The sequence below is a fragment of the Gossypium hirsutum genome, chromosome A09, assembly GCF_007990345.1.
Source record: "Gossypium hirsutum isolate 1008001.06 chromosome A09, Gossypium_hirsutum_v2.1, whole genome shotgun sequence".
Classification (NCBI taxonomy): Eukaryota; Viridiplantae; Streptophyta; class Magnoliopsida; order Malvales; family Malvaceae; genus Gossypium; species Gossypium hirsutum.
The window spans coordinates 30327999-30472177 of NC_053432.1; the positions used below are offsets into that span (position 1 = coordinate 30327999).

Here is a 144179-nt window from a genome sequence, read left to right on the forward strand (position 1 = left end):
AATACCGGCTTAAGGGGGTTTTTATAGCTGAAGTGGGCTGCTAAAAATAGCTAAAATAAGCAGCCAAAGAGTCCTCCCTTGGTCGGCCACACATGTGGGAGGTTTGATGATTTCAAACTTGGCAAATCTAGAAAGCCATCATTTGTGGAGGGGTTTGAATGCTATTTCGACAAGTCTTCAAGGGCCTCTTTGCAAGCTAAATAATCAGCCAATAAGCTGATTTCGGTCAGTGTAACGCCCCGTACCCGAGACCGTTGCCGGAGTCGGACACGAGGGGTTCACAGACTAAATTCGCTTACTATCGCAGTCCATTTTAAAAATTTCCAGACAGCTGGATAACTATGTTGCTGTCACCTTAAAAATCATATCTTGAGTTTCACAACTTGAAAATCAGTTTTGTGATTTTTACCTGAAACTAGACTCATATGTCCATCTACATATTGTTTTCTAGAATTTTTGATCGGGCCAATTAGTACAGTTTATTAGTTAAAGTCTCCCCTGTTACAGGGTGCGACTACACTGACCTTCATGCATTACAATTTCGATATCGCCCTGTACAGGGCTTCAATACTGATGCTGTTTGTTTCTATAGAAACTATACTCAGAGAGGAATATATACATATATGGAATGACTCCTAATTATCTCTGGTTAATTTATAATGAATTTCCAAAGTCGGAACAGGGAATCCAGAAACTGTTCTGGCCCTGTTTCACGAAAACCTAATTATCTCTTAACATACCACTCGTATGACCCTTTCATTTCTTCCATATGAAAGTGGATTCATCAAGGTTCATTTAAATAATTTATTCACTATTTAATTCCATTCCTACTATTTTTAGGGATTTTCCAAATCTACATCACTGCTGCTGTCAGCATCTGCCTTTAAGGTAGACTTTACCTATTTCATAGTTTCCATGATTCAACTAGCCCTTTTAGCATAAATAGCACAAATTATGATAGTGATTAACCATTCCCATGGCCAATCCTTGTTAAGCATATCCACACCTCTCAATAACCATATCCATACCAAATGATTATAACATTATGCTCAAACATATATAAGCCATTTTCGCATGGCTATCCAAAATTATACAAAACCGAAGGGTACATGACCAACAACGAAAGGGTAGTCCTATACATGCCATTTTCAGAGTTCAACCAAAAGTGTACCAAAAGGGTTTTGATAGTGTGGGCGTCTTCGACTTCAATAATCCCGAGTCCGATAGCTGACGAACCAAAATCTATAAAACAGAGATTCAAAGAACGGAGTAAGCATTTAATGCTTAGTAAGTTTTAAGCAAAACAAAGTGTTCTCAATCACAATCATTGGTCATTCATTTCAACTGTTCGATGAAGTTAATCTAGAGCTTCATCTCGATCTATAATATCATTAAACGCAACACTTGGCTGCCACATATATACTTTCGAATAATAATGACCTAGATGGTCAAATATTTCCAAAGCACATTCTTCATCGATTTTCAACTTTCAATAATCCTTTCCACTTGTTCATAATCACATCCATACTTTTAAGTATTTCAACATGACAAGTACTAAATTACCATAGGCACATAAAGAACCAACATATTCCTTATCACATATATGTAAGCTTACAAATCATAATCCTTACCTTGTACTGGCACATCTAGCTCAACCCAACCCATACTCAGATCATAAGGCTTTTGGGCAGAATATGCACTAATACATAAGAATATTTCATCGCATACTTTATTATACAAACATACCATTACCAATTAGATCATTCTCACATTTGGAGTTATAATATTAATCACATTTACCTACCTCTTTGATACTGATAATTCACCTCGAAATCACTCCACCGATGAGTAAGTAATGCGTACCTGAACATCTTGAATACATAATACTTATTTGATGGTAACTTAATGCAGATACTCAATATCAAAGTCTTACTTGAATCCTAGCATTTAGCCGTCGGGTCTTTAAAGCTCGGATATAGTATGAGCACGAAGCCTACGGACATTAATCAGGATAATATTCTCGCATAAAGCCTGCGGGGTTTTAACCCGGATATGGTACTGACACAATTGCCCTTCGGGACTTATCACATTTATACACTTCCACATCCATCACATTGGCCATTCGGCCTTATCACATATATACACTTTCACATTCATCACATTGGCCATTCGGCCTTATCACATATATGCATGTTCACATTCATCACATTGGCCATTCGGCCTTATCTCATATATGCATGTTCACATTCATCACATTGGCCATTCGGCCTTATCACACATACACATGTTCACATTCATCACATTGGCCATTCGGCCTTATCACATATATATACACTTTCACATTCATCACATTGGCCATTCGGCCTTATCACATATATACACTTTCACATTCATCACATCGGCCATTAGGCCTTATCACATATATACACTTTCACATTCATCACATCATGTACAGACTTGGTCTTGGCCGAATCTACATCCATCACTTTCCAATGAATAATTCAATTTTACGCCATACTATGATTTCATATTCGAATACTCATAAGCTTACAATATCACGATTTAGAATTCAAGTATGGGTTTAATCAATAGCTTATGAGCAACTAAAACAAGTTTTATCCATGTTTACAACAAAATCACATATTCACTACGAGTTGTTTTCCTGAGCAATGGTCACTAAATTATTTATAACTGGATCTAAAAAACTCAAAATCACTTGCCGTTAATTTTTCCTGAATATAGACTCGTATATCTTCCATCCATAAAATTTCCAGAATTTTAGGTTTGGCCAATCAATACCAGATTTTTCTTAAAGTTTCCCCTGTTTCACTGTTTGACTAATCTGACCACTCTTCACTACGAATCAAATTTCTCATTTTACAGAATTAAAAATGTGTTCTATTTGATTTCATTTGAAACTAGACTCATTAAGGAGTCTAAGCATATAAATTTTATCTTATAACCATTTTTGTACAAATTATAATGATTTTCTAAAAACAGAACAGGGGATTTCAGAGTCATTCTGAAACAGTCCCGCACAACTTTAAATATCTCTTTATAGGCAATTTCTTTGCTTACACGGTCTCTTTTATAAGAAACTAGACTAACTAAGCTTTGATTACATATTTTATTCAGCCTATAATTCCACACCAACAATTTATAGTGATTTTCTAAAATCACGTTACTGCTGCTGTCCAAAGCAAATTATTACAATTTGCTCTTAAATTTCCAAGTCCAAACACTTATGAACTTACCATTTGAGTTTAAGACGTATCATGGCCACATCATATCTTATTAAATCAACTCATTATGTCCTATTATGATTGAATTTACTCAACGTTTAATCACTTAAAACTTACCTCGGAAGTGGTCGATGATTAGATATCCACGGCTATTCGTTTACTTTCTCTTTTCCCCTATCCGACTTTGATCCTCTAAGCTCTTGAGCTAAATCAAACAATTTACTTCCCAATCAAACACAATCACACGGCATCCATATACATTTTAGAACCATTCTTAACATATTTACTACTCATTTACAAACGAAATACTCATATCACATTTATAAAACTACCTTTCATAAACACTATGTATAAATATGCATTTCTTCACTATTTACTAAGTCAAGCCAAACCACATGATTTATTAATCGTTAATATATATATATACAGCATTAACAACTTCACTTAAGCTTAAGTATAAAATTTGGTCTTACCAAATTTTGCACATTTTACCAAAATAATAACTACCAATTTTACACATAAGTGCCGAATCAAATAATACCACACTTACAATATCACTTAACTAATGAAATATCCAAAATATCAATCTATCATTTACCAAATTCATAAACCACATATAAGGCACATTTTAAACTCAAGCATGTAACTTAACAACTTAACCATTAGTTGCCGAACCACAAACAAAACATATTCATACGTTAATATCTCAAACCCTACCATAACAACCAATATGCAAGATATCACATATACATAACTTAGCTTATGAGAACATATGTATTACATCATAAACACATCTTTTACCAATTACCTCACTGAAGCCAAATTTTTATAATCAACCACAAAAAAATATACCACAAATCACACTTCCAAAATGGGCTACTTCCATGGCCGATTATGCTTCATCATTAACATATCTCATTTTCGAATCATATAATCAACATTTGTTCAAGACATCAAACCTCTTTAATTTCGGCTATTACTAATATAAACATTCACAAATCATATTCTTAGGAAGACCGATTTCTTTCCATAACACATTCATCATCAATACTTAGATGAAACAATCAAAATCCCTTCCTTTATACCCTAGCCGAATGCTCCAATCATCCATCAAAATTACAAATTTTAGCATGGGCTAAGTAAGAACCATGATTATTTACCTAAAACAAGTTAAAATTTCACAATTTGGCATAATATACTAACCTTTTTAATGACTCAAGTGACCAAAAATTCTTCCCCTCCTTTGTTTCTTCTATTCGGCCATGTTGAACAACAAAGAAAGAATTTTGTTTTTCCTCCCCTTTCTCTAGTCACGGCAATGGGGAGTAAGGGGGAGACAACTTTGGTTTCTCCTCCCACTCCCCTCATATTTTATTATTCTTCCCACACATATTAGCATAAAATGTCTATAATATGTTTTTCCCCATAGCATGGCCGGCCACCATCTAGATTTTTGGCTAATTTGACATGCAAACCCTTCTTTTATACAACATGCATTAATAGGTCCTTATAGATTAACCCATCGCATTTCAAAAGTGTCACACATAAGTCCTATTACTAAATTCACATGCAATCGACTAAATCGAAACTTAAAACTTTCACACATTCATATTCACATATAATAAACATAAAATATGACGGCTAATTATTTTTATGACTTGATTTTGTGGTCCCGAAACCACTTTTAGACTAGGGTCAAATTAGGGGTGTCACAACTCTCCCCCCCTTTAGGGATTTTCGTCCCTGAAAATTTCTACCGATGCACAGTTTAGGATAACGTCCTCTTGTTGAATTATATTCATATAAACATTAGCTCATCGATAGCAATTGTAATTCATTATTGATTTTGCATCGATCTATAAAATCATTTTCTTATCTTAAAACGAATACATAAACATTTCTACAAGTCTGCACATATATCTCATTTTCTTGATTTCATAAGCAATAATCACTTAATTTAATTCACAAATGCATTTCAAACACATATTAAGCACATATTGACATGTATAATTCACATCAACAACCCACATATTTGTAACCCACATTTTCATTCATGTATAAGCTGTAACCTAACCGAAAGTACACATATACTCAAACATCCCAATAAATATCCTTTATAACTTTATCACATCTCAATATTCAACTTAACTCATTTCCAAAAGAAAATCAACTTCCACATACCTGAACATTGAATTCATTTAGCACATTTAATCACTGTTAACGATACCCGTTGAATCATTCGAAATCATTACGGATACTCATTAAGCACATATAGCTCTTACAATGCCATATCCTAGATATGGTCTTACATATGCTCACATATCGAGCCGATGCCATGTCCCAGACATGGTCTTACACACTATCTCAAATCAATGCCTTCGTCCTAGACGAGGTCTTACATGAATTCCACTTCACGCACTTAGTGCCCACTGACCGATCTCGCACTCATAGTGCTCGGTTAAAGGAATTCGCACACACACAGTGCCTCTAATCATTCACACACATAGTGCTCTTATTCATTCGTTATTACACATTGAAATGACTTAACCAAGTCTATAAACATCATGTATGTACACTTTTAAACATATCATCTCATTTAAATTTGAATTCGTATAGTAATGAACACTTAAACTTTGCTCAAATTACCGGCACGAAGCCTACTAGGCACGAAGGCCCGAATACACGTCACCAGCATGATTGCTCTTCGGGACCTAGCCCAGATATAACACCAGCACGAATGCTCTTCGGGGTTTAGCACGGATATATCACTAGCACGAATGCTCTTCGGAACTTAGCCCGGATACATCACTAGCATGAATGCTCTTCGGGACTTAGCCCGGATACATCACTAGCATGAATGCTCTTCGGAACTTAGCCCGGATACATCACTAGCATGAATGCTCTTCGGGACTTAGCTCGGATCATCACTAGCATGAATGCTCTTCGGGACTTAGCCCGGACCATCGTCGAGACCTTTAGCTCGGATGAAATCTCCACAGAAAGCCAGTGAATTTTAATCCGGACATAATCTCTGTACATAGCCATCGGGTCTTTACCCGGACATAATCTCTTCATATAGTCAGCGGGTCTTTAAACTCGGATTCACATCACTGAGTCTCATACATATTTATTCACATGTTATCATGTTTCACATGGCACAAATCACATTTATAATTTAATCAATTCATTCACATGTAAACATATAACATGATTCTTGACTTTAAGTCGTAAATATCATTCAAATCTAATACATGTATGCTTCTTTTGCTAAACTTTCAGCTCAATAAGCAATCACACCAAAGCATATATCCCCAATCTCTTCCTTTGTTCATTTCTCTAATAACCTTATTATGATAAGGACAATGGGACATCATTCATCTATCATCCATGTATATCATGGCATTTTAAGTTAAATACCAAATTCAATTACTCAAAACTTACTTATGTTATACCCTTCTCAATATTGACACATCATAAGCATGTCTCAGTCCTCTCAATACCATCTGCTATAGCTCGATCGGGATCGGAATTCATTACAATAAATAAACACATTTTCAATTGTCAGAAATCACCACACTATCAAATATTCACATAATGGCATGTATAGCTAGACCCAAACATATTACGGTAGTCCTAGAATCGACTAAATCGTAGCTCTGATACCAATGAAATTGTAACGCCCCATACCCGAGACCGTTGCCAGAGTCGGACACGAGGGGTTCACAGACTAAATACGCTTACTATCGCAGTCCATTTTAAAAATTTCCAGACAGCTGGATAACTATGTCGCTATCACCTTAAAAATCATATCTTGAGTTTCACAACTCGAAAATTAGTTTCGTGATTTTTACCTGAAACTAGACTCATATTTCCATCTACATATTGTTTTATATAATTTTTGGTCGGGCCAATTAGTACAGTTTATTAGTTAAAGTCTCCCCTGTTACAGGGTGCGACTACACTGACCTTCATGCATTACAATTTGGATATCTCCCTGTACAGGGCTTAAATACTGATGCTGTTTGTTTCTATAGAAACTAGACTCAGAGAGGAATCTATACATATATGGCATGACTCCTAATTATCTCTGGTTAATTTATAATGAATTTCCAAAGTCGGAACAGGGAATCCAGAAACTGTTCTGGCCCTGTTTCACGAAAACCTAATTATCTCTTAACATACCACTCGTATGACCGTTTCGTTTCTTCCATATGAAAGTGGATTCATCAAGGTTCATTTAAATAATTTATTCACTATTTAATTCCATTCCAACTATTTTTAGGGATTTTCCAAATCTACATTACTGCTGCTGTCAGCATCTGCCTTTAAGGTAGACTTTACCTATTTCATAGTTTCCATGATTCAACTAGCCCTTTTAGCATAAATAGCACAAATTATGATAGTGATTAACCATTCCCATGGCCAATCCTTGTTAAGCATATCCACACCTCTCAATAACCATATCCATACCAAATGATTATAACATTATGCTCAAACATATATAAGCCATTTTCGCATGGCTATCCAAAAGTATACAAAACCGAAGGGTACATGACCAACAACAAAAGGGTAGTCCTATACATGCCATTTTCAGAGTTCAACCAAAAGTGTACCAAAAGGGTTTTGATAGTGTGGGCGTCTTCGACTTCAATAATCCCGAGTCCGATAGCTGACGAACCAAAATCTATAAAACAGAGATTCAAAGAACGGAGTAAGCATTTAATGCTTAGTAAGTTTTAAGCAAAACAAAGTGTTCTCAATCACAATCATTGGTCATTCATTTAAACTGTTCGATGAAGTTAATCTAGAGCTTCATCTCGATCTATAATATCATTAAACGCAACACTTGGCTGCCACATATATACTTTCGAATAATAATGACCTAGATGGTCAAATATTTCCAAAGCACATTCTTCATCGATTTTCAACTTTCAATAATCCTTTCCACTTGTTCATAATCACATCCATACTTTTAAGTATTTCAACATGACAAGTACTAAATTACCATAGGCACATAAAGAACCAACATATTCCTTATCACATATATGTAAGCTTACAAATCATAATCCTTACCTTGTACTGGCACATCTAGCTCAACCCAACCCATACTCAGATCATAAGGCTTTTGGGCAGAATATGACTAATACATAAGAATATTTCATCGCATACTTTATTATACAAACATACCATTACCAATTAGATCATTCTCACATTTGGAGTTATAATATTAATCACATTTACCTACCTCTTTGATACTGATAATTCACCTCGAAATCACTCCACCGATGAGTAAGTAATGCGTACCTGAACATCTTGAATACATAATACTTATTTGATGGTAACTTAATGCAGATACTCAATATCAAAGTCTTACTTGAATCCTAGCATTTAGCCGTCGGGTCTTTAAAGCTCGGATATAGTACGAGCACGAAGCCTACGGACATTAATCAGGATAATATTCTCGCATAAAGCCTGCGGGGTTTTAACCCGGATATAGTACTGACACAATTGCCCTTCGGGACTTATCACATTTATACACTTCCACATCCATCACATTGGCCATTCGGCCTTATCACATATATACACTTTCACATTCATCACATTGGCCATTCGGCCTTATCACATATATGCATGTTCACATTCATCACATTGGCCATTCGGCCTTATCTCATATATGCATGTTCACATTCATCACATTGGCCATTCGGCCTTATCACACATACACATGTTCACATTCATCACATTGGCCATTCGGCCTTATCACATATATATACACTTTCACATTCATCACATTGTCCATTCGGCCTTATCACATATATACACTTTCACATTCATCACATCGGCCATTAGGCCTTATCACATATATATACACTTTCACATTCATCACATCATGTACAGACTTGGTCTTGGCCGAATCTACATCCATCACTTTCCAATGAATAATTCAATTTTACGCCATACTATCATTTCATATTCGAATACTCATAAGCTTACAATATCACGATTTAGAATTCAAGTATGGGTTTAATCAATAGCTTATGAGCAACTAAAACAAGTTTTATCCATGTTTACAACAAAATCACATATTCACTATGAGCTGTTTTCCTGAGCAATGGTCACTAAATTATTTATAACCGGATCTACAAAACTCCAAATCACTTGCCGTTAATTTTTCCTGAATATAGACTTGTATATCTTCCATCCATAAAATTTCCAGAATTTTAGGTTTGGCCAATCAATACCAGATTTTTCTTAAAGTTTCCCCTGTTTCACTGTTTGACTAATCTGACCACTCTTCACTACGAATCAAATTTCTCATTTTACAGAATTAAAAATGTGTTCTATTTGATTTCATTTGAAACTAGACTCATTAAGGAGTCTAACCATATAAATTTTATCTTATAACCATTTTTGTACAAATTATAATGATTTTCTAAAAACAGAACAGGGGATTTCAGAGTCATTCTGAAACAGTCCCGCACAACTTTAAATATCTCTTTATAGGCAATTTCTTTGCTTACACGGTCTCTTTTATAAGAAACTAGACTAACTAAGCTTTGATTACATATTTTATTCAGCCTATAATTCCACACCAACAATTTATAGTGATTTTCTAAAATCACGTTACTGCTGCTGTCCAAAGCAAATTATTACAATTTGCTCTTAAATTTCCAAGTCCAAACACTTATGAACTTACCATTTGAGTTTAAGACGTATCATGGCCACATCATATCTTATTAAATCAACTCATTATGTCCTATTATGATTGAATTTACTCAACGTTTAATCACTTAAAACTTACCTCGGAAGTGGTCGATGATTAGATATCCACGGCTATTCGTTTACTTTCTCTTTTCCCCTATCCGACTTTGATCCTCTAAGCTCTTGAGCTAAATCAAACAATTTACTTCCCAATCAAACACAATCACACGGCATCCATATACATTTTAGAACCATTCTTAACATATTTACTACTCATTTACAAACGAAATACTCATATCACATTTATAAAACTACCTTTCATAAACACTATGTATAAATATGCATTTCTTCACTATTTACTAAGTCAAGCCAAACCACATGATTTATTAATCGTTAATATATATATATACAGCATTAACAACTTCACTTAAGCTTAAGTATAAAATTTGGTCTTACCAAATTTTGCACATTTTACCAAAATAATAACTACCAATTTTACACATAAGTGCCGAATCAAATAATACCACACTTACAATATCACTTGACTAATGAAATATCCAAAATATCAATCTATCATTTACCAAATTCATAAACCACATATAAGGCACATTTTAAACTCAAGCATGTAACTTAACAACTTAACCATTAGTTGCCGAACCACAAACAAAACATATTCATACGTTAATATCTCAAACCCTACCATAACAACCAATATGCAAGATATCACATATACATAACTTAGCTTATGAGAACATATGTATTACATCATAAACACATCTTTTACCAATTACCTCACTTAAGCCAAATTTTTATAATCAACCACAAAAAAAATATACCACAAATCACACTTCCAAAATGGGCTACTTCCATGGCCGATTATGCTTCATCATTAACATATCTCATTTTCGAATCATATAATCAACATTTGTTCAAGACATCAAACCTCTTTAATTTCGGCTATTACTAATATAAACATTCACAAATCATATTCTTAGGAAGACCGATTTCTTTCCATAACACATTCATCATCAATACTTAGATGAAACAATCAAAATCCCTTCCTTTATACCCTAGCCGAATGCTCCAATCATCCATCAAAATTACAAATTTTAGCATGGGCTAAGTAAGAACCATGATTATTTACCTAAAACAAGTTAAAATTTCACAATTTGACATAATATACTAACCTTTTTAATGACTCAAGTGACCAAAAATTCTTCCCCTCCTTCGTTTCTTCTATTCGGCCATGTTGAACTACAAAGAAAGAATTTTGTTTTTCCTCCCCTTTCTCTAGTCACGGCAATGGGGAGTAAGGGGGAGACAACTTTGGTTTCTCCTCCCACTCCCCTCATATTTTATTATTCTTCCCACACATATTAGCATAAAATGTCTATAATATGTTTTTCCCCATAGCATGGCCAGCCACCATCTAGATTTTTGGCTAATTTGACATGCAAACCCTTCTTTTATACAACATGCATTAATAGGTCCTTATAGATTAACCCATCGCATTTCAAAAGTGTCACACATAAGTCCTATTACTAAATTCACATGCAATCGACTAAATCGAAACTTAAAACTTTCACACATTCATATTCACATATAATAAACATAAAATATGACGGCTAATTATTTTTATGACTTGATTTTGTGGTCCCGAAACCACTTTTCGACTAGGGTCAAATTAGGGGTGTCACAGTCAGTACATGGGGTGGTTTTTGGCAGTCCATTAGTTGGTCGGTTCGGCTCAACTAGACCACTTTTCATAATTTATTAATAATAATTTATTAACCCAAATTAAATTGGATATAAATTAAAATTAATTATATTATGAATTAATACACATAATTTTGGACCATCTTAAGCTGAAAATTAATTCACCTTGATACTTCAAATTGCTTCTCGATTTTGTGCTTCTAGCAGTGTCTGTCGAGCCATTTTTCTCCATTTGTGCAAATCTGTCGAAAATAACAAAAATTCATAAAAATTAATTATAAAATTAATTAAAATTAAATATGTTTATATTTTAAGTACACTTTAATTATTTTATAAAAATTAATTATTTTTTACAGGAATTTTATCGAAACTGCATGAATTTAAGTTAAAAACGACATGAAAAAGTGTGTAAATTTTCGTGTTTCCACACCCCAAACTTAATTCATTGCTCGTCCCGAATAATGCACAAATTTGAAATGAATTTTTTGAAAACATCTTTGAAAACTCCTTCGGAATGACATTCTTCCCAATAATCATGAATTTGGTATACTTATGCTCAAGAACAAGAAATTCGATATTTATGCTATCTAAATATACATATCATTCAAATTAATCTCAATCATTCTTATGATAGCAAAAAATTAGACTAAATTTTTCCTAATAAAGTCATGTTAACCCTTACCAATTTAATTTTATTCCCTTATTCAAGATAAAGCTGCAATCATTAAGTTTAATTTATGCTTTCATATGTTGCACGTAGCGATTTCTCTCCACTAATGTAGGTAGCATTGAAACTTGAATCAATAGGTCTTTAACAAGGCTCTGACGTGGTTGGGCTTTGGGGTAGGTAAAAGATAGATAAATTTAGGCTAAAAACCCTAGACTCAGCTTGCATCAGACCTTCGAAATAATTACCTTCAATACATCAACTTTCTTTGCTTTCACATGCTCTTGTACATCTTATTTTAAGAACTCATGCTCTTCTTCTTTTTTTTTAATTAGAGCATTTTACTGTATGTACTATAATTTTTTAGAGCATTTGATACTTCTTTCAACTCCCCCAAACTTATTTTCAAAGAATACTTTGAATAGTATTGAGTCTAGTGTTTGGGACTATTTTAAGATAGTTAAGAGAGAAGTGATGGCTAAATTTGCAGAGGTTCAAATAAAATTAGGCCATATAGTCTCAAAGTTAGGTTTCAAAGGATAAAAAATTCATCATGGTTGGCTTGAAAGGCTCAAACAGTCCAAACAACTATTTCCTAAATCATTTTCAACAATCCATGCTTCCTAGGATTTCGCCTCAAGAAACTACTATGTCAATTCTAAAGACTTAAACTTTCATGCATGCCTAACTTTCCTAAGGAACTAAAATTTTATGCTACGATTTACATGCTTTATTAAAAATACATTTATATCATTATTAAGCTAATATAACAATTTATTGAAATAATAGAACTTTATTTATACTAAAGTTTAGCATACTTAACAACATTTCAAATTATTGAACAAAATATAACCTAATCATAACTGAAAGAAAATTTTATCCTGAGTGGAAATAATTTCAATTTTTCGGTCTCCCCTACTTAAGACGAACAATGTCCTCATTGTTAAAAGTGAATAGATACTATACATCAGGTAGGAGTCTAGAAAAGAGGAGGTGAGTCAATTTGACTGTTTAAGTACCAAGCTCTTTCTAAATCCAATCCTAGACATGTATATATCTATTGCCACACTTTGTACTTTACAACTTGTTCATTTTTATTTATGGTTTCCACATCTTATTTTATTATTCAAAAAATAAAAATCATAATAGAACCTAATCCTAAAACATTAAATAACCTAGGAAACAAACTGAAATAAAGTAATGATCCCCCCTTTTTATTTATTCATAGATCCCTCAGAATCTGACTTATCTTTTTCCTTCCTCGACATTGGAGTCCATGGTTCAAGTATAAAGTCTAGAAATTCATGCACAAAAATAAACGGGTTATGAAATATATATTTTAAATGCATCTCTAATTGAGTCATCCCATATTATTGAGTATCTCCAGTAATCTTGTTACTGCAACTACATGTATTGCAGCATAGCCATTATATCAAATTGTTCACTTCGTGGAATGGTGCTAAATAAAGGGGCTTTCAGCATCAAATTTAGGAAACTTGTTAATGGTGGTTTCAATTTTAGAGTTGAATAGGGTGGTAGTTTTAAGGATAGTTTAGGTGCGGTAGTTGGTGTCTTCGAATGAAGGTGTTTGGGGTGGTCATTCAAGGAGTTAAGGGCTGCAAGATTAAGGGGTTAAGTGAGATGCACTTTTGGGCTACTTGGGAGTGGTGGTGGAGCAAGGTAAGGGCTATAGATTTGTGTGGAAAAGCGTGGTAGCTCCTTTTTGGATCCTAAGCTCCTTTACTGAAAATAAAATAAAATAAAATAAAATAAAACTCAAAGAAATTAGTGCTTAGGTTAAAAGTTGACCCTTTATTTAACAAAACAAATACTTAAATTCTTTGGGCTACTTAGAAAAATCTTTTTTTGAAAATTTACATTAAACTAAACCCCCAGGAAAGGCTAGAGGGGTCACGGATGGTCCTGTTTAAGTCCCAATCTCCAAGACAGAGTTTTAATTAATGTAATGAACTAAAGAAAATTTTATCTAAGTCTACCATTTTATTCAAATGAGAAGAAAAAACTAAAAATATAAAATAATGATAGAGAAAGTGAAGAGAACTCCCTCCATTTTATTTAGCATCGTCATTTACCATGGTGCTGTCAAATGGCCATTTTTCATACCAACCATAATCATATAGGAAGTAATCATATTCTTTCCCATCAAATCTTTCGAGCATCTTATTAGGGAAAGAAAACCCGTAATGACCTTTCCTGGTGGCCTTGTTTAACTTCTTGTAATTCCTCCAAATCCTCCAAACTGTGACTGAAATATGTGAAATAATCCATCCAGTACCCTTCTTGTGCCTTTCCAAAATCATAAGTTCCTCTTCTTTTTGATCTTTGGTGAACTCAACTGAAATAATGACAGACAAATTCAAAGATAGACCCAAATAGTCATATTTCAAATGAGGAGACAAAATCTTTAGTTCCAATTTAGCTGGCTCTTCAATCAACGACTTTGGTTGTGTATACTCCTGAGATGATAACTCTAATGATTCGAGTGGAACTTCTTGATTAAATTCCTTCGAATTAGCTTCTAACCAAGCCACACATTCCTTATTTCATCATCACTTGGTGAATCCTCCAGTAGAATATGTTCTAACAGATCGTCTAAAGAATTGACCTCTAATTCTATAGAAGCCAGTGATTCCATCTTCGAAATAGCAGAGCAGTCTTCAACTATATCTTGGGATTTAACAGCATTGAAGCCATTAAAAGTCACCTTTTCATCAAAAATTTCTTTCAACTAAGTATCTCGTTCCTGCTTCTGGAATCGTTGAGGATATGGCAATGGTGGAATCTTAGCTTTAACCAGACAACTCTTTTGTGGAAATTTTTCTGCATCTAACAAGAGTGTTAGATAATCAGAACTAACTAGTTTAGAGTTTACCTCATCAAGGATCACTGAATCTGACTTCTGTGATATAGGATTTTCAACACTTGGTTGAACTTCCTCTTTGTCTTGAGCTACAATAGGCTTATCTTGAACCTCAACCACCTTGGGCTCCAATGTCTTTCCTCTTTGTAAAGTGGCGATTTTGCAATGCTCTTTGCCCGTGCTTCTCAGACTTTCTGTATCACTCGGCTAAATAACTTAGGGTCTACTTTTGAGCTCATTAGCTAGCTGTCCCATTTGGTTTCCTAAATTCTTCACTGTTGCTGCTTGGCTATGGATTAGTTCATCATTCTTCGCTATGTATGCCTTTAGAAATTTCTCAAGATTACTTGAAGATTCAATTGGTATGGGTTGTTGCACTTGTTGAGAATATTCTGGTAGATAATTTGGTCAAAATGACATAGAAGGGTCATTGTGGTCTGCCCATTGATTACTCCATAGAGAAATTGAATGATTCTGCCATGAAAAGTTGTAATAATTTGATTGTGGAACATTCCAATTTTGATTTCCCATGTAATATTTTGACTCTTGATTCGATGGGCAATTTTCAAAGAAATGGCCATCTCCACATTATTCACAAGAAATATCCTCGAACTGGTTCAATTGCTAACCTATCATATTACCATTGAAACCATTAACAGTTATGTTCTTAAGCATAGGAGACATAGAGGATACCTGGGCTGCCAAAAAAGCAAGTGTGTCCGCTTTATGTACTCCTGTTACTCGCCTTTCTGAGGCTGCTCGATTGGTTGGCCACTAATAGTTATTGCTGGCAATTCTTTCAATAATCTTGTAAGCATCGTTATAAGACTTAGAAAGAATGGCTCCATTTGCCGAAGCATCAACCATCATTCTAGTATGAATATTGAGACCAATATAGAAAGTCTCAATTTGAACACAACAAGGAATGTCGTAATGAGGGCACTTTCGTAGTAACTCCTTGAACTGCTCCCATGCCTCATATAAAGATTCTTCATCAAGTTGTTGAAATGAAGTGATTTCATTTCGGATCTTGGCAATTAAAGATAAAGGGAAATATTTCATTAAGAAACATTGAACCAACTCTTGTTATGGAATCAGACGGTAGGGAGTTCAACCATGCTCGTGCTCTATCTCTTAAGGAGTATGGAAATAGTCTTAGTCTCAAGGCGTCCTCAATCACCCCGACTAGTTTAAATGAGTCATTCACTTCCATGAATAGCCGAAGATGAAGATGTAGATCTTCAGTAGGAATCCCACTAAATTGGCCTATATTTTGCAACATTTGGAACATGAACGGCTTCATCTCGAATTATTGTGCCTCGATTTTGAGTCTCCTAATACTTAGATTGATTTCATTGAATAGAGAATGGCATATTGTTGAATGGCACAATTTCTTTCATCGGCAACTAATAAACCATAATTTATACATATTTTTACCCCATGCCTAACGCATTTATGGATGGTTTCTCCTTAGATTTGGTGAATTCGATGCTCCTCATCATTTAATTTCATGTTTTATACTTAGAGAGCATAGAAGAGTAAAAAGAGCGAGAAACGGGCTGAAAATGGAGAAAATAGACCCACATGGGAAAAAAACACTGCCTGGACTTCCTCACACGGGCGTGTCACATGGCCATGTCAATTTGGCAGGATCGAAGCACGACTTACACGGGTGGATCACACACCCGTGCCCATTTAACAGCCTTGACCACGGCTTTCAGTAATCGCACAAGGGCGTGTCACACGGGCGTGTCCCTGCCGAACCCAAGTTTAGTCCAATTCAGAAAAGACCAGTTTTGAGGGCTCTTAGGCATTCCAAAGCCTATTTAAACACTTGAGGAGGCACTTAGGAAAGGGGATAGAGAGGAGGAAGCAGGGAATTACTCAAGGAAAGCCGATTGATCCATCTCAAGAGCCGGATTCATCATCAAGACTGGAGATCTCCTTTCAAGTTCCTTCAGGAGTTTTGGGTTTTCTTATGTTTTGTTATCTTTATGCTTTTGAGATGTGTTCTTTCATAAGTATGAACTAAACCCCTAAATACCTAAGGGGAATGAAACCTAAGACAGATCTTGTTATTATTATCTAAATTGTATGATAAATATTTGACTCATTCTTAATTATATGTTCTTAATTCTTGTTTTGATATTTCAGGATATTGATTCAAGTTAAGCTCTTATTCAGAAGAGCAATAGACCCTGCCTAAGAGTAAATTTGTCATAATTGAGCGGAGTTGATTGCGCACCTAGAGATAGGGTGACAAGATTTTTCTGAATTAGGGTGAAACCTAATAAGGGAATCCATAGATCTAGTTAATACAATTATAGGGTGTTAATTAGAAAGAGATTTCAATTATTCAACCTATGGTTAGATGTTATTAGTCTCGAGAGAGATAATAATATAACCTAGGGATTTCTATGGATCAAGTCAATGAATAAATCGTTTGATTCAAAGTCAAATAACAAGTGAAGTCTAGGTGGATTTATTATTGTCTGAATCAACTGAATTTTCCCAAGTTTTTCTTTCTGTGCATTCTTAGGTAGTAATTAGTTTAGACAACCAAACCTCTTAAACTTTAGGCTAGATAATAAAAAGGAAGTAAATACTAGTACTCGTAGTTCCTTTGGGTTCGACAATCTGGTCTTGCTGAACTATACTACTGTTTGATAGGTACACTTGCCTTAATCGTGATAATAAGTTAGTCTCAAGAACGTTTCATTTATAAATCTTTAAAACCTATTACGAATATCACGCATCAAGTTTTTGGCACCATTGTCGGGGAACTAGGATACTAGGAAAACTCGATTTTTATTACTTTAGCCACTTTACTTTTATTACAATTTAAATTTTTATTTTCTTTTCTAATTTTTCTCTTATTTCCTTCTGACAGGTTTTTCTAGTTTATGACCAGAACAAACTCGTCAGGAGCACTACTTTTTGACGATGAGATCGACCACATAGTTCACAAAAATCAGAGAGAAATAAGGTGAAGCCTATGATACACAGAGGATGAGCAAGAGGATGATTCTTCAACCACAACTGAGGAGATGGCTGAAAACCAAGAAAATCCGCTACCTCCTGCGATTGCTGTTAATCATAACTCTGCTTCGCACACTATGTATGATTATGCTAAACCTTCTTTAACAAGAACTAAATCGAGCATAGTTAGACCGGCTGTAGTCGTAAATACTTTTGAACTGAAACCTAACACAATTCAAATGATACAACAGTTTGTTCAGTTTGATGGTTTCCAGGATGAGGATTCCAACGCTAACTTTGCAAACTTTTTGGAGCTATATGATACATTTAAAATTAATGGCGTTTCTGATGACACCATTCATCTTTGGTTATTCGCTTTTTCATTGAGAAACAAAGCTAAATAGTGGTTGAACTCGTTGCCAAGGGGGCCAATCACTACTTGGGAACAAATGACCGAAAAGTTTTTATTAAAATATTTTTCATCGGCTAAAATGGCTAAATTATGTAATGATATTTCTTCCTTTGTGTAGATGGATTTAGAATCACTCTACGATGGATGGGAGAGATACAAGGACCTCTTGAGAAGATGCCCTCACCATGGGTTACCACTTTGGCTACAGGTTTAAACCTTTCATAATGGCCTGAATCCTTCGACTCGACAAATGGTTGACGCAGCTGCTGGCGGAACCATCAATAATAAGACACCTAAAGATGCCTATGAATTTATAGAGGAGATGTCACTGAATAACTATCAGTGGCAAGTCATGAGGACAAAGCCAATGAAAATAGCCGGTGTTTATAACGTCAATACGGTCACCATGCTCTCTAATCAGGTAGAACTCTTGAATAAGAAAATTGATGGTTTCCTTAGTTCTGCACAGGTCCAGCCAGTAATGCAATGCAAAGCAAGTGGAGGAGGATCCAATAGTTCAAAATACCTACCTTATGGCCACAACATGGAGAACGAACAGTTAAATTACATGGGTAACAATCCTAGATCTCAAAACAATCCCTATAGCAATACTTACAATGCAAGTTGGAGAAACCACCCTAATTTTTCATGGGGAGGCCAAGGGAATCAGAGACCACCACCTCCAGGCTTCCAACAACCACCCCACCAACAAGAGAAAAAATCGAACCTTGAGGAGATGCTAACAAAATTCATCTCAGTGCTAGAAACTCGTTTTCAGAATACCAAGACAGCACTCAAAAATTAACAAGCATCAATACAGGGGGTCGAAACTCAGATCGGACAGCTCGCCAAGTTGATTTCCGAACGACCACTAGGTAGCCTGCCAAGCAACACTGAATCTAACCCAAGGGAGAAACTCAACGCGATTGCCATTCAAGATGTGGAAGGGCTAGTTGCAGAACCAACGCCAGAAATGGGGGTAAGCATAGGTAAGGATGAGGTTAGCCACAATGAGCCAAAGCCAGTGATTACAGAATATAAACCTTGTGAGCCATACCCTAATGCGACAAGGAAAGACCACTCAGACGAACAATTTGGTAAATTCCTTAAACTTCTAAAGAAACTACATATTAACTTACTGTTTATTGAAGCCCTTTCGCAGATGCCAAACGCAGTCAAGTTTTTAAAGGAGCTTCTGGCAAATAAACGGAAGTTAGATGAAGCATCACATGTGGAGCTGAACGCGGTCTGCTCAGCCATTCTACAGAATAAGCTGCCTAACAAACTAAAAGATCCAGGGAGTTTTACAATTCCTTGTTTAATTGGTCGTTTAGATTTTAATAATGCGTTGGCTGATTTAGGGGCTAGTATCAATGTTATGCCTTATAAATTTTTTAAGCAACTAGGTCTAGGGAAACCCAAACAAACAAGGATGAGCATTCAATTAGCAGATAAAACTATCAGATTTCCTAAGGGTAGTATTGAAGATGTATTCGTTAAAATCGAAAAATTTATATTCCCAGTTGATTTCGTTGTTCTAGACATAGAGAAGGATAGTAACGTCCCCTTAATTTTAGGAAGGCCCATTTTAGTAACCACCAGAACAATTATTGACGTTGTCATAGGTGAACTCACACTTCATGTGGGAGACGAAACAATCACCCTTCAAGCCCGTAATTCGAATAACACATCAAAAATCGAAGGTGATTGTACAAATCATTTGGCTAAAACTAACCATATACTGCAACCTTCTTTGCAGAAAATAGGTTCGAAGAACATACATAAGCCAAGCAACAACAAAGAACCTATCCATAAAGAACAAAGGTTACAAATCGAGGAGCTAGATGAATGGCAGACACATAAATCGAGAAAACACGATAAACCAAAACCACGCCATGAGGAGCTTAATTCCTCCAAAAATTAACTTAAAGTTGGAGACAAAGTACTACTCGATGCAGCAGATCCTCGAATCGCCACTTCTGAACAAAATGAAGAAACCCCTCTTACAGTAATAAGTATTTTCCCATACGATACGGTCGAGATAAACCACTCCAAATTTGGCACGTTCAAGGTAAATGGTACTCGTCTTAAACCTTATGTTGATAAAACTGATAGCAGGGATGTGGAGTGTAAACTCCTCGATTCACCACGAGCACGCACCAAAGAAGTAAGCTGAGCTTAGACTATAAATAAGCGCTTCTTGGAAGGCACCCCGAGCACAACGGTGCTAACTTCTTTAAATTTTAGTCTTTAACATTTAATTAACTAACTGAATCACTAAACACGGGATTTTTAGAACCACGCGGCCAGGAACACAGATGTGCCGTAAGCCATGCACATACCACGAGATGAAACACGGCCATGCAATATGGCTGTGTGAAAACAGGGCAAAAATTTCTTCCCCAACATGGGATGCAATAAGTTGCCACAGTCGTGCGACATGGCCGTGGACGAAACCGCCAAAATAACACGGGCGTGTGACACACCTATGTTTTGAAACCGTGGGCAACCCTGTCAATTGAAAAAGGGAGTGTGCCTTCATACACGGGCGTGGGAGAAGCAAACAAAGATTGACTTGGTCGTGCAACATGGCCGAGTACAACGACGCGCCCAATTTTGAAAACCACGAAATGCACGGCCTGAAACGAAGGCACATGGGCATGGCCCACGCCCGTGTGCCCCAATTTCTCTATAAACACCTATTATCTATCTTAGCATTATCTTTGTATTTTGAAATTACTTTTTATTTCCTATTTATACTATTTTATCTTGAGTTTTTACAATTTTCAATTTCAGCTATTTCATTATGAGTAATTATGCTTCCTTATGGTTCCTAATTCTGTCACAGTTATAAAGAGCTTCAAAGCTCATCATCGCATAGGAACTAAAAACTCTACCGGGAAAGGTTCCCCATGACTGCCATGTCCTGTTCGACCACGACCATAGCTACACCGGATATAATATTCTTTTGGAGCAGGACTTATGGACTAATGAACCTCTACCACCACCGGAGTATCCTCCTCCACTCTCACACCGATTATTCTCCAAAACTCCAGTTCAAGGAATTCATTCATCATTCAGGAAGTTTCACTTCTCTCCCTATCTTATCATTATCAGTCTATCTTTTTCAATATATCTACCTTTGTACATTGAGGGCAATGTACATCTTAAGCGTGGGGGGTCTTTTATATCATCATTAAAAATCCTTGAATTATGTCTTATTGTCACGTAAATCACTCATATCACTATTAGAATGAATTGTAATTAACTTATGATTTTTATTGATATGTCTTGAATTAAAACTTAGGCATTCATGCATTGATTGTTTAAACTTTAAGATATTAAAGAATCAAGCATGATAAGTTGACTTTTGAATTTAAAATTTTATAGGTTGTTTCTCCAAAGTTTAGGTATTATCTTGAGTTAAAATTCATAGGTTTAAACATCAAAAAAGCCGTACTTTTTTGTGAGATTTTGAGCCTTTAAAGCACCTACTATTTCTTTCATGCTCATTTTTATTGTTGATTTGAGTGCGTCAGAAATTGAATTGTTATTCTAGAACTTGCTTGACTATGCATGTCAAGACCACACCATTTGATTTGATATGTCAAAATGATAAAGGCACTTAGGTTTAACCCACTCACTCTACAAAAGCCTACCTTCATATTTAACCCTTAGTAAACCCCTTTTGAGCCTAACAAGCCATTAATTGATTTACCCTCAATATTAACCCAAAAACCATTATTTTTGAAATCCCCTAAATTGTTCCCTATTTTTGTTGAGATTTGATTTGAACTAATTACTTAGCTATGCTTTGCTCTTCTATGTATTTGACTTGCTCTTTCAAAAAAAAATCATACTTACATATTAGTCGTAATTCGGTAGTGTTGAGCCCTAGTATCTAAATTTCATCTTCTAAAAAGAAGCTCACTTGTACTCAATTGATGTTTAATTACTTTTTCTAGTTAGGAAATTGTTCAATTCAATCTTGATTCTAACCTTTTGTTTTCGATTGTGACTACACCCCCTAACCAAAGCCACGTTACAACCCTTTAAAGACCTTTTGATTGATGCCTATTTCAATATATAGTGGTGGAGATTTGAATTTCATGCAAGCCTATGGTAATGACTTTTCATTATTGACTATTGAGTGATTTGAGTGAATATTTACTGAGGATGTGAAACTCTGTGATATTTTGAGTCGAAGGTAATTACTTAGATGAGGGGAGACACCTATGCTTTCATGATAAAATACTCAACTTGGAATGTTTTCGAACTTTGATATTCTTTCAGTCAAATTCTCAATGTATGATTACTTACGGATTATTTTAAGATATTATTAATAGGAATTATAAGTTAAGAAGAATTTATTTTGATTGTGAGTTGAGGGTTTTCCTTGAGGACAAGCAAATGCTTAAGTGTGGGGTATTTGATAAACCATAATTTAAACATATTTTTACCCCATGCCTAACGCATTTATGGATGGTTTCTCCTTATATTTGGTGAATTCGATGCTCTTAATCCTTTAATTTCATGTTTTATACTTAGAAGAGCATAAGAGAGTAAAAAGAGAGAGAAACAGGCCGAAAACGGAGAAAATGGACCCACATGGGAAAACAACACGGCCTCAACTTCCTCACATAGGCATGTCACACGTCTGTGTCAGTTTGACAGGATCGAAGCATGACTTACATGAATGGATCACATGACTGTGCCCATTTAATAGCCTCGACCACGTCATTCAGCAACCGTACACGGGCGTGTCCCTGCCGAACCCAAGTTTAGTCCAATTTGGAAAAGGCCAATTTTGAGGGCTCTTAGGCATTCCAAAGCCTATTTAAAAACTTGAGGAGGCACTTAGGAAAAGGGATGGAGAGGAGAAAGCAAAGCCGATTGATCCACTTAAGAGTCGAATTCATCCTCAAGACTAGAGATCTCCCTTCAAGTTCCTTCAGGAGTTTTGGGTTTTTTTATGTTTTGTTATCTTTATGGTTTTGAGATGTTTTCTTTCATAAGTATGAATTAAACCCCTAAATACCTAAGGGGAATGAAACCTAAGACAGATCTTGTTATTATTATCTTAATTGTGTTCTTAATTCTTTTTTTGATATTCCATGATATTGATTCAAGTTAAGCTCTTATTCAGAGGAGGAATAGACCTTGTCTAAGAGTAAATTTGTCATAATTTAGCGGAGTTGATTGCGCGCCTAGAGATAGGATGACAAGATTTTGTTGGATTAGGGTGAAACCTAATAAGGGAATCCATAGATCGAGTTAATGCAATTCTAGGGTGTTAATTAGAAAGAGATTTCAATTATTCAACATAGGTTAGACGTTATTAGTCTCGAGAGAGATAGTAATATAACTTAGGGATTTCTACGGATCAAGTCAAATGAATAAATAGTCTGATTCAGAGTTAAATAACAAGTGAAGTCTAGGTGGATTTGTCCTTAGGTATTGTCTCAATCAATCAAAATTTCCCAAAAGTATTTTCCCAAGTTTCTCTTTCTGTGCATTCTTAGTTAGTAATTAGTTTAGACAACCAAACCTCTTAAATTTTAGGCTAGATAATAAAAAGGAAGTAAATACTAGTACTCGTAGTTCCTTTGGGTTCGACAATCCGGTCTTGCTAAACTATACTACTGTTCGATAGGTACACTTGCCTTAATTGTGATAATAAGTTAGTCTCAAGAACGTTTCATTTATAAATCTTTAAAACCTGTTACGAATATCACGCATCAGCAATAGTGATTAGATTGTGAGTATTATAAACGAATGTTCCAACTTGATTTCAAAATTCATATCTTCGGTCCTTCTTTGGTTCGCTTATCTTCTCCTTTGTCAAAAAGTCCATTCAATTTCAGGGTTTACGAGAAGTAAGTCAAAAATTTGATCAATACTCATAAACACCTAAAACAAAAAAAATATGGAATTAAAATTTTAAAAAAAATAAACCAAAATGCAGAATTAACAATTTCACAAATAGCGTCTTCTAAAACAGTCCCCAGCAACGGCGCCAAAAACTTGGAACGACGGAAATGTGCAAGTGTACACAATGGCAACAAGTAATAAAGTGACAAGTAAATGTCGAGTTATCGTACCCACAGGGACAGTGAAAAGGAATATTTATGAATACAATTTAAAACACTTTGGCGAAGAAAAATATTTGTTTTAAAAAAGGTGATTAAAAAAATAAGATTTTAAACTAAATAACTAAAGAAATAAATCTCTAATGCACGATTTCAGAATATGATTTAATCAGGATGACATAATTGTGTTGATTTAATTACATTTCTTTAACTTAGAATTATTAAACTCATGCTTATGTTGTTATGAATAAATTTAGAATTATTAAACTCATGCTTATGTTGTTACGAATAAATTAACGGCTACTCGGTAATTTGCTAACTTATCAATATCAAACGTTTTCTCAACCAAACATGGCCATATCATAAAATTATTTACACAAAATAGGTATATTGCTATACATGCCATACTTAAGTAGTTGTACAAGCCATTTACCAAGATGAAAGTCCTTTGGATAGTGTGATCGAACCTTCGACCCGTCTTAATTCCCGAGCTGGCTTGTTCAAAACTATAGTAAATAAAGAGGAGGGAGTAAGCATAAATGCTTAGTAAGTTCATATGTAAATAACAAGTAACATAACAATACAAATATACCAAACAACTTTAGCATGGTATCACCAAAACATATATCATATTTCTAAACATCATTCATCATCTTACCACCTTATCGTTGTTGTATCTATTATCAACCCGAGGGTTAAGAACATACCTGTCCAAAGTGTCCATTTCACAACACTTACCAAAACGTCACTTGCATCTTAAGTGTTCTTTCATTTCACTAGAAATTTCACCCGTTGAACACATCAGAATACAACTTGGATACACGGATAATTTGCGCATAAGTGCCCCATATGTAATCAAGAAATCATGAAACCCGCCCCTAAGTGAACTCGGACTCAACTCAATGAGCTCGGGCGTTCGTATCCATAAGTGAACTCGGACTCAACTCAACGAGTTCGGATGCCTAGTTACATCTTACGAACTCGGACTCAACTCAACGAGTTCGGACATTCGCATCCATAAGTGAACTCGGACTCAACTCAACGAGTTCGGATGCTCAACCATCCTAGTGACAAGTCACTTGTATCCTAATCTATTCCTAAGGTTCAAACGGGCTTTTTCCCTCGATCCCACATTTGTCGTCTTCCATGGAATATCGAAACCGATACTCGGGAGTAATTCATATTTATCAAGTAGTAAACATAATTTGCATAATTCTCAACATTAACCACAAAGCATAATATTTCACAATTAAAAATCATCATATTATATAATTAACATCAATAACTTAAAAATAACAATTATGCTACATTATTTACACATGAACTTACCTTGGTACCAAAATATAAAGATTTTGCAATTTAGTCCACAATCTTTTCTTTTCCTCGATCGCGACTTGAATCTCGTTTCTCTTGATCTATAATACCAAATTAATCTAATTTAATACATACATTCATCAAAACAGCATTTAATACGAACTTTGAAAAAATTACACTTTTGCCCCTAAACTTTTGCATAATTACACTTTTGCCCCTAGGCTCGGAAATTAAACTTTATTCCTTATTCTTATGTTTTATAACATGCTGATCACGTTTCCCTTCTATAGCAACATCAAATTCTCACTCTAACACATACTTGTGACTATTAGGTATTTTTGCCAATTAAGCCCTTTTACTCGTTTTCACTCAAAACCGAGTAGCACAAGTTGTCTAACATAATTGAAAAACCCATATTCTATCATAAAACATCAAAATACACAAATTTCACCTATGGGTATTTTTCCAAATATAAACCCTAGGTTGAATTATTGCTAGCATAAGCTTAATCGAGCTTCCAGGATTCCAAAAACGTAAAGAACATTAAAAACGGGGCTTGGAATCACTTACTATGGAGCTTCAAAGTTGAAGAAACCCTAGCTATGGAGAGAGGGAGAATTCGGCAGCAACTAAGGAGGATGATGACCAATTTTGTGTTATTTTTCCCATTTTATTTCATTTAATATCCAAATGACCAAAATGCCCCTCCTTACTAAACTTTCAAAATTCCTTCCATGTCCTAATTTTGTCCATGAACTTAAAATTGGTCAAATTTCTATTTAAGAACTCCTAATTAATATTTCAATGCAATTTCATACTAAAAACTTCTAGAATGCAAATTTTGCAACTTATTCGATTTAGTCCCTACTTTCAATTTAAGCACTTTAGACATAGAATTTCATCACGAAATTTTCACACAATCATGCAATCATATCATAATCATCAAAATAATTATAAAATAATTATTTTTATTTCAAATTTGTGGTCACGAAACCACTATTTCGATTAAGCCCTAATTCAGGATATTACAGACCGTGCAAAAAAATTAAAATAAATTTTCTTTCTTACTCGGATTTGTGGTCCCAAAACCACTGTTACAATTTCACTGAAAACGAGTTGTTACATCCCTAGGTAGTACCGTCTGCTGAAAAGGCGTGGCCCTACAACGCCATTGATGATTTGGCCACCATTTTGGTAGGAAAGAAAGATGAAACCCCACACCTCTTGTACACCGCTTGCAAGCTATGCGTACGATGTTGGTCTTCCTCGCCAATAGTTGTCATAGGTGAGTCTTTTGGTAAGGACTTGGTTCTTTGTAAGGTTGACACTCATTTTACTGCTGCAGGTTCTACTCATTCCTCAACCCCAACCTAATCATGTCAGGCCGATGAACACATCGATGTGGAGGCATTAATGGAGGGGGCGCAAGAGGCCATTGCAGCAAATCATGTAAGGGCGCAAGTGGGCAGTAGTAGTCATAAGAGGCTAAGTGCGGAAAAGAGCTCGCTGAACACTATGGAGAGTAGTGTCCGTCATAGGTGAGGCAAGGAATTAGTCAACTTAGAGAGGAAAACTACTCTACTAGTTATCCCTTCCTAACCCAAAGTACAATAAGAGTCCACCATGTCGGTAGACTTAACTCCAATTACTCAACCTCTTTCTGAAGAACCCACACTCAGCACTGTCTGTTCTGTACCATTATCATCTCTCATTGTTTTAATGCCAAATCATTCTTCCTTTGGTAGGGTATCTAATTTATTTCCATGGAGAGACCCTCTCAATGCTAGTTAGTACCCTTTTTCTCCTCTTGATGTCACCTAAAGATAGGGAATAAGCCTACCTCAAGAACTGAATGACTGCGCTTTCCCTTTTTCTCTGGAGCCAGCCAACCAACTTTACTAGAATTGGTAGATTCTTACCTAGTAATGGTGGAAGAATGTAGACTTCTTGGCTGGGTCATCCATAGGCACTACAATGGAAGTGAAACTGAAAAGGATGAGCTCAAGAAGGCCCTTAATTCCAATGAACAAGCACTAGCCCAACTTCGCCAAACCCACGAGGTCAAATTCCGGCAAAACCAGAAGCTTACCAACTCTGTCTCCAACTAGGAGACTAAATACAACTCCATGAAGAAGGAATCTAAAGAGAGAATACGCCAACTGAAGAGCTAAATCAATACCTTATAGGAACATCATTTGATGGACTTAGAGAGGATAAAAAAAAACAACAACGAAGCAATGGAATGTTTGTAACGCTCTAGTTCTAGCGGGTACAAGGGTTGGCGACTAGTCCTAAGGTATTATGACTGATGGAATGGCATTCACCCAAGAACGTTTTGGGCGTATAGAGTGGGTGGATACAATTATGTGTTTAAGTTAATGAAAATGCCATGTCAGATTGCTATGTCAATTGGAATAAGATAGTGACCAAGTAGAATGGTGTTGAGAGTTTGAGATCACATTAGAAGTATAATATGCCTTTAATCATGGTACTATGCAAGGTAATCTAGTTAGGAACCAACTGAATGTGAACTGGAATAGTTAAAAGATAAAGGGGTACTCAAGTAGGTTTCTTAGAAGTTGTGGACTTTTGGATAAGGCAATACAGAAAAATGTGACCCTTGTCATGTTCCAATAAGGACTTAGATTATATTAATAAATATTCAAGATTTGGATAAGAGAAATCTCTTCTTCCTTCTTCTAGAATATTATTATCTAGGGTTGGAGAAGCAAAAAGGTATTTCTTTGATTTGAAGATGAAATCCTAGAAAATATCAATGATTCTCCATGTCAAGATAAGTTTTATGACTTCGTATGTTATGAGAGATTAGGCCTGTAGGAATGCATGAATCGTAAGATGAAGAAGTAAGGCTTTATACATGGGTTATTTGGGTTAGAAATGATGAAAAGGTTATTTGAATGAGTTTTAATGGTGTTCATATATTTTATGAGTTGTGGTTGTTGCGATTTCTGGTTGGATGATGAATCTAGAGTCCTAGCTATAGTTAATGGTTTTCAGGTGAGTCCTTAAGCAGACTCATATGTATATATATTGGTTTATTATAGATGCTTTAGTGAATAATTGTATGAAATATTCTAATGCATAGGTTTGTGCAAGTGTGCACAGTTGTTACCAAGTAATAAGAGAGTAAAAAAATTACCATCTCCACAGGGACTGTGTATGTTAATCAATTAATTGCAAAATTAAAGTTTTACAAATTAGTGATAAGAATACAATATTTTGGGTGATGGATGATTAAACTAAATTAAATTATCTATATGCAAGATGATCCCTAATGCAATTCAAATCTAAGTATGATAATTGTCTAAAATATATGAGATGAATTTAGCAACAACAAAACAAGTTTCAATGATCAATAACATGAATAAGCTAGAATAATTACATCATTCAACTTAATTCATTTTGCTCATGTTTAACAGTGTTCAGAAAATATTCCATGGAAACTTGATCTTTCATGAGTTTGAAACCAAATTTAGTCCTTTTGGAATCTTTTACTTAGTAAAATATGCATTTTACTGATTGTATTAAACTAAGGCTTTCTTAGAATTCATGTGAAGTAACAGGGACAGGTTCGGTTTGAAACAATTTAATCACATAAACCTAAAAACTATGCTAGATAATATAGATCGTTAAAGTTATTATGAACTTTCAATTTAGTTAGGTTAGTTTCTAAATTAAGCATGCACTTTTCAACTATTGTGTCCATTAGCCGTCGTCTGGTTAGGATCACTCAGCTAATTCAAATGCATCCAATCATGTATGAATGAAATACATGCTTTAATTTAATTGAAAACAAGAATGACTGAGGCACAAACACTATAAACATGATCTAAATAAACTTCATTGAATTGATGCAATCATCCTAGCTAAACAGATTTAAGCTACAATTGTTGATGACAATATAACAAAGCACATTCCAAACATGATTAAAATCAAAGTAACAAGTAAAGGAAGAATAAACTCTATTCGAATTAGCATCTTTGCGAACACCGATTGAAGAAGTTTCTGGAACGACAGAAATGTGCAAGTGTACACAACTGCCATCAAGTAATAAAGTGACAAGTAATGTCGAGTTATCATACCCGCAGGGACTGTGAAAGAAAAAAAATTATGAAATTTAAATCGAACACTTTGGTGATAGGAAAAATATTTTGTTTTGAAGAAGTGATTTTAAAAACTAAAAATTAAATATTCATATTAAGCCATTTTAATTAGAACAACAACAACAACAGCAAAACAATTATTCATATTCATAATCACAACTTAAACAAGAAAATCAAAAGAGAAGGGAACTAGAAAGCAAATCCAGTATTTCTTTGAAGCCAGACTAGTGTGCTCCTCTTTTTCTATTCTCGTTCTATTGAACCGAGGCCTCTACAAAAAATTGAATGATACTATTCCAAGGAAGTAAAAGGCTCTTTTTGAGGAGGGAAATTGGCAAGGGAAATGGACAAGGAAAAGGGAAAAACAAAGAAGAGAAAGTGAGTGAAAGAGAGACATGTGTGGGAAATGAAGGTGGTGGTATGTAAAGTGATAGAGGGAAGGCGTTCAACTAGAATTCTTAGAACAAATTAACAATAAAATATTCTAAGTCCTAATGTCATATAAAGTTAATAATAATTAATAAATAATATAAGTTATATTATTGTATTATTTGGTATTACTTGATTTATTAAAATAAAATCTCTTTATTAAAATATGATAAAATTTAAACCAATTCTAATTCTATACAAAGTTGATAATAATAATAATAAATATAATTAAATATTAGTTATTATCATCTTATTTATTGAAAATTAAATTTAAAACTCTTATTTTAGCTGCCTTTAAAGATATTTACAAAAAGAGACAGTTAATTTCAAATTTACAAAAAGAACAACCAAATTTTGCAAATAATTCAATTAAGTACCCAAACTTAAAGAAAATTTGAAAATTGAGGTGCAATTAAAACTTGGATCAAAATTGACCCTTTTATTTGAAAAACTAAAAATTTATTTTGCCATTAGGAGAATAATTTCTCAAAATATTATGTTAAAATCAATTCAAAGAAAATATTGGAGGTCTTATAAGTGGTCCCACTTAAGTTCCAATATCCTTGATGGTTCGTGATATTCGCGACAGGTTTTAAAAAATTTGTAATTAATCATTCTTGAAACTAACTATTATCACGATGAAGGGAAGTGTACCTATCGAACAGTAGTATAGCTTTAGCAATACCGGATTGTCAAACCCAAAGGAACCAAGATTACTAGTAATTAATTTCTTTTTATTATCTAGCCTAAAAATTAAGGGTTATCTAAACTAATTAACTAAACTAAGAGTGCACAGAGAGAAAATTGGGGAAAAGCCTTTGGGAAACTCGATTGATTAAGACAATACCCAAGGAAAAATCCACCTAGACTCCACTTGTTATTTGACTCTGCATCAGACGATTTATTCATTTGACTTGACCCGTAGAAATCCCTGAGTTATATTATTATCTCTCTCGAGACTAATAATGTCTAACGCTAGGTTCATTAATTGAAATCTCTTTCTAATTAACGCCCTATTGTTGCATTAACTCGATCTATGGATCCCCTTATTATGTTTCACCCTAATCTGGCAAAATCTTGTCACCCTATCTCTAGGCATGTAATCAACTCCGCTTAATTATAACAAATTTACTCTTAGACAGGGACTTTTGCTCCTCTGAATAAGTGCATTAACTTGAATCAATATCCTGAAATATTAAGACAAGAATTAGGAGCACATAATTAAGAACAAGTCAAATATTTATCATACAATTCAGATAATAATAACAAGATCCATCATAGGTTTCATTCCCCTTAGGTATTTAGGGGGTTTAGTCGTAATTATAAAAGAAAACATCTCAGAAGAATAATGAATACAAAACATAAAGAAAACCCAAAACTCCTGAATGGAAATTGAAGGGAGATCTTCAATCTTGATGAATAATTCGGCTTCTAAGATGGATCAATCGGCTTTCTTCGAGTAATTCCTTGCTTCCTACTCTGTGTGTCTGTTCTAAGTGCCTCCTCAAGTGTTTAAATAGGCTTTAGAATGCCTAAGAGCCCTCAAAAGTGGCCTTTTCTGAATAGGACTATACTTCGGTTCGACAGGGACACGCTTGTGTGCGATTGCTCCAGATCGTGATCAAGGCTGTTAAATAGGCACGGGCGTGTAGTCTACCCGTGTAAGTCGTGCTTCGATCCTGCCAAATGGACACGGTCGTGTGGCTTACCCATGTGAGGAAGTCTAAGCCGTGTTGATTTCCCATGTGGGTCCATTTTCTCCGTTTTCAGCCCGTTTCTTGCTTTTTTTGCTCTCCTATGCTCACCTAAGTATAAAACATGAAATTAAAGAATTAGGAGCATCGAATTCACCAAATCTAAGGAGAAACCATCCATAAATGTGCCAAGCATGGGATAAAAATATGTATATATTACGGTTTATCAAATACCCCCATACTTAAGTGTTTGCTTGTCCTCAAGCAAATTCCTCAACTCACAATCAAAATGAATTCTTCTCAATTTATAACCCCTATCAATAATATCTCAAAATAATCTATAAGTAATCATACATTGAAAATTCAACTAAAAGTACATCAAAGTTTCAAACATTCCAAGTTGAGCATTTTATCACGAAAACATAGGTGTCCCCCCTCATCTAAGTAATCACTTTTGATCAAAATATCACAAAGTTTGACATCCTCACTAAAGATTCACTCAAATCACTCGAGGTGTTTAAGAACAATAAATAAAGCACTCATTAGTCAATATGATAAGTTATTACCATAGGCTTGCATGAAAATCAAATCTCCACCACTACATATTGAGATGATACATCAATCAAAAGGTCTTTAGAGGGTTGTAACGTGGCTTTTGTTAGGGGGTGTGGTCACAAGCTGAAAGGAAAGGTTAGAATCGAGATTGAATTGAAAAAAAATCACCTAACTAGAAAAATAACTAATTATCAGTTAAATACAAGTGAGCTTCTTCTCAGAATATGAGATTAACACTTAAGCTCAAAAACGACGAATTACTATTAATAAATATGTGTATATATATATATATTTTAAGGACAAGGAAGACTAATTATCAAAGATAAAACATAGCTAAGCAATTTATTCAAATCAAATCTTGACAAAAATAAGGATCAAATTAATTTAGGGGATTTCAACAATAATGGGTTATAGGTTAATATTGAAGGTAAATCAATGGATAGTTTGTTAGGCTCAAAAGGGTTCACTAAGGGTTAATTATAAAGGTAGGCTTTTATGGAGTGAGTAGATTAAACCTAAGTGCCTTTATCATTTTGACATATCAAATCAAATGGTGTGGTTTTGACATGCATAATCAAGCAAGTTCTAGAATAACGATTCAATATTGACGCACTCAAAGCAATAAGAAAAGTGAGCATGAAAGAAATAGATGCTCTAAAGGCTCAAGATCTCACAAAAATTATGGTTTTTTTTTTGTTTAAACTTGTGAATTTCAACTCAAGATAATACCTAAACTTAGGGAAACAACATAAAAGTTTTTAATTCTCAAAAATCAACTTATCATGCTTGATTCCCTAATGTCTTAAAGTTTAAACAATCAATGCATAAATCCCTATGTTTTAATTCGAGACATATCAATAAAACTCATAAATTAATCAAAATTCATTCCAATTATGATATGAGAAGATCGCATAAGAATAAGACAAAATTCAGGGATTTTTCTGATAATGAAATAAATAACCCCCCCACACTTAAGATGTACATTGTCCTTAATGTACAAAGTTAGATTCATGACAATATAGATATAATATCATAAGACATAGAGAGAAGTGAAACTTCCTGAATGATGAATGGACTCCTTGAATTGGAGTTATAGAGAATAATTGGCCAAGGCAACGATAAGATTGGAGGAGGATGCTCCAGTGGTGGTAGAGGTTCATTAGTCCCTAAGTCCTGGGCCAAAAGAATATTATATTTGGTAGTAGCTATGGCCGTGGCCGAGCAGAACATGGCAGTCGTGGAGAACCTTTTCCAGTGGGGTTTTTAGCTCCCAAGGATGATGAGCTTTGGAGCTCTTTATAACTATCATAAAATCAAGAACTCTTTAGGAAATATAAGGAAGCATAATTACTCATAATGAAATAGTTGAAACTATAAATTATTTAATAAAAATTATAGAACCTAAAATTAAAATAATATTAAAGGAAAATAAAATAAAAATTACTTAAAGAAGATAAATAAAGATAAAAGTGGAAATAAAAATAAAAAATGAAAAGTCTTTAAACATCGTCATCGTCGGATGGTTCGCGAGGTGGTGGTGGTGATGAGATGTGAAGGTGCTGACAAATCTGATGAAGAGTAGCATCAATGTGATCAAAGCGCTGAAAACACTGCTGCTCAAATCGAGTAAGGCACTTAGAGTGTAACGCCCTGATTTTTGGGACTTTCGGGATTTCTGTGAGTTTTGGTGAATCTTGATTTTTGTATGATCTGATTGTATAAATCATGTTTAAAAATGTTAGTGGGCCTCTAGAAGGCCCAAGTCTAAGTTAAAACCTGGTAGATTTAATAAATTTTGATTTTAAAAGAGAAGGCGGTTCTGGTGTATTGGGCTTTTAAGATTAAATTGGTAGAATAGGCCACAAGAAGACCTCTGGTAAAGTGGTAGGGTGACGCCACTGAGGTGCTAAAAAGGTGGCGTGTGTAAGTCAAGGGGGAGCTAAGGTTCAAGTCACAAGGTAAGCAAATAAAGGTATTTTTTTTATGAGCAGGAATGGTATGTGATGGAACTCAGGTGAAACTCTGTCAGCAAGAGTTTGAGTTGTTCAGTGGATTGAGTAAAGGAGGGATAAGGGGAGAAAATCAAGGAGTCTGAGTAGGAAGCAAGAGTTGGCCGTATAGGGGACTCTGTAAGTGCAAATTCGGCTAGGACTCTTAGTGTTTGCAATCTTGGCAATTGGATTAGTGGTTTCCGAATTCTTTTTGTGCATTTTCAGGATTTGTTTGGTCATTCTCCTGTCTTGCTGAAATAGGGTAGGGTACCTTAGGTTTTTCTCTTTTTATTTCTTTTGCTAGAAGCCGAAACCTACACCCTACACTTGTGCGGACTTGTGTAAGATAAAACTATCATCCTTTCTCTTCTTCAAAACCGACTTCTCTCATCTCCTTCCCTCTTCTTTTCTCTTTTCTTATCGACCCTCATCTTCTTCATCTTTGTTTTCCCTCAAAACCAAATACCTGTTGCCGATTTCTCCTTAGCTGAACCTCCACTGAAGCCGAACCTCTCATCCTTTCTTTCAAACTGAAACTTTTCTACACTGAGGTACTTCAGAAGCAAAATCTTTGGTTATACTTTTCTCTTCTTGTGCGGTGGTTGGATATACAGTAGATCGGGAGTAGTGTTGTAACGTTTTAGGTAAGTGTTAAAATCTTTCATTAGTTACTCATGTTTTAAGGTAAAAGCTGAAATCCCTATCAACTAAGGGTGGCTAACCTTTGGACTAAGGGTATATTGGCCTCTTTCTTTTGGTTTTGTGTATGCTAGTGTGGACAAGAGGGACATTCAGCAAAAGGCTTCGAAGGCTAACACTGTTGGACATCTAGATCTATTCCAAATTTCGGCAAAGGTAAGAACTTTAGGGCCTAAGGTGTTAATGGCCGAATATGGTAAGGAGTTTAATACATGATAGTTATCGAATTATAGTCTAACATGTGGGTAACCAATTGTAGGATATCATAAGGGGATCCCATCGTGAATTCGTTACAAAACAGGTGTGTAAACAACACCAACTTATAGACTAGATCGACAAAAGCTGAAAAGCCAAAATGCCGAAGAGCCGGCATTTTGTGAACTTACGAGCATGCGAGTGCTCGTGAGATAGTTTGTTTGTTAATCCTAGTAATCTCAAGCGGTAAGATTGCAGAGTGCGGAATTTCGTGCACTTCGGTATATTTGGGCTTAATGGGCCGAAATCGGGTTAATAGGCCAACGGGCTCAATTCGGGAAAAATGCTCGGTAAGTGTTTCTGTTAATACATTAATGGCTGTAATATGTATGAAAACCCTAAAATAGTAAAGTTCCTAAAATACCCCTAAGTATGAAAATTACCATTATACCCCTAGGTGCAAAGTGATCATTATACCCCTAGGGTTAATTTTGACTGAAATGCATGATATTCTGATTCTGTATGTTGTATGCCATGACATGTATATCTTTTGCATGAGATATGGGTTATATTGATGGAGGAAGCGGTCTGGTAGCTATGCCACAAATATCTATTTCTTGTGGCTTTGCCACAAACATCTGTTCTGGTGGCTCTGCCACAATATCCGTATCTGATGACTCTGTCACAATATCTATTCTGGCAGCCATGCTGCAATTTCTGTGATGTGTAGCAAATGGGTGGGTCGAGTTGTCTCCCCACATGGTGTAAGTTTAGTACGGGGGTGTCTACGGATGGATCTGGTTTGGGTTTTCTGCATACATGAAATTTCTGTTCTATATCTGTTATGGGCCTATGGGCTTCATTCTGAATTCTGTATAGGGCTAAGGCCCAACTTAATCTGTTTCTGTGGTTTGATCTGATTTGGACTATGGTTGGGTGATTTTACACACTGAGTTTTCCAAACTCACCCTTTAATTTCATCCATGTAGGAAATCCCCAACCACAGTGGACTTGGAGCTGTGAGGGATTTGGAGTGGCCACATGTTTTGCAAATTTGATTTTCTTCATGTGTTTTGATCAGCCTTTACTTACTTTAATTGTTTGGATTTTAAGTTGTAATAAGGTCGCTCGTAAATTTTATGGTTTTGTTAATTGTTTTACTTATACTCGAGTTAAACTGTTAGATTCAGGCTGTGTGGGATTTTGTTCAAAATTAATAAATGATTTCAAAACACAACGAGCGTAACAAATGGATAACCTAAAGACTTAATTAATCGGTTTTTTTTCTTAGTCAACAATTAACCATTGTTTTACAAAATCACCTTGACTACCATAAACAAAGAACACAACCAACCGTAAGTCAATGTGAAGCGTCAAACTTGGCCATAACGTCCAGGCTGGGTTTGGGGCGTTACATTTAGTGGTATCAGAGCCAAGTTGCAACAACTCGGCTGTAGAATAGGTCTAGAAAACAAACAAAAGTTTTTGGAAATTTTTAAAAAATAAAACAAAGATTTTCAGAAATCGCTTTGGGAATTCATTTTTTTTTAATTTTCTTTCTACAATAAATGATTTCAAAGATTGCAAATCCAGTTTTCTAAAAATTTGGATTCTGAGAAGGTGGCATACAGAATCTCCGGCCCGAGTCTGCAAGTATCATTTTGAATTTTTCTGAATGTTTCTGAATTATCAGCTATATGCCTGTACTGAAACCCTATTATGATACTCTAGTTAGGGTGATGCTGTAACATCCCGAAATAGGGCCTAAACGGAATAGTGGTTGCGAAACCACAAATTCGAGGTAGAAAAATTTATTTTATTATTATTTTTAGGTTCATGATATGATTGCATGATTGTGTGAAAATTTCGTGATGAAATTCTATGCATAAAGAGCTTAAGGGACTAAATCGAATAATTTGCAAAACTTGCATTCTAGAAGTTTTTAGTATGAAATTGCTTTGGAATATTAATTAGGAGGGTTTAAATAACAATTTGACCAATTTCTAAGTTTATGGACAAAATAGGACATGGATGGTATTTTTGAAAGTTTAATAAGGAAGGGCATTTTGGTCATTTGGATATTAAATAAAATAAAAAAGGAAAAATAACACAAAATTCATCATCTTCTTCATTAGCACAAAATTTCAAGGGTTCTCCATAGCTAGGGTTTGTTTCAAGCTTTCAAGCTCCATAGTAAGTGATTCCAAGCCCCGTTTTTAATGTTCTTTACGTTTTCGGAGTCTCGATAGCTCGATAAAGCTTATGCTAGCAATAATTTAAGCTAGGGTTCATATTTGGAAAAATACACATAGGTGAAAAGTGTTTATTTTGATGTTTTATGATATAATATGAGGTTTTAAATTATGTTAGACACCTTGTACTACTCGGTTTTAAGTGAAAACGAGTAAAAGGGCTTAATCGGTAAAAATACCTAATAGTCATAAGTACATGTTAGAGTGTGAATTTGATGTTGTCATAGAAGGGAAAAATGATCAGCATGTCATAAAACATTGAAAACAAGATGAAGTTTAAATTACGAGCCTTGGGGAAAAAGTGTAAATATGTGAAAGTTTAGGGGCAAAAATGTAATTTTTCCAAAGTTTGGGTCAAGGACTGTTTTGATAAATGTGAATATTAAATAAGTTAAATTTTCTATTATAGATCAAGAAGAGCGAAATTCAGGAGTAGATCGGGGAAAAGAAAAAGTAAAGGACTAAATTGTAAAGTTTAGTCACATTTTGTATCGAAGTAAGTTTACAATAAATAAATGCAATATTCTTTTATTTTACATTTTTATTTTCAATTTCCAGCATTTATATACTTATTTTTTTGGGAATATTTAAAGTCGAATTAAAGGCGAAGTGACAGAGAAAAAGCATTAGGAAGCCCCGTTTGAACCTTAGGAATGTTAGGATATTGGGGTTGACAGGACAGGGCAGGACAGAAATGAGCCATGTAAGTCCATATCAGATATATGGCTTTAGAGATAGGAATGAGCCATGTAAGCCCATATTAGATATATATATGGCATTGGAGACATGAATAATTCATGTAAGTCCATGTCGAAGACATGGCATTGGAAGGATATTGATAGACAGGAACGACCCTAGTATCCTTAGTATTCCTAGTGGTTCAACGGGTCATTGTACAAGTTAAATTATAGTGAATTATCAGCAAAAGGAAGGTAGATTATATTTATGAATAGTGAAAGGTCAGGTAAGAAAGAAGGTAAGTGAGTAAAGAAGAAGATAGAAAATGAGAAGTAAAGAAAGTTTATGAGGCTAGGTGACATTATGTATAATTATTCATTATGTTGAATGTTGTAATTTATTTGCTTGTAAGCTTACTAAGCCTAGTGCTTACTCTCTTTATTTTCTTTTTCTTATAGTTTTTATCAAGCCACTCGGGGATCGAAGGAAACGTCAGAGACCCGACCACACTATCGAAGAAATCACATTGGTATAGTTAGACGTTTCGTTTTATGTATGGCATGTATAGGAACTTGGTTTCTTTTGATATGATCAATGAATGATGTGTAAATACTTGCTAGTGATTAGCTAATAGAGTAGCTGATGATATAAAATATGTTTAATAGTATGTATGATTAAGTAGTAACTATTACATGAAAACTAAGAAAAATGTGAAAGTAACTTAAAAACAGATTCAAGTATCAGAAATAACAGGATTTTGAAAAATCACAAGAAATTGTAGAGACATGGGTTGATGATGAATAATATATAAAATTAAAGTTCGTTGTGTCTATTTTCATATGGAATAAGCAAAACAGGTAAAGCTTTTTTATTTTATAAGGTATCTGAGTTTTGGTGAAATAGGGCCAGAGCAATTTCTAGATCCCCTATTCCAAATTTAGAAATTCACCATAAATTTTACAAAAATAATTAGGTGGTTTACTTTATATGGTTAGAATCCTTATTGAATCTAGTTTGAATAGAAACAAAATTTATAGTCATATGATTTTTGTACAGAGATAAAAGTGGTTCGTAGTAAGTAGAGGCCAGTGCAGTGGAATTCTGAAACAGGGGTAACTTTAACTAATAAACTGTACTAATTGGCTAAGTCAAAAATTCTAAAAAAAAAATATTAGATAGATATATGAGTCTAGTTTCAGGAAAAATTTATAGATCTTAATTTTGAGTTTTGAAACTCGAGAAATGAATTTTTAAGCAACCATGACGCAGAAAAATAGTTTATTCCAAAAATTAAAATAAGTGGTTTAGAGTTGTTTAAAAGGTAAGATAAGTTTAGTAACACCTCAAGCTTGACTCCGGTGACGGTTTCGGGCGTGGGGGTGTTACAGATACTGAAACTGTAGGAATTTTGATAAGTAGACTGAGACTGTAGCTAGGCTACGATTCCGCGAAAAACAAACTCTGAATTACTGTCTGCTCATAAAACATCTATAATAAACACTAAAATATTTAATTGATGCATAAAATTTGTAATCCAATAATACGATATGAGTACGAGAGCAGCTCGTGGAAGAGGCCGTGGACATGGCTGAGGTAGTGCACAGTCTGGATCTTCGTTTTCAGGACATATGCCAGTGGCAGATGCACCGGTACCACCGGCAACAGAAGTAGAGTCTCATGATCGAGGTGCCAGGGATGACGCTCTATCTCAGGCAATGCTTCGTGTTTTGGAAAGGGTTGCCGAGTCAAGTAAGGGTAATTGAATTCGAGGATCTATTTTTGAACGATTTCGGGCTAATGGAACGGAGATCTTTAGAGGCGTATCTGGTGTAGCCCCGAATGTGGCTAAATATTTGTTAGAGGCCACGGGACAGATTATCGATGATTTGGACTGTTCCGTAGAGAAAAAGCTGAAGGGAGCGATATCATTGCTACGAGATGAGGCTTATCAGTGGTGGCTCACTGTGAGAGATGGGACCCCAGCTGACAGGGTGACTTGGGAGCTGTTTAAGACGGCCTTCAAGGGAATATATGTTGTGGTGAGTTATGTGGTCGCCCGCAGGAAAGAATTTCTGAATCTGGTTCAAGGGGGTAAGACAGTTGCTGAGTACGAGGCTGAGTTTCTGAGGCTGAGCCGGTATGCCATTGGGATAGTCGCTACAGAGTATGAACGTAGTGTGCACTTCGAGGATGGTCTTAGAGATGAACTTAGGGTGCTGATTGCTCCGTAATAGGAGCGTGACTTTACTGCTTTGGTGGAGAAAGCTAAGATAGCTGAGGAGGTGAAGCATACTGAAAGACAGAATTGTGAGAAGGATCGGAACCTTTTTCGGAGGGATTCAGGACCTTCAGGTGGTGCAAATAGGAATGTTAAAAGAGCAAGAGTCGAAGAGCCAGTTCGAGCAGTTCTGATGAATGTTGTTAGACCGCAAGTTTGTGGGGACTGTGGTAAGGTACATCTGGGCGAGTGTAGGAGACGTTCTGGTGCTTGTTTTCGGTGCGGATCGATGGAGCAAAAAGTTAATGACTGTCCTCAGAGAACAGATCAGGTTCTAGTGAGAGGTGGACCACAACCACCAAGAGGACGTGGACAAGGTATGGGCGGTAATGGAAATGGTCGGGGTCGAGGAGCACCTGGCAAGGGTGCTGGAAATGCTGAGGCTTGTCAGCCAGCGTTGGTGTAAGCTGCTCGTCGCCGAGAAGAGGGTGATGCACCCGATGCCATAACTGGTACGTTCTTAATTTCTAGCATGTCGTACACTACTTTGATAGATATTGGATCTACTCATTCGTATGTTGCATGTACCATATCTGGGTCGTTGGGTGTGCACTCTGAGGAGACTGTGAGTGGGGTATCGGTACTAAGTCTTTTGGGCCACTTGATTAGGGTAGACAAACTATATAGAGACGTGCCTTTAGAAATTCAAGGTAAGATTTTCTCTGAAGACTTGATGGAGTTACCGTTCGGAAAATTCAACCTCATTCTGGGAATGGACTGGCTTGTTAAGCATAGGGAAACTCTGGATTGTGCCGCTAAGTGAATGGTGTTAAAGACCGTAGAGGGTGAGGAGGTTTTGGTGATAGGTGACCGAAGGGATTATTTGTCCAATGCGGTGTCGGCGTTGAGAGCCGAGTAGTGGATTCGTAAGGGTTGTGAGGCTTATTTGGCATTTGTAAGTCAGTCAGAGACTAAGGGACTGACGGTGGATAAGGTTAAAACCGTTAAGGAATTCCAAGATGTTTTTCCAGTGGAGCTTCTGGGATTGCCACTGAACCGAGAAGTTGAGTTTGGAATCGACTTGTTGCCTGGAACGGCACCAGTGTCCATCGCACCATACAAAATGGCACCGAAGGAGTTAGTGGAGCTAAAAGCATAGATTCAAGAGTTGTTGGATAGAGGCTTTATTAGGCCAAGTGTGTCTCCGCGGGGAGCACCAGTGGTGTTTGTGAAAAAAAGGGATGGAACGATGCGGATGTGCATCGATTATCGGTAGTTGAACAAACTGACGATTAAGAGTAGATACCCTTTGAGGAGCTTCGGTATTCTCCAAGATCGATCTTCGATCTGGATATCATCAGTTAAGGGTCAAGGAGGTAGATATTCATAAGACAGCATTCAAGACTCGGTATGGTCATTACGAGTTTCTAGATATGCCATTTGGACTGACGAACGCTCCTGTAGCATTCATGGATCTGATGAATTGTGTCTTCCAACCATTTTTGGATCGATTCGTAGTTGTTTTTATTGACGATATTCTGGTATATTCTAAAACTGAAAAGAAGCATGTTGAACATCTCCGCATTATACTGCAAGTGTTGAGGGAGAAAGAACTTTATGCGAAATTCAGTAAGTGTGAATTCTAGTTGAGGGAGGTAACCTTCTTAGGTCATGTTGTCTCTGCTGAGGGGATCAAGGTAGACCCTCGAAAGATTGAAGCGATTCTGGAGTGGAAGCCACCTAGGTTGGTGTCAAAAATTTAGAGTTTTCTGGGTTTGGCAAGGTACTACAGAAGGTTTGTAGAAGGTTTTTCTATATTGGCAGCACCATTGACAAAGCTTATAAGGAAAGGAGCACCGTTTGTTTGGACCGAGAAGCAGCAGGAAGCTTTTGAGAAATTGAAGAAAGTTCTGACCGAGGCACCTATATTAATTCAGCTGGAGTCTGGGAAGGATTTTACCGTGTACAGTGATGCATCACATGTGGGTTTGGGCTTTGTGTTGAAGCAAGAGGGTAAGGTGGTTGCTTATGCATCACGACAGCTTAAGCCTCACGAAGTAAACTATCCTACTCACGATTTATAATTAGCAGCAGTAATATTTGCACTTAAGATTTGGAGACACTACTTGTACGGAGAAAGGTGTGTCATATACACAAATCATAAGAGTTTTAAGTACTTGCTGACTCAGAAGAAGCTAAACCTTAGGCAACGAAGATGGATAGAGTTGCTTAAGGATTATGACTGTTCGATTGAGTATCACCCAGGCAAGGCTAATATGGTAGCCGATGCCCTAAGCCGTAGAGCTGTATCTGATCTAAGAGCAATGTTTGCTCATCTAAGTCTATATGATTATGGTAATTTGTTGGTTGAGTTACAAGTAAGGCCAACCTGGGTTGATCAGATTAGGGAAAAGCAGTTGAAGGATGAGTCTTTTGTTTATTGATTCCAACAAGTTAAGAAAGGGGAAACTTCTGAGTTTGGGTTGAATAGTGAAGGAGTTCTATGTTTCCGTGGAAGAGTTTGCATCTCGAAGGACTCTGACTTAAGGCAGTCAATACTGAAAGAAGCTCATGGAGGACTTTGTGCTATGCATCCTGGAGGGAATAAGTTGTATTGCGACTTGCGAGAATTGTATTGGTGGCCTGGGCTTAAACGAGAAGTAACAGAGGTTGTGGGGAAATGTCTGACATGCCAGCAAGTGAAAGCTAAGCATCAACTACCTTCTGGAATTTTACAGCCAGTGAAGATACCACTTTGGAAGTGGGAGAGGGTAACCATGGACTTTGTGAGTGGGCTACCCTTGACACCAACAAAGAAGGACTCGGTTTGGGTGATAGTGGATAGGTTGACCAAATCTACTCATTTCATACCTGTCCGCACTGATTATTCACTTTCGAAGGTAGCTAAGTTGTATGTGGCAGAGATCGTTCAACTTCATGGAGTCCCAGTCTCAATTATTTCTGACTGGGATCCTAGGTTCACATCTCGATTCTGGAAAAAGTTGCATGAGGCGTTAGGAACGCGATTAAACTTTAGTACAACTTTTCATCCTCATATTGATGGTCAGTCGGAAAGAGTTATTTAGATTTCGGAAGACATGTTGTGGGGATACGTTATTGACTTCTGAATTATTTGAGAAGATTACTTGCCGTTGGCAGAGTTTGCGTATAACAACAGTTATCAGGCGAGTATCCGAATGGCACCATATAAAGCGTTGTATGGACGTAGGTGTCGTACACCTAGTTGTTGGACTAAATTGGAAGAACGATAGGTTTTTGGACCTGAGTTGGTAGCGAATACTGAAGATAAGGTCAGAATAATTAGAGATCGGTTAAAAAAAGCATCTGATAGGCAAAAGTCGTAGGCAGATTTGAAGCGTAAGGAGATTGAGTACTCAGTGGGTGATATGGTCTTCTTGAAGGTTTCTCCTTGGAAGAAGATATTAAGGTTTGGTCAGAAGGGCAAGTTGAGTCCGCAATTTATCGGGCCTTATCGGGTTCTTAAGCGAGTAGGTCCAGTGGCTTACCAATTGGAATTACCTTCGGAGCTAGACAGGATTCACAATGTTTTTCATGTCTCCATGTTAAGGCGATATCGTTCTGACCCTACTCATGTTGTGCTGGTTGCAGAGATTGAAGTGCAACCTAATTTGACTTTTGAGGAAGAGCCTACGTAGATATTGGATCGAGATGTTAAGGTTCTAAGAATGAAGTCAGTTCCATTGGTAAAGGTACTCTGGTGTAATCATGGCAGAGAGGAAGCTACTTGGGAACCAGAAGCGGCAATGCGTCAACAATACCCTCATCTGTTTGGATCAAGTAAATTTTGAGGACGAAATTTCTTTAAGGAGGGTAGGGTTGTAACGCCCTGATTTTCAGGATATCTGTGAGTTTTGGTGAATCTTGATTTTTGTATGATCTGATTGTATAAATCATGTTTAAGAATGTTAGTGGGCCTCTAGAAGGCCCAAGTCTAAGTTAAAACCTGGTAGATTTAATAAATTTTTATTTTAAAAGAGAAGAGGGTTCTGGTGTATTAGGCTTTTAAGATTAAATTGGTGGAATAGGCCACAAGAAGACTTGTGGTAAAGTGGCAGGGTGACGCCACTGAGGTGCTAAAAAGGTGGCGTGTGGAAGTCAAAGGGGAGCTAAGGTTCAAGTCACAAGGTAAGCAAATAAAGGTATTATTTTTTTTATGAGCAGGAATGGTATGTGATGGAACCAAGGTGAAACTCTGTCAGGAAGAGTTTAAGTTGTTCAGGGGATTGAGTAAAGGAGGGATAAGGGGAGAAAATCAATGAGTCTGAGTAGGAAGCAAGAGTTGGCCGTATAGGGGGCTCTGTAAGTGCAAATTCGGCTAGGTCTCTTAGTGTTTGCAATCTCAGCATTTGGATTAGTGGTTGCCGAATTCTTTTTGTGCAATTTTAGGATTTGTTTGGGCATTCTATTGTTTTGCCGAAATAGGGTAGGGTACCTTAGGTTTTTCTCTTTTTCTTTCTTTTGCTAGAAGCCGAAACCTACACCGTACACTTGTGCCGACTTGTGTAAGATAAAACTATCATCCTTTCTCTTCTTCAAAACCGAATTCTCTCATCTGCTCCCCTCTTCTTTTCTCATTTCTTATCGACCCTCATCTTCTTCACCTTTGTTTTCCCTCAAAACCAAATACCTGCTGCCGATTTCTCCTTAGCCGAACCTCCATTGAAGTCGAACCTCTCATCCTTTCTTTCAAATCAAAACTTTTCTACACTGAGGTACTTTAGAAGCTAAATCTTTGATTATACTTTTCTCTTCTTTTACGGTGGTTGGATCTATAGTAGATCGGGAGTAGCGTCATAACATTTTAGGTAAGTGCTCGAATATTTCATTAGTTACTCATGTTTTAAGGTAAAAGCCGAAATCCCTATCAACTAAGGGTGACTAACGTTTGGACTAAGGGCATATCGGCCTCTTTCTTTTGGTTTTGTGTGCACTAGTGTGGACAAGAGGGACATTTAGCAAAGGGCTTTGAAGGCTAACACTGTTGGACATCTAGATCTAGTCTAAATTTCGGCAAAGGTAACAACTTTAGGGCTTAAGGTGTTAATGGCCGAATATGGTAAGGAGTTTAATACATGATAGTTATCGACTTGTAGTTTAACATGTGGGTAACTGATTGTAGGATATCGTAAGGGGATCCCGTCGTAAATCTGTCACAAAATAGGTGTGTAAACGACACCCACTTATAGACTAGATCGGTAAAAGCCAAAATGCCGAAGAGCCGGCATTTTGTGAACTTGCGAGCGTGCGAGCTCTCGTGAGATAGTTTGTGTGTTAATCCTGGTAATCTCAAGCGATAAGATTGCAGAGTGCGCAATTTCTTGCACTTCGGTATATTTGGGCTTAATGGGTCGAAATTGGGTTAATGGGCCAACGGGCCCAATTTGGTAAAAACGCTCGGTAAGTGTTTCTGTTAATACGTTAGTGGCTGTAATATGCATGAAAACCGTAAAATAGTATATTTACTAAAATACTCCTAAGTATGAAAATTACCATTATACCCCTAGGTCCAAAGTGACCGTTTTACCCCTAGGGTTAATTTTGACTGGAATGCATGATATTCTGATTCTGTATGTTGTATGCCATGACATGTATATCTGTTGCATGGGATATGGGTTATCTTGATGGAGGAAGCGTTCTGGTGGCTATGCCACAAATATTTGTTTCTGGTGGCTATGCCACATATATCTGTTCTAGTGGCTCTGCCACAATATCTATATCTGGTTACTCTGTCACAATATCTGTTCTGGCAGCCATGCTGCAATTTCTGTGGTGTGCAGCGGGTGGGTGGGTCGAGTTGTCTCCCCACATGGTGTAAGGTTGGTACGGGGGTGTATACGGATGGATATGGGTTGGGTTTTCTGCATACATGAAATTTCTGTTCTGTATCTGTTATGGGCTTATGGGCTTCATTCTAAGTTCTGTATTGGGCTAAGGCCTAACTTAATCTGTTTCTGTGGTTTGATCTAATTTGGACTATGGTTGGGTTATTTTACACACTGAGTTTTCCAAACTCACCCCTTAATTTCATCCATGGAAGAAATCCCCAACTATAGTGGACTTGGAGCTGTGAGGGATTCAGAGTGGCCACATGTCCTACAAATTCGGTTTTCTTCATGTGTTTTAATAAGCCTTTACTTACTTTAACTGTTTGGATTTTAAGTTGTAATAAGGCCGTTCGTAAATTTTATGGTTTTGTTAATTGTTTTACTAATACTCGATTTAAACTGTTAGATTTAGGCTGGGTGAGTTTTTGTTCAAAATTAATAAATGATTTCAAAACACAACGAGCATAACAAATGGATAACCTAAAGACTTAATCAATCGGTGTTTTTTTCTTAGGACATGTTTGGTTCAGTGTATTAGGTAATCCATTACTGACCAATTACGCGGCTATTACATTACGCCCCTAATCCGGCGTTTGGTTCGCTGTAATAGGTATTACGCGCGTAATACAATCCCCACCTAATCCCCAAATTCCCTGCTTTTCTAATCCCTTCCCAAATCGAGTAATAGGTATTACGTCCAGCTTCCCTCCCCAACTCTCTGTTTTACCCTCCCTCCCTACCCGACCCTCTCCTCTTCTGTCCTCATAATTTCTCCTCCCATTTCCCACTGCTTTCGTTGATGATTCTGTCCTCATCGTTTCTTCTCTCAGTCTCGGCGTTTGGTTTTTGAGGTATGAATAAACTTTTTAATTTCTTGAAGCATTTTACATGAATCTTTTCGTAATAATAGTTTCAGCCATTTTTTGAATGAGTTGGGTTTTTTCCCAGAATTTTCCCTTTGCTTGTTTCTTCTAGTTCTATTTCTTCGTTTTTGTTTTTGGTGCTAAATACTCGCTTGAATATCGAGTTAACTCTTTTTCTTTCTGCTAGTTCTATTTCTTCGTTTTGCTTGTTTCATTTTTTGGTGCTAGTTCCAGAACGTTTTGCTTGTTATACTAATCGATCCCAAGGATCGGGTGGAAGCGAGGGGAAATAAATTTATGCTAAGTGATGCATATTGATGGTGTGAATGTAGTTCACACTTGTAAAGCAAAGCAGTAAAGCCGATAAGATCACTGCTTGCTGATCTGCATGGATTCTTTTTTACTTTGCAAAGCTTTTTTAGATTGAAACATATGCTTTGCTTGCACAGTGTGATCAAATAATGCAGATTATTGAAAAAAGTTGCACAATTCCTAGTTTTCTTCTTTAAACAAGGATTTGTACTTTCTGCTTCTTCTTCTTCATAAAGAGCAATTCTGCCTTACTTGTTAAACATTCAATAATATTTCAAGTGTGCGCATCTTACTTGAATTGGTACTTTAAACATTTGTCTAGGTATAAGCTCCTTCAGCTTTTGAGTCAAAGCCCTCCCAACAAAATATGCCTACAAAATGTTAGCTGATATTCGATTAAACTGCTTATTCAACATACAAAATATGAAATTCATAGAAAGGGGCCGAAATTCAGATAGGAGTTGCACTATTTTAATATCACAACTGTTAAAACCAGAAATTAAGAATGCAAGCAAACACATATCAATACTAGCAAAACATTCTCAAATAATAACATACTAAAGCATTATACAAATTAGGTTGGAAGAAAATTCAAGAAAACAATCTGGACCATGGTTGTTAATATGCTTTTAGCCTGTAAGATTTGAATGACAGTTTTAGACAAAGACCAGACCAATAGAAATGTATACAACCATTGACACATTAAGTTTTACTTAGGTTAGCAATTTACTTGTATAATTTATTTGTATTCACAAAATGCTCATTATTACTTACATTACAATCTCACCTGATATACATATATTGAGACACTCCTGAATTACTCTAGACTCAGATAGGCTGTATGAACACCATAGGCTGAAAATATATGGGGTAAATTCTATACAACTCCTATTTCAACCATTCCCACATAGCACCTTATGATTTTTTCTTTTCCAATTAAAACCTTGTAGTTAAGTTTCAGTTACATAGAGGATTAGCATGCCAATTTTATCTAATAAAATTATGAAAAGAACCTTAGTGTGAATAGATGACTTCTGAGTTGAGGGTATTTTTATAATTTAGCTGATAAATTTAGTGGCATAACTCCCTGAGTTTATAGAATTTAAATACAGGATGATAATTGTAACCCAAAGGAAAAAAAAAGAACCACATGGTGCCACGAGGTAAAAGTTGAAACCACAGACATAAATGGAATATAACCTTTTACTCAAAGAATACCAGTAAATATTTGTAACAATTCAAATAAAAAAAGAGGAGCACTAGACAGCTGACTATGCCAACCAATTCTACTTGTATTTTTTAATTTTTAGTAACTACTTGTTAAAACATTTAAGCTGACTATGCCACCACATTTAGCACAAGTCTCGGCTGTTCGGGAGGCTTTATTATGGTTAAACCCTGCCCATATGTGAAGGATTTGATTTGTGTTGAGATCAATTCTCAACACGTTTTCAATGCCGTATATATATATAACCTCTAAAAATACTACTAGCTGCATTGGTATTCATGGAGATCAGCTAGTGTTTTTGACTGTATATATATAACCTCTAAAAATACTACTAGCTGCATACATATCAGACAAAAGAAAAAACCTCCATTAATACAAGCTCTTGTTTTTTTCCTAGTTCTTTCTATCTGATTTATCTTGTTTCTGGTCCTTCATGTGTTTAACATCCTTAGCATGTGTTGTGTTTTCGAGATTCTTTTGATATTACAATGATTACTCTTTAACAGTTTATTTGTTGTTTAGTTGAATATATTTTGCGGAATCACCCATTTCCTTTGTTTTTATCTTGTTTTCATAATGTTTGCTGTAATATTCATTTTGAATCATATATATTCAAAGCTGCCAAGTTGGTATATTTAATAATCTAAAGGAATGGTTACTAAAAGAGAGGCTGCTTTGGTAAAGTATATGATCAATTTTATAAACTGATTATTTTTGTAACATCGATTTCCCTTTATTGGTTACAGGTTCTTTGTTCCAACACTTCTACATCGTAGTCGTCCCCGATTTGCTCATTATAGGTTAGTTTTCCATTGGTATTCATGGTTGCGAAGGATTTAGGATAGTAGGGTATGTAGTTTTGGGTGTTTAGCTTGCTGCTTTGTTTTATCTGTTAGGCAACACGATAGTGAATTACTTTTGTTGTTCATTGGAGAAGCTTTCACATCTGCTTAGGTTGCCTCCAACTATTGTTGGGGTTTCACTCCTTCCACTGAGAAATGGGGCATCAGATGTGTTTGCCAATATAGCTGCATTTTTGGGGACAAATACATGTGAAGTGGGTCTTAATAGTGTGTTGGGTGGTGCAATTTTTGTTAGTTGTGTTGTTGCTGGGACTGTCTCCCTTTGTGTAGTAGAGAAGAGGATCCAGATTGATAATGATGCTTTATTAGAGAACCGGAGTAGGGGGAAGGATGGTAGGGGAGAGGGAAAGAATCAGAGTAGGGGAAGAGGGTTAGTAAAGCAACGATGTGAAGGGGGAAGGGAAATCATAAGAGTAGGAGGAGGGATGGTAAGGAAAAGGGAGAGGGATGGGAAATGGGGATGGAAAATGAAAATCTGTAATGGAATCTACTTTGATGGGAGTTCCAGCAGAAAAGTGCAGTTGATGGAATCTACTTTGAAGAGAATGATGAGGTCTCTCTCTGATTTTTTCATCTCCATGAACTTCAATCTCTCTCTCTATATATATATGTATATAAACAACATCATCCCTCACCATTCCTGCTTTTAACTTGTGCAGTATGCTCCTGTGGTTGAGATGTTGGATGAGCCGAGCGGTAGCGAACCCACATCTTAGATAGTTACATCATGTCTTATTATTTTTTGTTAATACATTAACGGCTGTGAGGGTAGTTTTCAACTTTGGAAATAGCAAGTCTGTGGTATATCAGCCTATAGGATCAGAGGTAAACAACACTTGAAATTAATTCCATGTATAAATCAATTATCTAAACTACAATGAACTTCCAATCTTGTCTCAAAATTGTGTGATCATGGACTGGGACATATGCTTAATTTAAGCCCTGAAATGCAGTGTTCGATAGATACAGCTATTTTTTACTTGATGTTCTTTTGTTCCATTCTGTTTATCCTGCTTTGGTTAGAGAACTAGACAAGGGGTGATGCATTTATGATGAACTCCTTTCTCAAAATAAAAAATTGTCTAAAATTCAGTACAATATTCAGAAGATAATAGTAATGGTTATTGAATTTATGTTTATTAAAAATTAATCAATAATTGAGTTGAAGTAAACCGGTGAAATGCTTACAAATAAATATTCTTTTAAGTTTGGATTCAATCTTTAAAATTGCATATAAAAATACCAAAAGATGAGAACACCGTTATATAAATATTTAATTATTTTATTAAAATAATTAACTTAGAAACAAATATTATATTTTTGTTCATGTAAATAATTCTTAAATTTGAATCTAGATAATTATTTTAAATTTTATTAAATCATATATTTTAATTAAAATATATTTAATATTAATTATTTCAAATTATATTTTATAGTATCATATATTATGATTTTAGTAAATTCATATAAGAATATTGATTATTAGAATTTTATTAAATTATATATTTTAATTAAAATATATTTAATAATTATTATTTTAATTTATATTTTACAGTATCATATATTATGATTTGAGTAAATTCATATAAGAATATTAATTATTAAGAATTTTATTAAATTATATATTTTAATTAAAATATATTTAATAATAATTATGTTTAAATATGAGTAAATTATTTATTATTGATATTAATAATCTTATTAAAATTTAAATAAAATAATTTACCAAAACAAATTTCTGCTAATTATTAAGAATTTTATTAAATTATATATTTTAATTAAAATATATTAAATAATAATTATGTTTAAATATGATTAAATTATTTATTTTTGATAATAAATAATCTTATTAAAATTTAAATAACAATAACAATAATCATTTACCAAAACAAATTTATGCTAAGGGTATTCTGGTCATTTTAGTTTTCTCCATTATGCTATTACACCTCTATTACATTCAACCAAACACAGTTTTACTATTACGCCTATATTCCATTACATTCAACCAAACAGTTGATTTGCTATTACACATCTATTCCATTACACCTCTAATCCAATACACCTCTAATCCAATACAGCGAACCAAACGTGCCCTTAGTCAACAATTAACCATTGTTTTACAAAATCACCCTAACTACCATAAACAAAGAACACAACCAACCGTAAGTCAATGTGACGCGTCAGACTTGGCCATAAAGTCCAGGCTGGGTTTGGGGCGTTACACAGAAATGTTAGAGTATGAAGCCGCCGCATGAATTGGACGATGGATGGGTGTTGGCTAAGACGGTGGGTCCTCATGACGTGGAGGGACATCATCAGTAATGTCCTCTGGGTCCTCCTCCTCAGTGGATTGGACGAGGCGGTACTGAGGAGGTTAGGTTCCACGTCATTTCTCGATCATCCTTATATGTAGCATGCTCGAGATGCCCTGTGGGGACATCTGGCCGATGAGAGTGAGGGAGGATGATTGTGCCAATGTGTTGAGGAGCCCAAAGTGCCGAGCCAATTGAGTCACATAGAGCTCAATAAAGATGAGTCCGCTCCTTTGCCACTCCGTCTAATGGCGGATGGTGAGAGCAATGAAATAGGCAAGGTCGAAGACGTGCCCGTTTGCCATGCTTCACAAGAAATAGGCGTTGTGAGTGTTGACGACGCCGATGCTCTCTCGCCGTCCTGTCAGAGTGTGGGCCAAGATGGCGCGTAGGTATCGCAGGGATGGGGTGAGGGCTGATGCCTTAGAACGGCTAGGATCAGAGGTGGCCGAGGCAGGGATGAGGTCCATCTAGTACTTTGAGGGAGAGTAGTGGATGTGGCGATGGATGGTGTCGAGTTCGTTGTCGGCCATGAACTCCTCCGTGTACAGCTCTAGTGCAATTCCAAACTCTAGTACGCTCAACTGGCGCACTAGACCACCAAGGTAGAACTGGACTGTTCCAGGATCGTCAAAGTTTGTCATGACGACTTGAAGATGGAAGGTCAAGCAGAGTTCCATTGTGAGCTCGAGGTACGTTGGCTCAATGATCTCAAAGAAGAGCCCCCACGGGTCAGACGTTAGAAGGGCTCAGACTGCGTCAGCCATTTGAATTTGTTCAAGTGCGGCCCAGTCAATGCAGCAGCCCATACCTAGGGGTCGGGCTCGTAATATCTGAAATAGTTCCTCCTGGGTCCTAAGGGAAACTAGGGGAAAGGGTGACGGATCTCAGCGGTAGGACCCGAGGATGACGTTGTTCCTTTCCTTTTCTTCGAAGCGAGGATGGTGGTCTTCTTACCACGTGAGGTTGACATAGTATACCTACAATGGCAAGATGAAATAAAAATAAAATTACTCTCCAACAGTAGCATGGAAAAATCTGCAATGTAAAACAAATAGACATACTTCATAGAAGTCATGTACTAAAGAACAACTATGCTAAAAAAATAACCCAATCAGATATATTAAGTCATTACTATGAATAGGATTACGAAAATATCTAGTGAATGAATGCATGTGGGTTTGATAAGTATGAAATATGGTGTGGGTAAGCATGAAATCTATGGAAACAAGAAAAATGGATGAATGTAGCAAAGTGTATTGACTAACATGGCAAATTTCTTAATAAAGGGCATAAGTTTTCTATCATTATAACTATGATTAATTACTCAAAATAAAATATCATGAAATAAGTAAAAGAATGAAGAGAATAGAGGGAAAAAAAGTGAACAAACGCAAGAGGGAGGAGCTTTGGGTCATCGAAGGTGGTGCTGTGGTCGGCATACGGGCGTGGCAGGTAGGGCGTGTGAAGTTGTAGCGGTTAGGGTTAGGGATTTAGGGGAAGGGGGTGATGAATAGTGAGGGGTATATAAGGATTTTGGGGCACACGGCCATGGGAAACGCCCGTGTGCCCTAATTTTTGTTCGTGTGTTTTGCAGTTTTTTAAATTATGGCGTATTTGGTATTCAGCCCACGCCCGTGTTCCTTGAGCATGTGGGTGCACACGGCCGTGTCGCACGGCCGTGTTCTGCTTCATTCGCTTCTCCCACATCTGTGTATGGATGTCCATGCCCATGGTATTTTATTAGTCTTGAGCACGGTTAATGAGCACAGGTGTATCGCACGCCTGTGCTAAATTCTCAGTTTCTACTACATTTTATAGACACGGGCGTGTCGCACGCCCGTGTTGGTTTGACAGACTCACCCACGGCCACATCGCACGGCCGTGGCAACTTATCGCATCCTGTTTTAAAGAAAAATTTTGCCCTGTTTTCACATAGCCGTATCGCACGGCCGTGTCTCCTACCATGGTGTGAGCATGACCTAAGGCACGCCCGTGCGCCTAACCGTGTGGATTAGAAAACTTGTGTTTCAATGACTTAGTTAGTGATTAGATGTTTAAAACTAAAATTTTAAAGAAGTTACCATCGTTAGTGCTTGGGTTGCCTCCGAGAAGCGCTTATTTATAATCTAAGCTCGACATACCTTTCTGTTGCATGGTCATGGTGGTGCGAGGAGTTTATGTAATGCCCTGTACCCGAGACCGTCGCCGGAGTCGAATACGAGGTGTTAACAGACTTAATTCATTACTTATACAGCTCAAACAATTTATTTTTAAAACTTCTAGACAAGTTGGAAATCTGCATTATAGTCGCTTAAAAATTCATATCTCAAGTTCCAAAACTCGTAATCCAATTCAGTAAATTTTTCCTGAAACTAGAGACATATATCTATCTACGAATTTTTTTTTAGAATTTTTGGTTAGGCCAATTAGTACAGTTTATTAGTTAAAGTCCTTGTTTTAGGGTTCGACTTTTTTGACCTCTGTGTGTTACGAATCAGATTTCTCTCTGTACAAAATTTCAATGACTATGATGTTTTTTTCTATTAAAACTAAACTCAATAAGGAATCTGTACATATAAAGAATGACTTCTAATTATTGTTTTTACAATTTATGGTCAATTCTTAAAGTCAGAATAGGGGATCCAGAAAACACTCTAGCCCTAATTCACAAAAATTCAAATATCTCATAAAATATAATTTATATACCTGTTTTGTTCAATCCATATGAAAATAGACTCATTAAGATTTGATTCCTTAACTCATTCATCATTTAATTCAATTTATACTATTTTTAGTGATTTTTCAAATTAGCAATATTCTGTTTTATAACAAATTTCACTTTACTATAGATTTCCATGGACTAAATAGCATTTTAAACATACATGGCATCAAATATGATTTAGATTGGCCATTCCAATGGCTAATCATTCACAAACGCTTTTCTTACCAAACCATAACGATTTCATAAAATCATTTACGCAAAGTGAGTATTTTGCCATACATGCCACATTCAAAATACACAAGCCATTTTACCAATTTAGGCCTTCAGATAGTGTGAACGAGTCTTCGACCTATCCCGATTCGTGTTTCATTTGCATTTAATATCTTTCTACGATTTCATCATACCAAGTTCTCAACCCGAGGATTTAAGCACATACCTGTCAAATTTTCTCATTCACCACACTTACCAATATATCACCTTCGTTTTAGGCATTCTTCTCATTCACTTAAGATTCACCCGTTGAACACATCAGAATATAATTCGAATACACGGATTTCATGAACGTAAGTGTCATACCCGCAGCTAGACCAACTCAATAGCCTGCGGAACTTATGTAGCCAAGCTACCATGTAACCCACCCATAAGTGAACTCGGACTCAACTTAATGAGCTCGGGCGTTCGCATCCATAAGAGAACTCGGACTCAACTCAACGAGTTTGTATGCCTAGTTACATCTCACGAACTCGGACTCAACTCAATGAGTTCAGAAATCAAATATCCAAGTGATATGTCACTTGCATTCTAATTTATTCCCAAGGTTCAAACGGGCTTTTTCCTCGATTACACATCTTCGCCGTCTTCCACGGAATATCGAAATCGATACTTCGGTGATAGTTCATACTTATCAAGTAATTCACATAATTACATATTATTCAACAATAACCACAAAACATAACATTTCATGATAATAATAAGCATCATATCATATAAACAACATTAAATTACTTAAAATGACAATTATGTTACTACATTTACACATGAACTTGCCTCGATACAAAATATTAGCAATCGAGCCTATTTTTCGTAAACTTTTTTTTCCCTCGATCGCGACTTGAATCTCCTTTCTCTTGATCTATAATGCCAAATTAATCTTATTTAATACATACATTCATCAAAACAGTCTTTAATACAAACTTAGGAAAAATTACATTTTTGCCCCTAAACTTTTGCATAATTACACTTTTGCCCCTAGGCTCGGGAATTAAACTTCATTCCTTATTCTTATGTTTTATGACATTCTCATCATTTTTCCCTTCTATAGCAACATCAAATTCACACTCTAACATGTACTTATGACTATTAGGTTTTACTCGTTCTCACTTAAAACCGAGTAGTACAAGTTGTCTAACATAATTTAAAACCTCATATTCTATCATAAAACACCAAAATACACAAATTTCACCTATGGGTATTTTTTCAAATATGAACCCTAGGTTGAATTATTGCTAGCATAAGCTTAATCGAGCTACCGGGATTCCAAAAACGTAAATAACATTAAAAACGGGGCTTGGAATCACTTACTATGGAGCTTGGAAGCTTGAAACAAACCTTATCTATGGAGAACCCTTGAAATTTTGGCCTAATGAAGAAGATGGACAAAAATTGGCTTTTAATTTTGTTTTTAATTCATTTTAATAACTAAATGACCAAAATGCCCTTCCTACTAAACTTTCAAAAAAATTCCATCAATGTCCAATTTTTGTCCATAGACTTAGAAATTGGTCAAATTCCTATTTAAGACCTCCTCATTAATATTCCAAAGCAATTTCATACTAAAAACTCCTAGAATGCAAGTTTTGCAAATTATTCGATTTAGTCCCTAATTTCAATTTAAGCACTTTAGGCATAGGATTTCATCACGAAATTTTCACACAATCATGCAATCATATCATAAACATCAAAATAATTATAAAATAGTTATTTCTATCTCGAATTTGTGGTCACAAAACCACTATTCTATTTAGGCCCTAATTCAGGATATTACAACTCTCCCCCCTTTAAGGATTTTCGTCCTCAAAAATCTTACCGGTAAATAGGTGTGGGTATTGGTTTCTCATAGTTTCCTCAAGTTCCCATGTAGTCTCTTCTACCCCGTGCTTTTGCCACAATACTTTCACGAGAGTGACACTTTTGTTTCTTAGTTGTTTGACTTCTCGAGCTAAAATCTTAATCAGTTCTTCTTCTTAAGTCATATCTAGCGTAGCTCAACTTCTGTCGGTGAAATTATATGTGAAGGATTTAGACGATACCGATGTAGCATAGATACGTGGAAAACATCATGCATCCTCTGTAATTCAGATGGCAATGCTAACCGATAAGCTACTGGTCCAATTCTTTCAATTACTTCATACGGTCCAATAAAATGCGGACTTAACTTGCCCTTCCGTCCAAATCTAAGGACTTTCTTCCATGGAAACACTTTCAAAAATACCTTATCACCAACTTGAAACTCGATTTCCTTTCGTTTCAAATCTACATAAGATTTCTGTCTATCTAAAGCAGCTTTCAAACAATCTCGAATCAGTTTCACCTTTTCTTTGGTTTCCTTTATTAGATCAACTCCATAAATCTGATTTTCCTTGAGTTCAGTCCAATACAATGGCGTCCGACATTTACGACCATACAATGCTTCATAAGGTGCCATCTTCAAACTCGTCTGATAACTATTATTATAAGTAAATTCTACCAACGGTAAGTACCTTTCCCAACTACTTGAAATTCCAATATGCAACATCTAAGCATGTCTTCAAGAATCTGAATTACTCTCTCTGATTGTCCATCAGTTTGTGGATGAAAAGCAGTGCTGAAATTTAACTTCGTACCTAATGCCTCTTGCAACTTTTGCCAAAACCGTGAAGTAAATCTCAGATCTCTATCTGAAATGATTGACAAAGGTATTCCATGAAGTCTAACAATCTCACGGATGTACATTTCAGCCAACTTATTAAGAGAATAATCTGTACGTACCAGAATAAAATGAGCCGATTTAGTCAGTCTGTCAACTATTACCCAGATGGCATTTTTCTTCCCCGGAGTTAACGGTAACCCTGATACAAAATCCATAGTAATCTAATCCCATTTCCATTCAGGAGACATGATAGGCTGGAGTAATCCCGAAGGTACCTGGTGTTCAGCTTTCACTTGTTGACAAACTAAGCAATTTGATACAAACTCATAAATATCTCTTTTCATTCCACTCCACCAGTACATTTTCTTCAAGTCATTATACATTTTCGTACTACCCGGATGAACCGCTAAACAACCATTATGTGCTTCATGCAAAATCTTTTTAATCAACTCATCATTTTTTGGTACACAAATCCGGTTTTTAAACATTAAGCAACCATCAAAACCGATTCTGAAATCTGATCCCGTATCAGCTTCACACTGCTTTCTCTTAGCTTCCAAATCTTGATCATTTTTCTAAGCTTCATAAATCTCTTGTAAAAACATCGGTCTTGCTCTTAACTCTGCTAGAATTGAACCATCAACTGATACCTTTAACTAAGTGTTCATATCTTTCAAAGAAAATAACAACTTTCTGCTCAAAGCATCGGCAACCACATTCACTTTTCCCGGATGATAGTCAATAACAAGCTCGTAATCTTTCAACAACTCCAACCATCTTCGCTATCTCAAATTCAAGTCTTTTTGTGACATCAAGAACTTAAGACTTTTATGATCTGTATATACTCGGCACTTTTCACCATACGGATAATGTTGCCAAATCTTCAAAGCAAACACTATAGCAGCCAATTCCAAATCATGAGTCGGATAATTCCTTTCGTGAGATTTTAACTGTCTCGAAGCATAAGCCACCACTTTTTCTTGCATAAGTACACATCCTAAGCCATTTCAAGAAGCATCACTATACACCACAAATTCTTTACCTGATTCGGGTTGTACCAACACTAGTGCTTCAGTTAATAACTTTTTCAATTCTTCAAAACTCTATTAACATTCTTCCGTCCATTCAAATTTACATCCTTTTGAAGTAGTCTAGTCATAGGAGCGCCAATTATAGAAAATCCATTTACAAACCGCCGATAATACCCAGCTAGCCCCAATAAACTTCTAACCTTGATTACATTTTTCGGTTGTTTTCAATCAACAATGGCTGAAATTTTACTAGGATCAACCCGTATACCATCACCTAAAATAATATGACCTAAAAATCCAACTTTGCGAAGCCAAAATTCACTTTTACTGAACTTAGCATATAGCTGCTTATCTCTCAAAGTTAGCAAAACTATCCTCAACTGCTCAGCATGCTCTATCTCATATTTTGAATAAGTTAAGATGTCATCTATAAACATCACAACAAATTTGTCCAAGTATGGCCGAAATATGCGATTCATTAAATCCATTAACACAGTAGGAGCATTTGTCAACCCGAATGGCATAACTAATTCATAGTGACCGTACCTTGATCTAAAAGCAGTTTTAGGCACATCCGACTCTTTTACTCGCAGTTGGTAGTACCTAGATCTCAAGTCAATCTTTGAAAACCATGTCGCTCCTTCTAGCTGATCAAACAAATCATCAATTCTTGGCAATGGATACTTGTTTTTGATTGTCACCTTGTTTAATTGCTGATAGTCAACACACAATCTCATAGAACCATCCTTCTTTTTCAGAAATAACACGGGAGCACCCCAGGGTGAAAAACTCGGTCTCACAAAGCCTTTATCAGTCAACTCTTGCAACTACGACTTTAATTCTTTCAACGCTGCTGGTGCCATTCTATACGGAGCAATCGAGATCGGAGCTATTCCCGGTATCAATTCAATACTAAATTCTACTTCCCTGTCTGGAGGCAAACCCGAAATTCTTCTGGAAATACATCCGCAAATTCACACACAGCCGGCACTGATTCAACTTTCTTTTCAATTTCTTTTGCATACTAGATAATGCCTCTGATTTGTCTGGTTCAACCCGCAGAATTTCACCACTTTCACACTTTAATTCTATAACCTTTTCTTTGCAATTTACTATAGCATCATCCAATGTCAACCAATCCATACCCAAAATAACATCAAATTCATCAAACGGCAACAACATCAAGTTGGCCAGAAAGTAATGACCCCGAATCATTAAAGGGCATTTCTTGCATACTTTATCAACTATCACAAATTTGCCTAATGGATTCGACACCCTAATCATAAATTTTGTGTTCTCAACAGGTATATTCATACTGGACACCAATTTCATGCACACATATGAATGAGTAAAACTGAGATCAATCAAAGCAATAACATTAACATCATAAAGAGAAAATATACCAGTAATCACGTCAGGTGATGAAGCATCTTCACGTGCCTTTATAGCATAAGTTCTAGCTGGAGCCCTTGCTTCAGATTTAGCTACTGAATCTTTGGCTACATTCTTGTTGCTTGCTTCATTTCCAGTTTTTCTCAAATATCTTCCCCTTGAGTCTGCACCACTAGCTTTTACACTCTGAAATTTTTCTTTCTGGACTCTCTCTAGGCAGTCTCTAATAAAATGATTCGGAGAACCACACCGAAAACATTCATTCACTCTACATGGGCCAAAATGATTTCTGCCACACCGCTGGCACTCGGGCTTAACAAATCTCGTATTTCCCACACTAGCTGCAGAAGTAGTCTGAGATTTAGGACCCACATTTTGCTTCTTAAAATTTCCATATGATTTTCCAGCAGAAACCTGTGAACGGGGATTCATATTTCTAGATTTTCTGGATTGCTGTGAGAATGAATTGCTCGTTGGTCTTTTATTCCAATTTCTAGTCACGGCCTCTACTTTTTTCTTCTCTTTAAGTAGTTCTTCAGCCTTGTAAGCTCGATCAACCAGTACTACCATTTCTTTTAATTCAAGAATCCCAACAAATACTTTGATGTCTTCATTGATTCCGTCTTCAAATCGTCTGCACATTTTAGCCTCTGTAGGAATATATTCTCTAGCATACTTACTCAACCTGACGAACTCCCTTTCGTATTCAGTAACTGTCATGTTTCCCTACTTCAATTCAAGAAACTCTTTACGCTTTTGATCAACAAATCTTTCACTGGTGTATTTCTTCCGAAATTCTTCTTAAAAGAACTCCCAAGTTACTTTCTCTTTTGGTACTACTGAAGTCAATGTCTTCCACCAATGATAAGCTGAATCCCTCAACAATTGATATATCACATTTCAAGCATTCATCAAGTGTACAAGACAATTCATCAAATAACCGAATAGAATTCTCAAGCCAAAACTCTGCTTTCTCGGCATCATCATCAATATTTTCTCTGAATTCTTCGCCCCCTTGCTTACGAATTCTATCAACTAGAGTTCTGTGAAATTTCATCAGATCTACGCCTTGAGACATTAGGGGTACAGGTTGAGGAATCAGGGGAGGTGGGGGAGGTTGTGCATTCGGGTTCGTATGAACGAACTCAGTATACCAGGCATTCATCATCTAGAGAACGGCTTCCCGAGCCCTTTCTCCTCCTCCTTGACCAACAATAGGAGGTGCATTTTCAGCTGGCACCGCCCCTTTAGCCGGAGCTGGTGCATTACTCTCTACATCATCAGCCGTAATTGGATCAGGATCCATTTACTATAAAAAAAATCATTTAGAAGGTCAGAAGTCGTCACACTATCACAATATATATATATATGGCATGTATAGAAAAACCCGTACATACAACACATTAGTCTGAGAACCGGCTAAACCTGCTCTGATACCACCAAATGTAATGCCCCGTACCCGAGACCATCGTCGGAGTCGAATACGAGGTGTTAACGGACTTAATTCATTACTTATACAGCTCAAACAATTTATTTTTAAAACTTCTAGACAAGCTGACAATCTGCATTATAGTCTCTTAAATATTCATATCTCGAGTTCCAAAACTTAAAATCCAATTCTGTAAACTTTTCATGAAACTATACTAATATATCTATATACTAATTTTTTTATAGAATTTTTGGTTGGGCCAATTAGTACAGTTTATTAGTTAAAGTCTCCCCTGTTTCAGGGTTCGACTTCTCTGACCTCTGTGTATTACGAATCAGATTTCTCTCTGTACGGAATTTCAATGACTATGCTGTTTATTTCTATTAAAACTAGACTCAATAAGGAATCTGTACATATAAAGAATGACTTATAATTATTTGTGTACAATTTATGGTGAACTCTTAAATTAAAAATAGGGGATCCAGAAATCACTTTGGCCCTGTTTCACAAAAGTTCAAATATCTCATAAAATATAATTCATATACCTATTTTGTTCAATCCATATGAAAATAGGATCATTAAGCTTCGATTCCTTAACTTATTCATCATTTAAGTCAATTTATAATATCTTTAGTGATTTTTCAAATTCACATCATTGCTACAGCAATATTCTGTTTTATAACAAATTTCACTTTACTATAGATTTCCATGGACTAAATAGCATTTTAAACATACATGGCATCAAATATGATTTAGATTGGCCATTCCAATGGCTAATCATTCACAAACCCTTTTCTTACCAAACCATAATGATGTCATAAAATCATTTACACAAAGTGAGTATTTTGCCATACATGCCACATTCAAAATACACAAGCCATTTTACCAATTTAGGCCTTCGGATAGTGTGAAAGAGTCTTCGACCTATCCCGATTCTCAAGCCGGCTTGTCAACAACTACAATGAATGAAAATGAGGGGGTAAGCATAAATGCTTAGTAAGTTCACATGCAAATAACAAGTAACATAATCATGCAATTCCAAATAAAACATCATTTGCATAAACAACATCAAGACATTCGTGTTTCGTTTGCGTTTAATATCTTTCTATGATTTCATCATACCAAGTTCTCAACCTGAGGATTTAAGCACATACCTGTCAAATTTTCTCATTCACCACACTTACCAATATATCACCTTCGTTTTAGGCATTCTTCTCATTCACTTAAGATTCACCCGTTGAACACATCGGAATATAATTCGAATACGCGGATTTCATGAACTTAAGTGCCATACCCGCAGCTAGACAAACTCAATAGCCTGCGAAACTTATGTAGCCAAGCTACCATGTAACCCGCCCATAAGTGAACTCGCAACTCAAGGAGTTCGGATGCCTAGTTACATCTTACAAACTCAGACTCAACTCAACGAGTTCGGAACTCAAATATCCTAGTGACATGTCACTTGTATTCTAATCTATTCCCAAGGTTAAAACGGGCTTTTTCCTCGATTACACATCTTTGCCATCTTCCACGGAATATCGAAATCGATACTTCAGTGATAGTTCATACTTATCAAGTAATTCACATAATTACATATTATTCAACAATAACCACAAAACATAACATTTCATGATAATAATAAGCATCATATCATATAAATAACATTAAATTTCTTAAAATGACAATTATGTTACTACATTTACACATGAACTTACCTCGATACAAAATATTAGCAATTGAGCCTATTATTCGTAAACTTTATTTTTCCCTCGATCGCGACTTGAATCTCGTTTCTCTTAATCTATAATGCCAAATTAATCTTATTTAATACATACATTCATCAAAACAGTCTTTAATACGAACTTTGACAAAATTACATTTTTGCCCCTAAACTTTTGCATAATTACACTTTTACCCCTAGGCTCGGGAATTAAACTTCATTCCTTATTCTTATGTTTTATGACATGCTGATCATTTTTCCCTTCTATAGAAACATCAAATTCACACTCTAACATGTACTTATGACTATTAGGTATTTTTACCTATTAAGCCCTTTTACTCGTTTTCACTTAAAACTGAGCAATACAAGTTGTCTAACATAATTTAAAACCTCATATTCTATCATAAAACACCAAAATACAAAAATTTCACATATGGGTATTTTTCCAAATATGAACCCTAGGTTGAATTATTGCTAGCATAAGCTTAATCGAGTTACCAAGATTCCAAAAACGTAAAAAACATTAAAAACGGGGCTTGGAATCACTTACTATGGAGCTTGGAAGCTTGAAAAAAACCCTAGCTATGGAGAACCCTCGGCCTAATGAAGAAGATGGACAAAAATTGGCTTTTAATTTTGTTTTTAATTCATTTTAATAACTAAATACCAAAATGCCCTTCCTACTAAACTTTCAAAAAAATTCCATCAATGTCCAATTTTTGTCCATAGACTTAGAAATTGGTCAAATTCCTATTTAAGACCTCCTCATTAATATTCCAAAGCAGTTTCATACTAAAAACTCCTAGAATGCAAGTTTTGCAAATTATTCGATTTAGTCCCTAATTTCAATTTAAGCACTTTAGGCATAGGATTTCATCACGAAATTTTCAAACAATCATGAAATCATATCATAAACATCAAAATAATTATAAAATAGTTATTTCTATCTTGATTTTGTGGTCACGAAACCACTATTCTGTTTAGGCCCTAATTCGGGATATTACAGTTTACACTCCTTATCCCTATTATCAATTTTATCAACATAAAGTTTAGGACAAATACTGTTTACCTTAAAAGTGCCGAATTTGGGATGAATTGCCTCAACTGTACCATATGGGAAAATATTGAGTATCGTAAGAGGGATTGTTCTATTAGGTTCAGAAGTGGCAATGCGAGGATCTGCTGCATCCAGCAGTACTTTGTCTCCAACCTTAAGTTGATTTGGTGAGGTATTGAGCTCGTCCTGGCTTGGTTTTGGTTTATGGTGAGTTCTTAGTTTATGGTGAGTTCTCGGTTAATGTGTCCGCCATTCATCTAGCTCATCGATTTGTAGCCTTCGTTCTTCATAGATAGGTCATTTGATGTTGCTTGAACATGGCTCATAAATGCTCTTCAAACCTGTTTCCTGCAAAGTAGGCTGCACCACATGGTCAGTTTTAATAGTATGATTTATACAACCACCTTCAATTTTCGATGTGCTATTCGAATTATAAGCTTGAAGGGTGATTGTTTCATCTCCCACACGAATGTGAGTTCACCTGTACCAATATCAATTATAGTTGTAGCAGTTGCTAAAAAGGGCCTCCCTAAAATTAAAGGAACGTTACTGTCCTTCTCTATGTCTAGAACAACGAAATCAACTGGGAATATAAATTTGTCAATTTTAACGAGTACATTTTCAATAATCCCCTAGGAAATCTGATTGTTTTATCGGCTACTTGAATACTCATCCTAGTTTGTTTGGGTTTCCCAAGACCTAGTTGCTTAAACATTTTGTAAGGCATGACATTGATACTAGCCCCTAAATTAGCCAAAGCATTATTAACATCTAAGCTACCAATTAAACAGGGAATCGTAAAACTCCCTGGATCTTTCAATTTGTTGGCCGGCTTATTCTGTAGTATGGTTTAGCAAACCGCATTTAGCTCCACATGCGACGCCTCATCCAACTTCCGCTTATTTGTTAAAAGCTCCTTTAAGAATTCGACTACGTTCGGCATCTATGAAAGCACTTCAATAAATGGTAAGTTAATATGTAATTTCTTTAAAAGTTTAAGAAATTTACCAAATTGGTCGTCTGAGTGGTCTTTCCTTGTCGCATTTGGGTATGGTACACGTGGTTTGTACTCTTTACTTACTTATTTCTGGTCATTGTGGTCCACCTCATCTTTTTCCTTTACTTACCACAGTTTCTTGCCTCAGTTCTGGTTCATGTGCAACTAACCCTTCCTCATCTTGAAAGGTAATTGCATTGAGCTTCTCCCTTGGGTTAGATTCAGTGTTACTCGGCAGGCTACCTTGTGGTCATTCAGATATTAATTTAGCAAACTGGCCTATCTGAGTTTCGAGCCCTTGGATCGATGCTTGTTGATTCTTAAGTGCTGTCTCAGTATTCTGAAAATGAGTTTCTGACATCGAGATGAATTTTGTTAGCATCTCCTCAAGGTTTGGCTTCTTTTACTACTGGTACGATGGTTGTTGAAAGCCTGGAGGGGGTGGTGGTCTCTGATTACCTTGGCCTCCCCATGAGAAATTTGGGTGGTTCTTCCATCCTGCATTATAAGTGTTACTATAAGGATTATTTTGAGATCGAGGGTTATTACCCATATAATTTAATTGCTCATTCTCCATTTGTGGCCATTGGGTGAGTATTTTGAATTGCTCGATCCTCCTCTACTTGCTTTGCATTGCATTACTGGGTGAACCTGTGAAGAACCAAAGAAACCATCAATTTTTCTATTCAAAAGTTCTACCTGATTCGAGAGCATGGTGACAGAATCAACGTTAAAATGCCAGTTGCTTTTTTCGGCTTTGTCCTCATGAGTTGCCACAAATAATTATTCAGTTACATCTCTTCTATGAATTTATAAGCATCCTCAGGTGTCTTATTATTGATAGTTCCTCCAGCAGCCATGTCAATCATCTATCTAGTCGAAGGATCTAGGCCATTGTGAAATGTTTGAACCTGTAGCCAGAGTGGTAACCCATGGTGGGGCCATCTTCTAAAAAGGTCCTTGTATCTCTCCCATGCATCATAGAGTGTTTCTAAATCCATCTGTAGAAAAGAAGAAATATCATTATGTAATTTGGCTGTTTTAGTCGACGAAATATATTTTAATAAAAAAATTTCGGTCATTTGTTCCCAAGTAGTGATTGACCCTAGTGGTAATGAGTTCAACCACTGTTTAGCCTTATTCCTCAACGAAAAGGGAAACAACCAAATGCGAATGGCGTCATATGAAACGCCATTGATTTTAAAAGTGTCACAAAACTCTAAGAAATTCACCAAATGAGCGTTTGGGTCCTCGTCCTACAAACTATCAAACTGAACAAACTGTTGGATCATTTGAATGGTGTTAGGTTTCAGTTCAAAATTATTTCCAGCAATAGCAGGCCTAACTATGCTCGATTCAGTTCCTGTTTAAGAAGGTTTAGAATAATCATACATAGTACGCGAAGCAGGATTCTGATTAGTAGCAATCGCAGGAGGTAGTGGATTCTCTTGGTTTTCAGTCATCTCCTCGGTTGTAGTGTGAATATCATCCTCTTGCTCTTCCTCTATGTATCTTAGGCTTCGCCTTATTTCTCTTTGGTTTCTGCGAACTGTGCGATCGATCTCACTGTCAAACAGTAATGGTCCCAACGGGTTTCTTCTAGTTATACACTATAAAAACCTGCCAGAAGCGAATAAAAGAAAAATTAGAAAAGAAAATAAAATTTTAAATTGAAAATAAAGTAAAATGGCTAAAGTAATAAAAATCGAGTGTTCCTAATATCTTAGTTCCCCGGCAACGGCGCCAAAAACTTGATTTGTGATATTCGCGACAAGTTTTAAAAAATTTATAATTAATCGTTCTTGAAACTAACTATTATCACGATAAAGGCAAGTGTACCTATCGAACAGTAGTAAGACCGGATTGTTGAACCTAAAGGAACCAAGAGTACTAGTAATTACTTTCTTTTTATTATCTAGCCTAAAAATTAAGAGATTTGTTTATCTACACTAATTAACTAAACTAAGAGTGCACAGAGAGAAAATTGGGGAAAAGCTTTTGGGAAAACTCGTTTGATTAAGACAATACCCAAGGAAAAATCCAGCTAGACTTCACTTGTTATTTTACTCTGAAACAGACGATTTATTGATTTGACTTGATCTGTACAAATACCTAAGTTATATTATTATCTCTCTCAAGACTAATAACGTCTAACCCTAGGTTCATTAATTGAAATCTCTTTCTAATTAACGCCCTAGTGTTGCATTAACTCGATCTATGGATCCCCTTATTAGGTTTTACTCTAATCTAAAAAAATCTTGTCACCCTATCTCTAGGCGTGCAATCAACTCCGCTTAATTACGACAAATTTACTCTTAGATAGGGACTTTTGGTTCTCTGAGTAAGCGCATTAACTTGAATCAATATCATGGAATATTAAGACAATAATTAAGAACATATAATTAAGAACAAGTCAAATATTTATCATACAGTTCAGATAATAATAACAATATCCATCTTAGCTTTCATTCCCCTTAGGTATTTAGGAGGTTTAGTTCATAATTATAAAATAAAACATCTCAGAAGAATAATGAATACAAAACATAAAGAAAACCCAAAACTCCTGAATGGAAATTGAAGGGAGATCTTCAGTCTTAATGAATAATCTAGCTTCTGAGATGGATCAATCGGCTTTCTTCAAGTAATTCTTTGCTTCCTACTCTGTGTGTCTATTCTAAGTGCCGCCTCAGGTGTTTAAATAGGCTTTAGAATGCCTAAGAGCCCTCAAAATTGGCATTTTCCGAATAGGACTATACTTGGGTTTGACAGGGACACGCCCGTGTGCGATTGCTCTAAACCATGGTCAAGGTTGTTAAATAGGCACGGGCATGTAGTCTACCCATGTAAGTCATGCTTCAATCCTACCAAATAGACACGGTTATGTGGCTTACTCGTGCGAGGAAGTCCAGGCCGTGTTGATTTCCCATGTGGGTCCATTTTCTCCATTTTTGGCCCGTTTCTCGCTCTTTTTACTCTCCTATGCTCACCTAAGTATAAAACATGAAATTAAAGAATTAGGAGCATCGAATTCACCAAATTTAAGGAGAAACAATCCATAAATGTGCCAAGCATGGGATAAAAATATGTATAAATTATGGTTTATCACTTGACATGATTTATTTTAACATACTAATCCTGAAAAATATACCCCAAATATTTTATTTAAAAGAAAACGAGAAAAAATAAGTATCCGATAAAATGAAAGACTTTATCCCGCTCAATTTTATCTCTCCAATAATGTTTTAAGCACTAAACATTAACTTACCTGGAAAAACTTGGTGAATAGTAAATGGACTAGGCCAAAGTGTTTTCAACTTAGTTGGAAAATCTATTTAATCTCTCCTTGAATAGCTTGAAATTTTCATATGAGAAAGTTCAGAATTCTACTAACTCATTAAGTTGAAGCATTTGTTTCTCTTTGGCAAGCTTGGGGTCCAAATTGAGCTATTGGAGAGCCCAATAAGCTTTATCTTCTAACTCCAAGGGAAAATGACAGGCTTTCCCAAAAATCAACCGACAGGGAGACATCCTTAAAGGTGTTTTGTGTGCTATCCTATAGGCTCATAAAGCATCATCTAGTCTATTGGACCAATCTCATCGATTTGGACAATCTACCTTATATAGTATGTCTTTTTTCTCTTTGTTCGCTAGTTCAGCTTGCCTATTTGTCTGTGGATGGTAAGTTGTGGCAACCTTGTGCTTCACTCCATGTTTGTAGAGTAACCATTTCAACTATTTGTTCACAAAATTGGACCCTTAATCCCTAATGATAGACCTAGGAGTTCCAAACCTTGTGAACACATGTTTTTGCAAAAACTTCATCACAATCTTTATATTGTTTGTCGAATATGCCTCAACCTCAACCCACTTACATACATAGTCTACTACTACCAACATATATTTTTGACCTAAAGACGGAGGGAAATGAATGAGAAAGTCAATACCCCAAACATTGAATAATTTTACCTCATTGATGTTCGTCCGAGGGCATCTCATTTCTGTCGGTGATGTTTCCAACTCTCTGGCATCGATCACAACTCTTTATGTAGCTATACACATCTTTGAATAACGTTGGCTAAAAGGATCTACCTTTCAATATTTTGGCTATAGTACGTGTACCTTTGAAGTGTCCCCTACTCGGAGCTGTGTGACAATGATATAAAATCTTATGTACCTCATTTTCTTCAATCCATCTCCTGATCATTTGATCTACACACTTTTTGAACAAATATGGCTCTTCCTAGAAATTGTACTTCACATCGTGTAACACCCCTTACCTGTGTCCGACGCAGGGACATGATACGAGGCATTACCGGACTTAAATATAAACATACACACAAAATCGAGCCATAAAATTTCTTTGAGTATGAAATTGCGCCTACACATACATATCTTCCCTATTGCGGGCCTACAAAGCCCAAAACATGCATCGGGGGTGGCTCGGGATAAAATCGAGAACTTTAAAAAAACTTGGAAGATTTTTCATAAAAGGGCGTCACACGCTCGTGTCTCTAGACCGTGAAACTCTATGTTTATGACGTCATCATCAATTAAAGATCACACGGCCAAGTCACACGCCCATGTCCTAGGCCATGTGGCGAATTTAATTTTCGTATTAAAAGTTTAAACTTCACACGATCTGGGCACATGCCCATGTCCGAAGGCTGTGTCCTCCACATAGTTGAGACACACAACCGTGTCTCTACCCGTGTGTTTACTACCATGCATACTAACTTGTAAAACTAGGTTGCAGGGGACACACGGCCGGATCACACGCCCATGGGGGCAGACCGTGTGTCACACACAATTTAGACACACGTTCGTGTGTCTGCCCATGTGGGCAATTTTGAGGCTAATTCGCAAGCCCTTTTGTCACCCTCATTAACACATACATACTTATATATATATTAATGATGATCATCATAGCAAAAATGGGTTACTTAGACCTCCTTAGCTTTAACTCATGCATGGCAAATACATGTCAAAGTACATAAAATTCAGACTCCATGACTTGGTAAATTCATTCAAGTTATTTCTTTACCTTAAATCATGCCATAACCTTACAAATTGACATCATCCATCCATTATCAACTACCAACTCAACACATATCTCAAGAACAGTAGCACATTTCATGCATGCAATAATATTTAGGGTTACAACCCAATAGTCAATATGAGCCACATCTCATGGCTAAATACAAAATGAAATAATATACTAACATGAGCCATCACTTTTGACTAACCAACATGACATATATAAAAAATACTAAGTCCCCTGTACATGCCATATTTAAATGTATTAAACCAAATATAACCCAAAAGATTTGTTGATAGTGTAACTCGAGCGTCGACGTCCACGATCCCCGAGCTAACTTGGCAATGCTAAAAGGAAAGGAAAAGAAAGGGGGTAAGCACAAAGCTTAGTAAGTTGTATGTAAATAATAAACAATATAGATCATGAAAATTTCATGTATCAAACATGCTACTAATTATCAATTTACACATGATGAACTTAGTGAGGATTGACAATAAATGCCTTTGAACTTCATAGGTTATCTTACTCTTCCTTACTCAAGCTAAATTTTCATCAAGAACCGAGTTCAATACTCATGAGGTTTACATACATACTTGTACTACAACTTTCTTACTCATATCACTCCACTTATTAGCCTTAACCGTGAATGGCCCATTGAACCACTTGGAATAATGAAGGCTGTTCAGGATTATCGTACACCAAATAGGGTGCCAAAGCCATGTCCCAGACATGGTCTTACATGGGACTACATATCGATGCCATATCCCAGATATGGTTTTATACGAGGTCTCACATCGGTGCCGATGCTGTGTCCCAGACATGGTCTTATACGAAATTAGTTAATGATGCCGAAGCCATATCCCTGATATGGTCTTATACGGGATCTCATTTCAATGCCAATGCCATGTCCTAGACATGGTCTTACACGGGATCTCATTAACCATGGTGTCACGATATCCGAATCCCAAGTATTCATCAAGGTCACCCGGGATTTTCGAGATACAAAGCTATCCTCTATTTGTCATCGAATCATCACAAGTCAAGTTCAATAAAGACATACATACACATTCCTTACAAAACAAGTATTAGATAGATGATAATGAAATTGTTGAATTACTTACCCACAAACTTACCCTAGTTCCAAAATGTTGTTAACTTTACGTTTTAGTCCTAAACCTTGTTTTTCCCTCGGTTTAGGTCTGGACTCCATTTTTCTTGATCTATAATAACAAAGTTTACTTATTTAATTATCACATTGATCAAACCAGTCCTTAAATCACAATTTTACAAAATTATAGTTTTGCCCCTAAACTTTCACTAAATTATATTTAGTCCCTAGGGTCGTATATTGAAATTTACTCATTTTCTTTATTACCCAAGCCTAGTCGAATGTTTCTTGTACTCATAGAAACCCACATTACTCATCAAAAATAGATTTTTATCACTTGATTTATATCTTTTTCAATTTAGTCCTTTTTAAGTGTTTTCATGCAAAATCACTTAGTAAAAGATGTTAAACACACCTCAAGCTATCATATTCTTCCATTAAACATCAAAATACACACATCTCATGCATGGGTCAAAATTCTAATATGAACTCTAGCTTAAAATATGGCTAGGAACGGGTATATCATGTTACGAGGATTTTAAAAATGTAAAGAACATTAAAAACGAGGCTAGGGAACACTTACTTCCAAGCTTGAAAAGTTTGAAAACCTTAGCTATAGTTCCCCCCAAAATTCGACAGCCAAGGAGGAAGATGAGCATGATTTTTGGCTTATTTTGCCCTTTTTAGTTCTTTTATTAACTAATGACCAAAATGCCCCTCTTTACTAACCTTTAATTTTTGTCCATCAAAGACCATTTTTGTCAAAAATTATAGAAATTGGGCAAATAGCTATTTAAGACCTTTTAACGTATAATACCAAGCAAATTTCATGTTAAAAGCTTCTAGAGCTTAAGTTTTGTAATTTATTCAATTTGGTCCCTAATTTACAACTAGGCACCTTACACATAGAATTTCTTTATGGAATTTTCACACAAGCTGCATTTATATCATAAACCTCATAATAGTCATAAATTAATTATTTTTATTTTGAATTTGTTGTAACACCCCAAACCCGGCCCGGACGTGTCACATTGAAGTGTTTTGTCAAAAACCTTGTTTTCATCGAAAACCCTTCTTTAGAATAAAAACCTGGAGTAGAATCCCAGCTTGTATTTGCTGCTTTCAAAGTGAGGTGTATTTTTCAAAAAAAACTATTCCTTCTTGTATAATAATAATTACTTTGTAAAATCTTTTTTCAGTTGCGGAAGCTTTATTTAAAAGAGATGATCTATGGAAACTTGTCATTTAAAAATTGAGTTGCGGAAACATAGTATTTAAAAACAGTTATGGTTTTGAGAAAACCATGTTCTACTTCTAGCAAATATAAAGCATAATAATAAATACAATCCTAATTTGAATAATAACCAGAGGAAATGCCTTATTACATTTCGAACTGAAATAATTTTAAATACTAGAAATTATAGGCTTAAGAGAAGAAGTCCAAGTCGTCTTGCTAGCTGGCCACCTAGGAGTTCCTCCAACCGTCGAACCACCTACTGAGGATCACATGAGAAAAATAAAAGAGGGGGTGAGTTTTCGAAAACTCAGTGTGTACAACCCTTGGCAAATAGAAAAGCATGCAATAGCAAGTCTTTTTGGGCCTGAGCCCAATTCAATACTATAACAAAAGTAAAGCAACCAAATATGCACGAATCCCACCCATCCAACCGCTACACACCATCTCCATCCCCCAATACACTCCATGTGGGGATATAAATATCGACCCACCCATCCAATACACTCCAATGGTAGCCTGGTTCCGGTACTACCTAATGTTGCAGCAAAGCTGCTAATCATATATTGGGCTTAAAAAGCGATCAGTGGATCCACGACCATCAAGCAACCATGTGATCCTCATATACTTCCTCCGTTCCATAATTCCTAACCCATATGCAACCTAAACAGAATATCATATGAATGTAGCAGGTACACATGCACATCCAGAAATCTTATATTCAACGCATAGGATTATTTTAGTCATTCTCACCCTTAGGGGCATTTCAATAATTTCTCTTTATTATATGTTTATTACTTACCTTGGCCCATGAACAAGTCTGAATTGGCTAAAGTGAACAGACACTATGCACCAGGTAGGATTCCAAAGAAGAAGAGGTGAGTTATTAAGACCGCTTAAGTACCAAGCTCTCTCTAGATCCAATCCTAGACATGCATATACCCATTGCCACACCTTAACCTTATGACTCATCCACGGTCGCAATTAATTAACTAATTAAGTTTTATTCCTGATTGAGTTGTTACCAAAAAATTGGGTCCACAACCCCTTACTAAACACTAACAGATCCATACTTATTCATTTGACCCCTTTAGGTCCAATCTCATTCATATGGCCCATTAGGCCCAATCACTTTCATATAGCCCGTCAGGCACAATGGCATTCATAGTCATGCAATCATATCATTTTTCATCACATAGTATCGATTTGCCAATTTTGCCTATTATGGGCGCTACAGCCCATCCGGCCCATTTAGCCCATTCTGGCCCAGTTGGCCAATAAACATCCCAAGTCCATGCAATCGCTCTTGGGGCCTCTGATAACCTATCAGTTTCCCTTTTATGAGTGTTCGCGCACTCGCAAGACAATTGTAGCCAAATTTTGACTTTTCAGCATTTTAGCTTTTCCGCATTTCAGGATTTGCCGGTTTACTCTGTGTGTGCAGTGTAGGTACACACTAGGTACTAAAACGTGTCGCGATCTCCTGAGCCACGAACCTACAAATGATGTCACTCAAAGATTAATCACACACTTATCAAATATGATCACCAAAAATTGAAAATCTCACCTTTGCCTTACCTTGAACGACAAGCCTTAACAGCTCTTCCTTGATCACTAATCACGAGTATTTCTTAAATCTACATCAATCTTAATCATTAAGAACCAAACAACAAGTGACTCGCAATCATCTTAGGTCACTCTTAAATCATCCATGGCCATTTGGCCAACCTTAACCAATAAAAGAGGAATACTTACCCAAAATCGCAAAACGCCTAATGAACGATTCGGCAGAGATCTAAAATTCGAGATTTGATACTAATCCCCTACCCAACAGATTTAGAAAGAGTGAGGGAGAGAAGAAATCGGTACTAGGAAGACCAATTAAAATAAAGTAAAGCACTTACACAAGAATCGATCGGCCAGCGTTGAAGAAAAAGTGGCGGCATAATAGGATTTTGGCTAAAAGATATTTGGCTTTAGAGAAAGTAACTAGGAGCGAGAAAGAAAAGAGTTTGGTGAGAATGGAAGGGAAGAAATTGGCACAAACTAAAAGAGAAAGAATAAGGGATTTCAGCTTTTAGATATTTGAAGAGAAAAGTGTTTTCGATAAACAGAAAGGAAGAATTCGACATTAGCCTTGAATTTCCAAAATCAGCACCTATATATACTATAGCCGAATTTACCTATCCCCAAATTCCCAATTCGGCTCCACTTCTCTACACCCCTAATCTCCTATCTTTCTCCCTGATAACTCCTCAATCGCTTTTTGAAATTTCTCTTCTAATCACTCCCTTTAGAGTTCACATCCAATGCCACTACTGGCCATTTGTTGAGCAAAAATAAATCCTTCTTTTGAGCAAGGAGGGATTCGAACCCCAAACCTCCTTGCCATGCATGTGACGCCACCTCTAAGCTCCACATGTGACTATACTTGCCACTCCAACACAATGCTCCTTTTATCCAGTTCCTCCTTCATTTATTTAAAAGCTAAACTACTTGCCATCAAGGTTCTTTTAATTATTAAACTATAATTTCCTTCACCACAAAGTTCAAACTCTAACCTTAACCAAGGCCTATTATCACATAAATAACACTTGAGTAGGAATATTAAGAACACCTTATATCAAAACCATCATGAAAAGAAATTTTGGGATTTTTGGGGCGTTACAACTCTACCCCATAAAAGAAATTTTGTCCTCGAAATTTCCAACTATCAGTACAGCTGCATAACACAGGCTACCACACCACGCTCCTGCTGCACACTCTAATTCCAAACTAAGTAAATAGCACACTATGGGTAAAGTATGCACCAGTATTCACCTCTAGAGTGTCTTCGTCCTCTCAATGACGTGCTGCATAGACCAACGCTGGCTGTCTCGCCTCAGCATGACCAGTACCTCTGCCCGGTGCTCCACGACCCAAAACGTTTCCACCCTTGGCCTGACCACAGTCTCCAGGCGGCTGCTGACCACCGCTCAGTGGCTATCCATTAGCTCTACCAAAGACTTGCCTCTGATCTGGTCTTTTGGGACATTCTTTGAGACGATTCTCCATGGAACCACAACTCAGACAGGCTCTTGTTCTCCTCTAGCACTCTCTTGCTTGACTTTTTCCACAAGTAGCACAAGGCGGCACCCGTAGATTGAAAGCAGGGGGCCCTACTCTAACCAGCCCATTAACTCCGGCCCTAGCCCCAGGCCTCTGTCCAACACGAGGAGTCTCAGCCTCTCTTTTATTCTTACCCCTTTGTGGAGCTATCAATACTCTAAGGCTATCCCTAAGACCATCCCCAAACCTAACGCAACGCTCATAGTTCGTTGCCATCGTAACTCTTGCATACCTACTAAGGCGTAAAAATTCCACCTCAAACTCCGCCACAAATTTGTTTCCCTGGGTCAAGTTCAAGAATTCCTTCCTTCTAGCATCCACATAACTCGCACCCACATACTTCCCTTGAAACGCAGTTTTGAAGGATTCCCAAGTGACTTGCTCAGGTTGGGTGCCCTCTTTCACTGTCAGCCACCACTAGTAAGCTTCTTCCCTAAGTAGTGACACTGCCCCTTTCAACTTTTGTTCAGGTGAACAGTCCAAGTCCTCCATTATCCTTTCAATGGCCTCCAACCAATATTCAACCACGTTAGGAGCCACACCAGCCATGCCCTTATTGGGCCCTGCGACCCTTTCCAAAATCTTCAGCATTGCCTGTGACAATGCATCATCCCTCGCGGCCCGATCATACGGTCCAGTCTCAGCCATAGGTGAGGCCGGAGCCTCTTCTACTCAAACATTGGGCACATGACCCGATGTTGACGATTCAGCCCTAACACTTTCGCGGCCTTTGCCACGGCCCCTTGCACCTCTTCTAGCATTCATCGTTGATTCATGTATTATTTAGATGAGAAATTTTATGCAGTTTTAAAGTTTCAATAATTAAGTCGATGTTTTATGAAAGTATTACAAAGAAAGTTGTTTTTGTAAATCCTCTACAGTTTCAAGGTCCTACGGGCTACAGTTTCACTCCAACTAAAAGCCTTAGTATAATCATCTAAAGTAGCCCACTGACTATCTACAGTATATCAAATTAAACAAGCTTAAAAATAAAAGAACTTACTCGGTTCGACATTGGAGACTCGGTGTGCCGCACATCAAGAACTTTTTCCAAAACATTGTGATCCAATTCTTTTTTAAAAAAAAACAAACCCAAATAATAAGGCCCACTTCACAGCTCAAGTTTTGCAACCTGGCTTTGATACCACTAAATATAACACCCCAAACTCGGCCCAGACGTTAGGGCTGAATCCAGTGTGTCATATTGAAGTGTTTTATCAAAAACCTTGTTTTCATTGAAAATCCTTCTTTAGAATAAAAACCTGGAGTAGAATACCAGCTTGTATTTGCTGCTTTCAAAGTGAGGTGTATTTTTAAAAAATCTATTCCTTTTTGTATGATAGTAATTACTTTGTAAAATCTCTTTTCAGTTGTGGAAGCTTTATTTAAAATAAATGATCTATGAAAGCTTGTCATTTAAAAATTGAGTTGCGGAAACGTAGTATTTAAAAACAGTTATGGTTTTAAGAAAACCATGTTCTACTTCTAGTAAATATAAAGCATAATAATAATAAATATAATCCTAATTTGAATAATAACCAGAGGAAAGGCCTTATTACATTCCGAACTGAAATAACTTTAAATACTAGAAATTATAGGCTTAAGAGAAGAAGTCCAAGTCGTCTTGCTAGCTGGCCACCTCGGAGTCCCTCCAACCGTCGAACCACCTACTGAGGATCACATGAGGAAAATAAAAGAGGGGGTGAGTTTTTGAAAACTCAGTGTGTGCAACCCTTGGAAAATAGAAATGAATGCAATTGCAAGTCTTTTTGGGCCTGAGCCCAATTCAATATCATAACAGAAGTAAAGCAATCAAATATGCACGAATGCCACCCATCCAACCGCTACACACCATCTCCATTCCTTGAAACACTCCATGTGGGGATATAAATATTGACCCACCCATCCGATACACTCCAATGGTAGCCCGATTGCGATACTAGCTAACATTGCAGCAAAGCTGGTAATCATATTTTGGGCTTAAAAAGCCATCGGTGGATCCACAGTCGTCAAGCAACCATTAGATCCTCATATACTTCCTCTATTCCATAATTCCTAACCCATATGCAACCGAAACAGAATATCATATGAATGCAATAGGTACACATGCACATCCATAAATCTTATATTCAACACATAGGGGTATTTTAGTCATTCTCACCCTTACGGACATTTTGATAATTTCTCTTTATTATGGGTTTATTACTTACCGTAGCTCGTTAACAAGTCCTCGTTGGCTAAAATGAACAGACACTATACACCAGATAGGATTCCAGGGAAGAAGAGATGGGTCATTAAGACCGGTTAAGTACCAAGCTCTCTCTAGATCCAATCCTAGACATGCATATACCCATTGCCACACCTTAACCTTATGACTCATCCACGGTCGCAATTAATTAACTAATTAAGTTTTATGCCTGATTGAGTAGTTACCAAAAAACTAGGTCCACAACCCCTAACTAAACACTAACAGATCCATACTTATTCATTTGGCCCCTTTAGGCCCAATCTCATTCATATGGCCCATCGGGCCCAATCACATTCATGTGGCCCATCAGGCCGAATCACTTTCATATGGCCCGTCAGGCCGAATCACATTCATAGTCATGCAATCATATGATTTTTCATCAGATAGTATCAATTTGCCAATTTTGCCTATTATGGGCCCTACAGCCCATCGAGCTCTTTAGCCCATTCCAGCCCGGTTGGCCAATACATGGCCCAAGTCCATGGAATCACTCATGGGGCCTCTGATAACCTATCGGTTTCCCCTCTTACGAGTGTTCACGCACTCACAAGACTATTGTAACCAAAACTTTCGACTTTTCAGCATTTCAGCTTTCCGGTATTTCAGAATTTGCCGGTCTACTGTGTGTGTGCAGTGTAGGTATACACCTGGTACTAAAACGTGTCGCGATATCCTTAGCCACGAACCTACAAATGATGTCACTCAATGATTAATCACACACTTATCAAATACGATCACCAAAAACCAAAAATCTCACATTTGCCTTACCTTGAACGACAAGCCTTAACAGCTCTTCCTTGATCACTAATCACGAGTATTTCTTAAATCTGCATCAATCTTAATCATTAAGAACCAAACAACAAGTGATTCACAATCATCTTAAGTTACTATTAAATCATCCATGACTATTCGGCCAACCTTAACAAATAAAAGAGGAATACTTACCCAAAACCCCAAAACACCTAATGAGCAATTCGACAGAGATCTGAAATCCGAGATTTGATACTAATCCCCTACCAAACCGATTTAGAAAGAGTGAGGGAGAGAAGAAATCAATACTAGGAAGACCAATTAAAATAAAGTAAAGCATTTACACAAGAATTGATCGGCCAACATTGAATAAAAAATGGCGGTACAATAGGATTTTGGCCAAAAGATATTCGGCTTTAGAGAAAGTAACTAGGAGCAAGAAAGAAAAGAGTTTGATGAGAAAGGAAGGGAAGAAATTGGCACAAACTAAAAGAGAAAGAATAAGGGATTTCGGCTTTTAGATATTTGAAGAGAAAAGTGTTTTCGGTAAAAAGAAAGGAAGAATTCGGCATTAGCCTTGAATTCCCAAAATCGGCACCTATATATACTATAGCCGAATTTACCTATCCCCAAATTCCCAATTCGGCTCCACTTCTCTACACCTCTCATCTCCTAATTTTTCTCCCAGATAACTCCTTAATCCCTTCCTTAAATTTCTCCTCTTATCACTCCCTTCAGAGTTCACATCCAACGCCATTACTGGCCATTTCTTGAGCAAAAATAAATCCTTCTTTTGAGCAAGGAGGGATTCGAACCCCATACCTCCTTGCCACGCATGTGACGCCACCTCTAAGCCCCACATGTGACGCTACTTGCCACTCCAACACAAGGCTCCTTGTGTCCAGTTTCTCCTTCATGTCTTTAAAACCCAAACTACTTGCCATCAAGGTTCTTTTAATTATTAAACTATAATTTCCTCCACCCCAAAGTTCAAACTCTAAACTTAACCAAGGCCTATTATCACATAAATAACACTTGACTAAGAATATTAAGCACACATTTTATCAAAACCATCACAAAAAGAAAGTTCATGATTTTTGGGGCGTTACATTTGTGGTCTCGAAACCACTATTCCTACTAGGCCCTAATTTGGGATATTACAATTCTCCCCCTTAGGGATTTTCGTCCCCGAAAATCTTACTGGTAAACAAGTGCGGGTATTGGTCTTTCATGGCCTCCTCGGTGTAACACCCTGAACCCGAGACCGTCACCGGAGTCGAACACGAGGTGTTAACAGACTTAAAAAAAATTTCTCAGACACTTCCAATCTGCTTACTAGTCGCTTTAAAAATCATATCTTGAGTTCAGAAACTCAGAATCCAGTTCTGTAAATTTTCCCTGAAACTAGACTCATATTCCCATCTACATATTTTTTTCTAGAATTTTTGGTTAGGCCAATTAGTACAGTTTATTAGTCAAAGTCTCCCATGTTACAGGGATCGACTACACTGACCTTTGCGCATTACGACTTGGATATCTCCCTGTACAGGGCTACAATACTGATGCCATTTGTTTCTATAGAAACTATACTCAGAGAGGAATCTATACATATATGGCTTGACTCCTAATTGTTTCTGGTTAATTTATAATGAATTTCCAAAGTCGGAACAGGAAATCCAGAAACCGTTCTGGCCCTGTCTCACAAGAACCTGAATATCTCTTAACATACTATCCGTATGATTGTTTTGTTACTTTCCTATGAAAATAGATTCATCAAGGTTCGTTTACATAATTTATTCACTATTTAATTCCATTCCTACTATTTTTAGTGATTTTCCAAATCTACATCACTGCTGCTGTCAGCATCTGCCTTTAAGGTAGACTTTACCTATTTCATAGTTTCCATGATTCAACTAGCCCCTTTTGCATAAATAGCACAATTTATGATAGTGATTAACCATTCCCATGGCCAATCCTTGTCAAGCATATCCACACCAAATGATTATAACATTGTACTCAAACATATATAAGCCATTTTCGCATGGCTATCCAAAATTATACAAGTCCAAAGGGTCCATGACCCACAACAAAAAGGGTAGTCCTATACATGCCATTTCGAAGTTCAACCAAAATTGTACCAAAAGGGGGGGGGCTTTGATAGTGGGGGCGACTTCGACTTCAAAATCCCGAGTCCGATAGCTGGAGAACCAAAATCTATAAAACAGAGGATCAAAGAAACGGAGTAAACAATTTATGCTTAGTAAGTTTTGAGCAAGGAATTCCAGCACAGCAAAAGTATAGCATCCATATAGCTAAACGAATAATTTCATATGCACAAATTTTCGATATCATACTTGCTTCACATTACCAACCCTTATGTACATACACAAAAGATCAACTTAGCCAAAGGCCGGTAGCTCATTTATCAACTGAGCGAATACTTATTTGTAAGGGCTCAACTAAATTCAAGCACATACGAAACATACCTCAATGTTAGGATGTTTCTAGAGTATTTACTGAAATTTTTACAGCAAGATCATTCATTCCCAAATCACGTACCTTCGGAATTTAACCGGATATAGCTACTCGTTCAAATGCCTTCGGGACATAGCCCGGTTATAGTAACTCGCACAATTGCCTTCGGGACTTAACCCGGATTTAGTAACTCGCACAAATGCCTTCGGGCTTAGCCCGGAATTAGTATCTCGTACAAATGCCTTCGGATCTTAGTCCGGATATGGTCACTTAGCACAAAGCCTTTGGGACTTAGCCCGGACATCATTCAAATAACCATGCACATTTAACAATAAATCATGGCACATTCGTATTTCGTTTTCGTTAGCAAAACTCAAACACAAGACATTTATCATTCTTGCAATTTCGGCTCAATAGCCACACAAAGAGCATGATTTTAATTTGCTTAAAACATGATCTAATCAAATCATAATTTAAGCTCTTTTACTCAAGAACTTACCTCGGGTGTTGTCGAACGATTCCGATAGCTATTCGACCACTTTTTCCTTCCCTTTATCGGATTTAGTTCCCCTTTGCTCTTGAGCTTAATTAAACAAATAAATTGATTTAATCATTTGAGCATCGAAAAGAGGAACACAAGGCACTTAGCCCATATTTATACATTAGACATTAAAGTCATATATGTACGGAATCATGAATCAAACTCAACATTTTAGCTAATTTTTCCCCCTTGGCCGAATTTTCTAAGCCAAGACAAAAGCATCAATATGCTTGCCTCTAACCGAATACATGCAACACCAATCTCCTTCCTATGGCCGAATATGCATGTCTATGTTGGGGCCGATTTCAACACTTAATACATTCTACAAGCATGGTCACTTGTATTGACTAAACACCCTTTTGTTTCAAGTTCAAAACTTGGCTAATACACACATATATACACTAGTAAAGCATCCTCTCCCTTTCCATCAATTTAACACATGCATTACTCATTAATATACAAAAATTATATTCGGCCTTAGCACACAACTTGCTAGCCGATTCTTCTCCATCTAGCAACCAATGCACATATGTGCTCACTCAAAAATGCTAAAAAGAAGATTCAAGAATCATCAATCCACCATCACATGCATCATTAACAAGCTTCATATTTAGCATGCAATGGCATTAATACAAAATCTACCTAGGCCGAATATCATCCCCATGACATAGCAAAGATTTGAACCATGGGCTAATTAGAACTCAAGCTAGCAACTAAAAACATGCATGAATCTCATGGCACATCATCAAACATACCTTAGCCTAGTTACATGCATGGCCGAACCTCTTCAACCTTTCTTCTTCCTTCCTCCTTAAAATTTTTGGCCAAAGATGAACCAAAGGATGAGCATTTTTTTTTGTTTTTCTTTCTAGTTTCGGCAAAATGGGGGGGGGGACAACCACACACTTTTTTTTTTGTTTTCATCATATTCCCTTTCATTATTTTATGCCCATGCTCCTTATTTTATTTTTTTCCACCCATGATGCACCAACACAACATGTCTATGACATGTCTTGCCTATCACACTTGGTCTACCATGCTTGTCATGGCCGGCCACTACTAGTTAGGGGGGAATTTGACATGCAAGTCCCCCCCTTTTTATTTCATGCTCTAATAGGTCCTTATGCTTCGACCTATCACATTTCAAAAATGTCGCACATAAGTCCTATTGACTAAATTCACATGCAATCGACTAAATCGAAGCTTGAAATTTTCACACATTCATAATTACATATTCTAGACAACAAATATCACATTCAAACATTTTGGTGACTCGGTTTAGCGGTCCCGAAACCACTTCCCGACTAGGGTCAATTTTGGGCTGTCACACTCGGGCTCCCATGTAGCCTCTTCTACCCCATGTCTATGCTATAACACTTTGACTTAGGGAATATTCTTGTTTCTCAACTATTTGATTTCCCGAGCCAAAATCTTGATCGGCTCTTCACCAAAAGCCATGTCTAGTTGAATTTCAACTTCTATCAGTGAAATCACATGTGAAGGTCTGATCTATAACGGTGTAACATAGACACATGGACCACATTATGGATCTTTTCTAGCTCAGACGGTAAAGCCAACCGATAAGCTACTGGTCTGATTCTGTCGGTGATCTCATAAGGTCCTATAAAACGAGGACTCAACTTGCCTTTCCTACCGAATCTCAGAACCTTTCTCCATGGGGATGCTTTCAAAAATACTTTATCGTTCACTTGATACTCAATTTCTCTTCTTTTCAAATCTGTATAAGACTTTTGTCTATCCGATGCCGCCTTCAAACAATCTCTAATTACTTTTACTTTGTCCACAGTTTCTTTGACCAAGTCAACATCGTGAATCTGATTTTCCTTGAGCTCTATCCATCTAATTTTCCTTAAGCTCTATCCAATACAAGGGAGTTCGACATTTCTGACCATACAATTCCTCATAAGGTGCCATTTTTAAACTCGTCTGAAAACTATTATTATAGGCAAACTCAGCCAAAGGTAAGTATTTTTCCCAACTACCCTGAAATTCCAAAACAAAACATCTCAACATGTCTTCCAAGATTTGAATCACTCCTCGGATTGGCCGTCGGTTTGTGGATGAAAGGCGGTACTAAAATTCAATCTCGTGCTTAAGACTTCTTGCAACATTTTCCAAAATCGCGAGGTAAACCTCAAATCTCTATCCGATATAATCGATAAGGGTACTACATGAAGTCTCACAATTTTAGAAATATACAACTCGGCCAATTTATCAAGTGAGTAGTCGGTACGTACTAGGATAAACTGAGCCGACTTCGTCAATCGATCAACAACGACCCCCACCGTATCTTTCTTACTCGGTGTCAAAGGTAAGCCCATTATGAAATCCATGGTAATTCGATCCCATTTCCACTCGGGAACCATGATAGGCTGTAGCAATCCTGAAGGTACTTGGTGCTCAGCTTTCACTTGTTGACAAATTAAGCACCTCCCAAAAAACTCGAAAATATCTCTCTTTATTCCATTCCACCAATATATGTTCTTCAAGTCGTAATACATTTTTGCACTACTGGGGTGTACTGACAGACGTCCATTGTGGGCCTCATGCAAAATCTTATGAATCCACTCGGTGTCTTTCGGAATATAAATCTTATCTCGAAATACCAAGAAACCATTGGAATCAATCCAAAAATTAGATTCAGAGCCAACTCACACTGAGCTCTCTTAGCTTGCTATTCCTTGTCGTTATTCTGGGTTTCACAAATTTCTTAGAGGAACGTCATCTGATAAAGTTAACCTTGCATCCATGCTCAAGGCACACAAGGATTTTCTACTTAGGGCATCAGCGACCACATTTGCCTTTCCCGGATGGTAGTCGATTACTAACTCATAATCTTTTATCAATTCTAACCATCTCCGTTGCCTTAGATTTAAGTCCTTTAGAGTCATCAGGTGTTTCAAACTTTTGTGATCGGTGAATATTTAGCATGTCTCACCATACAAATGGTGTCTCCAAATCTTTAATGCAAACACAATAGTGTTGTTCCAAGTCATCCGTCAAGTAATTTTTCTCATGCGGTTTTAGTTGTCTAGATGCATAGGCTATCACTTTGCCTTCTTGCATAAGCACACACCCAGATCCATTCAAGGATGCATAGCTAAAAATCACAAGCTCCTTTCCCGACTCGGGTTGAACTAACACTAGAGTCTCAGTTAACAACGCTTTCAGTTTCTCAAAACTCTGTTGGCACTTTTCTATCCAGTAGAACTTAACATCCTTTTCTAATAATCTCGTCATTGGGTTGGAAATCATGGAAAACCTTTTAACAAACCGTCTGTAATAATTGGCCAAACCTAAAAAGCTTCCGACCTCCGTCACGTTCCTCAGCGGTTTCCAATCAATAATGGCTGAAATCTTACTCGGGTCAACTCTAATACCGTCTCCCAAAACAATGTGTCCTAAAAATCCAACTTCACGAAGCTAAAATTCACTTTTACTGAACTTGGCATACAACTGATTGTCCCTTAAAGTCTGCAAAACAGTTCCCAAGTGCTCGGCATGCTTTGCCTCATCTCTTGAATAAATCAAAATATCATCGATGAACACCACAACAAACTTGTCCAAATATGGCCAAAGTATTTGGTTCATTAAATCCATAAACACGACAGGAGCATCTGTTAACCCAAATGACATAACAAGAAATTCGTAGTGGCCATACCTTCTTCTGACGGTAGTCTTAGGCACATCTGACTCTTTAACCCGCAACCGATAGTAACCGGACCTTAGGTCTATCTTTGAAAATACCGTGGCTCCCTTCAATTGATCAAATAGATCATCAATCCTTGGTAAAGGATACTTGTTCTTTATTGTCACCTTGTTGAGTTTTCGATAATTTATGCACAGCCTCATCGAACCATCCTTCTTTTTCACAAATAATACGAGAGCACCTCAAGGTGAGAAGCTCGCAAAACCCTTGTCGGTCAACTCCTGTAACTGAACTTTCAACACTTTTAATTCCATTGGGGCCATTCTATATGGAGCAATCGAAATAGGTGCAGTGTCGGGAATCAAATCAATGCCAAACTCTACTTCCCGAATAGGAGGTAATCTAGGCAATTCTTCTGGGAATACATCCAGATACTAGCATACTATTGGTACCGTCTCAATCTTTAACTCAGACACTTTAGTGTTCAATACAAAGGCAAGGTAAGTTTCATACCCCTTTCTTATACATTTTCGAGCAGACATGGAAGAAATCACTGCAGGCATGCTATTTCATAAATCTGGTTCAACCCGAAGACCATTCTCACATTTCAGTTCAATGAATTTTCTTCCACAATTCACTATCACATCATGAGCAGTCAACCAATCCATACCAAGAATTATATCAAATTCATTAAACGGTAATAGCATGAGATTAGCCGGAAAACAATGACCCCTAATCATCAAAGGTCAATTCTTACACACTTTATCAACTAACACATACTTGCCTAACGGGTTTGACACTTTTATCACAAATTCAGTAGATTCAACAAACAAGTCCATATCAGACACCAATTTTGATGCAAACATACGAATGGGTAGACCTCAGATCAATCAAAGCGACAACAGTAGATCATAGATAGAAAATGTACCTGATATTACCTCAGGGGACGAGGCCTCTGCGTGCGCGCGAATGGCGTAGGTCCTCACAGGTGCCCTGCCCTTGGGTCTTACTGTAGACTCCCTAGGTGCACCCTTACTACTGTTCCCACTACATGGATTCCTCTAAGGTCTCCCCTTACTAGCAGTGCTATCTGCCCTTGCTCCTTGAAAGTTTCCTCTTTCTATCCTCTCGGGGCAATCTCTAACAAAATGGTCTGGACAACTGCACTTAAAACAGATTCTATCACCCCCTCGGCACTCACCGGGGTGACATCTCTAGCATTGGGAACATTCTGGTCTATTGGGCCAAGCATTCCTAACGCTAGCAATTGAAGCAGTCTGAGCTTTCGAAATCGTGTATTATTTTCCCCTATTCTTGCTTGAATACCCAGCAGAAACATTAGATCGAGTAGTGAACTCTCTTGACTTTTTAGATGAAGATTGAAAGGATTTGCTCAGTTGTCTCTTCCTCGAGTCTCGGGACTCCAAATAATCTTTCCACTTTTCTTTAGCCAATTCTTCAGTCTTGCATGCTCTGCCGACCAACACAACAAACTCTTTCAACTCAAAGAAACCAACCAACAATCGGATGTCTTCGTTCAACCCGTCTACAAATCTTTTACACGTGATGGCTTCAGTAGATACACATTCCCGAGCGTATTTGCTAAGCCTCACAAACTCACACTCATATTCGGTAACTGTCATTTTACCCTGTTTCAACTCGAGAAACTCTTTCCTTTTTTGGTCCATGAACCTTTGACTGATGTACTTCTTGTGAAATTCCTCTTGGAAACACTCCCAAGTCACTTTCCCTCTCGGTACAACTGACACAAGAGTGTTCCAGTACTGGTAGGCTGAATCTCTTAAAGGCGATACAACGTACTTCTTGCACTCTTCCGGTGTGCATGACAACTCATCAAAGACCCGAATGGTGTTCTCGAGCCAAAACTCTGCTCTTTTCAGATCATCGTCTATGTTATCTCGGAACTCTTCAGCTCCTTGCTTTCTAATTCGATCAACCAGAGGTGTAACACCCCAAACCCGAGACCGACACTGGAGTCGAACACGAGGTGTTAACAGACTTTAAACCCCTTATAAAAAATATTTCCCAGACACTGCCAATCTGCGTACTAGTCGCTTTAAAAAATCATATCTTGAGTTTCACAACTCGAAAATCAGTTTCGTGATTTTTCCCTGAAACTAGACTCATATGCCCATCTACATATTTTTTTCTAGAATTTTTGGTTAGGCCAATTAGTACAGTTTATTAGTCAAAGTCTCCCATGTTACAGGGATCGACTACACTGACCTTTGCGCATTACGACCTGGATATCTCCCTGCACAGAGCTTCAATACTGATGTCGTTTGTTTCTGTAGAAACTAGACTCAGAGAGGAATCTATACATATATGGTATGACTCCTAATTATCTCTGGTTAATTTCTAATGAATTTCCAAAGTCGGAACAGGAAATCCAGAAACCGTTCTAGACCTTTCTCACGAGAACCTGAATATCTCTTAACATACTGTCCGTATGATTGTTTCGTTACTTTCCTATGAAAGTAGATTCTTCAAGGTTTGTTTGCATAATTTATTCACTATTTAATTCCATTCCTACTATTTTTAGTGATTTTCCAAATCTACATCACTGCTGCTGTCAGCATCTGCCTTTAAGGTAGACTTTACCTATTTCATGGTTTCCATGATTCAACTAGCCCTTTTTGCATGAATAGCACAATTTATGAAAGTGATTAACCATTCCCATGGCCAATCCTTGTCAAGCACATCCACACCAAATGATTATAACATTATACTCAAACGCATATAAGCCATTTTCGCATGGCTATCCAAAATTTTACAAGTCCAAAGGGTCCACGACCCACAACAAACGGGTAGTCCTATACATGCCATTTCGAAGTTCAACCAAAATTGTACCAAAAGGGGGCTTTGATAGTGTGGGCGACTTTGACCTCAAGATCCCGAGTCCGATAGCTGGAGAACCAAATCTATAAAACAGAGGAGCAATGAAACGGAGTAAGCAATTTATGCTTAGTAAGTTTTGAGCAAGGAATTCCAGCACAACAAAGTATAGCATTCATATAGCTAAACGGATAATTTCATATGCACAAATTTTCGATATCATACTTGCTTCACATTTCCAACCCTTATGTACATACACAAAAGATCAACTTAGCCAAAGGCCGGTAGCTCGTTTATCAACTGAGCGAATACTTATTTGTAAGGGCTCAACTAAATTCAAGCACATAGGAAACATACCTCAATGTTGGGATGTTTCTAGAGTATTAGCTGAAATTTTTACAGCAAGATCATTCATTCCCAAATCACGTACCTTCGGAATTTAACCGGATATAGCTCCTCGTTCAAATGCCTTCGGGACATAGCCCGGTTATAGTAACTCGCACAAATGCCTTCGGGACTTAACCCAGATTTAGTAACTCGCACAAATGCCTTCGGGCTTAGCCCGTAATTAGTATCTTGCACAAATGCCTTCAGGCTTAGCCTGGAATTAGTATCTCACACAAATGCCTTCGGATCTTAGTCCGGATATTGTCACTTAGCACAAAGCCTTCGGGACTTAGCCCGGACATCATTCAAATAACCATGCACATTTAACAATAAATCATAGCACATTCGTGTTTCATTTTCGTTAGCAAAACTCAAACACAAGACACTTATCATTCTTGTGATTTCGGCTCAATAGCCACACACAAAGAGCATGATTTTGATTTGCTTAAAACATGATCTAATCAAATCTTAATTTAAGCTCTCTTACTCAAGAACTTACCTCGGGTGTTGTCGAACGATTCCAATAGCTATTCGACCACTTTTTCCTTCCCTTTATCGGATTTATTTCCCCTTTGCTCTTGAGCTTAATTAAACAAATAAATTGATTTAATCATTTGAGCATCGAAAAGAGGAACACAAGGCACTTAGCCCATATTTATACATTAGACATTAAAGTCACATATGTACGGAATCATGAATCAAACTCAACATTTTAGCTAATTTTTCCCCTTGGCCGAATATGCATGTCCATTTTGGGGCCGATTTCAACACTTAATACATCCTACAAGTATGGTCACTTGTATTGACTAAACACCCTTTTGTTTCAAGTTCAAAACTTGGCTAATACGCACATATATACACTAGTAAAGCATCCTCTCCCTTTCCATCAATTTAACACATGCATTGCTCATTAACATACAAAAGTTATATTCGCCCTTAGCACACAACTTGCTAGCCGATTCTTCCCCATCTAGCAACCAATGCACATATGTGCTCACTCAAAAATGCTAAAAAGGAGAGTCAAGAATCATCAATCCACCATCACATGCATCATTAACAAGCTTCATATTTAGCATGCAATGGCATTAACACAAAATCCACCTAGGCCGAATCTTAACTCATCTTCATGCCTCATCACCACAACATCAAACATCAACCAAGAATGATGCATCCATGGCCGAGTGTCATTTCCATCACATAGCAAGATTTAGACCATGGGCTAGGTAGACTCAAGCTAACAACTAAAACATGCATGCATCTCATGGAACATCATCAAACATACCTTAGCCTAGCTACATGCATGGCCGAACCTCTTCAACCTTTCTTCTTCCTTCCTCCTTAAAACTTTTGGCCAAGGATGAACCAAAGGATGAGCACTTTTTTTTCTTTGTTTTTCTTTCTAATTTCGGCAAAATGGGGGAGGGGAGAAACAACCACACACTTTTTTTGTTTTCATCATATTCCCTTTCATTATTTAATTTCCATGCTCATTATTTTATTTTTTTCCACCCATGATGCACCAACAAGACATGTCTATGACATGTCTTGCCCATCACACTTGGTCTACCATGCTTGTCATGGCCGACCACTACTAATAGGGGGGAATTTGACATGCAAGTCCCCCCTTTTTCCACATGCACTAATAGGTCCTTACGCATTGACCTATCACATTTTAAAATTTTCTCACATAAGTCCTATTGACTAAATTCACATGCAATCGACTAATTCGAAGCTTGAAATTTTCACACATTCATAATTACATATTCTAGACAATAAATATCACATTCAAACATTTCGGTGACTCGGTTTAGCGGTCCCGAAACCACTTCCCGACTAGGGTCAATTTTGGGCTGTCATAACTCTCCCCCACTTAAGAAATTTTCGTCCCCGAAAATCTTACCGGTAAATAGGTTTGGGTATCGTTCTTTCATCGAGCTCTCGGTTTCCCAAGTAGCTTCCTCGATCCCGTGTTTGAGCCATAACACCTTCACTAACGGAACCCTTTTGTTTCGCAACTCCTTCACTTCACGAGCTAGGATACGCATCGGTTCTTCTTCATAACTCATATCGGCTTGAATTTCAACCTCTGATGGGCTAATTATGTGCGATGGATCAGATCGATAGCGTCGAAGCATCGAAACATGAAAGACGTCGTGAATCTTTTCAAGCTCAGGGGCAAAATCAATCTATACGCAACCGGACCAACTCGTTCAGAAATTTCGTACGGCCCAATGAATCTCGGGCTCAACTTGCCCTTACGGCCAAACCTGAGTACCTTTTTCCAAGGTGAAACTTTAAGGAACACTTTATCTCCCACCTGATATTCAATGTCCCTTCGTTTCAAATCCGCATATGATTTTTGACGATCTGTGGCTGCTTTCAGACTTTCACGGATTACCTTTACTTTCTGTTCGGCATCCTTAATCAAATCAACTCCAAAAATTTTACTTTCACCGAGCTCGGTCCAAAACAATGGTGTACGGCATTTACAACCGTACAAAGCCTCGTAAGGTGCCATCTTAATACTTGATTGAAAACTATTATTGTAAGCGAATTCAATCAAAGGTAAATATTGTTCTCATGAACCACTGAACTCGAGGATGCAACATCTCAACATATCCTCAAGTATCTGAATTATCCGCTCGGATTGACCATCGGTTTGGGGGTGAAAAGCAGTGCTAAAATGCAGCTTGGTACCCAAAGCTTCTTGCAATTCCCTCCAAAATCGCGAGGTGAATCTCGGATCTCTATCCGACACGATAGAAATAGGTACCTCGTGTAATCTCACAATCTGAGAAACATGCAATTCGGCTAGTTTATCCAATGAAAAATCCGTACGCACGGGGATAAAGTGAGCTGACTTAGTCAGTCTATCAACAACAACCCAAATCGCATCCTTCTTACTTGTTGACAATGGCAGTCCGGACACAAAGTCCATTGTGACTCGATCCCATTTCCACTCGGGTATCATGATCGGCTGAAGTAATCCTGAAGGCACTTGATGTTCCGCTTTCACTTGTTGACATATTAAACATCTCGAAACAAAGTCGGAGATGTCTCGTTTCATACCATGCCACCAAAACCAACATTTCAAATCGTTGTACATTTTCGTACTCCCCAGGTGAATTGACATTCGGCTACAATGGGCTTCGTTCAGAATCATCGAAATGAGTTCCGAATTCCTTGGAACACACAAACGACTTCTGAACCTCAAACAATCATCATCATCAATTTGAAACTCCGATTCCTTGTTCGGAGCACACTCAGCCCGTTTTGCAACCAATTCATCATCAACTTTCTGGGCTTCACGAATTTGATGAATCAATAATGGTTTGGCTTTTAATTGTCTCGACGCATAGGCCACCACTCGACCTTCTTGCATCAATACGCAACCCAACCCAAGTAGGGATGCGTCACTATAAATGACAAACTCTTTGCCTGATTCGGGTTGCACTAAAATTGGAGCTTCAGTCAAATAAGTTTTTAGTTGATCAAAACTTTTCTGACATTTCTCCGTCCATTCGAACTTAACATCCTTTTGAAGTAGCTTCGTCATTGGTGTGGCTATCATCGAGAAACCTTTGACAAATCGTCGGTAATAACCGGCGAGCCCCAAAAAGCTCCGAACCTCAGTAATATTTCTTGGAGGCTTCCAATTAAGTATGGCTGAAATTTTGCTCAGGTCAACTTGAATACCCGATGTGGATACCACATGACCCAAGAAGCTAACCTCTCTTAACCAGAACTCACACTTACTGAACTTAGCATATAACTGCTTATCCTGCAAAATTTGCAACACCAGTCTCAGGTGCTCAGCATGTTCGGTCTCATCTCTTGAATAGACCAAGATGTCATCAATAAACACAACTACGAACCGATCCGAATATGGTCTGAAGACCCAATTCATCAAATCCATAAATACCGCAGGGGCATTAGTGAGCCCAAACGGCATCACTAAGAATTCGTAGTGACCATATCTCATTCTGAAGGCAGTTTTGGGTATGTCCAAATCTCGAATTTGCAACTGATAATAGCCCGATCTCAAATCTATTTTTGAGAACATTGAGGCTCCCTTCAGTTGGTCGAACAAATCACCGATACGCGGTAACGGATATTTGTTCTTTATCGTCACTTTATTCAGTTGACGATAGTCAATGCACAACCTCATGGTTCCGTCCTTCTTTTTCACGAACAATACTGGTGCACCCCAAGGTGAGAAACTTGGTCGAGCAAAACCTCTATCCGTCAATTCTTGCAACTGAGCTTTCAACTCTTTTAACTCGGTTGGTGCCATACGATACGGAGCTATCGAAATTGGCGTAGTCCCAGGTACAAGCTCAATACCAAACTCTACCTCCCGAACAGGTGGTAAACCCGGTAATCCTTCAGGAAAAACATCTGGGTATTCACAAACCACCGGCACAGATTCGGGTTTCTTGTCTAATTCTTTGTCATCCAGTACATACGCAAGGTATGCTTCGCACCCTTTTCTTACATATTTCTGGGCCAACATTGCTGATATTACAGCTGGCATCCCCTCCAAGTCCGTAGACTCAACTCGGATTACTTCGTTATTTGCGCACCTCAAATCAATAGTCTTGCTTTTGCAATTCACAACCGCATCTTGCGCGGTCAACCAATCCAAACCAAGAATAACATCAAATTCATCAAACGGCAAAAGCATCAAGTCCGCCGAAAAACAAGAACCACGAATTTCTAGGGGACATTTCTTACACACTTTGTCGACAAGCACGTAACGACCCAAGGGATTTGACACCCGAATTACGAACTCAGTAGACTCAATAGGTAAAGTCTTACTGGATGCTAAGGTTTCACATATGTAAGAATGAGTAGAACCGGGGTCAATCAAAGCAATTACATTAGTATCAAAGAGAGTAAAAGTACCGGTAATAACATCAGGCGAAGAAGCATCCTTGCGGGCACGTATAGCATAAGCTCTAGCAGGCGCACGAGCCTCGGATCTGGTCGTAGCATCTCTAGATCCTCTCTGACCACCACTAGCATTGCCCGTATTTCCAGATGGTCTACCTCGAGCAGTGGTAGCACCCGGTTTCCCACTCTGATTTTCATTCTGTTCAAACAACCTCGGACAATCTTTAATGAAGTGGTCAACTGATCCGCACTTGTAACAGGAGCGGTCAGGGAATCTACAACTCCCCGAATGCCATTTACCGTAATATAGACATTTCGTTCTGTCTCGACGTTCATTCCCAACACTGGCGACCGAAATGCCTCGTGTACCCACAGGGGGTCGATCACGATCTCGTCTAAAAAGGCCCGAAGTGCCTCTAAACTGGCCCGCATCATCTCGAAATTTCTTCGATGCCTGTTGAAGAGACTTTCCCGAGGATCTTTTACGAAACTCTCCAGTTCCCTCATCAACTTTTTGTTTTTCTTTTCTAAGCTCTTCGGCTTTACAAGCTCGCTCGACAAGTACTACGAACTCTCGTATTTCAAGAACGCCAACGAACATTTTTATATCTTCATTCAGCCCATCCTTGAAGCGTTTACACATAATAGCCTCAGACGAAACACATTCCCGAGCGTATTTGCTAAGTCTAACAAATTTTCGCTCGTAATCAGTAACCGACATGGAACCTTGCTTAAGCTCAAGAAATTCCTTCTGTTTTTGATCAACAAATCTCTGACTGATATACTTTTTCCGAAACTCAGTTTGGAAAAACTCCCAAGTTACTTGCTCTCGGGGCACAACAGAAGTCAGAGTACTCCACCAATAATAGGCAGAATCACGTAGCAAGGAGATAGTACACTTTAGGCATTCATCGGGTGTACAAGATAGCTCATCGAGTACCCGGATAGTGTTGTCCAACCAAAATTCAGCTTGCTCGGCATTGTCGCTATCCGTAGCTTTAAATTCAGTAGCCCCATGTTTTCGGATTCTGTCAACTGGGGGCTTATTTAACCTTATTTGGTCAGTTACCGGAGGTATTGTAGGTGCGGGGGTTGTATTAGTCGGGAAGGGAGGTTGTGGAACAGCCGTATTAGTTCGAATGTATTGGTTGAACCAATCATTCATCACGCTATAGAAAGCTTGTCTAGCTTCCTCATTCGGGTTACTAGCATTAGGTTGAGAGTCCGCCGGCGCTGTCCCTTGTTCGGGAGCAGGCGCTACACTCTTAAGATCATCAGCTACCTCTCGGTCGGGATCGGGATCCATTACTATAAATAAACACATTTACAATTGTCAGAAATCACCACACTATCAAGTAATCACATAAAATGGCATGTATAGCTAGACCCAACGCATTACGGTAGTCCTAGAATCGACTAAACCGTAGCTCTGATACCAATCAAATGTAACACCCCGAACCCGAGACCGACACCGGAGTCGAACACGAGGTGTTAACAGACTTTAAACCCCTTATAAAAAATATTTCCCAGACACTGCCAATCTACGTACTAGTCGCTTTAAAAAATCATATCTTGAGTTTCACAACTCGAAAATCAGTTTCGTGATTTTTCCCTGAAACTAGACTCATATGCCCATCTACATATTTTTTCTAGAATTTTTGGTCGGGCCAATTAGTACAGTTTATTAGTCAAAGTCTCCCATGTTACAGGGATCGACTACACTGACCTTTGTGCATTACGACCTGGATATCTCCCTGCACAGAGCTTCAATACTGATGCCGCTTGTTTCCATAGAAACTAGACTCAGAGAGGAATCTATACATATATGGTATGACTCCTAATTATCTCTGGTTAATTTGTAATGAATTTCCAAAGCCGGAACAGGAAATCCAGAAACCGTTCTGGACCTGTCTCACGAGAACCTGAATATCTCTTAACATACTGTCCGTATGATTGTTTCGTTACTTTCCTATGAAAGTAGATTCTTCAAGGTTTGTTTACATAATTTATTCACTATTTAATTCCATTCCTACTATTTTTAGTGATTTTCCAAATCTACATCACTGCTGCTGTCAGCATCTGCCTTTAAGGTAGACTTTACCTATTTCATGGTTTCCATGATTCAACTAGCCCTTTTTGCATAAATAGCACAATTTATGAAAGTGATTAACCATTCCCATGGCCAATCCTTGTCAAGCACATCCACACCAAATGATTATAACATTATACTCAAACGCATATAAGCCATTTTCGCATGGCTATCCAAAATTTTACAAGTCCAAAGGGTCCACAACCCACAACAAACGGGTAGTCCTATACATGCCATTTCGAAGTTCAACCAAAATTGTACCAAAAGGGGGCTTTGATAGTGTGGGCGACTTTGACCTCAAGATCCTGAGTCCGATAGCTGGAGAACCAAATCTATAAAACAGAGGAGCAATGAAACGGAGTAAGCAATTTATGCTTAGTAAGTTTTGAGCAAGGAATTCCAGCACAACAAAGTATAGCATTCATATAGCTAAACGGATAATTTCATATGCACAAATTTTCGATATCATACTTGCTTCACATTTCCAACCCTTATGTACATACACAAAAGATCAACTTAGCCAAAGGCCGGTAGCTCGTTTATCAACTGAGCGAATACTTATTTGTAAGGGCTCAACTAAATTCAAGCACATAGGAAACATACCTCAATGTTGGGATGTTTCTAGAGTATTAGCTGGAATTTTTACAGCAAGATCATTCATTCCCAAATCACGTACCTTCGGAATTTAACTGGATATAGCTCCTCGTTCAAATGCCTTCGGGACATAGCTCGGTTATAGTAACTCGCACAAATGCCTTCGGGACTTAACCCGGATTTAGTAACTCGCACAAATGCCTTCGGGCTTAGCCCGGAATTAGTATCTCGCACAAATGCCTTCGGATCTTAGTCCGGATATTGTCACTTAGCACAAAGCCTTCGGGACTTAGCCCGGACATCATTCAAATAACCATGCACATTTAACAATAAATCATAGCACATTCGTGTTTCATTTTCGTTAGCAAAACTCAAACACAAGACACTTATCATTCTTGTGATTTCGGCTCAATAGCCACACACAAAGAGCATGATTTTGATTTGCTTAAAACATGATCTAATCAAATCTTAATTTAAGCTCTCTTACTCAAGAACTTACCTCGGGTGTTGTCGAACGATTCCGATAACTATTCGACCACTTTTTCCTTCCCTTTATCGGATTTATTTCCCCTTTGCTCTTGAGCTTAATTAAACAAATAAATTGATTTAATCATTTGAGCATCGAAAAGAGGAACACAAGGCACTTAGCCCATATTTATACATTAGACATTAAAGTCACATATGTACGGAATCATGAATCAAACTAAACATTTTAGCTAATTTTTCCCCTTGGCCGAATATGCATGTCCATTTTGGGGCCGATTTCAACACTTAATACATCCTACAAGTATGGTCACTTGTATTGACTAAACACCCTTTTGTTTCAAGTTCAAAACTTGGCTAATACGCACATATATACACTAGTAAAGCATCCTCTCCCTTTCCATCAATTTAATACATGCATTGCTCATTAACATACAAAAGTTATATTCGCCCTTAGCACACAACTTGCTAGCCGATTCTTCCCCATCTAGCAACCAATGCACATATGTGCTCACTCAAAAATGCTAAAAGGGAGAGTCAAGAATCATCAATCCACCATCACATGCATCATTGACAAGCTTCATATTTAGCATGCAATGGCATTAACACAAAATCCACCTAGGCCGAATCTTAACTCATCTTCATGCCTCATCACCACAACATCAAACATCAACCAAGAATGATGCATCCATGGCCGAGTGTCATTTCCATCACATAGCAAGATTTAGACCATGGGCTAGGTAGACTTAAGCTAACAACTAAAACATGCATGCATCTCATGGAACATCATCAAACATACCTTAGCCTAGCTACATGCATGGCCGAACCTCTTCAACCTTTCTTCTTCCTTCCTCCTTAAAACTTTTGGCCAAGGATGAACCAAAGGATGAGCACTTTTTTTTCTTTGTTTTTCGTTCTAATTTCGGCAAAATGGGGGAGGGGAGAAACAACCACACACTTTTTTTGTTTTCATCATATTCCCTTTCATTATTTAATTTCCATGCTCATTATTTTATTTTTTTCCACCCATGATGCACCAACAAGACATGTCTATGACATGTCTTGCCCATCACACTTGGTCTACCATGCTTGTCATGGCCGGCCACTACTAATAGGGGGAATTTGACATGCAAGTCCCCCTTTTTCCACATGCACTAATAGGTCCTTACGCATTGACCTATCACATTTTAAAATTTCTCACATAAGTCCTATTGACTAAATTCACATGCAATCGACTAATTCGAAGCTTGAAATTTTCACACATTCATAATTACATATTCTAGACAATAAATATCACATTCAAACATTTCGGTGACTCGGTTTAGCGGTCCTGAAACCACTTCCCGACTAGGGTCAATTTTGGGCTGTCACAACTCTCCCCCACTTAAGAAATTTTCGTCCCCGAAAATCTTACCGGTAAATAGGTTTGGGTATCGTTCTTTCATCGAGCTCTCAGTTTCCCAAGTAGCTTCCTCGATCCCGTGTTTGAGCCATAACACCTTCACTGACGGAACCCTTTTGTTTCGCAACTCCTTCACTTCACGAGCTAGGATACGCATCGGTTCTTCTTCATAACTCATATCGGCTTGAATTTCAACCTCTGATGGGCTAATTATGTGCGATGGATCAGATCGATAGCGTCGAAGCATCGAAACATGAAAGACGTCGTGAATCTTTTCTAGCTCAGGGGCAAAATCAATCTATACGCAACCGGACCAACTCGTTCAGAGATTTCGTACGGCCCAATGAATCTCGGGCTCAACTTGCCCTTACGGCCAAACCTGAGTACCTTTTTCCAAGGCGAAACTTTAAGGAACACTTTATCTCCCACCTGATATTCAATGTCCCTTCGTTTCAAATCCGCATACGATTTTTGACGATCTGTGGCTGCTTTCAGACTTTCACGGATTACCTTTACTTTCTATTCGGCATCCTTAATCAAATCAACTCCAAAAATTTTACTTTCACCCAGCTCGGTCCAAAACAATGGTGTATGGCATTTACAACCGTACAAAGCCTCGTAAGGTGCCATCTTAAAAGCGAATTCAATCAAAGGTAAATACCGTTCTCATGAACCACTGAACTCGAGGATGCAACATCTCAACATATCCTCAAGTATCTGAATTATCCGCTCGGATTGACCATCGGTTTGGGGGTGAAAAGCAGTGCTAAAATGCAGCTTGGTACCCAAAGCTTCTTGCAATTCCCTCCAAAATCGCGAGGTGAATCTCGGATCTCTATCCGACACGATAGAAATAGGTACCTCATGTAAGCTCACAATCTGAGAAACATACAATTCGGCTAGTTTATCCAATGAAAAATCCGTACGCACGGGGATAGAGTGAGCCGACTTAGTCAGTCTATCAACAACAACCCAAATCGCATCCTTCTTACTTGTTGACAATGGCAGTCCGGACACAAAGTCCAATGTGACTCGATCCCATTTCCACTCGGGTATCATGATCGGCTGAAGTAATCCTGAAGGCACTTGATATTCCGCTTTCACTTGTTGACATATTAAACATCTCGAAACAAAGTCGGAGATGTCTCGTTTCATACCATGCCACCAAAACCAACATTTCAAATCGTTGTACATTTTCGTACTCCCCGGGTGAATTGACATTCGGCTACAATGGGCTTCGTTCAGAATCATCGAAATGAGTTCCGAATGCCTTGGAACACACAAACGACTTCTGAACCTCAAACAATCATCATCATCAATTTGAAACTCCGATTCCTTGTTCGAAGCACACTCAGCCCGTTTTGCAACCAATTCATCATCAACTTTCTGGGCTTCACGAATTTGATGAATCAATAATGGTTTGGCTTTTAATTGTCTCGACGCATAGGCCACCACTCGACCTTCTTGCATCAATACGCAACCCAACCCAAGTAGGGATGCGTCACTATAAATGACAAACTCTTTGCCTGATTCGGGTTGCACTAAAATTGGAGCTTCAGTCAAATAAGTTTTAAGTTGATCAAAACTTTTCTGACATTTCTCCGTCCATTCGAACTTAACATCCTTTTGAAGTAGCTTCGTCATTGGTGTGGCTATCATCGAGAAACCTTTGACAAATCATCGGTAATAACCGGCGAGCCCCAAAAAGCTCCGAACCTCAGTAATATTTCTTGGAGGCTTCCAATTAAGTATGGCTGAAATTTTGCTCGGGTCAACTTGAATACCCGATGCGGATACCACATGACCCAATAAGCTAACCTCTCTTAACCAGAACTCACACTTACTGAACTTAGCATATAACTGCTTATCCCGAAAAATTTGCAACACCAGTCTCAGGTGCTCAGCATGTTCAGTCTCATCTCTTGAATAGACCAAGATGTCATCAATGAACATAACTACGAACCGATCCGAATATGGTCTGAAGACCCAATTCATCAAATCCATAAATACCGCAAGGGCATTAGTGAGCCCAAACGGCATCACTAAGAATTCGTAGTGACCATATATCATTCTGAAGGCAGTTTTGGGTATGTCCGAATCTCGAATTTGCAACTGATAATAGCCCGATCTCAAATCTATTTTTGAGAACATTGAGGCTCCCTTCAGTTGGTCGAACAAATCATTGATACGCGGTAACGGATATTTGTTCTTTATCGTCACTTTATTCAGTTGATGATAGTCAATGCACAACCTCATGGTTCCGTCCTTCTTTTTCACGAACAATACTGGTGCACCCCAAGGTGAGAAACTTGGTCGAGCAAAACCTCTATCCGTCAATTCTTGCAACTGAGCTTTCAACTCTTTTAACTCGGTTGGTGCCATACGATACGGAGCTATCGAAATTGGCGTAGTCCCAGGTACAAGCTCAATACCAAACTCTACCTCCCGAACAGGTGGTAAACCCAGTAATCCTTCAGGAAAAACATCCGGGTATTCACAAACCACCGGCACAGATTCGGGTTTCTTGTCTAATTCTTTGTCATCCAGTACATACGCAAGGTATGCTTCGCACCCTTTTTCTTACATATTTCTTGGCCAACATTGCTGATATTACAGCTGGCATCCCCTCCAAGTCTGTAGACTCAACTCGGATTACTTCGTTATTTGCGCACCTCAAATCAATAGTCTTGCTTTTGCAATTCACAACCGCATCTTGCGCGGTCAACCAATCCAAACCAAGAATAACATCAAATTCATCAAACGGCAAAAGCATCAAGTCCGCCGAAAAACAAGAACCACGAATTTCTAGGGGACATTTCTTACACACTTTGTCGACAAGCACGTAACGACCCAAGGGATTTGACACCCGAATTACGAACTCAGTAGACTCAATAGGTAAAGTCTTACTGGATGCTAAGGTTTCACATATGTAAGAATGAGTAGAACCGGGGTCAATCAAAGCAATTACATTAGTATCAAAGAGAGTAAAAGTACCGGTAATAACATCAAGCGAAGAAGCATCCTCGCGGGCACGTATAGCATAAGCTCTAGCAGGCGCACGAGCCTCGGATCTAGTCGTAGCATCTCTAGATCCTCTCTGACCACCACTAGCATTGCCCGTATTTTCAGATGGTCTACCTCGAGCAGTGGTAGCACCCGGTTTCCCACTCTGATTTTCATTCTGTTCAAACAACCTCGGGCAATCTTTAATGAAGTGGTCAACTGATCCGCACTTGTAACAGGAGCGGTCAGGGAATCTACAACTCCCCGAATGCCATTTATCGCAATATAGACATTTCGTTCTGTCTCGACGTTCATTCCCAACACTGGCGACCGAAATGCCTCGTGTACCCACAGGGGGTCGATCACGATCTCGTCTAAAAAGGCCCGAAGTGCCTCTAAACTGGCCCGCATCATCTCGAAATTTCTTCGATGCCTGTTGAAGAGACTTTTCCGAGGATCTTTTACGAAACTCTCCAGTTCCCTCATCAACTTTTTGTTTTTCTTTTCTAAGCTCTTCGGCTTTACAAGCTCGCTCGACAAGTACTACGAACTCTCGTATTTCAAGAACGCCAACGAACATTTTTATATCTTCATTCAGCCCATCCTCGAAGCATTTACACATAATAGCCTCAGACGAAACACATTCCCGAGCGTATTTGCTAAGTCTAACAAATTTTCGCTCGTAATCAGTAACCGACATGGAACCTTGCTTAAGCTCAAGAAATTCCTTCCGTTTTTTATCAACAAATCTCTGACTGATATACTTTTTCCGAAACTCAGTTTGGAAAAACTCCCAACTTACTTGCTCTCGGGGCACAACAGAAGTCAGAGTACTCCACCAATAAGAGGCACAATCACGTAGCAAGGAGATAGTACACTTTAGGCATTCATCGGGTGTACAAGATAGCTCATCGAGTACCCGGATAGTGTTGTCCAACCAAAATTCAGCTTGCTCGGCATCGTCGCTATCCGTAGCTTTAAATTCAGTAGCCCCATGTTTTCGGATTCTGTCAACTGGGGGCTTATTTGACCTTATTTGGTCAGTTACCGGAGGTGTTGTAGGTGCGGGGGTTGTATTAGTCGGGAAGGGAGGTTGTGGAACAGCCGTATTAGTTCGAATGTATTGGTTGAACCAATCATTCATCACGCTATAGAAAGCTTGTCTAGCTTCCTCATTCGGGTTACTAGCATTAGGTTGAGAGTCTGCCGGCGCTGTCCCTTGTGCGGGAGCAGGCGCTACACTCTCAAGATCATCAGCTACCTCTCGGTCGGGATCGGGATCCATTACTATAAATAAACACATTTACAATTGTCAGAAATCACCACACTATCAAGTAATCACATAAAATGGCATGTATAGCTAGACCCAACGCATTATGGTAGTCCTAGAATCGACTAAACCGTAGCTCTGATACCAATCAAATGTAACACCCCAAACCCGAGACCGACACCGGAGTAGAACACGAGGTGTTAACAGACTTTAAACCCCTTATAAAAAATATTTCCCAAACACTGCCAATCTGCGTACAAGTCGCTTTAAAAAATCATATCTTGAGTTTCACAACTCAAAAATCAGTTTCGTGATTTTTCCCTGAAACTAGACTCATATGCCCATCTACATATTTTTTCTAGAATTTTTGGTCGGGCCAATTAGTACAGTTTATTAGTCAAAGTCTCCCATGTTACAGGGATCGACTACACTGACCTTTGCGCATTACGACCTGGATATCTCCCTGCACAGAGCTTCAATACTGATGCCGTTTATTTCCATAGAAACTAGACTCAGAGAGGAATCTATACATATATGGTATGACTCCTAATTATCTCTGGTTAATTTGTAATGAATTTCCAAAGTCGGAACAGGAAATCCAGAAACCGTTCTGGACCTGTCTCACGAGAACCTGAATATCTCTTAACATACTGTCCGTATGATTGTTTCGTTACTTTCCTATGAAAGTAGATTATTCAAGGTTTGTTTACATAATTTATTCACTATTTAATTCCATTCCTACTATTTTTAGTGATTTTCCAAATCTACATCACTGCTGCTGTCAGCATCTGCCTTTAAGGTAGACTTTACCTATTTCATGGTTTCCATGATTCAACTAGCCCTTTTTGCATAAATAGCACAATTTATGAAAGTGATTAACCATTCCCATGGCCAATCCTTGTCAAGCACATCCACACCAAATGATTATAACATTATACTCAAACGCATATAAGCCATTTTCGCATGGCTATCCAAAATTTTACAAGTCCAAAGGGTCCACAACCCACAACAAACGGGTAGTCCTATACATGCCATTTCGAAGTTCAACCAAAATTGTACCAAAAGGGGGCTTTGATAGTGTGGGCGACTTTGACCTCAAGATCCCGAGTCCGATAGCTGGAGAACCAAATCTATAAAACAGTGGAGCAATGAAATGGAGTAAGCAATTTATGCTTAGTAAGTTTTGAGCAAGGAATTCCAGCACAACAAAGTATAGCATTCATATAGCTAAACGGATAATTTCATATGCACAAATTTTCGATATCATACTTGCTTCACATTTCCAACCCTTATGTACATACACAAAAGATCAACTTAGCCAAAGGCCGGTAGCTCGTTTATCAACTGAGCGAATACTTATTTGTAAGGGCTCAACTAAATTCAAGCACATAGGAAACATACCTCAATGTTGGGATGTTTCTAGAGTATTAGCTGGAATTTTTACAGCAAGATCATTCATTCCCAAATCACGTACCTTCGGAATTTAACCGGATATAGCTCCTCGTTCAAATGCCTTCGGGACATAGCCCGGTTATAGTAACTCGCACAAATGCCTTCGGGACTTAACCCGGATTTAGTAACTCGCACAAATGCCTTCGGGCTTAGCCCGGAATTAGTATCTCGCACAAATGCCTTCGGGCTTAGCCCGGAATTAGTATCTCGCACAAATGCCTTCAGATCTTAGTCCGGATATTGTCACTTAGCACAAAGCCTTCGGGACTTAGCCCGGACATCATTCAAATAACCATGCACATTTAACAATAAATCATAGCACATTCGTGTTTCATTTTCGTTAGCAAAACTCAAACACAAGACACTTATCATTCTTGTGATTTCGGCTCAATAGCCACACACAAAGAGCATGATTTTGATTTGCTTAAAACATGATCTAATCAAATCTTAATTTAAGCTCTCTTACTCAAGAACTTACCTCGGGTGTTGTCGAACGATTCCGATAGCTATTCGACCACTTTTTCCTTCCCTTTATCGGATTTATTTCCCCTTTGCTCTTGAGCTTAATTAAACAAATAAATTGATTTAATCATTTGAGCATCGAAAAGAAGAACACAAGGCACTTAGCCCATATTTATACATTAGACATTAAAGTCACATATGTACGGAATCATGAATCAAACTCAACATTTTAGCTAATTTTTCCCCTTGGCCGAATATGCATGTCCATTTTGGGGCCGATTTCAACACTTAATACATCCTACAAGTATGGTCACTTGTATTGACTAAACACCCTTTTGTTTCAAGTTCAAAACTTGGCTAATACGCACATATATACACTAGTAAAGCATCCTCTCCCTTTCCATCAATTTAACACATGCATTGCTCATTAACATACAAAAGTTATATTCGCCCTTAGCACACAACTTGCTAGCCGATTCTTCCCCATCTAGCAACCAATGCACATATGTGCTCACTCAAAAATGCTAAAAAGGAGAGTCAAGAATCATCAATCCACCATCACATGCATCATTAACAAGCTTCATATTTAGCATGCAATGGCATTAACACAAAATCCACCTAAGCCGAATCTTAACTCATCTTCATGCCTCATCACCACAACATCAAACATCAACCAAGAATGATGCATCCATGGCCGAGTGTCATTTCCATCACATAGCAAGATTTAGACCATGGGCTAGGTAGACTCAAGCTAACAACTAAAACATGCATGCATCTCATGGAACATCATCAAACATACCTTAGCCTAGCTACATGCATGGCCGAACCTCTTCAACCTTTCTTCTTCCTTCCTCCTTAAAACTTTTGGCCAAGGATGAACCAAAGGATGAGCACTTTTTTTTCTTTGTTTTTCTTTCTAATTTCGGCAAAATGGGGGAGGGGAGAAACAACCACACACTTTTTTTGTTTTCATCATATTCCCTTTCATTATTTAATTTCCATGCTCATTATTTTATTTTTTTCCACCCATGATGCACCAACAAGACATGTCTATGACATGTCTTGCCCATCACACTTGGTCTACCATGCTTGTCATGGCCGGCCACTACTAATAGGGGGGAATTTGACATGCAAGTCCCCCCTTTTTCCACATGCACTAATAGGTCCTTACGCATTGACCTATCACATTTTAAAATTTTCTCACATAAGTCCTATTGACTAAATTCACATGCAATCAACTAATTCGAAGCTTGAAATTTTCACACATTCATAATTACATATTCTAGACAATAAATATCACATTCAAACATTTTGGTGACTCGGTTTTGCGGTCCCGAAACCACTTCCCGACTAGGGTCAATTTTGGGCTGTCACAAGAGGTCTTTCCCTTCTCACCATCTCAACAACTTGGAGAGCTACAGGGATGGGCTGAGGAATAAGTGGGGGTGGGGGAGGTTGAACACCTGGGGTTTTTCTGAACAAAATCAGTGTACCAGTCATTCATCATCTTTAGGAAGGCTTCTCCAGCCTCTCCTCCTAGACCAATAGTCTTGGGTCTACTGTTGAAAGGCGCTGCCTCTTGAGTGGGAGCTGGCGCGTTACTCTCTACATCGTCAACAACTGCTCGTTCGGGATCCATTTACTATATAAAACACGATTTAAATTGTCAGGAGTTGTCATACTATCATAATATATGCATGGAATGTATATTTGCACTCTGACACTTGCTATGTAGTCCTAGAATCGACTAAATTGTAGCTCTGATACCATTAAATGTAACACCTCTTACCCGTGTCTGGCACCGGGACAGGATACAAGGCATTACCGGACTTAAATGTAAACATACACATAAAATCAAGCCATAAAATTTCTTTGAGTATGAAACTGCACTTACAAATGCATATCATCCCTATTGCGGGCCTACAAAGCCCAAACATACATCGAGGGTGGTTCGGGACTAAACCGAGAACTTTAAAAAAACTTGGAAGATTTTTCATAAAACAGGGTCACATGCCTGTGTCTCTAGGCCGTGTAACTCTCTGTTTATGACATCATCATCAATTAAAGATCACATTGTCGAGTTACACGCCCGTGTGCTAGGCTGTCTAGCAAATTTAATTTTCGCATTAAAAGTGCAGACGTCACACGGCCTGGGCAGACACCCATGTTCGGAGGCCGTGTCTTCCACACAGTTAAGACACACGGCCATGTCTCTACCTGTATGTTTACTACCATGCATGCTGACTTGTAAAACTAGGGCGCAGGGGACACACGGTCGGATCACACGCCCATAGGGGCAGACAGTGTGTCACACACGGCCTAGACACATGTCCGTGTGGAAAATTTTGAGGCTAATTCTCAAGCCCTTTTATCACCCTTATTAACACATGCACACTTATATATAGATTAATAATGATCATCATAGAAAAAATGGGTTACTTAGACCTCCTTAGCTTTAAATCATGCATGGCAAATACATGTCGAAGTACATATAATTAGGACTCCATGACTTGTTAAATTCATTCAATTTATTTCTTTACCTTAAATCATGCCATAACCATATAAATTGACATAATCCATCCATTATCAACTACCAACTCAACACACATCTCAAGAACAGTAGCATATTTCGTGCATGCAATAATATTTAGGGTTACAACCCAATAGTCAATATGAGCCATATCTCATGGCCAAAAACAAAATTAAATAAAATACTAACATGAGCCATCACTTTTGAGTAACCAACATGACACGTATAAAAAATACTAATTCCCCTATACATGCCATACTTAAATGTATTAAACCAATATACCCCAAAAGATTTGTTGATAGTGTGACTCGAGCTCTGATGTCCACGATCCCCGAGCTAACTTGGTGATGCTAAAAGAAAAGGAAAAGAATGGGGTAAGCATAAAGCTTAGTAAGCTGTATGTAAATAATAAACAATATAGATCATGAAAATTTCATGTATCAAACATGCTACCAATTATCAATTTACACATGATGAACTTAGTGAGGATTGACAATAAGTGTCATTGAACTTCATAACTTATCTTACTCTTCCTTACTCAGGACAAATTTTCATCATGAACTAAGTTCAATACTCATGAGATTTACATACAAACCTGTACCACACCTATCTTACTCATATCACTCAACTTCTTAGCCTTAACCGTGAATGGCCCGTTGAACCACTTGGAATACTGAAGGATGTTCGGGATCATCGTACACCAAATAGGGTGCCAAAGCCATGTCCCGAACATGGTCCTACATGGGACCACACATTGATGCCATATCCCAGATATGGTGTTATACGAGGTCTCATATTAATGCCTATGCCATGTCCCAGACATGGTCTTATGCGGAACCTCATATCGATGCCATGTCCCAGACATGGTCTTATACGAAATCACTTAACGATGTTGAAGCCATATCCCTGATATGGCATTATACGGTATCCCATTTCGATATCGATGCCATGTCCTGGACATGGTTTTACACGGGATCTCATTAACCATGGTGTCATGGTATCCTAATCCTAAGTATTCATCAAGGTCACTCAGGATTTCTGAGATACAAAGCTATCCTCTATTTGTCATCATATCATCAAAAGTCATGTTCAATAAAGACATACATATACATTCCTTAAAAAATCAAGTATTAGATACATGATAATGAAATTGTTGAATTACTTAGACATAAACTTACCTCGGCTCCAAAATGTTGCTAACTTTACGTTTTAGTCCTAAACCTTGTTTTTCCATCAGTTTAAGTCTGGACTCCATTTTTCTTGATCTATAATAGCAAAGTTCACTTATTTAATTATCACATTGATCAAGTCAGTCCATAAATCACATATTGGAAAAATTATAGTTTTTACCCTAAACTTTCACAAAATTACAATTTAGTCCCTAGGCTCGTATATTGAAATGTACTCATGTTCTTTACTACCCAAGCCTACTCGAATATTTCTTGTACTCATAGTAACCCACATTACTCATCAAAAATATATTTTTATCACTTGATTTATACCTTTTTCAATTTAGTCCTTTTTAAGTGTTTTCATGCAAAATCACTTAGTAAAAGTTGTTAAACACACGTCAAGCTATCATATTCTTCCATTAAACATCAAAATACACACATCTCATGAATAGGTCAACCCTAGCTTAAAATATGGCTAGGAACGGGTATATCATGTTACGAGGATTTTAAAAATGTAAAGAACATTAAAAATGGGGCTAGGGAACACTTACTTCCAAGCTTGAAAACTTTGAAAACCCTAGCTATGGTTCTCCCCAAAATTTGGCAGCCAAGGAGGAAGATGAGCATGATTTTTGGCTTATTTTGCCCTTTTTAATTCTTTTATTAGCTAATAACCAAAATGCCCCTCTTTACTAACCTTTATTTTTTTGTCCATCAAAGCCCATTTTTGTCAAAAATTATAGAAATTGGGAAAATTTCTATTTAAGACCTCTTAACTTATAATCCCAAGCAAATTCCATGTTAAAAGCTTCTAGAACCAAAGTTTTTCAATTTATTCAATTTGGTCCCTAATTTACAACTAGGCACCTTACACATAGAAATTTATGGAATTTTCACACAAGCATGTATTGACATCACAGACCTCATAATAGTCATAAATTAATTATTTTTATGTTAGATTTGTGGTCTCAAAACCACTGTTCCGATTAGGCCCTAATTTAGGGTATTACACATCGTGAAGAAACTTTTTCTTTTGTTGACATGTCTTAGCAATCGACATCAAACCACAAGCTAAATAGTTGACAAAATCTACAAACCAAGGGGTGATATAGACATGATTTACCTTAAGTATGTGCTCGTCTGGAAATGTCTCTTGAATGGGTATAAGTGGAGAATTTTCTACTTATGACTCCTATCTGGAGAATTGATATACTACTTGATTTTCTACCCCTTTTCAATCTTGAATTTCTAGATCGAACTCTTGGAGTAAAATTACTCATCGGATCAATCACGACTTGACATCTTTCTTGGCAAGTAAATACTTAATTGCAAACGATCCATATAGACCGTCACTTTGGTACCTACAAGATAAGATTGAAACTTGTCAAAAGAAAATACAATAGTAAGTAACTCATTCTCAGTTACTGTATAATTCAATTAAGCTCTCGTCAGATTCTGAATTGCATAGTAAAGGGGATGAAAAACTTTGTTCCTTTACTGGCCCATCACAGCTCCTATCGTGAAGTCACTTGCGTCACACATCAACTCAAAAGGAAAATCCCAATCCGGTGTGACGATAATAGGGGCCAAAACTAAGCAATTGTTCATATCATTAAACACTTTTAAACATTCTTCATCAAAGTTGAATATCATGCTCTTCTCCAAAAGTTTGCATAAGGGTTTAGCGATTTTGGAGAAGTCCTGATAAATCTTCGATAGAATCTAGCATGTCCTAAAAAGCACCTAACACCCTTTACATATATTGGAGGTGGGAGTTTCTCGATAACATCTACCTTTATTTTATCTACCTTGATTTCATGTCTTGTTATTTAGTGCCCCAAAGCAATACCTTCTCATACTGTAAATAACATTTTTCCAAGTAGAGTACGAGGTTTGTTTCTTCGCACCGCCTTAGTACCTTGGCTAGATTCGCTAAGAAATCATCATAAGTGTCTCCAAACACTGAAAAATCATCCATAAAAACTTCTAAATACTTCTCAACCATGTTAGTAAAATAGACATCATATATCTTTGAAATGTAGCAGGTGCATTACATAAACCAAATGGCATGTGTCTAAATGCAAATGTACTATACCGGGCATGTAAATGTTGTTTTGTGTTGATCCTCTGGTGCTATTGTGATCTGATTGTATCTTGAGTATCCATCAATAAAATAGTAATAGTTTCACCCCGTGAGTCTATCTAGAATGTGGCCTAAGAACGAAAAAGGAAAATTATCTTTCCTAGTCGCCTTGTTCAACTTTTGGTAATCTATGTAAATTCTCCATCCCGTAACTGTTCTAGTCGATATTAACCCATTATTCTCATTCTCAATGACTATAATACCTCTTTTCTTTGGCACGCATTGGACCAGACTTACCCATGCTCATGCTAGCATGTCCTAGTTTTCTATGCTATAAGAAAGAATTATTTTCATTTTTAGCAACAAGGTACATGAGTGAATCACGCAAATCATCTAAGTGTGCCATATATATATTTCTTATCCTATATCCTACAAGCATAATCTTATTAGACACAATGTCAACTATTTTACATCCATTAGACTCAAAAATAACATTTAGACCACAGTTGGCTAATACTAAGTAGATTATGCTTAAGACCATTGATATATAGAACATTTTCAATAAGAATTGAAGAGCTTGTACCAATAGAGCTGATTCCTTCTACTTATCCTTTAGAGTTTCACCAAATGTAACTACTCCTCCATTTTTTTTTACTTCAAATTGAGATAAAGTGGCTCTTTTCGCCAATCACGTGCTTTGAGCATCCACTATCAAGGTACCATGAGTTTTCAAATGAATCCTCCACCTTGAAGCAATGCTCCTTTTCCAACTGACATAGAATTAAGCTTTGATTTTTGGTACCCAAATTATTTTGGGTCCATAACCATTAGTTCCTATAATTTTAGTCCCTCTCGATATCCAGTTTGAAAGGATGTCTTTATCTTGAGAACTTATAAGTCTTTACCCATATACTTTTAATAAGTCTTCCTTTGTAAAAATTTTGGGTACCTCTATGTTTATAGAAATCAAAGCAAGTTTTGACAAAGTTTTGTTTTGAGTTTTCTCCTCTAAAAAATCTTTTTGGTAAAACTTTGTTAGAGTGAGATTTTTCACTCTTAAGCAACTCGAGTTGCTTTTGATAATCATCATGAGCTTTATAAAGAAAATTATGCAAGTCAAAATTCTTTTTCTTAAATTCATTTACACTAGCTTGCATATCATTTATTTTACTTTCAAGTTCATGCTTGACTTTGGAGAGTGAATTTTTTCACTTTTTTAGTTTTGAAATAGTTTCTCTACATTTTGAAACCATAATTGAAAATCCAAACCCAACTCATCATAGGCATCTTGTAACTCATCAAAAGAATAAGAAGTTGAATCGGATGAGTTAGAATTTACCTTAGAGTCATCGATGGCCATAAGGAAGAGATTGGCTACTTCTTGATCTTCTTTTTGGATAAATCCTCATCACTCTAAGTAGCAACATGAGCTTTAAGCTTTTATTTTCTTGACCCTCTTTTCTTCCATTGAGGACAATCAAACTTGGTGTGTCCCAACTTCTTTCGTTTATAGCATATGATGGGGTCCATCTCCTTGGTAGATTCAATCTTGACTCCTTCCTTCTTTTGGAATTTTCTTCCTTTATTAGGCCTCATGAACCTCTTGAATCTTCTTAAAAACATGGATATATCTTGATCCTCATCCACATCATCACTTATATTACCTTATTCTATTGTGGACTTAAGGGTAATACCAACCTTGTTCTTTTTAACTTTTTCTTCTCCTTTTTTCAATCCTTTAAGCCTTATTTCATGAGTGAGCAAAGAACCAATTAGCTCATCTAATGAAAGAGTCTCTAATTTTTTTGCTTCCTCTATGGTTATAACTTTGGCATCTCATTACATAGGCACTTCTAAGCATTTTTCGCTCTACTTCTTCATTGGGATAGGTCTTCCCATAAGAATTAAGCTCATTGATGATGATAGTGAATCTATCAGACATAGCTTTGTTGTCCAAGCTTCATCAAGAATGTCTCATAATTGAGGGTGAGAATCCCTACTTTTGATTTTTTGACTTGATCGATACCCTTACGAGTAACCTCCAATGTGTCCCAAATTTCCTTGGCATTGGCACATGAAGATACCCTACTATACTCTTCTGAACCAGATGTATAAAAAAAAGTGTGTGTGGCCTTAGCGTTGAGTTGTATGCTTCTCCTATATTTCTCGTTCCATTCTTTCTTGCTCTTTGGAACAAAAATCTCTCATTCTTGTTTTTGAGGTATGGATGGACCATCTATGATGATGCCCCATATGGAAAGATCATTGGCTTGTATGAACAACATCATTCTAATCTTCCAATAGGAATAATTTGCACTATTGATGTAAAGAGGTTTATCGATGAATTAAGACTCACCAATAATAATAGAGCTGGAAGTAGATGGCATCTTGTACAGTTTGAATAAATAGCAGTTGAGCTACTTCGAGGACCTTCTCTTGGTTATTAGATCATCCTTTAGAGTCTAACTCTGATACCAATTGTTAGCTCCATTAATCAAATCAAAATTTCCAAGAAAGGGTGAATTGGCTTTTAAAAAATTTAGGAAAGCTAGAAAGAAAAGATAGAACAATGAACACAACAATTTAGAGTGGTTCAGCCTCAATTTCCTACTCCAAAACCTTACCTTTCCACACCCAAGGATTTTCCAAATTAACTAATTTGTACAACCTTTGAGGACAAGGTTTAACCTTACAACTCCTTTAAGATTTCTACCCAAATCTTAATGCACAAACCTTGTCAAAGAATTACAAAGAAGAAAACAAAGAAATAATCCTAACAATATCAAAATGTTTGCCAATTAAGTACAGATAAACAATAATACAATTAAGCAAAAGAAAAACAATAAAAGCTCACAAGTGTGTTCAAGAGAATTATGGAAGAATTGAGCACAAAGGTTGTTTGATTGATGATTTTTTCTTGAATATACTTTTTTCTTGTTGTAGGATCTTTAGAAGCTAATATTTATACCCCCTAGTTGATTTCCAATCGTTTAGGTTGTTGTGGTAGTCCATAGAGCCATTGAAGATGGGTAAACTAGAGCATTTAATACACCTGCAATAGCGAGTACTGGTACCAAGTAAAAAGGTATCGATATTTTTTGTCATAAATGCTAAATTCAGAGACTTTTGGAGCTGAAATATCGATACAATCGACACAAAACCAAAATATTTCCATACCAGATCGATAATTAGTTGATTTTGTGCAAACCATAATGTCAATTTGGTATCGTTTATTTCAAGGGATATCGATATTTTGAAAGTATCGATACTTTTTGGCCTAGAGCAATTTTGACTTGTTCTAAAAATAGTTTATGTAATTGAAAAAATCTATACTTAGTTAAAATCATTTTAACTTGATTTTCAGAATGATTCCCAAATTTTTAAAGTAAGAATTGAAAATTTTATTTGTTAGACTTCTTTTGAAAAAATCATTTAGTACATTTTGTTTAATTTTAACTTTCATTCAAAAACCCTTTAATTTGTTATATCAAAATATATTTTCAAATAAAGCTTAGTTTAACAGGAAATGGTCGAGCAATGAAGAAGGTTCAAAGGTGAGCGGATTTGCCTCTAGAGTCGAAGGTTCCAACAATGAATATGAATGGCCAGTTGATCCAGCAAGACAAGGGATCCATATTTTCTTATGAGACTCTGATGGGTGCTTGATCTGTGCCTGATATAGTGGAGGCTAATTTTCAGTTGCAAGATGGAGATATTTTCGTGGAGACGGTGGACGTAACACCTTAAACCCGGCTCGGTCGCTGAGCCCGAGTAACAAGACACTACACCACCGTCACAACATCACACATTACATAATGTCTCACTAGCATGTGAACATCCTCAAATTTGAACATTTATAGAGATTTTAAGTCAAGAATACCCTAGGCGAGGTAAAAATTCACCTAACATACATTAAACGATCATATCATGAGTAAAAAGCATGCTTAACGACCATTTAGCAAAAGTTTCTAGAATATCACGTAGGTTTCAATACTCATTCGATGGTATCGATATTTCTTGTAGATGATATCGATACTGCTTAGAAAACCATTACCAAATTAGCATTTTGTTTCTCGGCAAAAATTTAAAACTCAATAAGTATCAATACAAGATCAAAAGTATCTATATTTTTACCCCGAGTATCGATACTTGAGAACTGGTATTGATACCAAAATGAGCTTGTAACACCCTGAATTTGGGGCCTAGAAGAGTTGGGTTTTGAGTCTGGGATTCGGATAAAAGAAAACCTGAATAATTAAGAAGTTTTAAATATTATCGTTTAAGAAAAAAAATTTGAATTAAATTACTACTAGAAAATTTTTACTGTATTTATTATTATGGATATTTTAAATTTTTATGAAATTTTAATTAGTATTATGAGATAAAATTATTATTATGAGAAAAATATTACTGTATGTATGTTTGAAAAATTTTTATTATTATTTACTGTATTATTGATATTTGAAATTTTTATTATTAGATATATTTATAAAATTATTATTATTATAATTATTATTAGATAGAAAAAATATATATTTATAAAAGTATTGTTGTTTTGGTGTTTAAACTCTAGGAAAAAAATTGTTTTAATTTTTGCCTCATAGAGGAAATCTGGGCATAAGGCTTATAAAATAAATTGGGCAAGATTGGGCATGAAGAAGCGTACCTGGCCCAGTGGTTAGCATGCTAGGTAGTGGGAACGAGAGTTGGGGTTCAACTCCCAGCATGTGCAAAAGTGTTTTATTTTTCTTTATATCAGGGAACGACGCAGGGAAGCCTTATATATAGTTGGGGTTAAAGGTAACACAAAGGGAAGCTCGGTCTAGTGGCAGAGGCGCTGGGAGTGTGGTATAGTGCCTAGGTTTGAGGGTTGGCGCACGCAAAGGCTTGTTTTTATTTTAGAAGCTAGGTTGCACTAAAGTAAGGTTTAAGAATAGTTGCGACCGAGTTATGCTACAAGGACGCTTGTGGCGTAGTGGCAGTAGGGTGCTAGGAGTTCCACAGGGGCACAGGTTCTAGTCTAGGCGTAGGTATGTTTTAATTTTATATTTTTAAAATGAACGAGACTTCAGCAGGTAACCTTTAAGATAAAATGTGACGGTATATTGTTGAAAGCGAATGCGCGTCCCAGTGGCCAGCAACGTGCTGGGCAACCTAGAGGTCCCAGGTTCGAGTAGCGTTACTCGCAAGAGAGTGCTTCTTTTTGCTGTACGCCCGTGGGAAGGGCCGTACGAGATTGAAACTCTACCAGCAACAGGAGGAGTCGGCTGAGCGGTGGACTGCTGCTAATCAGTAGAGAGTTTGAATTAAATTCAAACTTTGAATTTGGCTATGAATTAAGAAGCTAAGGAAGGAATTAAAATTGGAAAAGGACTTTTGTGCCTATTTAAGCACCCATTCGGGCATAAGCATGAGGTGCCGATTGCTTTTATTTTGGGGGATTTGTTTGGGATTTTTTTTTAGTGTGGTAGCCAATTCTTTCTTTTTCTATTTTCTTTCCTCGAAGCCAAATTCTATTTAAAACAACTTTTTCTTCTCAAATATTGGTTGTCGATTACTCCTTTGGTTGAAACCATATCTCATTTTCTTTTAATCTTTCAAAAGACCGAACCTCTAATCTTACATCTCTTCCTCTACTGATTGTCTCTTCGATGGTGAACTTATCGTCACTTATTTTTCTTTTAGATTGCAATAGCCATATTCTAGGATAGATCCAAAAGCCGAAAAGTTTCATATTTTAGTGATTTGGGAATTAATATTTAGATCTATTTTCTACGCACGTTTAAGTTGGATTCACAACAGATCTGGGGTAGAAAGGTATTTGGAACGTTCTTCAACGAGTAGATCTCTTGTGAGGATTAAAGGCTGCCGATCAAGGTTTGTGTGAAAAGCTTGGATCATCGGAGTGACTAAATTTAGATCTAGTCATCAATTTCGGCAAAGGAGAAATCGCGTAGGAGATCTCGTCAAGGAATATCGCAAATTTGGTGTGTATCTAACACCCTCTCATAGTTTAATTTGGCAAAAGCCCGAAATGCCGAAATTCCAGCATTTCGTGGGCTTATGAGTGTGCGAGTGCTCGCAAGACGTTTAGAAATCATTAGATCTGAAATCGCAAAGTGGTAAATTAGTCGTGTGTGAAATTTCATGCACTTCAGTAATTGGGCCTCGATAGGCTAAAACTGGGCCTAATGGGCTTACGGGCCCATACGGGTAATAATAACAAAGAAAATATATTATATAATAAAAAAATAGGCAATAATTATGTTCTGTTAGACTGTAGAATCGAAACTGCTTAAACCGGTTAACTGGTCATAAAACTTGAATTAAATGGGCTTAAATTGCTAATGGACACTGTAGGGCCCATTAGGGGTTTTGGGGCCCAATGGCTAAAATTGTGAAATTAAGACAAATAAATTATTGCGATGACAAATGGGCTAGTAAGGACAGTAACATTCGTGAGAAACCTTAAAACTGATAAAATTACTGAAATACCTTTATAGGTGGAAAATTTACAGATTTACCCCTAGGAGCAAAATTACTAATATACCCCTAGGGTTAAGGTTGACTTGAATGCATGTTTGACTATTACTATTTACTGCATGCCATGTTATTATTATCTGATGCATGGGATTGGGCTATTGATGGAGGAAGTACTGAAAGTGGTTTGTCCGCGTACTGGAGGCTTTGCCTTAACTTACTGATATCTGAGAAGCAATGCTGCAACTGTGGAGTGTAGGGCTGGGTGGGTTGAGCTATTCCCCACATGGAGTGTAGGGCTGGTACGGGTGGAGTGTAGCGGTTGGTTATTCGCTGGGTTGGGCTTGCATACACGAATATGTCTGTTCTGTTCTGAAATGGGCCTATGGGCCATACTGTTATCTGAAAAGGGGCTAAGGCCTAGTTTACTGTATTCTGAAAAGGGCTTCGGCCTAGTACCCACCGTTATCTGAATAGGGCTTAGGTCCAATGGGCTTGAGCTGACTTAGGCTTTGGATGGGTTTTCTATACACACTGAGTTTTCCAAACTCACCCCCTTTCTCTTCCATCCTTGCAGGTGAGCCCTAGTTGATGGACTTAGAGCTGGGCGGGATTCAGAGTGGCCACGAAGATTTAATTTCTGGTTTTTAAATAAGTTTCAATTAGCTTCCTTTTAAATTTCGCATTTATTTTTGATTATTTCTATTTTGGTTAAAGTTGTAATAAGGCCGCTCTATTATTTTTATTTTGGGTTTTTAAATTACTTAAATCATTTTCAACTTGAGATTCACATCACTTAAATTGATTCCTTAAAATTGGTTAGCTCTAGGGCGCGTTTTATAAAAGTTACTTATTTTCAAAATATCACGATAACTGAGCAAAGCTTCCGCAACGTAAATGTTTTCAAAGGAAATAAATATTTTAAATTAACTTAAACTTAATTTGTTGTTCGTGGACAAGTAATAAGCTTAAAGTGTGGCAATGGATGTGTGCATGTCTAGGATTGGATCATGGAAGAGCTAGGTACTTAAGCAGTCTAATTGACTCACCTCCTATTTTCTTGAATCCTACCTGGTGCGTAGTATCCATTCACTTTAAGCCATAACAAAGAAGGTTTGATTTTTTCGATACTTAACTGTTTTTAAAATAACATGTTTCTGCCACTACAAAGGTTTACAAGTTTTCAAAGTTTCCTATATGATTTTACAAGGTTGTTAACAATGTTTTGATTATTACAATGAATCATGTTTTGGAAAAAAAAAGGCTAAGGTTTTATACAAGTTTAAACGGTAAAAGTTTCTAAACATCAAGAAGGGTTTTCAATGAAAACATGGTTTTCGAAAAACAGTTCAATGTGACACACTAGACTTGGCCATAATGTCTGGGTCGGGTTTGGGGTGTTACAGAGCTATTATTTCCTACACATTTGAATTAGCTCCAAAGTATCGATACTTATGCTCGATTATCGATACCTCTGTACTCAGTAGCAAAAATAATACCAAACCTAGGCATTTAACACAATTAAGCACATACCGCTTCAACATGTCAATAAACTTCAATAAACAATCACCAAATTACCTGAAAAATGTAGTTCAAAGCATTAACAATGTTCCCAATCAAGCAAACCAGAAGACTGTTAACAATGTCCATAAATCCTAAAAGAAATAAAATCACGCAAACATCTAAAAAGGTATGGAAATAATCAACAGCAAAACTACCACATTGTCTTATTCCCATAGTTCAAAATAATGATAATGATAACACCTACTCAAATACTAGCCTATCTTGGTTCACTTCATTGGACTTCTGCACCGCCCACATCGAAAAGCTAACAATCTACAAAGTTTAGAAAAGAGTGGGTGAGCTTAAACAAGCTCATTGAATGATCAGAATAACTACTAAGTAGACATGAAATCATATGTCAAATGAAAATGACTAAGGTACATTCACATACTTGGTTTACTATAATAACATTTCATAACATACATGCAGTAATTAACAACTCATTTAATTTAATAGCCATTTTTTATGGAAACATTAGAAGTCATAATATTTCGCTTAATGATAAATTGGCACTTGAGGCTACGAAACATAAAAGTGGGCTTTATCACCACACATCGAATACACGGATCTCCAACACACCAAGGACTCGTAAAGTTGAACATATCCCAAAAGCTTAGCATTTAGCCAACACTCTCCAATACACCAACATATCTCGGTAAATGGAATTAGGTCATATTCCCTTATCTCTCCAAAACTGTCCTGAGCCTCAATGCCCTAAAAACACAACATATAGGTGAGTACTCACAAATCCTATGGCATGCCAACTATATCCAACGGTCTCATAAAGTCACAAGGCCAAACTATCCATAATAAACCACATAATTACTTACCGATTTGCTGCACACTTTCACTTCATATTTGCATTATTAACACAACATTATCACTATCATTTGGCATGTATTCCACGCTTACAGTCAACATATTCCACAAACTCTATCTTAAGCATATGTCTCATATCATATTCGCACATCAAAGTTCACAAACCACATCACATTAACACATATCATACAAGTTAATGAGGCGTATGAGAGAGTTTACACTCAAAACACATGATAGGGGTTTAGGTTATTCCTAAGCTCCCGATTAACGCTATGAATCGTGTCTACAAGTAGCAATTCCAAACACTCACCATTTGCATTTTTGTCTAAACGCCAAAAGTCTAAAATAACTTTTCCTTGCCTTTCTCCTTGCTCGTCGAAGGTTCTAATGATTTTCTATATTTACCACAGTTAACCACATAATAACATGATTAATATACAGGTTGAAACTCATTCAAACTATCAAAAACGCCAATCTAAGTTTCCTCTCTCTTAAAACTAAAACTTCCAACTTACAAACTTGAAATTAAAATATATCAATCTCTACTCATTCCCCTTGCCTAAAGTTGATTCCTATCATCTAATTATTCATCTACGCATTGTTATCAACCTTCAAACTATACAAAATTACACAAATTTGTGGTTCCAAAATTTCAACATAAAATAGCCATTTTTCATGAAAACTTATTAAAACCTTAGAATCTCTTGACAAAACTTTAAGGAAAATTTAGAAACCTTCTAATTACATCAAAACAAGTTGAAAATCACTTTAAACCATCAAATTTATATAAAATTATGAATTTCACCATTAACGGCCTAATTTTCGGCATTTATTCAAAACCCTTGATTAAATTGATAAAATCTCATTTTTAAAAGCTATATAACATTAAAAATATAATAAGAAATCAAAACAATACCTTAGCTGAAAGAGGAACTATAACAACCCATTTTTCAATGAAATCAGAACAATGATTTTGGGACCACAAATTTGATCAGTAAATATTTATTTTATTATTATTTTAATGTCTAAGGTATGCTAGTAGTATCGTATAAAAATTTTGTTAAAAAATTTTGACATTTGCATGCTTAATTAAATGAAAAGGACTAAATCGAAAAAGGTGTAAAAGTAGGGTTCTATTAGTGAAAGGTATCTATTAGCTATGAAATTAAATTTTTAAGGGATTTATATGGTAAATAGACCATTATTGTAAATAGTGGACAAAGATGGACATTAAATAAGAGGACTTTTTTATGTTATAACAAAGGTTAATTTAGTAAATCAATAAATAAATTAATGTAAATTAAGAAAACAAAAACCTATCATCTTTATTCTATCTTCTTCCACTAAAAAACCAAAAAAATAAACCCTCCATGGAAGCTTACTAGGTTCGGCCAAGCTATTCTATTGCATGTAAGTGATGTTTTGTCCCATTTTTAATGATTTTTATATTTTCAAGATTGTTGTAGCTTAATCTAGCTAACCCAAGGACTAATTTGCAAAACTGTTAAAGGATTAGGTTTTTCCATGAACATTTGATTGATGTTTGGAGTTTAATGAAAATTTATGAGTCCTTGTTGTTAAATAAACAACTTTTGTAATGTGATTTTTGATGAAATTATCATTTAGGGACTTACTTGTAAAAGTAGAAAAATATCATGGAAAAATTGTGAATTGATGATTTGTGTGGGTTGATATAAGTCCCTAGGTAAATCGGCTAACATGGTATGTGGATGAATTGATGATTTAAGGACTAAATTGTAAAAGGGTTAAAAAGTTAGGGGTAAAACTATAATTATGCATAATGTGAATTATAGTTTGAATTGAATGTTGAGATTGATTGAAATACTTAATTGAATATAACTATTTATTTAGATCAAGATAAATCAAAACCGAAATTAAATCGAGGAAAGGAAAAAATCACAGATTAGCTCGTTCGCATTTAAACGCTCTAATTGTCAAAGTAAGTTCGTAGTATTTCAATACATAATTGAATTTCTACTTGTATATTTTACATTATAGTTATGTAATTAAATGCTTATAATTAATTATACCCTGCATTGCCCATACATGTCCCTGATTGGACTTCGGTACCCTGGATAGCACTTACATGCCTCTGTTTACACTCCGGTAACTTCAAATCGAGTAAAATATGAGTTGTATTAAATTTTTGTCAAGTTAAAAGATATGCTATGTTCTTAATAAGCTCTATAAGCTTATATGTTTTTGTGTATTGTTTTGTAGATTGTCATTATTGACTTTTGAATGGATCGATCTTCGACTTGCACTATCCATCTATGTTGGTAGTTCTTGTTCTCCTTAGGATTGTGGCATGTATATCTCGTTATATAGGTTGTTATAGTACATTAGGACAAAAATACTAAACTAAGATGTTAGATACTTTATTAAGATTGTAAATAGGTATCTTCTTAATACAATTAGAAATGTATGGAATTGATCACTTGTGATTTGTTTTGGCTTGTGAATGAATGAAGTGCTATCCTAAAAATAGATCAAAGTTTACATGTTTTAGTTGTTGATGTTGGTTATAATTGTTGTGTCTATGAATGGCGCATTGGTTGGTTATTCTTAGGACATTAGTATGGTATGTCATGTTGTGTTGCTTGTGGTCTCAATTGTGATATGATTTAAAATGATATTGAATTAGTTGTGTATGTTTTAAGTATCGTAATGCATGTGTTTAAGTAAAGTAGTTTGATTGTGATTGAGGTGCCTATATGGCATATTGGTTGAATGGATTTTGGTATTTTGAATTGTCATTTTAATGCATGTTGTGGTATGTTTTGATTGCCTTGGTTAAGGCTACAAATGGCTTGTATGAACATGCTTGAAATAGGTGAAGGAAAGGGCTTGATTTTGACCAATTTCTTGTCCACACAGCCTAAGACACGACCTTGTGTCTCAGTCGTGTGTGACACACAGCCATGTGTCCCCTGTATATTTTAGAGGCAATCAATCAGCAATTATACAGCCTAGCACATGGCCTAGCCCACAGGCATATGAGGCTATTTCGAGAGTTACACGGCTTGGCACACAGGCATGTGGTTTGGCCGTGTGACCCAAGTCAGAGAGTTACACGAACACGAATAGGGGCTGGGACACAGCTGTGTGTCCCTATTTCGATTGTTACACGGCCTGAGGCATGGGCGTGTGCCTCAGCCGTGTGAGTCACACGGCCTGACCACACAACCATGTGACCATTGCAGTTTGAATTTTTCTAACTTTTTCCTTAATGTTTCAAAAGTTTTCGATTGAGTCCTGAATCATTTCTAAAGTAATTCTAAGGCCTTGATTGCTTGAATAAGGGATGATATGCTTGTATATTAATAGATTATGCTATATTTATTGAAACATTTGGAAATGAATGAATTTAAGTTACTTTTATTTGGTAATGCTCTATAACCTAAACCCGGTCACAAATACAGGTTAGGGGTGTTACACGAACAATCATTTAATTGAAAATCCAAAAATCCCAAAAGTTGAGCAATAACAAAATCAATGGTGTTTTTTTTATGGTTTTTATGCAATTCTATGGTAGTTTAATGCTAGGTTGATGGTAGAAATTAAAGCATTGAAGTTTGGCAATCAAAATTGAAACGAATGGAGCTTGGGAATGGAAGGGATGACAAAAAAAAATTTAAGAGGAAGAATTATTCTGGGTTTGCTGTAGGTGGGGGAAATATTAGGTTGATTTTTAAGTTTTGGGTTATTTTCTTTTTAACCACTCCTAAGTTTGACCCTTTTTCAAAATAGTCCTTATTTCAAAATTATAGATCTTTTCAAAAATTGATTTAATTTCCAAAAACCGTAATTGAAAACAATTTCGGGTTACCACAATTCAAAATTTTTAAACCTATTCCGAGCTAGAATTCCCATTTTACCTTCGGAACTTTTAGACCCAATTTTGGGATGTGACAACTCTCCCCCTCCAAAAAGAATTTCATCCTTGAAATTTAACTGAGCTAAACAAAAAAGGATATTTTTGTTTCATCGCATCTTTGACTTCCCAAGTAGCCTCTTATGTCTTATGGTTGCCCCACAAAACCTTAAGTAACAAAACTCTCTTATTTTGCAAAACCTTCTGTTCCTGAGCCAGAATCTCAATCGGCTCTTCCTCATAAGTGAGTTTAGTTCGAACTTCAATCTCCTCTACAGGCATAATGTGTGAAAAATCTAAAAAATACTTCCATAACATAGATAAATGGAAAATGTCATGGATTCACTCAAATTCTGGTAGCAACTTGAGTCAATAAGCTACTAAACCAATCCTCTCAACAACTTCATATGGTCCAACATATCTTGGACTTAATTTATGCTTCCTACCAAATCACAGAACCTTCTTCCAAGGCATAACTTTCAAGGACACCTTATAACCGACTTGAAACTCGATATCTTAAAGTTTCAAATCCGTAAAGATTTATGCCTATCAGATGCTGCTTTCAATCTATTACAACTTAACTTCACTTTCTTTTCAGTCTCATGAACCAAATCCAGTCCAACAACTCACTTATCGTCCAATTCCATTGAACATAAAGGAGTCCTACTCTTCCTATGATACAATGCTTCAAAAGGTGCCATACGAATGCTCGATTGAAAACTATTGATGTAAGCAAACTCTACTAAAAGCAAATACCTTTCCCAACTACTAGTAAACTTGATCACACTACTTCACAACATATCCTCTAAAACTTGAATTACCCTCTTTGATTGACCATCTGTCTAGGTATGATAAGTTGAACTGAAACTAAGCTTCGATCCAAAGCCTTTTGCAAAATTTTCCAAAACCTAAAAGTAAAATGTGGATCTCTATATGAAATAATAGAAACTGGAACCTCATGAAGATGTAAAATTTCAACAATATACAATTGTGTCAGCTTCTACAATGAATAATTGGTATGCACTACTAAGAAATATGCACTCTTTGAAAACTGATCAACTATTACCCACACTGAATCCTTCTTTGCCGGGGTCAAAGGAAAAACTGAGACGAAGTCCATGGTGACCCTTTCCCACTTCTCTTCAGGAATTGCAATCGGTTGCAACAAACTTGAAGGATACTGATGCTCTGCCTTTACCTTCTGACAAACAAAACATTGAGTCACAAATTTCGTAACATCATGCTTCAAGCCAGGCCGCCAATAAATCTTTCAAAGATCGTGATACATTTTACCACTACCAGGATGCAGTGTAAAGGCTACTATGCGCCTCGGTAAGAATTGCTTGCCTCAAATCCACATCATGCGACACACACAATCTACCTAGAAAATTTAATATTCCTCCACTGTCAACATCAAAATCTCCCTTAACACCTTGCTCAACGTAACCTCCCAAACCCAGCCTAGATGTTATGGCTAGATTGAGAAGGGTACATTAGCCACCGAAATGGATAAGCTAACTTACGTAACTTTTGAAGACCTTAAATAAACTCATTTTAGAGAAAATCATAGTTGTACTTTGAGTTAGCGTAAAAAACATTCATTCATTAGGTTGTGTATACTTAAGATTCATTTTATTGTTGATAGTGTTGTTTTAGAAAAACTGTTTGCTTGTCACTCTTCTTTAAAAGAACTCGATGTTAAACTAATGTTGAGGAAAAACCATTTTTCAAGTCATTTTGGAAACTTAATTACCTTATCGATTTGTTTTTCCAAAATGGTTCCTTTGTGATGCAGCGGAAACTAGGGAACAATATAAAATTTTACTTAAGTTAGATATCATGAATTATCTGGTTATTATGCTTGAGTAATCCATGCATGCAAAAATCCCCAAAAGAAAAGTTATTAAGCCACTGACTAGAAATAATAAAAAATTACAAACCAAACCCAGTAAAGATTTAATAATATTTATTAAGAATAGTTCGAGGTCCAAGGTGATTCTTCGAATGCCGAGTCCAATCCTGATTTTGAGGTTTCCCTGAAAAGTTAAAAACTATTGGGGGTGAGCTTATGAAAAGCTCAATGTAAGTTGAACAATTATTTAAACGGACAAAAACATAAATGTCAAATACAGTGAAACAGATTAGCTTTAATAGAAGAAACCAAAACCATCATAGGAATTTCATATCATTACATAGTCATTATTAAATTGATGCTAAACGATGTTTGTACATGGGACATCATTCATTCGAGTAACAATCATTAATTTCGATACCATTCAATACAACTTAAAACAACACATATCATAAATCAATAACATTCAAATATGTCGTGTGTAATGCCCCCGTACCCGAGACTGTCACCGAAGTCGAGCACGAGGTGTTAACGGACTTAATTCATTAATTAAACAACTCAAACAATTTATTTTAGAATTTCCAGACAAGCTGGCTAACTGTGTCACAGTCGCTAAAAAATCCATATCTCGAGTTAAGAAACTCGAAGTCCAGTTCCATAAATTTTCCTTGAAACTAGACTCATATATCTACTTACTAATTGTTTTCTAGAATTTTTGGTTAGGCCAATTAGTACAGTTTATTAGTTAAATTCTCCCCTATTTCAAGGTTCGGATACTCTGACCCCTATGTATTACGAATCAGATATATCCCTGTACAGAGTTTAAATGACTATACCATTTATTTCTCATAAAACTAGACTCAATAAGGATTTCATACATGTAAGGTAAAACTCCTAATTGTTTTTGTACAATTTATGGTGAATTTTTAAAGTCATAAGAGGGGATTCAGAGATCGCTCTGACCTTGTTCCACCAAAACTTAAATATATCATAAAATATAACTCATTTACCTGTTTCGTTTCCTCCATATGAAAATAGACTCATCAAGCTTAGATTTAATAACTTGTTCATCATTTAATTCCATTTCTACTATTTTTAGTGATTTTTTAAATTCACATCACTGCTGTTGTCTGATTCTGTTTTGTGGCAAATTTTACCTTTCCAAGGATTTTCATGGTTTAGTTAAGACATAAAGCATACATGTTATCATATATAAACTTGATTAGCCATTCCAATAGCTAATCATTCTCAAACATTTTCATTCCATCCATGGTCATATCGTAAGATTATACACACAAAATGATTAGAATGCTATAGATGCCATATATCAAAAAATTTCAAGTCATTATACCGCGATTGTCCAGTGGTAGTGTAGGCGTGCCTCTGACCGTCCCGATCTCCAAATTGACTTGTCAAAACTACAAAGAATGAAAATGAGGGAGTAAGCATAGACGCTTAGTAAGTCTACATGCAAATAACAAATAACTTAACAAAGCAATTATACCAACCAACATTAGCATAATATCACCAAAACATGTATCACATTTCTATTCATCATTCATCATCTTACCATATTATTGTTGTCGTATCAAGTCTTAACCCGAGGGTTAAGTACATACCTGTCCAAAGTGGCCATTCCACAACACTTACCAATACGTCACTTGCATCTTGAGTATTCTTCCATTTCGCTAGAATTTTACCCGTTGAACACATCGGAATATAACTCGGATACATGGAAAGTTTGCACATAAGTGCCACATATGTAGCCAAGCTACCATGTAACCGCCTATAAGCGAACTCGGACTAAACTCAACAAGCTCGGGTGTTCGCATCCATAAGTGAACTCGGACATAACTCAACGAGTTCGGACGTTCGCATCCATAAGTGAACTCGGACTCAACTCAACGAGTTCGGACGTTCGCATCCATAAGTGAACTCAGACTCAACTCAACGAGCTCGGATGCCCAAATATCTGAATCTATTCCTAGGGTTCAACGGGACTTTCCTCGTTTGTACTCCTTTACCATTCTCCTTGGAATACCAATGACGATACTTCGGTAGTCTTTCACATTTTTCACATAATTCATAAAATTTTTGCATGTTGTCCCACAATGACCACAAAGCATAGAATTGCATGATAACAATCATAATATCATATAAATAGAATTAAATGATTTAAAATAATAGTTATATTACAATATTTACATATGAACTTACCTCGATACAAAATGAGAATAGTTGAGCCTATTCCTCGTAAACTTTATTTTTCCCCCGATCTCGACTCAGATCTCTTTTCTCTTGATTTATAATACCAAATTAATTTATTTAATACACACATTTATCAAAACAGCCCCTAGTACAAACTTTAGAAAAAATACCATTTTGCCCCTAAACTTTCGCATATTTACACTTTTTCCCCAAGGCTCGTAAATTAAACCTCATCCTATTTTTTTTATGTTTTATGACATGCTGATCATTTTTCCCTTCTATAGCAACATCAAATTTACACTCTAACATGTACTTATGAATATTAAGTATTTTTACCGATTATGTCATTTTACTCGTTTTTACGAAAAATCACTTAGAAAAAGTTGTTTAACACAATCTCAAACTTCATATTCTACCATAAAACATCAAAATTCATACATATCATCCATGGGTAAAATTTTAAATATAAACCCTAGCTCAAAATATTGGTAGAAATAGGTAAACCGAGCTACGAGGATTTCAAAAATGTCAAGAACATTAAAAACGAGCATAGAAACCACTTACAATCAAGGCTTAAAAGTGTTGAAACCCTAGCTATGGTGGAGAGAAAAATTCGGCAGCAACTTATGGAGAAGATGATTATTTTTGTGTTATTTTTCCCATTTTATTTCATTTAATATCCAAATGACCAAAATGCCCTTCCTTACTAAACTTTCAAAAATTCCATCCATGTCCAATTTTTGTCCATAAACTTAGAAATTGGTCAATTTCTATTTAAGACCTCCTAATTAATATTTCAAAGCAATTTCATACTAGAAACTTCTAGAATGCAAGTTTTGCAACTTATTCAATTTAGTCCCTAACTACAAATTAAGCACTATATGCATAAAATTTCTTCACGAAATTTTCACACAGTCACGAAATTATATCATAGACCTCAAAATAATCATAAAATAATTATTTCTATCTCATATTTTGTCGTCTCGAAACCACTATTCTGATTAGGCCCTAATCCGGGTTATCACATCGTGAGCATGATGCAATGCAAAAAGGTTCCTACCCATACCATCCGCTACACACCACGAGTTCCCCAGAACTTGTCATCTAAACTCCAAAATATTATGGGCTTAAGCCTATTGTGGTTAAAACCATCGACAAAAATATGCAAAAAATTCTGCTAGTAAAATGCGATAAATCGCCATTCCCCTCAGTACTCCAAGTGTAGTGCACTGACTAAAAATAATGTAGACTTAATATGCTGCTGGTACTCCACGGAACTCCTTCATCAACCATAAAATTCCAACCCAATGCATATGCAATATATCACACAATTTCATACATAATCATATCTCAATACTTTTCACATTCATTTGACATGCTCAACATGTCCTCAATAATCACATACTTTCAGTAAATGGAAATAGTGTTCCAATCTTTCAAATTACCGTTGTGTTGGTATCAATCAATATCGTTCAGTTTCACATACTTTATGAATTTTCATTGTGCATAAATAGAACTCTTTCCAGTACACAATATAACAAATATCTCCTGCATTTAAGTTGTACATAAACTTAATATCTCAACACATTATATCATTCAGTCTAACATTCTCATATCTTATAGCTCAAATATGCAATTACAAACTCAATCAAACATTCATACTATCAAACTATCAATTTCGTCGACATGTTAATCTTTTAAGGCTCGAAACATATTTCGGCCACTCACAAAATCAATAATTTGGATATTAATTAAATCCAATAATAAAGCTAATTTATCAAATATAACATGTTATTTAACATTTTCAAACAATTTTATGAGTTTAAGACTCACACCTTATTTTTTGCTTCCTCGCAGCATACTAGCAAATCTTCCAATTTTCCTTAATAATTCCTTAAACGAACCTAAACCAAAATTCAGTATAAACTCAATCAATTTACCACTAAACCAGACCCCAAACACCCATTTATGAGTTCAAACCAATCGTTGAAATTATAACTATTTTATGAATCCAAACTAGTTAGATTCCTTACACTGTATCTATGCAAATTGTACATACAATCTTTCTTTGCCTTTATGGATGATTTGGGGTATTTAGGTCAACACCTAATTCAATAATATATTGGTAAACCAGTATCTAATTAATGATTAAATTTCTTCATTTAATCAATTCATAACCTTTACCCAACAACTATGTCGAAATAACAAACTAGTTATCCTTAATTGCACTTACTCTTCACGATTTGTAGGATCTGATTGGCTAATTGTACAAGAACATATTTCCATAATTAACATGAGATTAATGGCTGATTATGAGGGTTCAATAACACAATTTAATGCTGGAAAAATATGGGCAAGACACAAGAAACAAAACAGCCCCTTTCTTGCACATATGCGCACTCACCACCACCCATGGTGGCCAAAATTGGGGCTAAATTTTAAAATGGTTTAACATCTCATTAAATCTGAAAAAAAAACCTTTTAAATCATTTAAAATCCCCAAAATTCCAGATCTGGAAAATTTTGTTTTTAATTTACAATATTAATCAAGAAATTGAAAAGAAAAGAGATATTACCCAAGCTAGTTGAGAGAAACGACAATGACACTTTCTTGGCAATGTTCGGGATTGATCTTGAGGTTCAAGATTTCAAATTTGGGGCTGATTTAATTGGATAAAATGGCAAGAATAGAGTAGAGGAGATGGTGCATAATATTGATGCAAAAAGAAGAAGAAAGAGATTGTAAAATAGGAGGTGTAAGCGAAGACAATAATAGGAGAAAGAAAGAAAATTAAAGAGAATAGACGAGAGGAAGAGGGTGAACGGCTAGGGTAGGAAAAAATTGATATAAAGGCTGAAAAATATAATAAAAAGTTGTATTTATACTTAGGGTTCAAGGATTTATATGGCACACACATTAAAAAATAAGGGATTTTGCAAAATTTAATTATTTCACAAGGGAAAAGATTCGAACTTGGGACCTCATTTAATTTCCATACTTTCTATTATTTCTTTTAACCATTAGGTTTTTTCCTCATTCTTTAAATAATTTTGCAATATTAATTTTAAAAACACGGCACGTCACATACTACGGTTTAAGGCAAAATTTGTAAAATAATAAAAAATTATGTGAAAAAAGGTATTCGAACTTGGGTTTCAACAAACGTTTCACTAACACTTAACCAAGAAACCAATACCTCATTTATTTCTTAAAAATGGATAGATAATCTAAAAATTTAGGGCATCACCACTCTTTCTTGATCCTCAAACCTGATTCTACTACCCTCGATTTTTGGGATATTACACTCAACCTATCGAATCCTCTTTAGCCAATCACCATCTAACGATTGTTTCTCCATAATTGTTGAGACAAAGTTGGCTTCACTTGAAGTTCAGCTAACAAACCACCATCATTGGATAAACTCAAGTGCACAGACATAGCTCACAATTCCATCATCAACTTCCTATTCAAAGTGTCAACAACAACATTTTCCTTGCCAGGATGATACTTTATCACACAATCATAATGTAACACCCCTAACCCGTATCCATCACCGGACTAGTGTTAAGAGGCATTACCAGACATTTCAGAACATTTATCAATCATTCCACAACTTTAATCATACATTATCATATCATAGCAATTCATACACATATAGTCCCTTTAGAAGGTCAACGAGACCTTAATCATGCTTTAGGAAGGGGTCGGGACTAAATTGAGTACATACAAAATTTTTCGGAACTTAACAAATTTTTAAAGTTACAGAGGTCACACGCCCGTGTGAACAGACCGTGTACCTCACACAGCATTAGACACACCATGTGTCTAGGTCGTGTCAAATCAGGGCATACATACTGACTTATTCACACAGCCACAAGACACGCCTATGTGCCTTGGCCGTGGTCGAAATTAAGTTGGGTCACACGGCTAACCACACGCCCGTGTGTCCAACCCGTGCTCGAGACTGACTTTTAATTGTAGGACTACCCCAGGGGACACATGGCCATGTAACATAACCGTGTCTCACACACGGCTGAGACACACGCCCGTGTCTCTGCCCGTGTGGACAAAAATAGGCCATTTGAGAAGCCAATTTTCCACCCATTTTGTGTCATCCCTACAAGCATAAAACCAAGCACATTTCATGTCCTAAAGGCAGCCAAAAACATACTAAATCATGCGCAAATTGACCCATGATATCATCATTCATTCCCATATACAAATTCAACTCAAACATACTAATTCCATGTAACTAATCCATGCCATGAACTCATGATACATATCACATTTATAACCATTTCAATCACAAAACTAACTTACCCAAAAAGACCATTTCACTAGGCCATATATATACACCAAATTTACCATTTTTGCATCACACATCATATACCAAAATCAAACCATAAGTTTAGCCATAATCAAGCCATATCTCATGGCATGATATATATACATCTCAAATTATACCACAATAGTCCTAGCCTATACATGCCATACTTTGATATATACATTTTCAAAAGGTGCCAAAATAAAGTTTGATAGTGTAGTGATGATCCTCTACGATCCCCGAGCTTTCAGTAGCTTTGATATCTATAAAACAATTCAAACACACACAAAGTAAGCTTTCAAATACTTAGTAAACCATATACAAATAAACATATCAGTAACACAATTCTAAACCAATTCATTCATGTAGTTCATGGCAAATACAATCACATATCCATATTTTTCATATAGTTCCTTTGATCATAACTCACTTACATATATCATATGTCCATAAATGTACATATACTTACCTTTCATTCTCAAGCATGATATACTTTTCAAAGGTACCTGAATTGGATACACATTCATATAGTTATTCGTTTCTTGGAATGCCCATTGAACCGTTCAGAATCAATAAGGATACTCGGATAGCTCAGAAAACTCGTACAATGCCAATGTCCCAGACGTGGTCTTACATGTAATCAAATATCGATGCCACTGTCCCAGACAGTGTCTTACACGAAAACATATATGATGTCAATGTCCCAGACATGGTCTTACATGTAAATCTTAAATCGATACCAACGTCCCAAATGTGTTCTTACACGAAAACACATATCAGAATCCTATGTCATGATATATGTATCCTAACTATTCCTATGGTTCGTACGGGACTTTTCAGACGTCGCTGTATTATCGAAACTTTATCGAATTTCACATATTCATCTTCCATATTCATCCATCACAATTCAATATCATATAAGCATGAATAAATAAATTCAAACACATTTATTTGTATATAGACTTACCTCGACGAAATCGACTACTCGATGACTTTCGACTTTCCCCGATCTAAATCCATTTTCTTTGGTTCTTGATCTATATAAATCCAAATTTAACTCTTTTATTCACCAAATCATTCAATTCAATCCATATACACATATTTAGGGCATTTTACAAATTAGCCCTCATATTTTCACATTTTAACACTTTAATCCATGTTTCATAAAATCATAAAATATGCATGATTTCATTACACATATGCCTAGCCGAATTTTCCTTTAGCTCATATAAGTTATTTATTTTAGATTTTAGCCCCTCAATTTCTCATTTTCACAATTTAGCCCAAATTACTCAAATTCATCAAAAATTCAAATACAAAACATGTTAATCTAACACATGTCTTTCATTTTCTATCATCAAACTTCATAAAACTCACATTATCAACAATGGTACATATTAAAATCATAATGAAATTTAGAAATTGAGACATGGGCTTGAAAGATTACTAAGTAACGATCATAAAAACATAGAAATTATCAAAAACTGAACAAAATTCATACCTTAATCAAAGAAGACAAAGGTCAAACCTTAGCATAATCTTTTTTTTCTTTCTTTTCCTTTGTATTTTCGGCTATGGATGATAATGGATGAGCAAATTTTTATTTTTGTTTTAATTATAACATCATTTATTAACTAATTACCTTATTAACCTTAATGAATTAATATAAAGGCTTTATAATGGTCGTCCATTACCGTCCATGCCATTATTTAATGGCCAAATTTCATTTCAAGGTCTCCATATTGAAAGAACATGGCAATTTAGCACTGTAACAAATAGCTAGTCACTTTTTCAATTTACACGATGAAGTCCTTTTTCCAAAATTCGACACACAAACGATAAAATTTTCACACAAAATTTTCACAGATATCAATTCACATGTTATAAGCAAGAAAAATAATATTAAAATATTTTTGACTCAGATTTGTGTTCCCGAAATCACTATTCTGACTAGGGTCTAAACCGGGCTGTTACACATAATCCTTCAAAACTTCAATCCAATGCCTCTACCTTAAATTCAACTAATATTGGGTGATGAGGTACTTAAGGCTCTTATGATCTATAAAGGTAACACACTTCTCACTATACAAATGATGGCACCAAATCTTAAGCATGAATACTAAATCTTAAGCATGAATACCATAGCAGCTAACTCCAAGTCATGAGTTGTATAATTATACTCATGCATCTTCAAATGTCTTGAGGCATAAGCCATAAACTTGCCCTCTCGTATTAACAGACAACTGAGTCCTAAATACGAAGAATCAATGTAAACCACAAAATCTTTTCCAGGCTCCAGTTCAATCAACACAGGTGCCTCAGTCAAAACTGCCTTAAGCTGTTCAAAACATTTCTTCCTTTCAACAGTCTATTCAAATACCACGTTTTCCTAAAGTAGTTTCATTAAGGGTGTAGCAATACGGGAAAACCCTTCAACAAATCTACGATAATAGCCAGCTAAACCCAAGAAACTCTAAACTTCAGTAACACTGCTTGGCATTTTCCACTGTGAGATCACTTCCATTTTCTTTATATCTATATGGGTTCCATTTTCCTACACAATATGGTCTAAGAACGTCACTTTTTTTAACCAAAATTTGCACATACACCACTTTGCATACAACTGTTTATCCCTCAAAATCTATGGAAAATCCTCAAATGCGCATCGTGTTCCTCCTCAAAACAAGAATACTCTAAAATATCGTCTAAAATTGATCCAAGAATGAGTGAAACACACGATTCATCAAATCCATGAACGTAGCAGGGGCATTAGTTAAAACAAACGACATGACCAAAAACTCAAAATGTCCAAATCGAGTCCTAAAAGTAGTTTTCAAGATGGTAGAGTCCTTCACCTTCAACTGATAATACCCAGATCCTAAATCAATCTTCGAAAAAACCGTCACTGCTCTAAATTGATCAAATAAGTTATAAATTCAAGGTAAACGATAATTATTCTTGATAGTCAACTTATTAAACTTTCTATAGTCTATACACAATTGCAACATACTATCATTTTTCTTCACAAACAAAACCGATGCACCCTACAGATATACACTTGGTCGAATGAACCATTTGTCAAGAAATTCTTGCAACTGAATCTTTAACACTTTAAGCTCTTTTTGTGCCATACGATAGTGCACAATGGACACTGATAGAGCTCAATACCAAACTCCACTTCATGTTTCGGTGGCAAACCAAGTAACTCTTCAGGAAACATGTTAGGAAAATCCTTCATAGTATGTATATCCTGAACTCTCAATTCCTTACGAATTGAATTAATCACATAAGCTAAATAAGCTTCACAACATTTCCCTGTCATGTTCTCAGCCTTTAAAGTCGAAACCACATTAAACATAAATCCTGGTCTTTCACCAACAACAATAATTTCAAAACTGTCACTATTCCTCAAAGAAACTTGTTTCTTTTCAAAATCTTCATTAGCTTTATGTTCAGTTAACCAGTCCATACCAAGAATTATATCAAAACCATAGAAAGGAAATTTCAAAATATCCTCAAAAGAAAAAATGCCCTTGAATCAGAAGGGGACACCTTTAATACACTCAATTTACCATAACATTGTTACCAAAAGAGCTAATAACAGTCACACCCAAACAAATAGTATTTACAAGAATCCCTAACTTACATGTGAATTCACTCAAGATATATGAATAGGTAAAACCAGAATCAACCAAATAGAATAATGGAATAGACTACAAAGTGAGAGTACCTGCGATAACATTAGTCGGATCCTGATCCTCCAAATCCCTAACAGTATAAACACGAGTTGGACCTCCAAACTCAACCTGAGTAGCAACAATATAAGTAACAACTTGTTGCCCAAGCGGTCTTCCATTACCTCTAGCATGACCACAGCCTCAAACAGGCGCCCATCCAGGTGTAGAACTCTGAGTTTGTGAATCCTTAACCTTGTTTGGACAACCCCTCAACATATGTTCCTTTGAGCCACACTTAAAACATCTACCTATCAACTTGTAGCACTCACTAGGATGACCACGCTCACAATGTACACAAAGCGGCCATCTAGAACCTCTCGTCGAACTTCCAATACTAACTATAATACTACTCTACTGCTCGGACTAACTCAGTCAGAACCCACGTCTCACACCTTAACCAGAACTCTAATTATCACGCCCTCTCTTAAGCTGTTATCCAGATGCACCGTTAGCAGTCCTCTTACCTGATTCAATTACAACAGAACAAGGTGGCTCAGCCAAAGTCTCCCCAACTGCGTTGGCTTTCTCAACCAACTCATCAAAAAATTTCGCGTTCTGAGCTACCAATTAAACCCAAATCTCACAATTAAGCCTAAAACATAACCTCTTACAATGATCCGTCTCAGAAAGAACCATCTCAAGAGGATACTGAATAAGTTACACAAGCTCTAGCTCATAATCAGCCACCAACAAATTACCTTGGACCAAGCCTAAGAACTTACATTTACGAGCTTCCATGTACTGCTCGCCCATAAACTTTCTCTTAAAAACCTCAACAAAATATCCCCAAGTCAAATGGTTAGCGGTAGTACCTCTCTTAATAGTATTCCACCAACGATAAGCATCACTATTCAGTAAGGACATAGTACAACCCAACTTCTCCTCGTCAAAAAAGGACATTTTCTCAATGATCCTTTCAACTCCTTTCAACCAATACTCAGCTATGGTCGGATCAGTCTCTTTTAATCCAGAAAACTCTTTACCACCTAACACCCGCAGATGTTCAAGTGGTACCCCTCGATTAACAGGTGCAGGATTGGCAGGTGCAGGAGCAGGGTTAGCACCAACAATCCTTTTAAATGTTTCAATCATAGCTTCCATTAAAGGGTCAACACACTCATCAGGTGTGTTCACTTTACACAGTGGCACAAGAGGTGCAGAAGATGTACCATTGTCTTGATCATTCACATTCACATTTACACATCTACGAGGCATAATGAATCTCATAATGTAACATACACAAACAAGTAAAAGGTGTGAGTGGTAGGGAAATGATCCAAGTCACGTTCCAACAAGAAAAATTTAGAATAAAGGTAATGCCTTCCTGCTCCTACCCGAATTTCTAACAAACTCATGCAATTCAAACAAAGACATATCAATCAATGTAATCATTTAAAGGAATTTGGACACATGGGTTTCGCAACCCTAGTCCACACATCAATAACTTGGGTCTGAGTGTTAGATAACCTAAGCTTTGATACCACCAAATGTAACACCCTATACTCAGCCCGATCACCGAGCGCAATTAAGAGGATGCTACACCACCATTACAACATCACGCATTACATAACGTCTTACTAGTATGTTAACATTCTCAAATTTGAATATTTATAGAGATTCCAAGTCAAGAATACCTTAGGCTATGTTAAATTTCACCTAACATACATTAAACGATCAATTCATGAGTTAGAAGATGTTTAAGGACCATTTACCAAAAGTTTCAAAAATATCACGTAGGTTTTGATACTCATTCGATGGTATCGATAAATATCGTAGATGGTATCGGTACAACTTAGAAAATCAGTACCAAATTAGTATTTTGTTTCTCAGCAAAAATGTTAAACTTTGTAATTAGTGACACAATATCAAAATATCTATATTTTTACCTCGAGTACCGATACTTGAGAATTGGTATTGATACAAAAATGAGCTATTGTTTTCCTACACATTCAAATTAGCTTAGAAGTATCAATACTTGTGCTCGATTATTGATACCTCTATACTCAACAGCAAAAATAATACCAAACCATAGCATTTAACACAATTAAGCACATCCCGCTTCAACATGTCAATAAAATTCAATAAACAATAATCAGATCTACCTTAAAAATCTAGTTCAAAGCATCATCAATGTTTCCAACCAAGCAATCCAATAGAATGTTAACAATGTCCATAAGTCCTAAAAGAAATAAAATCATGCAAACATCCAAAAAGGATGGTAATAATCAACCAGCAAAACTACTACATTGCCTTATTCCCATAGCTCAAAATAATGATAATGATAACACCTACTCAAATACTAGCCTAGCTTGGATCACTTCATTGGATTTTCACACCGCCCACACCGAAAAGGCAAACGGTCTACAAAGTTTAGAAAATAGTGGGTGAGATTAAACAAGCTTAGTGAATGATTAGAATAACAACTAAGTAGACATGAAATCATATTCACATACTTGGTTTACTATAATGACATTCCATAACATACATGCAATAATTAACAACTCATCTAATTCAATAGTCATTTTTAATGCAAACATTACAAGTCATAATATTTCATTTAATGATAAATTGGTACTTGAGGCTATGAAACATAAAAGTGGGCACTGCCACCACACATTGGATACACGGATCTCCAACACACCAAAAACTCGTAGAGTCGAATATATCCCAAAAGCATAGCATTTAGCTAAAACTCTCCAGCACACCAACATCTTTCGATGAATGGAGCTTAGCTGACATTCCCTTATCTCTCCACAACTATCTCAAGCCTCAATACCTAAAAAACACAACATATAGGTGAGTACTCATAAATCCTATGGCATGCTAACTATATTCAACGGTTTCATAAAGTCACAAGGCCACACTATCCAAAATAGACCACATAATTACTTATTGATTTACTGCACACTTTCACTGCATATTTCAATTATTAACACAACACTATCACTATTACTCAACATGTATTCAATGCCCACAATCAACATATTCTACAAACTCTATCTTAAGCACATGTTTCATATCATATTCGCACATCATAGTTCACAAACCACATCACATTATAACGTATCAAACAAGTTAATAAGGGATATGAGAGAGCTTACAATTGGAACATAGGATAGTGTAACGCCCTAAAATTTCTATTTTGACTTTTTTTAAAAATGTGACAAATATGTATCTGCTTCAGTGGTTAAGTGTTCTGGGTGTGTGTGTGAGGTCCCAAGTTCAAGCCCTGTGTTTGGAAAGTTTTGTGATTTTTGGAATAAAGCCCTACCCTTGTTCAGTGGGCTTATATTTAAGTATTTGTAGAAACATATCAGAATAGGCCTGCTAGTCTGGTGGTTAAATAGAGTGTTAGGATTGCTGAAGGTCAAGTGTTCGAATCCCTGCATGAGAGTCGAAGTTTATTTTTGCTGGGCGTTGCACAAGTATTTCAGTGCTAATAGAATTCTAAGTAGTGGGTGAATGGATGAGTGAATTTACGGTTTAGGGTAAATCTATTTTCCCAAAAGAAATTCTCTGTAGAAAATTGACGTTCTGTTATCCTCTTTCTGCCAAAATTCTACCTCCCTATTTTCTTTTTTTTCTTCTTTACTTTTCATTTTGATCTCTTTCGTTTTGATTTCTATTTCAACTATTTCCCTCTTGCGCCCCTCTGTTTAGTTGATCTGTAAGTAGAGGTAAATGTTCTTTTTGGTAATATTGTTTTCCAATTGTCTTTTGGAGACTTATTGGTTATTTTTGCAACAGCGAATCAAGACGTTACGGGCTCTCCTCGTTCTAAATCATAGTTGAACGATTGATTGAAATACTGTCAGTTTCGTAATTTTAGTTTAATCGAGATTTATGACTAATTTAGGGAAGTTTTTGGTATCGATTTTAGGTACTGGTCTATTCAGGAGTGTTTTTGTATTGAATCAATAACAGGTGTGTACTTGAAACGTAAGAAAATATGCTTTCAACAAAAGCTAAAAGCCTTGCTGTCGACGCCACACGGTTGTGTGGTAGGCTGTAGTGCCCCAAAAATCTCAAACTTTCTTTTTATTGGTTTTGATAAAAGGTGTTCTTAATATTCCTAGTCAAGTGTTATTTATGTGATTATAGGCCTTGGTTAAGTTATGAGTTTGAACTTTGGGGTGAAGGAAATTATAGTTTAATAATTAAAACAACCTTGGTGGCAAGTAGTTTGGTTTTTAAATAAATGAAGGAGGAATTGGACACAAGGGGCCCTGTGTTGGAGTGGCAAGTAGTATCACATGTAGGGCTTAAAGATGGCGTCACATGCATGGCAAGGAGGTTTGGGGTTCGAATCCCTCCTTGCTCAAAAGAAGGATTTATTTTTGCTCAATAAATGGCCAGTAGTGGAGTTAGATGTGAACTCTGAAGGGAGTGATTAGAGGAGAAATTTAAGGAAGGGATTAAGAAGTTATTAGGGAGAAAAATTAGAAGATGAGGGGGGTAGACAAGTGGAGCTGAATTGGGAATTTGGGGATAGGTAAATTCGGCTATAGTATATTTAGGTGCCGATTTTGGAAATTCAAGGATAATGCCAAATTCTTCCTTTCTTTTTATTGAAAACACTTTTCACTTAAAATATCTAAAAGCCAAAATCCCTTATTTTTTCTCTTTTAGTTTGTGCCGATTTCTTCCCTTCCTTTCTCATCAAAATCTTTTCTTTCTCGCTCCTAGTTACTTTCTCTAATGCTGAATATCTTTTGGCCAAAATCCTGTTGTGCCGCCAGTTTTTCTTCAATGTTGGTCGATTGATTCTTGTGTAAGTGCTTTACTTTCTTTTAATTGGTCTTCCTAGTACCGATTTCTTCTCTCCCTCACTCTTTCTAAATCAGTTTGGTAGGGGATTAGTACTGAATCTGGGATTTCAAATCTCTACCGAACTACTCCTTAGGCATTTTGGGGTTTTGGGTAAGTATTCCTCTTTTATTGGTGAAGGTTGGCCGAATGGTCATGGGTGATTTAAGAGTGACTTAAGATGATTGTGAGTCACTTGTTTGGTTCTTAATGATTAAGATTGATGCAGATTTAAGAAATACTCGTGATTAGTGATCAAGGAAGGGCTGTTAAGTCTAGTCGTTCAAGGTAAGGCAAAGGTGAGATTTTTAGTTTTTGGTGATCGTATTTGATAAGTTTGTGATTAATCATTGAGTGACATCATTTGTAGGTTCGTGGCTAAGGAGATCACAGCACGTTTAAGTGCCAGGTGTGTACATACATTGCACACACACAGTAGACCGGCAAATCTCGAAATGCCGAAAAGCTTAAATGCCAAAAAGCTAGAACTTTTGGCTACAATAGTCTTGCGAGTGCGCGAACACTCGTAAGGGGGAAACTGATATGTTATCAGAGGCCCCATGAGCGATTCCATGCTCTTGGGCCGTGTATCAGCCAATCGGGCCAAAATAGGCTAAATGGGCCCGATAGGCTGTAGGGCCCATAATAGGCAAAATTGGAAAATTGATACTATGTGATGAAAAATCATATGATTGCATGATTATGAATGTGATTGGGCCTGACGGGCCATATGAAAGTGATTGGGCCTGATGGGCCATATGAATGTGATTGGGCTTAGTGGGCCATATGAATGTGATTGGGCCCAATGGGCCATATGAATGAGATTGGGCCTAAAGGGGCCAAATGAATAAGTATGGATCTGTTAGTATTTAGCAAGGGGTTGTGGACCTAGTTTTTTGGTAACTACCCAATCAGGCATAAAACTTAAATAATTAATTAATTGTGATCATGGACGAGTCATAAGGTTAAGGTGTGGCAATGGGTATATGCATGTCTAGGATTGGATCTAGGGAGAGCTTGGTACTTAAACGGTCTTAATGACTCACGTCCTCTTCTCTAGAATCCTACCTGGTGCATAGTATCTGTTCACTTTAGCCAATGAGGACTTGTTAACGGGCTAAGGTAAGTAATAAACCCATAATAAAAAGAAATTACCGAAAATGCCCTTAGGGAGGAAATGACTAAAATACCCCTATGTGTGGAATGTAAGATTTATGGGTGTTACATGTATATCTGCTACATTCATATGATATTCTGTGTAGGTTGCATATGGGTTGGGAATTATGGAACGGGGGAAGTATATGAGGATCGCATGGTTGCTTGACAATCGTGGATCCACCGAAGGCTATTAAGCCTAATATTTGAGTAGCAGCTTTCTACAACGTTAGGTAGTACCGCAACCGGGCTGCCATTGAAGTGAATCAGATGGGTCAGTCGATATTTATAACCCCACATGGTGTGTGTCGGGGGATGCAGATGGTGTGTGGCAATTGGATGGGTGGGATCCGTGCATATTTGATTGGTTTACATCTGTTCTGATATTGGATTGGGATCAGGCCCAAAAAGACTTGCTATTGCATGCTTTTCTATTTGCCGAGGGTTGTAGACACTGAGTTTTCGAAAACTCACCCCCTCTTTTATTTTCCTTAGGTGATCCTTAGTAGGTGGTTCGATGGTTGGAGGGACTCCGAGGTGGCCAGCTAGCAAGACAACTTGGACTTGTTTTCTTAATTTTGTAATTTCTAGTATTTAAAGTTATTTCAGTCCGGAATGTAATCAGGCCTTTCCTCTAGTTATTATTCAAATCAGGATTATATTTATTATTATGTTATATATTTGCTAGAAGTAGAACATGGTTTTCTTAAAACTATAACTATTTTTTTAAAATACTACGTTTTCACAACTCAATTTTTAAATGACAAGATTTCATAGATCATCTGTTTTAAATAAAGCTTCCGCAACTGAAAAGAGATTTTACAAAGTAATTATTATCATACAAGAAGGAATAGTTTTTTTTTCTTTTTGAAATACACTTCGCTTTGAAAGCAACAAATACGAGCTGGGATTTTACTTAAGATTTTTATTTTAAAGAAGGGTTTTCAATGAAAACAAGGTTTTCGATAAAACACTTTAATGTGACACGCTAGATCTGGCCATAATGTCCGGGCCAGGTTTGGGATGTTACATTTAGTGGTATCAAAGCCAGATTACAAAACTCGGGATAGAAGTGGGCCTTATTTTTTAGGTTTTTTTTTAAATTTGGATCACAATGTTTTGGGAAAAAAATCTTGTTGTGCGGCACACTGAGTCTCCGACGTCAAACTAAGTAAGTTCTTTTATTATTAAGCTTGTTTAATTTGATATATGTTTATACTAAGGCTTTTAGTTGGAGTGAAACTGAAGCCCATAGGAGCTTGAAATTGTAGAGGATTTACGAAAACAACTTTCTTTTTAATACTTTCATAAAACATTGGCTTAATTATTGAAACTAATTAAAACTTCATAAAATTTCTAATCCAGATAATACGTGAATTAACGATGATTGCTAGAAGAGGTGCAAGAGGCCGTAGTCGAGGCTGCGGAAGTGTTAGGGCTAGATCGTCGACATCGGTCCATATGCCCAATGTTGGAGTAGGAGAGACTCTAGCCTCACCCATAGCTGAGACTGGACCGTATGATCGGGCCGCGGGGGATGATGCATTATCGCAGGCAATGCTGAGGATTTTAGAAAGGGTCGCAAGGCCCGATAATGGCACGGGAAATTGGGGGTCAATTCCGGAGCGACTTCGATCAAATGGCGTTGAGATCTTTGAAGGCGTGGCTGATGTGGCTCCTAACGTGGCTGAATATTGGTTGGAGGCCACTGAAAGGATAATGAAGGACTTGGATTGTTCACCTAAAAAAAAGTTGAAAGGGGCAGTGTCACTGCTTAGGGAAGATGCTTACCAGTGGTGGCTGACAGTGAAAGAGGGCACACAAAATGAGCAGGTCACTTGGAAGTTCTTCAAAAATGCATTTCAAGGGAAGTATGTTGGTGTGAGTTATGTGGATGCTAGAAGGAAGGAGTACCTGAACTTGACACAGGGAAACAAATATAAGGCGGAGTATGAGGCGGAATTTCTACGGCATAGTAGGTATGTAAAAGTTATGGTGGCAACGGACTATGAGCAGTTCGTTAGGTTTGAGGATGGTTATAAGGATAGCCTCAGAGTATTGATAGCTCCACAAAAAGAACGATTTTTCTCAGAGTTGGTAGAGAAAGCAAAGATAGCAGATGAGGTAAAGCACACTGAGCGCCTAAATCGGGAAAAAGAAAGGGTAAGAATAAAAAGGAGGTTGAAACTTCTGGTGTTGGACAGAGGCCTAGGGCTAGGGCCAGAGTTAATGAGCCAGTTAGAGCAAGGCCCCCTGCTGTTAATCCAGGGGTGCCACCTTGTGCTGATTGTGGGAAAGGTCATGTAGGTGATTGTTGGAAGAGGACGGGAGCTTGTCTAGCTTGTGGATTTATGAGGCATAGGATCAAGAGTTGCCCTAGAAGGCCAGGTCAGGTGCTAGTCGAGGGCCGAGGTGGTGTTCAGGCACCAAGGGGTGGTCAGTTGTCGCCAAGGGGCCGTGGGCAGGCCAGGGGCGGTAACAGCAATGGATGTGGACGTAGAGCACCAGGCGGAGATGCATGCCATGCTGAGGCGTGGCAGCCAGCTTTAGTTTATGCTGCTCGTCGCCAAGAAGATGGGGATGCCCCAGATGTGATAATGGTTATGTTCTTTATACATGAGTTACCTTACACCTTATTGATTGATATTGGATCGACCCATTCATATGTTGCATGCAATATGACTGAACCTTTGGGTGATATGCTTGAAATTATTGCGAATAAGATTATTGTGATAAGTCTATTAGGCCAGTCAGTGGAAGTGAATAAGTTTTGTAGGGAGGTATCCTTAGTAGTCTAAGGGGTTACCTTTTTAGCGGATTTGATGGAACTGCCGTTTAGCGAGTTTGATTTAATCTTGGGTATGGATTGGCTGGTGAAACACTGAGCAACCTTGGATTGCACTGCAAAGTGAATGGTGTTAAGAATGGTGGAGGATAAGGAGGTGGTGGTGAT

The 144179-nt window shown here is 36.9% G+C and overlaps 1 protein-coding gene, 1 long non-coding RNA gene and 3 other non-coding genes across 5 annotated transcripts; 3 read left to right on the forward strand and 2 right to left on the reverse strand.

Moving 5' to 3' along the window:
* The first annotated feature begins 16133 nt into the window (after nucleotides 1-16133).
* Nucleotides 16134-16240, forward strand: LOC121207247 (small nucleolar RNA R71). Its single transcript, XR_005902339.1, has one exon. It is a non-coding gene; the product is annotated as a small nucleolar RNA R71 (small nucleolar RNA).
* Nucleotides 16241-18684: 2444 nt separating this feature from the next.
* On the reverse strand, nucleotides 18685-18791 carry LOC121206899 (small nucleolar RNA R71). Its single transcript, XR_005902071.1, has one exon. It is a non-coding gene; the product is annotated as a small nucleolar RNA R71 (small nucleolar RNA).
* A 31120-nt stretch (nucleotides 18792-49911) lies between these two features.
* LOC107890219 (uncharacterized) lies at nucleotides 49912-50949 on the forward strand. Its single transcript, XR_001681884.2, has 2 exons — nucleotides 49912-50523; nucleotides 50630-50949. It is a non-coding gene; the product is annotated as an uncharacterized lncRNA (long non-coding RNA).
* A 15519-nt stretch (nucleotides 50950-66468) lies between these two features.
* On the forward strand, nucleotides 66469-66574 carry LOC121207343 (small nucleolar RNA R71). The gene has a single exon (XR_005902433.1). It is a non-coding gene; the product is annotated as a small nucleolar RNA R71 (small nucleolar RNA).
* Nucleotides 66575-87008: 20434 nt separating this feature from the next.
* LOC121205987 (uncharacterized) lies at nucleotides 87009-106240 on the reverse strand. Its single transcript, XM_041076139.1, has 2 exons — nucleotides 106065-106240; nucleotides 87009-87654 (listed from the first exon to the last, which is right to left on the reverse strand). The coding sequence occupies exons 1-2, from the start codon at nucleotides 106238-106240 to the stop codon at nucleotides 87009-87011; spliced, it is 822 nt and encodes a 273-aa protein (XP_040932073.1).
* Between the last annotated feature and the right edge of the window lie 37939 nt (nucleotides 106241-144179).

What these genes read in the sequence shown, in the direction of transcription:
- LOC121205987 (XM_041076139.1), bottom strand. Translation starts at nt 106,240, where the DNA reads ATGGATCCCGAACGAGCAGTTGTTGACGATGTAGAGAGTAACGCGCCA. An exon ending in TTTGTTCAGAAAAACCCCAG is followed by an intron (nt 87,655 to 106,064) that starts GTGTTCAACCTC and finishes TGATCGAATTAG; the next exon opens with AAAGCAAGGAGCTGAAGAGT.